Source organism: Acomys minous, assembly GCF_964271855.1.
Source record: "Acomys minous genome assembly, chromosome: 2".
NCBI lineage: Eukaryota > Metazoa > Chordata > Mammalia > Rodentia > Muridae > Acomys > Acomys minous.
Genome location: NC_140484.1, coordinates 85,900,096 through 86,040,939, shown reverse-complemented (window position 1 = coordinate 86,040,939; position 140,844 = coordinate 85,900,096). Strand labels below are relative to the sequence as shown.

General features: G+C 53.2%; 9 protein-coding genes across 16 annotated transcripts in view; 3 read left to right on the top strand and 6 right to left on the bottom strand.

Annotated features, from left to right (window-relative positions):
* The window catches only part of CA11 (carbonic anhydrase 11), a 5,883-nt gene extending 1,733 nt beyond the window's left edge, over positions 1–4,150 (bottom strand). Inside the window, exons 1-5 of the mRNA XM_084774141.1 lie at positions 3,421–4,150; positions 3,260–3,334; positions 2,403–2,545; positions 274–459; positions 1–55 (exon numbers count right to left, since the gene is read on the bottom strand). The exon at positions 1–55 is cut by the window's left edge and continues 41 nt beyond it. Of these exons, the coding sequence (XP_084630267.1) occupies positions 1–55; positions 274–459; positions 2,403–2,545; positions 3,260–3,334; positions 3,421–3,487 (526 nt within the window). The 5' untranslated portion in view covers positions 3,488–4,150. The remainder of the gene's footprint in view (positions 56–273; positions 460–2,402; positions 2,546–3,259; positions 3,335–3,420) is intronic.
* Positions 4,151–7,722: 3,572 nt separating this feature from the next.
* On the bottom strand, positions 7,723–16,031 carry NTN5 (netrin 5). The gene is made up of 7 exons (XM_084772356.1): positions 15,912–16,031; positions 14,361–15,011; positions 10,816–11,004; positions 10,482–10,631; positions 10,131–10,184; positions 9,699–9,779; positions 7,723–8,540 (listed from the first exon to the last, which is right to left on the bottom strand). The coding sequence occupies exons 2-7, from the start codon at positions 14,983–14,985 to the stop codon at positions 8,164–8,166; spliced, it is 1,476 nt and encodes a 491-aa protein (XP_084628482.1). The 5' UTR covers positions 14,986–15,011; positions 15,912–16,031; the 3' UTR covers positions 7,723–8,163.
* Positions 8,449–23,710, top strand: LOC311592229 (galactoside 2-alpha-L-fucosyltransferase Sec1-like). Its single transcript, XM_084772357.1, has 3 exons — positions 8,449–8,565; positions 17,159–17,270; positions 21,739–23,710. Exons 2-3 carry the CDS (start codon positions 17,174–17,176, stop codon positions 22,740–22,742), a joined length of 1,101 nt encoding a protein of 366 aa, XP_084628483.1. The 5' UTR covers positions 8,449–8,565; positions 17,159–17,173; the 3' UTR covers positions 22,743–23,710.
* A 60,741-nt stretch (positions 23,711–84,451) lies between these two features.
* Positions 84,452–100,199, top strand: FUT2 (fucosyltransferase 2 (H blood group)). The gene is made up of 3 exons (XM_084765267.1): positions 84,452–84,597; positions 93,844–93,988; positions 98,741–100,199. Exon 3 carries the CDS (start codon positions 98,747–98,749, stop codon positions 99,788–99,790), a length of 1,044 nt encoding a protein of 347 aa, XP_084621393.1. The 5' UTR covers positions 84,452–84,597; positions 93,844–93,988; positions 98,741–98,746; the 3' UTR covers positions 99,791–100,199.
* Positions 100,200–105,819: 5,620 nt separating this feature from the next.
* On the bottom strand, positions 105,820–112,192 carry MAMSTR (MEF2 activating motif and SAP domain containing transcriptional regulator). Of its 2 annotated transcripts, XM_084765258.1 has the most exons (10): positions 112,013–112,192; positions 111,283–111,420; positions 110,364–110,402; positions 109,730–109,869; positions 109,076–109,260; positions 108,662–108,749; positions 108,309–108,503; positions 107,119–107,382; positions 106,972–107,026; positions 105,820–106,840 (listed from the first exon to the last, which is right to left on the bottom strand). In XM_084765258.1, exons 2-10 carry the CDS (start codon positions 111,338–111,340, stop codon positions 106,557–106,559), a joined length of 1,308 nt encoding a protein of 435 aa, XP_084621384.1. In that variant the 5' UTR covers positions 111,341–111,420; positions 112,013–112,192; the 3' UTR covers positions 105,820–106,556. The 2 variants fall into 2 exon arrangements, with proteins under 2 accessions (XP_084621384.1, XP_084621383.1); XM_084765257.1 differs by lacking the exons at positions 111,283–111,420; positions 112,013–112,192 and having other exon boundaries at positions 110,364–110,520.
* Positions 112,193–112,979: 787 nt separating this feature from the next.
* RASIP1 (Ras interacting protein 1) lies at positions 112,980–125,914 on the bottom strand. The gene is made up of 12 exons (XM_084765136.1): positions 125,776–125,914; positions 125,454–125,594; positions 124,125–124,789; positions 122,381–122,736; positions 119,557–120,210; positions 117,544–117,581; positions 117,258–117,409; positions 117,057–117,172; positions 115,791–116,034; positions 115,490–115,662; positions 114,098–114,245; positions 112,980–113,380 (listed from the first exon to the last, which is right to left on the bottom strand). The coding sequence occupies exons 2-12, from the start codon at positions 125,588–125,590 to the stop codon at positions 113,181–113,183; spliced, it is 2,883 nt and encodes a 960-aa protein (XP_084621262.1). The 5' UTR covers positions 125,591–125,594; positions 125,776–125,914; the 3' UTR covers positions 112,980–113,180.
* Positions 125,821–132,565, bottom strand: IZUMO1 (izumo sperm-oocyte fusion 1). Of its 7 annotated transcripts, none has more exons than XR_014775987.1 (11): positions 131,578–132,514; positions 130,600–130,909; positions 129,819–129,893; positions 128,976–129,062; positions 128,389–128,409; positions 128,022–128,102; positions 127,799–127,899; positions 127,316–127,469; positions 126,846–127,077; positions 126,110–126,372; positions 125,821–125,954 (listed from the first exon to the last, which is right to left on the bottom strand). XR_014775987.1 is itself a non-coding variant. In XM_084765166.1 (11 exons), exons 3-11 carry the CDS (start codon positions 130,832–130,834, stop codon positions 126,186–126,188), a joined length of 1,173 nt encoding a protein of 390 aa, XP_084621292.1. In that variant the 5' UTR covers positions 130,835–130,909; positions 131,978–132,049; positions 132,445–132,559; the 3' UTR covers positions 126,178–126,185. The 7 variants fall into 7 exon arrangements, 6 of the variants coding, with proteins under 6 accessions (XP_084621292.1, XP_084621293.1, XP_084621294.1 ...); XM_084765166.1 differs by lacking the exon at positions 125,821–125,954 and having other exon boundaries at positions 126,178–126,372; positions 131,978–132,049; positions 132,445–132,559; XM_084765167.1 differs by lacking the exon at positions 125,821–125,954 and having other exon boundaries at positions 126,178–126,372; positions 131,978–132,041; positions 132,449–132,559.
* A 354-nt stretch (positions 132,566–132,919) lies between these two features.
* FUT1 (fucosyltransferase 1 (H blood group)) lies at positions 132,920–134,712 on the bottom strand (the record flags this gene model as incomplete). Its single annotated transcript, XM_084765230.1, has 1 exon — positions 132,920–134,712. One exon carries the CDS (start codon positions 134,710–134,712, stop codon positions 133,582–133,584), a length of 1,131 nt encoding a protein of 376 aa, XP_084621356.1. The 3' UTR covers positions 132,920–133,581.
* On the top strand, positions 134,613–140,126 carry FGF21 (fibroblast growth factor 21). Its single transcript, XM_084765239.1, has 4 exons — positions 134,613–134,728; positions 138,623–139,021; positions 139,120–139,223; positions 139,754–140,126. Exons 2-4 carry the CDS (start codon positions 138,787–138,789, stop codon positions 140,042–140,044), a joined length of 630 nt encoding a protein of 209 aa, XP_084621365.1. The 5' UTR covers positions 134,613–134,728; positions 138,623–138,786; the 3' UTR covers positions 140,045–140,126.
* The last annotated feature ends 718 nt before the right edge of the window (positions 140,127–140,844 follow it).

The window sequence follows — 140,844 nt, the reverse complement described above, 5'->3', positions numbered from 1 at the left end:
GGGAGGCAGCACTGAGATTCCCGTAGAGTTCTTGGTTGAAGTGAATTAGCTGCACCTGGAAAGTAAGGCGATTGCAGAGAAGGGGACGAGAGAACGCATAATGGTTTTGGCTTTGGGGGGGCGGGGGTTGGTGTCCAGAACTGCATCAGGGATCAGTACTTAGGGGTGGGGGTCAGGGAGAGGAGGCAGCTCTGGATAGAAGGATGGTGTGAAGCACCGAGCTAAGAAACCAGGGAGACCTAATGTGGAGGGTCAAAGGTTAGAGGTCAGCACCTCAGCAGAGAAGCCCTGGTGGTTGATGTAGTGTTCAGAGCCAGCCCCATCTCGAGCTCCAAACAGCAGCCGCAGTTCACTGAGTCGGTGGCTATAAAGAAGGGGACCCCCAGACACGTTGACCACAGGCCGGGATGCAGGCAGGAAGGAGACATGTCTGCCAGTGTTGTACAAGGTTCCCCGGAGCTGCAGGAGAGGTATAAGGTATTGGGGGGACACAGAGAGATGACTTCCTCCTAGCTGCCATTCTTCCCATGCCCCAGAGTCCAACAACTATTTAATATAGTTTAGGCACCAGCCACTCCCCAGACCCAGATTTATTCAGCTAGCAAGTACTGAGTGAGCCCCAAGAGGCAGAGGCAGGCAGATATCTGTGAGTTCGAGGATAGCCTGGTCTATAATGTGAGTCCAAGACAGCCAGGGCTTGTTATACAGAGAAACCCTGTCTTGAAAAACCAAAACCAACAAAAAAAAAAACCCAAGTACTGAACCAAGAGTGCTGTTTCAGGTTTGTAATCCCAGCATGGAGGAAGCTGAGGCAGGAGGATTGCTATGAGTTCATGTCCAAACTGGGCTATAGAATGAGTATTTTCAAAAACAAAAACAAAACAAAACAAAAGAAGAAAAACTCATCAAGGCCAGCGATGTGGCTCAGTGAATAACGCGTTTGCTGTGTAAGCGCAATGGACTCAACCCCTGCAGCCCACAGAAAGGTAGAAGGAGAAAACACGCCACAGAATTACCCTCCAGCCTCATACACTTTCACTCCACGCCTCCATAGCACACATGAGAGAATCTTGACATGTTTGTTTGTTTTGTTTTTTCAAGATGGTCTTTCTGTGTAGCCCTGGCTGTCCTGGACTCGCTTTGTAGACCAGGCTGGCCTCAAACTCATAGCGATCCACCTGCCTCTGCCTCCCAAGTGCTGGGATTAAAGGCGTGCACCACCATGACCGGCTAATCTTGACTTTTTTTTTTTAATTTATTCTTGTTACATCTCAATGGTTATCCCATCCCTTGTATCCTCCCATTCCTCCCTCCCTCCCATTTTCCCCTTACTCCCCTCCCCTATGACTGTGACTGACAGGGACGTCCTCCCCCTTTATATGCTCATAGGGTATCAAGTCTCTTCTTGGAATCTTGACTTTTTAAAAGTGGAACAAAAACGTTTATTGAGCTGCTGCTATCTGCAGTGAACACTAGAAATAAAGCAATGAGCAAACAGACAGGAGAGGTGGGACTTAGGGAACTACAAAACTAGGTGGCCAGCGACACCTGAGCTCAGCTAGGAGGCACAGGACTGGCGCCACGGCATCATGCAGGAGCCAGCTTAGAATGCCATCCCTAGGGAGGTGAGTAACGCTTGGCAGATGGAAGCAGGAAGGCCAAGTGCAGCGGCTCGGCTGACCTGTGGAGCCAAGAATTAAGTGGTCCTGGGGCCCAATAATGCAAGGCCGGGAGGGGCATTATGGAGCTTTGCTGTAGGTTATCTTTTGTTGGCTTTCTGGAGGTAGGCTGGCATTGTTGAACTGTCCCTCCCCCTGCCTCAGCCTCCTGGGTAGCTGGGACGATGGTGTACCCACAAGGCGTGGGGGGAGGCTTTAGTTTGATGGACTGCAGGCAGAAAGACTGGATGAGAGTGGACAGTGGAGGGGCCGGAAGTGCAAAGGACAGGAGCCTAGTGAGAAAGTGGATCTGACTCTGAGGCTTTGGCCTCATGGTGCCAGCTCTTCTACAGAAATGGTACTGCAGAAAGCCGCCCCAGTACAGACACTGAGGCCACACCACTTGGTCTGATGGCTATGTAATCCTAGGCAAGAAACCTCATCTTCCTGTGCCTCGCTCTCTGTCCATAAAATAATAAGACAGCACCTATTTTGTAGGCTCTTGTAAAGATTAGTGGGTTTGCTAAGCTTTTTCAAACACTTGGGACGAGTTGCATTCTGTTTTCACTGCGTGGCAAACATGGGAAGTTGAGGAAACCAGTGGGAAAGGGAAGAGGCGGTGATCTTCAGAGAGCTAAGGAGCCTTTCCTCCATCCTGCGAATGCCTTTTATACCTCATAGCTCACAACCCACCTTAGCACAGGTCCCCTTTACTCATACCCACCCCATTGCGAGGCTCCTTACCTTCTCTCCCCCGGTGCTGAGCCTGAGCGGGGGCAGAAAAGGGTCGTAAAGAACCCTCTTCAGCTCCACGTCCACTGGGCTCTGCCGCTTCCCCACAGCACACAGGCTCCAGGCAGCGTTCACCAGGCCCCAGAAGGGAGGCCCTGTGGGAACAGAAATAGGCTGGATTCCAGGCAGGACCTGCTGTGTGGATTGGGGCCCGGGTAACCCCGGCGAAATCTGGAGCCTTGGTCTTAGAGAGAAGGGACATAAGAGCCAGAATCCTGATTTCTAGAATAATTTTTGGAATCTTTTCCTAGAAGCTCATAACGCCTCCAAGCCTTCTGTATTGTCCCCATCTTTAAGCCGGTCTATGTAAAACCAGAACTACAACTCCCATTAGGCATCAGAGGTAAAACTAACGCATCAATCTCCTGTCTGCCCCATAGCCCCATGGGAGTTGTAGTTCTTTTAGACTCCCAGGTCCCACAGCTGGATAAGAAGTATTAAGGGTAAGAGTTATAAAAGAGGGCTCCGAAGGCCCGAGCGAGGGGGCGGGGCAGGGACCTGAGCTACCGAGTCTGTGCCTTCCAGCATGAATAGGAACTGTCTATGGCTGCAAACACACACATCTCTCCACCCCCACACTTTTCTTTCCTTGCACTCACTCCCACTCACTACTTGAAATGCGCATGTATAATGTCCCATGGTGAGCCGCTGAGGTTCAGAGGCTGGGCCCCGCTCCTGAGGGAAGAAGCAGGGGCTGGGAGCATCGGTCTTATGGAAGATGAGAGGATCGAGCACCCAGACTCCCAAATCTGGGGAAAACGGCGCCTAGGGATATGGGGCCAGGCTCTGGGTCTCCACCCTGTTTGCACCTGGCACGAAGTTTCCCTGGAGATTCTCCTTGTAGCTCCACCAGTCCTCGGGATCAGGTGCCGGTCCGATGTGAGCTGGGAAGAGAGCGGCTGTATCCCTCTCCTAGGCACCCCACCCCGCCCCTCCCTCAGGGCCTGCTGCCCCGACCCCCAGGTCTTACCTGCCGCTCCCAGTGCGGCCCAGAGTACCAGCGCTTGAGGGGCGCTCAGGCGAGCCGCACCCCCCATCCAAGAGGCCTCTAAGCGACCCTTTCCCAGTGCCCGGCCCCCTAGCTCTTCCCTCCCCTCCACCTGGGACTTCCAGCCTGGCTGTCCCCAGCACGGGAGCCCTAGCTCCCGAGATGCAGGGGCTGGGACCGTGCACCCCAGAGCCCGTTTGAAGCTCACTCCTCCGTTCGCCTGGGCCCGTGCCCTGCGCTCCTGTCTACCTCCCGGAGCTGCGACCGCCCTCGCCGGCCCCGGGTCCCTCTCGATGCCAATGCACACCCCCTCTTTGCTCTCATCCAGCGAACCCGGCCGCGCACTCCCCGCGTGCGCTCCCCTCCCTCCGCCTCCCTCACCCTGCCTTCTCTTCTTCCCTCCGTCCTCCTCCTCCCTATTCGACTCTGCCTTCCCTTCTTCCTTCTATCTCACCTCCTCCCTCGCCCAGCGCTGCCTCTCCCTCTTTCCATCTCCTCTTCCCTGCCCCCTCCCCCATCACCTCAGTCCTGCTTCCCTCTTCCCCACCCGCTTGCTCCCACTGGTTTGATGTTTGGCTGGGGGCCTCCGCAGTAGAAAGGGCCGCACCCCTGGGCCCAGCCCTGGAAAGGGAGGGGCAGCGCAGCCCACAGAGCCCGAGGCCCCCAGCTCCAGGTGCCAAGGCCCGAATGGACTGGACGCTGGGGGCCCTGGCGTGCAGAGAAGCCGCTCGCCGGGAGGGGGAGGCAGAGGCTTGGGGGACAGGAGGGTGAGAAGGCTGGAGGTGAGAGCTGAGGCTGGGAAAGAGAGACGGGGTACTCAGAAGGGGGGAGGGGCGGCGCAAGATATCAAGTAGCGGGGGCGGGGTGGGGGAAGGCAGAGAAATAGACACGGAGAGATTAATGTTCAGAGAACCAGGCAGGAGGGAGAGACACATATAGAGACAGGGAGAGAGGTGCTTAGAAACAAGCCAGCGAGAAGCCAGGCAAGAAAGGAGAGTGAGTCAGAGACACAGAGACAGAGAGAGTGAAAACTAAATGCCAGGCCCTAGGAAAGGAGCTGAGGATGTATAAACACAGAGACCAATGGTGGTGCACACTTGAAATTCTAGCACTGAGGGCCCCCTACGCCACCCCCCACCCCCCCCAGGATTTGAAGCCATCCTAGGCTACTTTGTAACACCCTGCTTAAAGAAAACAACCAACAGCCCACAGAAAACAGAAGGAGAGAGAGGTGGAGAGAGGCAGACGCCAAGAAATAGGTTAGAGGCCTGCAGTGCCTGTGGTGGCGCCTTTAATCCCAGCACTTGGGGGACAGAGGCAGGCGGGTTCCTGTGAGTTCAAGGCTAGCCTGGTCTTAAAGTTCCAGGACAGCCAGAGGTGTTACACAAAGAAACTCTGTCTTGAACCACCAGCCCCCCCCCCAAAAAAAAAACAAAAGAAAAAAAGAGAGAGAAAAAAGAAAAAGTTAAGTTAGAGATGGAAGGTGGGATTAGAGGAGCTGGGTGGGCCAGCAAAAAGGACAGAGACAGAATCCAGTGGTTACAGAGACACTTAGGACAGACTAGAGAGAGGCATTCAAGCAGAAAACGGAGGGTAAACAGAGATGCAAAGATACATAGATATCGAGTATAAAAAGACCGAGAAATAGAGACAGAGCTGGAGTCACACACACACACACCAGGGGCACCACACACGAAACCATCCATGTACAGAGCAAAACCAAGGGACAGCTTCACAGGCAGAGGAGAGGGCACAGCCACAGACCAGGTGACGTGAAGCGAGCACCTAGCACAGGGCAGGCAGGCAGGCAGGGAGCTGCCGTGAGCTGGCAGAGTTCATGTTGGGCACCACCTGGGCCGTGCCTCAAAGAATGAAACGACACAGTCAAGCAGGGAGTGGAAAGCAAGCCGAGGAAGGCACAGTAGAAGTAGGGACACTGTCAGGCCTGAAGCTGCCCATAGTGTGGGGTCAGCATCGGCCTATTCCACAGATAAACTGAGAAGGCAAAAGGGAGTGACACTTACTGTGGGGGAGGGGGAGCTGACTAGTGTTTGCTCTGCTGCTAAAGCAAGACATACCCCGGGATCTAGGGATGGGCCTTATGTGACAAAGGGGTCTTAGCTTGTGTGATTAAGCTGCTGTTTGCCCCACCCCCCATTATCGAAGACTGAACGCAAGGCTTTCTATATGCTAGGCAAGCGCTCTGTGGTTGAGCCACACACCCGCAGGCACTCGCTGGGGGCACTCTAGGCAGGTGCTCTGCTGTTGAACCCTGACTAGGGAATTCTAGACTAGCAGACCACAGATAAGGAACACCTCTAGCCGTTTTGTAACTTTTTCTTTTAAGGCAGCTTCTCGCTTTATAGCTCAGACTGGCCCTGAGCTCCTTCTACTTCAGGGAGGCGGTGCACTTGCCATCCTCCCCCCTCGGTGTGCCCGTGTGGCTGGGATGCCGATCCTGCGCCACCATGCTGAGGTATTATTGTTTCAGATGCCATCACCCTTCATTATTGGATGGACCTACATCAAAGGACAAGTGCCCTTAACAGCCAAGGCAGGAAGATTTAAGACAGAGGCAGAGACAGGAATTACATGACCACAAGCTAAGGGTCACAGATAACTCAAGAGTCCGGAAGAGGCAGGGATGACTCTCACTAACACCTTCTTAGTGTGGCCCTACCAACACCCTAACTTTCAATTTTAAACTCTATAATGTGAGCTGGGTGGTGGCGACGGCTGTGGCTGTGCGCCTTTAATCCCAGCCCTTGGGAGGCAGAGACAGGGAGATCTCTGTGAGTTCGAGGCCAGCCTGGTCTACAAAGTGAGTCCAGGATAGCCAAGTCTACACCAAAAACAAAACAAAACAAAACAACAACAACAACAACAACAACAAAACCCTGCCCTGAAAAGCAAAAACCAAACCAAACCAACCAAACAAACAAAAAATCCAATTCTGGAAAATGGGACGAGTGTCGGCTTTCTCAAGCCATTATAGAACAGTGAAAAATACTTTTTGAGGCAGGGTCTCACTATATAGCCTTGAATTCCAAGTGCTGAGATTACAGGTGTACAGCACACCTGGCTTGGACACTCTCTCTCTTCTACACCAGGCCTTTAACCTCTAGCAGTTTGCTGTTGCTTTTGGGACAGGGTCTCCTGCAGCTCAGGCTGGCCTCTAATTCATTATGTAGCTGAGAATGAATTTGTGGTCCTCCTGCTTTGTGACTCTTCAATGCTGGGGCTGTAGGCATTTATCGCCGTACCTGGTCTCAGGGGATCAATCCAGGGCCCCCTGCACATTAGGCTAAGCACTCTAGGAGCTGAGCTACAGCCCAGCCCGTTTCCTGGATCTTTCCAAAAAGTTTTCACTCCATCTGGAGTCCCCTCTCTCCCCTTTCTTCTAGGCAAATTTCTATGAGAACAAATTTCAGGAGATTTCCCTCACCACTTCCACAGTGAAGTTATTTGACTAGGCTGGTGAGATCAGGGCGGGCTCCTCTGAGGTCTGGCGGCCACCTGTGCCACCTCTATTACTGTGCACAGCCAGGCAGGCTGACTGACGCCTTGAGGGAGGGATGGAAAGGGCCTGGTCGGCAAGCCGTACAGATGCGGATTTCACAGCAATTTGCTTCGGCTGCTAGAAACAAAGTTTGAGTCACAAGGAACACGGAAGGATCGCCGTGCTCTGCGCTTTCATCTCCTACACCCGGGCTCTCGGGTGGGAGGGGGCAAAGCCCGAGCTCGGGCAGCTCCAGTGTTCCCACAGCCCTGTGAACTTCCCTAGCCCTCGCTCCCTGCCCTCAGAGCCCACTTGCTCAGGACCTCAGCGAGGTCCTCCTACTCATCAGAGCACTCACAAGGGGAGAGAGGCCTCTGGGTGTTCAAGTAACAGTAAATTCATACGGTGCTTGCTCTGGGCCAGGCCTGTCCCAAACCTTTAACATGCGTTAATTGGTTTTATCTTCGAACTGCACTTGTTAGATACTCCCTGGACTGCTGAGGTGCGCCACTGTATTTCAAGACCAGATGATATTCAAAGTCATTGTGTCCTCGTCTCCCACCCCTCCCCCACCGCTGCAGAGACTGTCTTGTGGCCCATCAGAATAATACAGTATCTAAGTGGCAAACTCCCCCCCCCCCCCCAGACAGGGTTTCTCTGTGTAGCCTTGGCTGTCCTGGACTCACTTTGTAGACCAGGCTGGCCTCAAACTCACAGCGATCCTCCTGCCTCTGCCTCTGCCTCCCGAGTGCTGGGATTAAAGGCTGGGATATATGAGACCTTATCAAGTTTCTTGTCTTTGCTGGCCATTCCGGGCCTCTTGTCTTTGGGCTAATCATCAAACAACACGATCTAACTAGAACCCAGGGACTTTCTCTCCAAGCACAACCGCCATTTTCTCCCAGATACTTAGACTTGGCAAATTTACCCAAGGTCCTCTTCATTTGTCCCTTAAAGACTCCCCCAACATGGACCAGGGGGCCTGTAGACACAATACCACAAGGCGTGAGACTTTATTTGTGACAAGTAACCTTTAGGCCCACAGACTTCAAAGCAGTAACTTCCGGCCCCAAAGTCCGCCTCGCGGCTTCCCGCCTTTTCCGGAAAAGTTGCTTGCGGGCACGTGCGGGGTGACGTCACGGGCGCTGCAGCTTCTGATTGGCTCAGTAGCGGAAGCAAGCCGTCGAGGGCGAAGGCTCTGTGACTCCCGTCTTGTACCGTCCGCTTCACTTTAGCTCCCCGGGCTCAGGGCTCGGTGTGGGTGGCCGCAGGCCGCGGCAGGCGCCACCGCGCTCCTTCTGCTGCAGCCGCCGCAGTGGCCGGGCCCAGCGTGGCCTCCAGGGCAGCGCCAGGCCGTGGCGGTTGAGGACGAGGCGCGCAGGGTCGGTGCCGTCCTCAGCACTGCCCAGCAGAAGGTAGTCGGCGCCAGGGCGTAGGCGCAGGCAGCCGCAGGCCAGGTCAGCGCGGGGCACCCAGGCCTCCTGGCCCCCGCGGCGCACGGGCCACGCGCCCTGCTTGAACACGGCCAGCACGTGCACGGCCAGCCGCCACCACTCGGGGCCCACGGAGGGCGCCTCGGACGCGGAAACCTGGGCGTGCAGAACTGCGAGAAGACACCACCATGTCAGGTGAGTGGGAGGAGGCTGGCCCTGAGGAGCGAGGGCTGGCCTGATGGAGACGACAAATGCCACGTGGCGCTGGCAAAGGACAGGCAGGGTCTAGACGAGTGGCCCGCAACCTGTGGTGTGGTGGTTGTCAAGTGACTCCTCCACAGTGGTCGCCTAAGACCATCGGGAAACGCAGACATTTCCCTTAACGATTCATAACAGCAGCAAAGTTACAGTTATGGAGCGAGGAACAGAATAATTTGATGGTGGTGGTGGTGGTGGTGGGGTCACGAGGAACTGCCTTGGGAAGGTTGGGAAGCGCTGGAGGAGAGGCCGGAAGAACAAATGAGGTGTGGTCTAGGATGGTGGACGCTAGTAAAGTGGGAGAGGAGAGACGTCCAGGACCATGGTTGGAAGGGCCATGTGAGTTGCCGGGGTGCTTAGGCAGAGCAGGGTTTCAGGGTTGTGGTTGGGAAGGGGGTGGCTAAGGAGGTGGAGTTTCAGGACGATGCTCACCAGAGATGAGGCAGGGAGAGCACCCGGAGAGCTTCAGGTAATGCTGCCTGGAACTTTTGGGGTCATGTTACTGTTAACTATAGCCTCGGGCTCCAGGGTTGCTGCTTTGGCAACAAGGTCTCAATAAGATGTTGAGGCTGACCTAGAACCTACTGATCTAGAACTCACTCAGAGATGTCAGGCAGAAGGGCAGGATGATGTGCTCTTGAAAGTGCAAGAGTGTGGGGGGACAAGAAGACACAGGAGGGGAGGGGGATTCCTCTCTGCTGCCTCCCACCATTGTCAGCTGTTCTGTCACATCCTGGCAGACAACACTCCTTTAGGAACTAACATCCTTTCCCATTTAAAATAAGAAAATGGGGGCTGGAGAAATGGCTCTGCAGTTAAGAGCATTGACTGCTTTTCCAGAGGTCCTGAGTTCAATTCCCAGCAACCACATGGTGGCTCACAACCTTCTATAATGTGATCTGATGCCCTCCTCTGGCCTGCAGATGTACCTGCAGGCAGAGCACTGTATATGTAAGAAAGAAAGAAATATTAAAAAAAAGAAAAAGAAAAAGAAAGAAAGAAAGAAAAAAGAAAAGAAAAGAAAATGGAAGGGCAGGTAGAAGGCAGGCCTTTTGTCCCCCATCACTTACCGTAATCCTGTTGGCAGTACTTCTGAAGGCTCATGTGCACACTGGTGTCCGGGACGTGGCAATAGTTTTGACACTGTGGGTCTGGAGAGGGTCAGGCTCTCTGCAGTGGGCTCCTGTGGCCAGGACCACACAGCCTGCTCATCTCCCCACCCCATTTCCATAGACAGCTGGACTGTCCGCACCCTCAAGGAGGGCTGGAGGCCAGGTATGGTGGCGCACACATTTAATCCCATTACTCCGGAGACAGAGGCAGGATGATCTCTCTGAGTTCGAGGTCAGCCTGGTCTACAGGGGGAGTTCCACCAGGACCACCAAGAGAAACCCTACCTCCAAAACAAAACAACAACAAAGAGGAGGGCTGGGTACCCTCTGGACCCAGCCAGCCCATCCCAGATCCCCTTGCTGCTGAGAATGTCTTCCCTGGCCTCTTACCAGATCCAGACACAGTAGGAGTGGTAGCAAGGGCGGTTGTTGCCTCTGGAATTCCTGTCAAGCCATAGGAGAAACTCAACTTAAACTCTAGGAATCCAGGCATGCCAGCCTCCAAGGGTGCAACCATCCTTTACTCTCCCCAAGACCCATCCCCTTCCCTCATAAGAGCAAGGAGTCCAAACCACAGCCTTCTTTCCAAGATTGAAGAGTCCGTCGTTTGAGACCCGAGTTCTCTGAAGAGAACTGCCACCCAAAAGCCAGAGCCACACACTGCAGTTGTCCAGTGAAATCTGGACCGTCATCTCCCATCCCAGTTCAGGACATAGGCCTTCGTTGTGCTATGGGACTCACGTTGGCAGGGCATCCTAGGTGAGCGGCTCTGCTGGTATCCAGGACCACAGTGATTGCATGTCAGACCTGTGACCCCTAACTTGCAGGCGCACTGGCCGCTGGTCTGGTTGCACATCCCTCCTGTTGCTCCAATTGGGTGGCACTGGCAGGCTTCGTGACAAAAGGAATGAGATATTTGAGACCAGCAGGCTCCCTACAAAATCCACGCCCCACTCCCCAAACCTGACAGTCTAGACTCCAGCCTCCTCCCTCACCCCCCCCACCCTGTACCTGCCAATATAGAATTCTAGCTCTGTGTCCTTTCCCCTTTGGCTTGCCTTCAGGCCACACTCACCCCTGCATGCCTTGTGACTAGTGATGGGCTGGCTTGGGTCCCTCCAGAACCCTGGCTGGCAGTAGTGACAGTGCCGCCCAGCTGTGTGGTGGCGGCACCGCTCACACACACCCCCACTACGGCCACCTGACAACCTGAATAGCTCGGAGTTGAATCGGCATCGTCGGGCATGCTGATTGCAGGAGCAGGCTGGGGACAAGATGAGGTCAGAAACTGTCACACAGGCACATTAGGGCCACCATCCCCGGCTTTCTCCCTACCTACCATGCTGTTCTCATGAAAGACTGCAGGTCTGTGGTGTTAGAGACTGCCCTAGGCACATTCCCAGGGGATCTTAATTCTGGCATTGCAGGGGTCACCAGTTAGCCTGTGACCCTCTGGGAGGTCACAGTACTGAAAGAAAGGGCAGCCCCTGCCTCTGCCTGGAGGAGCTGTGCTAGGCCTATAGCGCTCACATGCACTAGGCAGCAGGTACCAAAGTGTGAGTCCTTCCACTCATACCCCTCCCCATCTGTAGTGGGGGAATGACACGCAGAGGTAAAGCACAGCCGAGGGAGCCTGAAACAAAAGCTCTGTCAACAACTGCCTCTAGAGCCCACAGGCTTGTTGAATGCTTGCCTTTTCCTGGGAGCATTTTTCTGAATTCCTCCCCTGACCCCAGGGTTTCTCTGTGTAGCCTTGGCTGTCCTGGACTCACTTTGTAGACCAGGCTGGAGATCTGCCTGCCTCTGCCTCCCGAGTGCTGGGATTACATGCGTGCACCACCACACCTGGCTAGCATTTTTCAGATTCTTGAAGGATTCACTGCCTAACTCGACTACAGGTCCATAGGAGGCAAGGAGGTATCCAGCATGGCTCAGTAGCTGGTGCTGGTTCAAACTCTGAGAGTCTTACCCTGAGTTGTTTATTTTAGGTATATTAATTAAGCTAATCAAGTTAATAAGTTCATTAACAGCACATTTGGTGAAGTTTCCTGGTGACAATTAACTCAATTCTGTGTGCAAAATAAGGCTTAAGACATTGAAACTCGGGGCTGAAGCGTGAGCTCAGAGGTTAGGAACGCTGGCTGGACCCAGGTTTCATTCTCCACACCCACATGGCAGCTCACAGCTGTCTGTAACTCCAGGTGTAGCGATCTGATGTCCTCTTCGTGTCTTCAGGGACACATGTGCATAGACACACATGTAGGCAGAACACATAAAAAAAAAAAACTTAAAAAAAAAAAAAAGACCGGACTGGAGAGACAGCTCAGTAATTAAGAATACTGTCTGCTCTTGCAAAAGACCCAGGTTTGGGTCCAACACTCACATGGCAGCTCACAACTGTCTGTAACTCCAGTTCCAGGTGATCTGACACCCCAACACCAATGCACAGAAAATAAAATAAAATTTTTAAAAATTAAAAAGACACTGAGAGCTGGGTGTGGTGGTACACTCCTGTAATCCCAGGACTCAGGGAGGCAGAGGCAGGTGGATCTCAGTGAGTTTGAGGCCAGCCTGGTCTATAAAGTCTAGGACAGCTAAGAATACACAGAGAAACCATGAATCAGAGGGAAAAAAGGAAAAAAGAAAAAAAAAGGGGGTGGTGGACATAGCACCTCTTTGTAAAGGACATGTGATGCCTTCCATAAAGATGTTCTACAGATTAGCTGAGAAAAGAGGCTCCCGGTAAGTGTCTGGGGGAGGACTCGTGTGGTCTCAGCCACACAGCACAAAGGGCACCAGGACACTAGCCACATCCATTCCCAGCATTCTGTGTGGAAGACAGGTTACACATCCCTCCTTTGGATGGGGCAACACTAGGAAACTTTTCATATATTTGTTGTTTAGTTGGGGGAGATACAGCAGCTCGTGAAGTCTGGGCTGGCCTAGAACTGAAGGATCTTCTTGCTTCTGTCTCCTGAGCACTGACATACAGAAGAGCCTTTGCCTTGCCTGGCTAGTTCTTAAAAACCACATAAACTGTTGGGCATAGTGGGAACACTTTTAATCCCAGCCCAGGAGGCAAAGGCAGATGGATCTCTATGAGTTCAAGGTTAGCCTGCTCTATACGGCAAGTTCCAGGCAGCCAAGGCTACAAAGTGAGACACTGTCAAAACAAAGCCTAAAACCTAAGCCAAAAAGCCCATCCACACAAACCAAGGGCTCCATGTGTCTAGCAGCAGGGATCCCAGAAAGATGCTCAAGCAGAGTGCCTGCTCACTCTGTGGAAAGACCTGGACTTAGAGGCTGAGAGCCTGAGTGGGCAGCCGCCTGGAGCAGGAATCATAGCAGAGGAAGCTGTAAAATGACAGTCCCTCCCCTGAGCCTCTGTTACCCCCCACACACCCCAATCCAGCGAGGTTCTCTACTGTCTCTCCCAAGGCGTTAGGTGGTTTTGTGGCAGTGCTGCCGCAGAGGCACGCTTTAGCTTTTTTCCAACCCAGAGTACCCTTCTGAAACAACTTGACTGGTAGTGAGAGTCAAGCCACCTTATCTGTAAAGCCACAGAAGTGTGTCACTGCCTCTTATCTAGGTTCCCCGGGCTGCCCTTGTCTTTACTGGGATGGCTGCTCTCGTACTCAGGGACACAAGCTCGCTAGCACCCAAGTCCTGGTGAAGCCTGCCCCAGCATCAGGACACATGAGTCTCCCCTGCTGCTCCCTGGGGTGGTGGAGGGGAGATGGCTGGGACATTGGTCTCCCAGAAAGTTGAGGGGTGTGTGACTGTCTGTGTCTGTCTGCCAGTGCCTGAAGGTAGTTAGGCCTTTCCCCAAGGTCACAGCCTTTGTTGCTGGAAGAGAGGCCAAGGTCATCTAGGAAGACAAGGCCCCAAGAGTCATCTTAGCTCTGTGCTCCTGCCAGGCTGTCCTTTCTGCCTGGGAATGTTATCATGGCAGATGCTCAGCAGTGGAGGGACAGAGCTCTGCCCCCAGGGCTCACTGTCTTCTCTGCAGCCTTAAGGATAGAGTTGTCACTGTCCCCAATTTATAGGTAAGAAAACAGGCACAATGAAGTCAGATTCCCTGCCTGAGACCACATAACTTTGAGCAGAAGAGCTGAAATTGGGACAGGCCATCTGCTAAAGCTGCTCCTAGCTGTGTCCAGGGGCACCTAGTATGGCAGCACCCACTGTGGACTGGGCAGGCCGGGTCCATCATCCTGTCAGGTCATGCTAAGTGACTGTGTGAGTGAGTTATGGCTACAGTCCTCTTGTCCAGACAGTGCCATGTCTGCCAGGAGTCAGGAAGTACGTCTGCCTGTACCCTTGCCCAAACCCAGTTCCATCCCAGTCCTGGAATATGTTCTGCTCAGGACTGCCGTTGGTGTCACATGGTTACATCTGGTGAATGCATCCCTTCAGTCCCTGAGAGAAGGTTTCCTGTGTGTGTCTGTGTGTCTGATAAGCTTGGCAACAGGGAAAAGACACCAGGTCCCAGCACAATGTGAGGAAAAGCAGATCTGAGGGGAAAAGCACATTTTGCATGCTTTGGAACAAGGTCCCCAAAGCATATTCTCCCAGGAGGCCACATGGTGGCAAGGTCTGGGGGCAGGACCCATGACTTACGCAGGCACGGGTGAGGGTGCTGGGGTGTGGCAGGTCGCCAGGGCCAGTCTCGATGGGATGGGCGGCAGCTCTCACACCCTGGGCCAGTGGTGTGATGGCGGCAGCGGCAGCGTGGGGGCTGGGCACGAGCAGCACAGCCGGCAGCATGGCCATGGCACTGGCAGCGGCCTCTTACTCCAGTGGTCACCAGCCCTGCTTTCTCCCCAAACTCCACATGGAGGTAGCTGGCTACTATCCTGGCCTTGGGGCCGGGTGGGGAGTGAAAGGTTACCTTCCTGGGGCCCCCCAGAGCCCCAGGCCAGGCAGGCCTGCGCCATAGTGGCCTCCAGGGACCTCCAGGGGCCCAGGCGGCAGAAAGAACCAGTGCTGGAGGCCCTGGGGCACAGAAGCGCAGGGTGACAGACGTCAAGAGGAAGGAGCCCTTCAGGTCCAGTGTCAGACTACCGTTGCAGGCAGGGCCAGGGCTGTCTGCAGGAAGAGCACAGGTCTGAGGGCAGGGGGATGCTGCCTTGCCAACCAGCTGGGTCACTGGTGGGAGGCAAAAGCGAGGATGCCCTCCGGGATCATAGCAGGGGTCTGAGGTGGCCTGGTTAAAGAGAAGCAAGAGGCGCAGGCCGAGGGCCATAGGCACAGCTGCAGCAGAACTGACACCTGCAGACAGAGGTGGCAGATGGGGTCAGTCAACCTCCACCCTGCTGAGGATTCCTGTGGACCCCACATTCCTCCCAGCCCTGCCTAAGCCCCCTCCCCAGCTGCCTTGAAGCGAGGAAAATAGTTCCATCTGGGGAGAATTACTGTTTACATAACCCAGAGGGAAAGAACGCAAGCAAAATTGAGAATTCTGCCTGAACTAATTCAGAGCTTAACACCCTAAAGTTATCCATTAATGTCCAGGGGAGGGGCCCTGGGGAGAGATGAGGGTGGGAGGGGCCCTGGGGAGAGGTGAGGGTGGGAGGGGCCCTGGGGAGAGGTGAGGGTGGGAGGGGCCCTGGGGAGAGGTGAGGGTGGGAGGGGCCCTGGGGAGAGGTGAGGGTGGGAGGGGCCCTGGGGAGAGGTGAGGGTGGGAGGGGCCCTGGGGAGAGGTGAGGGTGGGAGGGGCCCTGGGGAGAGGTGAGGGTGGGAGGGGCCCTGGGGAGAGGTGAGGGTGGGAGGGGCCCTGGGGGGAGGTGAGGGTGGGAGGGGCCCTGGGGAGAGGTGAGGGTGGGAGGGGCCCTGGGGAGAGGTGAGGGTGGGAGGGGCCCTGGGGAGAGGTGAGGGTGGGAGGGGCCCTGGGGAGAGGTGAGGGTGGGAGGGGCCCTGGGGAGAGGTGAGGGTGGGTGAGGAAGCAGTGGGACCCACACATGGGAAAAGCTAGAAGAGAGTCAGGGAAGAGATAGTGGCGCCTGGGTAGGGAGGACCCGGACACAGAAGAGGAGCAGAAAGCAGCACAGGGCAGAGCCAGAGGGTAGAAGGGCAGGCAGAGGACGGGACACCTGCAATGGAGTTGGATGGCATGAAGCTAGGGGCTTCTGAGGCCGGGAGGGAAGAGCAGGCAGGCTCACACACACTCACCAAAGTCTGAGGACAATGAGAAGCCCAGGAGGGAAGGGAGAGCTGGCAGGAACTCAGAAGCAGAGTGGAAGCCTTTCCCACATGGGGTTCTAACCTTGTTCTCCACACCCTGGGCACGGAGGGGGGATTATCATCGCCAAACAGCCCCAGCCTCTCTGCTACTTACCCCAGCCCTGCACCCTTAACCCTTTCCCGTCCAGGTGTCCAGCCAGAGGACAAGCTGAGGGAAGGACAGGGTGTGGGAGCTGGAATCCAGCAACACCTTGGAGTTGGAGAGCAGACCCCTGGGGTACTGGGAAGACAGAGCCTGGCCTTTCTTTAGGATAGTGGGACTCCACAGTTACATTTCTGGGACTATCTGGGCAATGGCTCCACCTGCTACACCAAATCTCAGGCCTGGATCCGTATCCCCACAGTGCTCAGGCCCTCAGAGCAGGTGGGGGCGCGGATGTTGGGGAATACATAATATGGGAGGTGTCTTAACTGTGTGCCAGATGCCAGGGCACTGAGAAGCCAGAAATCCAGAGTCCAGGGCATGTTAGGAGCCAGAGGACTCAGTCTCTCACCCTCCCCTTCGTAGGACTGGGAATCCTGGGGCTTTCCTGGGCCCCCTGTGTGAACCCTTATCTCCAAATCTGCACAGAGGCTGAGCACTCCACCACCCTGTGCCCCACTGACATTTCCCTTGCAGGCCATAAGCCCCCACCCCACCCCCGAGTCTGAAGCCATTATGCATGCAGAATGAAGCAGGCCAGCCTCCCTTAAGCCCCAGCCCCTTATGTGAGCATGTTTTTTGCTGAGCAATTTTAGGGTCCCACCTTCTGGCTCTTAACACCATGAAGTACTAGGCAGGCTATGAGTTCTCGGTGTTTGGGGGGGAGGTGGAGGCAGAAACTATGCCCTGCCCCTTTGGGCCTACCTCCCTCAGTAGGCCTAGAGTCAGCCCTGCTGGGTCTCTGGGATCTATAAGGGACCCTGCCTGCTTTCTCCTCTTTGGCGTGCATCTCCTACCTGGCTATTAGGGCCCAGCCATCGGTCAAACCTGCCTGGAGAAGAAAAGAGTGTGCTGTAGTCAGCCATCCCACACTCTTCTGCAGGAGCAGCGCGTGGTGGGCTCTAGGAGGAATGAGAGAGGCTGTTCTCAGTCTAGTGGGGGTTCTGGGCGGGAGTTCTAAGCAGAGCCCGCAGAATCCAACACCGCCTCCCACCCCAAACCCTAGCCAACAGCAGCCACGCTTTCCCCACAGGGACCCCTGCCAGCCATGCCACCAGACACTGCGTGGGACAGGAGCACTGCTGCCCCCAGCCGGCTTGAAGCCTGGTGGCCCCGAACAAACTGGCCTAGAAGGATCCAGGCAGGTAAGAGCACAGCTGCAGCTGGGGGCCCTGGCCGGTTCCCGCTGGCCATCCGCCTGCTGGCTGACCTCAGTCCATCCAGCCCCTCCCAGTCCTGCAGCCCCCTGAAGCCTGCCATGTGTGTGCTAACTCAAGGTTAAGATCAATTGCTTTCAAGGTCCAAAATCCCTGAGGAAGCCTCAGTCCAGCCACAGGGGAGACCAGAGGCCAGTGCTTCTGCAGGGAGGGCGGTGCAGAGTGCCTCATCCAGGCTGGACTTGGGGAGCAGAAGGGGGTAGCAAAGGTCAAAGGCAGCTCACTTGAGCAACTGGTGTTTAGGCCCCAGGGCTTTGAGCCAGAAGCCCTTGTGTACTTGTTGTCTTCTGAGCATCTGAGTCCTGTGGCTCCCCCTGAGCAAAGAAGGGGTGTGCGGTTTGTCCTTGAGCACTCTCCGTGTCACAGCTTCTGTCCGGCCACTGTGCAGAACTGGCCCAGGGCAAGGCTCAGGGACCCGCAAGTCGGCGGTGCCCTGTACTAGTTGCAGGAAACCCTTGAGGCTGGGGTCTTGGAAGAGCAAGGGCAGGGACAGATGAGAGCTGGAGGGCGAAGCTGCAGGAGAAGCTGGACCAGCAGACCCTACGTCAGAGAAGCGTGTTCCCAGAAGGACTGTGTGAGCAGTAGGGTGGATCCAGCAAGTCCTCCCAGCTCTGCCCCAGCCTTGGCCCTGTCAGGCCACCTTCTAGAAGAAAGACAGGAAACTGGTCTGCTCTACCTGGTAGACAATGAGGTATCATTTGCTGTAGAGCAGGGGTAGGTGCTGTGGTTTCAGAAGAGAGTCTTGCGCTGCCAGTCAGGACATTCAGGAAGGTTCGGTCTGCTGTGGATCCTCCCTGCCTAGCATTGGAGTCCCTAAGTAGTTCCCAGAGGAACCTTTCTTCCTCACTTTGCTCTGGGTAGCCAGGGCTGGCTGGGTGACCACCTCCCAGAAGACATCTATTGTGCCATGAGTGGGGCAAAGGAGAGACAAGACCACCCAGGAAGTGGCTGGTCCCCAACTCAGAGGTAGTATTGAGACTTTAACCCCCATAGGGCCTGGCTTCAGGAGAGCTCCGACCGGTTTCCTCTCCACAGACACTCTGGTCTCTCACCAGCCTCAGAAAAGCAGGGTAGCACAGCCTCCGCTCTGTGGAACAGCCTCAAGAGGGCACTCTTGGCACAGCAGCTTGGAGGCTGGGCCTTACCTCAAAATGGGAGCCGCAGAGCACTTCCCAAAGCAGCTGCATTTACCAGGAAGTGCTCCCGAGGCCACACCCTCTCCCAAGGCCGCCCCTAGTCTAGAGCTCTTTCTCTTCTCCCTGGCCAGGTTCTCCATCCCTGCTCGGCTCTGAGGTGCTGTGGCTGGGCTGGGAGCTCCACTTCAGGTTTGCTGGAGAGCCAGGAGACAGGAGAGACAAGGGGGCCCAGGCACTGGGCTAAAGTAGGTAGAGCTAGCTTGCTTTATGGCAAGTAAAGCAGTGAAGGAGTTTTATTTCTAGCACACCTGTGTGCCGTGTGCTGTGTCCTGTGGTCAGAGCTAACTGACCCAGCTGCGTGCTGGGAACCCAAGTTAAACTCCAAGAATATTCATGCTTCCAGAAATGGTTAGGTTAATAAGAAAGTAAGAGACCTTGGGATGTAGGAGTAAAGGAGTGAGGCAGCCTGCCCAGCCCTGAGGCTTGCCCCAAGAATAAGCAGGCGAGAACAGATCACAAGCTGAAACCTGACTGTATAAAGAGAAAGAAAGAGGCAGTTCACCTGCCCTCAGGGTGGTGTATTACTTGTTTTCTGCTGCTGTGATAAACACTGTGACCAAAAGCAACTTGGCAAGGAAAGGATGTATTTCAGCCTGGTGTTTACAGTCCATCTTAAATGGAAGTCAGGACAGGAATTCAAGACAGGAACCAAAGCAGATCATGGGGAAGTGCTGTTTACTGCCTTGCTCTTGATGGCTTGCTCTGCCTGCTCTCTTCTACAACCAAAGACCACCTGCCCAGACACAGCACTGCCCATGGTGGGGTGGGGCCTCCCATAATCATTAATCAAGAAAATGCCCCCATAAACTTGCCTACAGGCCATCTGGTGGAGGCATTTTCTCAATTGAGGAGGTCCCAGATAACTCTGCCTGTATCAACTTGTCGAGAAAGAAATGAATCGCGCACATCAGAGCCCAGACAAGCCCAGTGGTGCCAAGGCAGAACCTGCAGGCTAAAACACATGGCCTCCTCAGTGAGGGCCACCGCACTGCTTCCACCACAGTCAGTCACCAGCAAAGGACAGCGGCTGGAGAAATGGAACTCTATACCACACTGCTGATGGGCCCGGAAACCAGTGACCCCAGGGTCACATTTGAGCCAGCAATGCCACTCCAGACAGGTGCCTGAGGAAACCAAAAAGCATCCACACGGACACTTTGTGAGTCCTGACAGCATTGTGCGTCACAAGCAGGAAGTGGAAACAGTCCATAGGTGTAGTGAAGTGATAGGCAGAGCACGGGTGGAAGTTGCCAGGTCCAATGCTGTGTGCTTCCACACACTAACCATGTGGCTTAGCCAGTCACAGAGACCAGACCAGCTTCGCTGAGTCAAGGAGCAGGTGGGAGATGAGCCAGGCCTGTCGGGCACAGCCTCTGAGGTAAAGCAGGTATTAGGCAGCGCTGAGCACACTAGAAGCCACTTGAACAGCAACATAGGTGGGTGCTTAGGTATGCAAACTATATCCCAGTGGTGTGATTGCCAACCTACTTACAAAGGCCAAGATGATAAAGCATAATTGGGACTGTAAAGTGTTTCAGAAGCAGGAAGTTGGCACTGCCCATCCCCTGAGCAGGAGCAGGTGTTTGCTTCACTTGCGTCACATGACTGATCTTGACAGGCACAGGGCCACCCAGGTCTTTAGAGTCAGGAACTCAGTGCCCAAGGGTGCTGTGGCCAGTCTCATCTTACAGCGACTGAGCTGAATAATGAACCGAAGCCCACGGGAAGCAACGCCACACATGATGACCCTGAGCTGTCTAACCACTGCCCTGCTCTGGCCTCAGCAGTGGAGAGTTCTCTGCTGTCCCTCCCCTGCTCTCCTAGCCCACTAGCAGCTGCCATCCCTTGTGGGCTGGGCACGGTGGGAGGACATTAGAAACCAGCTGTCAGTGGTGAGAGTATAGTCCAGGACCCCAGGGACTATCTGAAACCGTAGGCAGTGCGCAGCCCGGTTCGCCTTCCCATTCCCATAAACTCCCATGGAGCCTATAAATCAGGCACAGGAAGAAACAACGCAGCAGAGCACCTGGAACCGTGCTGTAATAAGAGCTGCACACATGGCTGTGGCTCCTGCACTTGGCACACCCTGTTAGTTTTCCTGTTTTTCTTTTTGTTTATGTTTTCTTTTTCGAGACAGGGTTTCTCTGTGTAGCTCTGGCTGTCCTGGAACTTGTTCTGACTGGCCTCAGACTCAGAGATCCCCTACCTCTCCCTCGGGAGTGCTGGGATTAAAGGTGTGGGCCAGCACCGCCTAGCCCCTGCTAGCTTTCCTGCTTGAAGGAGCCTTTTATGGAGACTCTCTGGTGTATCCAGCCTCTGGTCATCATCTGTCCCGTTAGAGCCTTTATGAAGTGAGGTCAGGCTTACACAAACACAGCACTGCAGTTCTCTTTAGAGGAAACTCAACTTTCAGGAGTTGATCCTTTTGTGCCACTTTATGGCATCCAGGTATTGAACTCAGGACATGAGGCCTGCCTGGAGGTGCCTGTCCTGGCTTAATCGCCTTGCTGGCCTGACACTGTAGTTTGGACAGTGAGCAGGATAACAGCTAAGTGACCAGAGCATGCAAGACACACAACATGGCACATTGGACCAAGGCTGACTCTCCAGAGCTGGGGATGGGGTGGGGTGTTGAAATATTTCATCATCCTCAGCATAGAACTTAGAACTTATAGATTATTTATTTCAGGCATTTTCCATTTAATATTTCCAAACCACACTTGGCCCTGAGTAATTGACACTTTAGAAGGTCAGAGTGTGAATAAGGAAGCGCTCTTGTATCCCACTGAATTTTCTTCTTTTCTTTCTTTTTTATTTTTTTCTTTGATTTTTTGAGACAAGGTTTCTCTGTGTAGCCTTGGCTGTCCTGGACTCACTTTGTAGACCAGGCTGGCCTCGAACTCACAGAGATCCACCTGCCTCTGCCTCCTGAGTGCTGGGATTAAAGGCGTGCGCCACCTCACCTGGCTCAGCCGGCTATTTTCAGTGGGTATGCCTAGCCATGCTCATTGAACAGGTGACAGAAAGATTCAGAGAGGTACAGTAGGACCCATCACGTTGCTGATAAAGGCAGGCCTAGCCTCACAGCCTGAATGGTGAGCTCTTAGGCCTTGGCCACGTGCTCAGTGGACAGTGATATGGACTGGGTAAGAGAGTCTGACCCACTAACCGTGTCTTCTGACTCCCTTCCTCTCCCACAGTTCGCCTGCCCCTCTCTACCTTGTACTTCCTTTTTGTCATCTTCCTGTTGTCCTTCATCTTCCACTGCCACCAGCGCCTGGCTCTGGTGCCTGCCCCCTGGGCCTCTTCAGCCCTTGTGGTATTATCCCCGAGACACCTGTCCCAGGGGGGCATGTTCACCATCAATTCCATTGGCCGCCTGGGGAACCAGATGGGCGAGTACGCCACGCTCCTCGCCCTGGCCAGGATGAACGGAAAGGCCGCCTTCATCCCCGCGGCCATGCACAGCGCTCTGGCCCCCATCTTCAGGATCAGCCTGCCGGTGCTGCACAGCGACACTGCCGCAAGGATCCCGTGGCAGAACTACCACCTCAACGACTGGATGGAGGAGCGTTACCGCCACATCCCAGGACGCTATGTGCGCCTCACGGGGTACCCGTGCTCCTGGACCTTCTATCACCACCTGCGCCCAGAGATCCAGCAGGAGTTCACCCTGCACGACCACGTGCGTGAGGAGGCCCAGGCCTTCCTGCGTGGGCTGCGGGTGAACGGGAGCCAGCCGAGCACCTTTGTGGGCGTCCATGTGCGCCGGGGGGACTATGTACATGTCATGCCCAAGGTGTGGAAGGGCGTGGTGGCTGACCGGGGCTACCTGGAAAAGGCCCTGGACAGGTTCCGGGCGCGCTATTCGTCTCCAGTCTTTGTAGTCACCAGTGATGACATGGCCTGGTGCCGGAAGAGCATCAGTGTCTCTCGAGGGGACGTGTCATTTGCTGGCAATGGCCTCCAGGGATCACCTGCCAGGGACATTGCACTGCTTATGCAGTGCAACCACAGCATCATCACCGTGGGGACCTTTGGGATCTGGGCTGCCTACCTCACAGGTGGGGATACTGTTTACCTGGCTAACTTCACTCAGCCCAACTCCCCCTTCCACGCGATTTTCAAGCCAGAGGCAGCCTACTTGCCCGAGTGGGTAGGTATTGCTGCTGACCTGGGACAGGCCCAATGGGGGAATCTCTAGCCATGTCTTAGCCTCGGCGCCCAGGAGGCGGTGTGGGTGCTTGCTGTAGTGCACATGCTCAGGATCCCAGCGGAGTGGCCTCACTGCCTTCCAGTGTACCCTGGAAACGTGAGCACAGTCTGGGCTTAACCTCAGCAGCAACATGCACAAGTGACTTGAGTTCACTATACCCTGAGTGTTAGCCGCCTCATGTGCTGCATCTGCCATGGCGGGCAGTGTCTGATTAGGGTTCTTATGGCTATGATAAAACAATTAGGGGAGGAAAGTGCTTATCCTAGCTCACACTTCCACATCACAGTGCGGCACTGAGAGAGGTCAGGGCCCGAGCCTGGAGACAGGGGCTGTGGAGGAGGGCTGCTTATCAGCTTGCTCCCCATTCCTTGCTCAGCCTGCTGCTTTACACCACCCAGGACCACATGCCCAGGGGAGAGCCACTCAGGGTGAGCCAGGCCTTCCAACATCAGTCAGTCCAGAAAATGCACAGGCCAATCTGGCTGGGGCATTTTTTTAATTGAAACTCATTTGTCAGAAAGACTGACGCTGGCTATGGCAGTGTCTCCTGCCAGAGCCCAGGGGCCTAAGTCCTCTCAGTGAAGCCTGGCCTTGGTCTACTTTCTGTTGTCGCTGTCACTGATGTCTCGGAGTGGCACCAATATCTGCCTCATGCTGGGACACCAGGTGTCAGGCAGAATAGGAGCATAGCCCCAGACGCCTGCAACGCCAGCTCCCCACTGGACTGCATCCTCTCAGCCCAAACCTATAACTTGTTTCCAGTCCCACATCCAGCCTGATTGCTCAGAACAGTCAGGCCAGAGCATGCACAGGCTGGAGCCCGTGAGCTTGGCATTGATGTCCCTGGGTTCAGTGCATGTGAAAACAAGGAGATACCAGAATGTTTATCTGTTTAATTTTCCTTTGTTGGTATTTTTAAAGTGTTTTTATTGTCACTTACATTCACTTAAAATTGCCACCTCTTGCATTACTTATTTCACATTTCTGTAATTACTATTTTAAGTGTTTAAGTGTCCTGCCTGCATGTGTGTCTGCATACCTTGTTCATGTCTGGTGTCCACAGAGGCCAAAAGAAGGCATCAGATCCTCTGGAGTACAGACAGTTGTGAGCTGCCACATGGGTGCTAGGAATTGAACCCATGTACTCTGGAAGAGCAGCCAGTGCTCTTCACCTCTAAGACATCTCTCAGCCCCCTTAGTTCACATTTTATGTTTGTGAGAAAGGTGTACCAAGACGCCCGGCAGACCCTGACTTGCCCCTTCCATCTCAGGCTCTGTGTAGTGGGTAGAGCATGTTCCGATCTGACCCCTCCAGGCCTTACACACCCGAATCCCCTTCTTCTGCACCCCTAAGGCTGGCCTTTTCCTTTACAGTCACAGCGATGTGTCTGTCCAGACCCTCTGGCCTTGCCTTTCTGAAGTAGCTGTTGGGGAGTAGGGCTCCCCTGGCAAGGAGTGTGTACTGAGCCTGCATGAACTGCTCCAGGGTTTGTCAACGCTGTCACCAATGCCAAGGCTGTTGGCCATCATTAGGGAAAATGGTAGCTTGGTTCATCCAGAGAGACCCGGGAATTGGCTTTTTTTACCACCTGGCTCAGGAGTGAGCTCTGTGCCTTTCCTCCAGCCACATTTGTCTGTCAGAGTATTCTGATGAGAAGTTTGTGGAATGAGCTTGTGGGATGGTGCCAGACCTGCTGTAGGCCCGACAGCCCAGAAGACAGACAGCGCTGGACCCAGGGACTCCTGCAGAAGGCCCTGCTCTCAGTCCCAGAGGGCTGGGATGAAAGGTAGGCCAGCTGCTTCCTGTGGCTGTGATGGAGGGCCTGCATCCCAGCGGCTTCCTGTGGCTGTGATGGAGGGCCTGCATCCCAGCTGCTTCCTGTGGCTGTGATGGAGGGCCTGCATCCCAGCTGCTTCCTGTGGCTGTGATGGAGGGCCTGCATCCCAGCTGCTTCCTGTGGCTGTGATGGAGGGCCTGCATCCCAGCGGCTTCCTGTGGCTGTGATGGAGGGCCTGCATCCCAGCGGCTTCCTGTGGCTGTGATGGAGGGCCTGCATCCCAGCGGCTTCCTGTGGCTGTGATGGAGGGCCTGCATCCCAGCGGCTTCCTGTGGCTGTGATGGAGGGCCTGCATCCCAGCGGCTTCCTGTGGCTGTGATGGAGGGCCTGCATCCCAGCGGCTTCCTGTGGCTGTGATGGAGGGCCTGCATCCCAGCGGCTTCCTGTGGCTGTGATGGAGGGCCTGCATCCCAGCGGCTTCCTGTGGCTGTGATGGAGGGCCTGCATCCCAGCGGCTTCCTGTGGCTGTGATGGAGGGCCTGCATCCCAGCGGCTTCCTGTGGCTGTGATGGAGGGCCTGCATCCCAGCGGCTTGCGCCACCTTGGCCTGTGTCTGACTGGATTCCTTCCTCTTCTCCCACCTGTTTTGTTGGGTTTTGTTTTCAGAGTAGACCAGGCTGGCCTTGAACATCCACCTGCCTCAGCCTCTGCGGTGAGAGCCTTACTCTGAGGTTTAGACTGATCTTGAACTCAAGGTAATCCTCCTGCCTCAGCCTTCTGAATGCCAAGATTGCAGTCAAGAACCAACACACCTAGTGCCTGCATTTCCTACTGTAAAGACTCCAGCCATGATGGGTCAGAAGGTTACACCCACCCCAGCACACACACTCCTGTGAGCTCATTTTTAATTGCATCTACACATTTGTGTGGAGTGGAGACCCCAGTCAGTGTATAATATTGGCTCCGTGGGGGCCCTGTGGCCAGCTTTCCCCTAATCAGTGCTTACCCTGCCGTCCTCAGGCCTGCCTGCCCTCTCTGTCTCCTTGTTCCCAGAGTCTGGCTGCTCCTGGGGAACTTAAACTTTGAGCCCTTTGCCCCCAAACCTCTCCAGTTTTCTCTGTTTCCACAGCCTATAGCTTCATGTTGGGTTGAGTTGATGGGGTCCAATTTCAAGCTGGGGAGAGTGAACTTGGAGCGTGGTATCTTGCCCAGGGACAGTGTAGCTGTTCTTAGCCACAGCCATGCTAGTTTTCTCACAAGCTAGCTAGCTGTCCTGGGAAATCACCTCCTGTCCCTCACAGGCTGTCTCAAACAGAAAAGAAAAAGAGAGGAAGCCAGTGATGGGGGAAAGGGAGGAGAAAGTTAGTTCCCTGGCTGATACTGCCCTGGCTTCCTAGTGGAAGGACAGTCCCAGCACACTTGACTAGAGAGCAAAGGCTCTGAGCCATCTCAGCTCCTGGCGAGGGTCCTGCCCACTGCTCCCTGCTCTGCTCTCTCACAGCAGGCATGGCGGAGGAGGCAAGCACATGGCAGTGGGAGCCATGCGATGAAGGGCGCCCTGCCCAGCTCAGTGTTTGCTTGGCCTTGCTTGAACAAAGATACAAACAGCTTTTACTTTACAAAAGCCAAAGCAGGGGCTGGTAATCTGCCAGTGACAATAAACGCCACATTCATCCGGCAAATATTTACCCAGCTCTTAAGTGAGTCGAAGACGCCCCAGTCCCTCAGCAGAGGAGAGGAAGGAAGCCAAGTGAGCAGACACTGCTGAAGCTAAAGGTGGGGCACTCAGTGTCCCCGCTCACAGAGCTGCTCCTTACAGGACCATGATGATAGCTTTACTTGGAAAGAGGGTCACTGCAGCTGTAACTGGGTCCTTGGCCCATTAGAACCAGTGACTACAGGGAACAATAAAGGCTATGTAAGAGCGGAGCAGAGACCAACTTCTAAAAGTAAACAGTGCAGTGCAGCCCGGAGTGTCCATTCCATCACAGGCAGTAGGGAATAATATGGTTCAGTACCCACCGAATGAGCGATAGGCACACCGAACAAGAACCTCTTGTCCTGTGACTCACAGGCTGGGTAGTGTCTGCTGTTACTTAGCTCTCAGACCCCTTTCCTGTTGACTTTGGCCAAACCCTGCCTTTCAATCCGTGTGTGACATCAAATTATATAAAGGCAATATTGGGGTGAGGCAGCAGGGTGTGGTCCTAGCTATACCAGGAAGCTGTCAGAATATGGCAGGTTCTTCCAAGAAGGACCCAAGAACTGCTTTATGTGGAAGTGACTTAAGCCTTTGTGCTCACGGAGGTCAGGATTGTGAGCTTTCTGGAGGAAACTGCTGTCCACCTGTCATTGGATCTTAGCTGAGCCTCCTCCAGGTGGGTCAGTCCAAGTGTTGAGATGAAATGGAAGCAGGCTTATGGCTAAACAGCTCTCCCCATCCCGTCACCCCAGACAGAAGAGCAGAGGCTGTGGGGTTTGACCTTGGTAGGCCACATGTTCCTGAGTTGTACTGTGCAGTGCACAGGCTCTGCAGAACAGCTGTTGTGTCCGGCTGCACCCTTATTAACTATATTACTTCTGGGAATATGACCCAGGCAAAGAGCCACAAGTTTGATGAAATAGTAAAGCAAGTTCACAGAGACACATCTTGGCTGGCAGGGCTGAGAACAGGTCAGGGAGGACACAGGGTTTTAGTTTGTTTGGTTTTTGTTTTTATTTTTTGAGACAGGGTTTCTCTGTTACACAGAGCCCTGGCTGTCCTGGACTCTCTTTGTAAGCCAGGCTGGCCTTGAACTCACATAGATATGTCTACCTCTGCCTACTGAGTGCTGGGCTTTAGTTTTTAACAAGACAAGAAAGTTATAGAGGGCCAGTTGAACTACAGTGTGAACACCACTCCTAGGGAACTACACACTTAAAAAATGGTCCAGAAGCTGGGCGTGGTGGTGCACACCTTTAATCCCAGCACTCAGGAGGCAGAAGTAGGTGGATCTCTGTGAGTTTGAAGCCAGCCTGGTCTACAGAGTAAGTCCAGGACAGCCAAGGCTACACAGAGAAACCCTGTCTTCAAAACCAAAACCAAAACGAAAAAAGGTCCAGGAAACGAGACCTGGTGGAACATGGCCACACTCTCAGCCAATGGTCAACGGAGGCAGGAGAATTGCCAAGAGTTCAAGGACTAAAAAGTGATACCTGCTGGGCTGTGGTAGCTCAAGCCTTTAATCCCAGCACTTGGGAGGCAGAAGCAAGCCGATCTCTGTGAGGTCAAGGCCAGCCTGGTGTACAAAATGAGTTCCAGGACAGCCAAGGCTACACACAGAAAAACCATGTCTGGAAAAAGAAAAAAGAAAGAAAAGAAAAAGTGAGACCCCTGGGATGGTGAGGTGGCTCAGTGGGAAAAGGTACTTGACACTGAGCTTGATCACCTGAGCTTAATTCCGAGGGGCCTGTCTGATAACAGGGGAGGACCGAGTCTCTTTCCTCCGGCCTCCACTCATATACCATATGATGTCATTCTGGCCCACACCCCCAACCCAAACACAAAAAAAGAAGGGAGACTGCTTTGAGAACAGGAAAATGGTTAAGATCTGCACTAGTCAGAAGAATACAGCCTGGATTCAGAGTTTCAATGCCTCCTCTGTTATTTATTGACTTTAGGCAAATAACAAATCTCTCAGCCTCAGCTTCCTTCCCTACCTAATGCCAGCTTGGCATTTGGGGCGAGTTCCTTGGTGGTTGGCGCTGCATAGTCCACACACAGTCCTCACACAGTCCTCACACAGTCCACACACAGTCCTCACACAGTCCTCACACAGTCCACACACAGTCCACACACAGTCCTCACACAGTCCTCACACAGTCCTCACACAGTCCACACACAGTCCTCACACAGTCCTCACACAGTCCACACACAGTCCTCACACAGTCCTCACACAGTCCACACACAGTCCACACACAGTCCTCACACAGTCCTCACACAGTCCACACACAGTCCTCACACAGTCCTCACACAGTCCACACACAGTCCTTACACAGTCCTCACACAGTCCACACACAGTCCACACACAGTCCTCACACAGTCCACACACAGTCCACACACAGTCCACACACAGTCCACACACAGTTCTCACACAGTCCACACACAGTCCTCACACAGTCCTTACACAGTCCTCACACAGTCCTCACATGGTCCACACACAGTCCTCACACAGTCCTCACAAAGTCCACACACAGTCCTTACACATTCCTCACACAGTCCTCACACAGTCCACACACAGTCCTCACACAGTCCACACACTGTCCTCACACAGTCCACACACAGTCCACACACAGTCCTTACACATTCCTCACACAGTCCTGACACAGTCCTCACACAGTCCACACACAGTCCTCACACAGTCCTCACACAGTCCACACACACTCCTCACACAGTCCTCACACAGTCCACACACAGTCCTCACACAGTCCTCACACAGTCCACACACACTACTCACACAGTCCTCACACAGTCCTCACACAATCCTCACACAGTCCTCACACAGTCCTCACACAGTCCACACACAGTCCTCACACAGTCCACACACAGTCCTCACACAGTCCACACACAGTCCACACACAGTCCTCACACAGTCCACACACTGTCTTCACACGGTCCTCACACGGTCCACACACAGTCCACACACAGTCCTCACACAGTCCTCAAACAATCCTCACACAGTCCACACACAGTCCACACACAGTCCTCACACAGTCCTCACACAGTCCACACACAGTCCTCACACATTCCTCACAAAGTCCACACACAGTCCTCACACAGTCTTCACACACTCCACACACAGTCCACACACAGTCCTCACACAGTCCACACACAATCTTCACACAGTCCTCACACAGTCCTCACACAGTCCTCACACAGTCCTCACACAGTCCACACACAGTCCTCACACAGTCCTCACACAGTCCTCACACAGTCCTCACACAGTCCCCACACAGTCCACACACAGTCCTCACACAGTCCTCACACAATCCTCACACAGTCCTCACACAGTCCTCACACAGTCCACACACAATCTTCACACAGTCCTCACACAGTCCTCACACAGTCCTCACACAGTCCACACACAGTCCTCACACAGTCAACACACAGTCCTCACACAGTCCTCACACAGTCCTCACACAGTCCTCACACAGTCCCCACACAGTCCACACACAGTCCTCACACAGTCCTCACACAATCCTCACACAGTCCTCACACAGTCCTCACACAGTCCACACACAGTCCTCACACAGTCCACAAACAGTCCTCACACAGTCCACACACAGTCCACACACAGTCCTCACACAGTCCACACACTGTCTTCACACGGTCCTCACACGGTCCACACACAGTCCACACACAGTCCTCACACAGTCCTCACACAATCCTCACACAGTCCACACACAGTCCACACACAGTCCTCACACAGTCCACACACTGTCTTCACACGGTCCACACACAGTCCACACACAGTCCTCACACAGTCCTCACACAGTCCTCACACAGTCCCCACACAGTCCACACACAGTCCACACACAGTCCACACACAGTCCTCACACAGTCCTCACACAGTCCTCACACAGTCCACACACAGTCCTCAAAAAGTCCTCACACAGTCCACACACAGTCCACACACAGTCCTCACACAGTCCTCACACAGTCCTCACAAGGTCCTCACACAGTCCGCACACAGTCCACACACAGTCCTCACACAGTCCTCACACAGTCCACACACAGTCCACACACAGTCCTCACACAGTCCTCACACAGTCCACACACAGTACTCACACAGTCCTCACACAGTCCACACACAGTCCTCACACAGTCCACACACAGTCCTCACACAGTCCTCACACAGTCCACACACAGTCCTCACACAGTCCTCACACATTCCACACACAGTCCTCACACAGTCCTCACACAGTCCACACACAGTCTTCACACAGTCCACATTGGGTCGTCACACAGTCCTCACACAGATCACACACAGTCCTCACACAGTCCTCACAGAGTCCTCACACAGTCCACACACAGTCCACACACAATCTTCACACAGTCCACACACAGTCCTCACAAAGTCCTCACACAGTCCACACACAGTCCACACACAGTCCTCACACAGTCCTCACACGGTTCTCACACGGTCCTCACACGGTCCTCACACGGTCCTCACACGGTCCACACACGGTCCTCACAAAGTCCTCACACAGTCCACACAGGGTCCTCACAAAGTCTTGACACAGTCCACACACAGTCCACACACAGCCCTCACACAGTCCTCAGACAGTCCTCACACAGTACTCACACAGTCCACACACAGTCCTCACACAGTCCACACACAGTCCTCACACAGTCCACACACATTCCTCACACAGTCCATAGACAGTCCACACACAGTCCACACACAGTCCTCACACAGTCCACACACAGTACTCACACAGTCCTCACACAGTCCACACACAGTCCTCACACAGTCCTCACACAGTCCACACACAGTCCTCACACAGTCCTCACACAGTCCACACACAGTCCTCACACAGTCTTCACACAGTCCACACACAGTCCACACACAGTCCTCACACAGTCCACACACAGTCCTCACACAGTCTTCACACAGTCCACACACAGTCCACACACAGTCCTCACACAGTCCACACACAGTCCTCACACAGTCCTCACACAATCCACACACAGTTCTCCAACAGTCAACACACAGTCCTCACACAGTCTTCACACAGTCCACACACAGTCCACACACAGTCCTCACACAGTCCACACACAGTCCTCACACAGTCCTCACACAATCCACACACAGTTCTCAAACAGTCAACACACAGTCCACACACAGTCCTCACACAGTCCTCACACAATCCTCACACAGTCCACACACAGTCCACACACAGTCCTCACACAGTCCACACACTGTCTTCACACGGTCCTCACACGGTCCACACACAGTCCACACACAGTCCTCACACAGTCCTCACACAGTCCTCACACAGTCCCCACACAGTCCACACACAGTCCACACACAGTCCACACACAGTCCTCACACAGTCCTCACACAGTCCTCACACAGTCCACACACAGTCCTCAAAAAGTCCTCACACAGTCCACACACAGTCCACACACAGTCCTCACACAGTCCTCACACAGTCCTCACAAGGTCCTCACACAGTCCGCACACAGTCCACACACAGTCCTCACACAGTCCTCACACAGTCCACACACAGTACTCACACAGTCCTCACACAGTCCACACACAGTCCTCACACAGTCCACACACAGTCCTCACACAGTCCTCACACAGTCCACACACAGTCCTCACACAGTCCTCACACATTCCACACACAGTCCTCACACAGTCCTCACACAGTCCACACACAGTCTTCACACAGTCCACATTGGGTCGTCACACAGTCCTCACACAGATCACACACAGTCCTCACACAGTCCTCACAGAGTCCTCACACAGTCCACACACAGTCCACACACAATCTTCACACAGTCCACACACAGTCCTCACAAAGTCCTCACACAGTCCACACACAGTCCACACACAGTCCACACACAGTCCTCACACAGTCCTCACACGGTTCTCACACGGTCCTCACACGGTCCTCACACGGTCCTCACACGGTCCACACACGGTCCTCACAAAGTCCTCACACAGTCCACACAGGGTCCTCACAAAGTCTTGACACAGTCCACACACAGTCCACACACAGCCCTCACACAGTCCTCAGACAGTCCTCACACAGTACTCACACAGTCCACACACAGTCCTCACACAGTCCACACACAGTCCTCACACAGTCCACACACATTCCTCCCACAGTCCATAGACAGTCCACACACAGTCCACACACAGTCCTCACACAGTCCACACACAGTACTCACACAGTCCTCACACAGTCCACACACAGTCCTCACACAGTCCTCACACAGTCCACACACAGTCCTCACACAGTCCTCACACAGTCCACACACAGTCCTCACACAGTCTTCACACAGTCCACACACAGTCCACACACAGTCCTCACACAGTCCACACACAGTCCTCACACAGTCTTCACACAGTCCACACACAGTCCACACACAGTCCTCACACAGTCCACACACAGTCCTCACACAGTCCTCACACAATCCACACACAGTTCTCAAACAGTCAACACACAGTCCTCACACAGTCCACACACAGTCCACAGACAGTCCTCACACAGTCCACACACAGTCCTCACGCAGTCCACACATAGTCCACACACAGTCCTCACACAGTCCTCACACAGTCCGCACAAAGTCTGCACACAGTCTTCACACAGTCCACACACAGTCCTCACAGTCCACACACAGTCCTCACACAGTCCACACACAGTCCTCACATAGTCCACACACAGTCCTCACACAGTCCACACACAGTCCACACACAGTCCTCACACAGTCCTCACACAGTCCACACACAGTCCACACACAGTCCACACACAGTCCTCACACAGTCCTCACACAGTCCACACACAGTCCTCACACAGTCCACACACAGTCCTCACACAGTCCACACACAGTCCGAACACAGTCCTCACAAAGTCCACACACAGTCCACACACCGTCCTCACACAGTCCTCACACAGTCCACACACAGTCCACACACAGTCCTCACACAGTCCACACACAGTCTTCACACAGTCCTCACACAGTCCTCACACAGTCCTCACACAGTCCACACACAGTCCTCACACAGTCCTCACACAGTCCACACACAGTCCTCACACAGTCCTCACACAGTCCTCACACAGTCCACACACAGTCCACACACAGTCCTCACACAGTCCACACACTGTCTTCACACGGTCATCACACGGTCCACACACGGTCTTCACACGGTCCACACACGGTCCACACACGGTCCACACACAGCCCTCACACAGTCCTCACACAGTCCTCAAACAGTGCTCACACAGTCCACACACAGTCCACACACAGTCCACACACAGTCCTCACACAGTCCTCACACAGTCCTCACAAGGTCCTAACACAGTCCGCACACAGTCCACACACAGTCCTCACACAGTCCTCACAGAGTCCACACACAGTCCACACACAGTCCTCACACAGTCCTCAACAGTCCACACACAGTACTCACACAGTACTCACACAGTCCACACACAGTCCTCACACAGTCTTCACACAGTCCACATACAGTCCACACACGGTCCTCACACAGTCCACACACAGTCCTCACACAGTCCTCACACAGTCCACACACAGTCCTCACAAAGTCCTCACACAGTCCACACACAATCCTCACACAGTCCTCACAGAGTCCACACACAGTCCACACACAGTCCTCACACAGTCCACACACAGTCCTCACACAGTCCACACACAGTCCTTGCACAGTCCACACAGAGTCCACACACAGTCCTCAAACAGTCTTCACACAGTCCACACACAGTCCACACACAGTCCTCACACAGTCCACACACAGTCCACACACAGTCCTCACACAGTCCTCACACAGTCCACACACAGTCCTCACACAGTCGTCACACAGACCTCACACAGTCCTCACACAGTCCACACACAGTCCTCACACAGTCCACACACAGTCCACACACAGTCCTCTCACAGTCCTCACACAGTCCACACACAGTCCATGCACGGTCATCACATAGTCATCACACAGTCCTCACACAGTTCAACACCGTCCTCACACAGTACACACACAGTCCTCACACAGTCCTCACACAGTCCTCACACAGTCCTCACACAGCCTCACACAGTCCACACACAGTCCTCACACAGTCCACACACAGTCCACACACAGTCCTCACACAGTCCACACACAGTCCTAACACAGTCCACACACAGTCCTCAAACAGTCCTCACACAGTCCACACACAGTCCACACACAGTCCTCACACAGTCCTCACACAGTCCTCACAAGGTCCTCACACAGTCCGCACACGGTCCACACACAGTCCTCACACAGTCCGCACACAGTCCACACACAGTCCACACACAGTACTCACACAGTCCTCACACATTCCACACACAGTCCTCACACAGTCCTCACACAGTCCTCACACGGTCCACACACAATCCTCACACAGTCCTCACACAGTCCACACACAGTCCTCACACAGTCCACACACAGTCCACACACAGTCCTCACACAGTCCTCACACAGTCCTCACACAGTCCTCACACAGTCCACACACAGTCCTCAAACAGTGTTCACACAGTCCACACACAGTCCACACACAGTCCTCAAATAGTCCTCACACAGTCCTCACAAGGTCCTAGCACAGTCCGCACACAGTCCACACACAGTCCTCACACAGTCCTCACACAGTCCACACACAGTCCACACACAGTCCTCACACAGTCCTCAACAGTCCACACACAGTACTCACACAGTACTCACACAGTCCACACACAGTCCTCACACAGTCTTCACACAGTCCACATACAGTCCACACACGGTCCTCACACAGTCCACACACAGTCCTCACACAGTCCTCACACAGTCCACACACAGTCCTCACACAGTCCTCACACAGTCCACACACAGTCCTCACACAGTCCTCACAGAGTCCACACACAGTCCACACACAGTCCTCACACAGTCCTCACACAGTCCACACACAGTCCTCGCACAGTCCACACAGAGTCCACACACAGTCCTCAAACAGTCTTCACACAGTCCACACACAGACCTCACACAGTCCTCACACAGTCCTCACACAGTCCTCACACAGTCCACACACAGTCCTCACACAGTCGTCACACAGACCTCACACAGTCCTCACACAGTCCACACACAGTCCTCACACAGTCCACACACAGTCCACACACAGTCTTCTCACAGTCCTCACACAGTCCACACACAGTCCATGCACGGTCATCACATAGTCATCACACAGTCCTCACACAGTTCAACACAGTCCTCACACAGTCCTCACACAGTCCACACACAGTCCTCACACAGTCCACACACAGTCCTCACACAGTCCTCACACAGTCCACACACAGTCCTCGCACAGTCCACACAGAGTCCACACACAGTCCTCAAACAGTCTTCACACAGTCCACACACAGTCCCCACACAGTCCTCACACAGTCCTCACACAGTCCTCACACAGTCCACACAGAGTCCACACACAGTCCTCAAACAGTCTTCACACAGTCCACACACAGTCCCCACACAGTCCTCACACAGTCCTCACACAGTCCTCACACAGTCCACACAGAGTCCACACACAGTCCTCAAACAATCGTCACACAGTCCACACACAGTCCTCACACAGTCCTCACACAGTCCACACACAGTCCTCGCACAGTCCACACAGAGTCCACACACAGTCCTCAAACAGTCTTCACACAGTCCACACACAGTCCCCACACAGTTCTCACACAGTCCTCACACAGTCCTCACACAGTCCACACACAGTCCACACACAGTCCTCACACAGTCCACACACAGTCTTCACACAGTCCTCACACAGTCCTCACACAGTCCTCACACAGTCCCCACACAGTCCTCACACAGTCCACACACAGTCTTCACACAGTCCTCACACAGTCCTCACACAGTCCTCACACAGTCCACACACAGTCCTCACACAGTCCTCACACAGTCCACACACAGTCCTCACACAGTCCTCACACAGTCCACACACAGTCCACACACAGTCCACACACAGTCCTCACACAGTCCACACACAGTCTTCACACAGTCCTCACACAGTCCTCACACAGTCCTCACACAGTCCACACACAGTCCTCACACAGTCCTCACACAGTCCACACACAGTCCTCACACAGTCCTCACACAGACCTCACACACTCCTCACACAGTCCACACACAGTCCACACACAGTCCTCACACAGTCCACACACTGTCTTCACACGGTCCACACACGGTCCACACACGGTCTTCACACGGTCCACACACGGTCCACACACGGTCCTCACACAGTCCTCACACAGTCCACACACAGTCCTCACACAGTCCTCACACAGTCCTCACACAGTCCTCACACAGTCCACAAACAGTCCTCACACAGTCCTCACACAGTCCACACACAGTCCTCACACAGTCCTCACACAGTCCTCACACAGTCCACACACAGTCCACACACAGTCCTCACACAGTCCACACACAGTCCTCACACAGTCCTCACACAGTCCTCACACAGTCCTCACACAGTCCACACACAGTCCTCACAGTGTCCTCAAACAGTCCACACACAGTCCTCACACAGTCCTCACACAGTCCTCACACAGTCCACACACAGTCCACACACAGTCCTCACACAGTCCACACACAGTCTTCACATAGTCCTCCCACAGTCCTCACACAGTCCTCACACAGTCCACACACAGTCCTCACACAGTCCTCACACAGTCCACACACAGTCCTCACACAGTCCTCACACAGACCTCACACACTCCTCACACAGTCCACACACAGTCCACACACAGTCCTCACACAGTCCACACACTGTCTTCACATGGTCCACACACGGTCCACACACGGTCTTCACACGGTCCACACACGGTCCACACACAGTCCTCACACAGTCCTCACACAGTCCACACACAGTCCTCACACTGTCCACACACAGTCCACACACAGTCCTCACACAGTCCTCACACAGTCCTCACACAGTCCTCACACAGTCCACACACAGTCCTCAAACAGTGCTCACACAGTCCACACACAGTCCACACACAGTCCTCACACAGTCCTCACACAGTCCTCACACAGTCCTCACAAGGTCCTCACACAGTCCGCACACAGTCCACACACAGTCCTCACACAGTCCTCACACAGTCCACACACAGTCCACACACAGTCCTCACACAGTCCTCACACAGTCCACACACAGTACTCACACAGTCCTCACACAGTCCACACACAGTCCTCACACAGTCTTCACACAGTCCACACACAGTCCACACACGGTCCTCACACAGTCCACACACAGTCCTCACACAGTCCTCACACAGTCCACACACAGTCCTCACACGGTCCACACACAGTCCTCACACAGTCCTCACAGAGTCCACACACAGTCTACACACAGTCCTCACAAAGTCCACACACAGTCCTCACACAGTCCTCACACAGTCCTCACACAGTCCACACACAGTCCTCGCACAGTCCACACAGAGTCCACACACAGTCCTCACACAGTCTTCACACAGTCCACACACAGTCCACACACAGTCCTCACACAGTCCACACACAGTCCACACACAGTCCTCACACAGTCCTCACACATTCCACACACAGTCCTCACACAGTCTTCACACAGACCTCACACAGTCCTCACACAGTCCACACACAGTCCTCACACAGTCTTCACACAGTCCACACACAGTACACACACGGTCCTCACACAGTCCACACACAGTCCTCACACAGTCATCACACAGTCCACACACAGTCCTCACACAGTCCTCACACAGTCCACACACAGTCCTCACACAGTCCTCACAGAGTCCACACACAGTCCACAGACAGTCCTCACACAGTCCTCACACAATCCACACACAGTTCTCAAACAGTCAACACACAGTCCTCACACAGTCCACACACAGTCCACAGACAGTCCTCACACAGTCCACACACAGTCCTCACGCAGTCCACACATAGTCCACACACAGTCCTCACACAGTCCTCACACAGTCCGCACAAAGTCTGCACACAGTCTTCACACAGTCCACACACAGTCCTCACAGTCCACACACAGTCCTCACACAGTCCACACACAGTCCTCACATAGTCCACACACAGTCCTCACACAGTCCACACACAGTCCACACACAGTCCTCACACAGTCCTCACACAGTCCACACACAGTCCACACACAGTCCACACACAGTCCTCACACAGTCCTCACACAGTCCACACACAGTCCTCACACAGTCCACACACAGTCCTCACACAGTCCACACACAGTCCGAACACAGTCCTCACAAAGTCCACACACAGTCCACACACCGTCCTCACACAGTCCTCACACAGTCCACACACAGTCCACACACAGTCCTCACACAGTCCACACACAGTCTTCACACAGTCCTCACACAGTCCTCACACAGTCCTCACACAGTCCACACACAGTCCTCACACAGTCCTCACACAGTCCACACACAGTCCTCACACAGTCCTCACACAGTCCTCACACAGTCCACACACAGTCCACACACAGTCCTCACACAGTCCACACACTGTCTTCACACGGTCCTCACACGGTCCACACACGGTCCTCACACGGTCCACACACGGTCCACACACGGTCCACACACAGCCCTCACACAGTCCTCACACAGTCCACACACAGTCCTCACACAGTCCACACACAGTCCACACACAGTCCTCACACAGTCCTCACACAGTCCTCACACAGTCCTCACACAGTCCACACACAGTCCTCAAACAGTGCTCACACAGTCCACACACAGTCCACACACAGTCCTCACACAGTCCTCACACAGTCCTCACAAGGTCCTAACACAGTCCGCACACAGTCCACACACAGTCCTCACACAGTCCTCACAGAGTCCACACACAGTCCACACACAGTCCTCACACAGTCCTCAACAGTCCACACACAGTACTCACACAGTACTCACACAGTCCACACACAGTCCTCACACAGTCTTCACACAGTCCACATACAGTCCACACACGGTCCTCACACAGTCCACACACAGTCCTCACACAGTCCTCACACAGTCCACACACAGTCCTCACAAAGTCCTCACACAGTCCACACACAATCCTCACACAGTCCTCACAGAGTCCACACACAGTCCACACACAGTCCTCACACAGTCCACACACAGTCCTCACACAGTCCACACACAGTCCTTGCACAGTCCACACAGAGTCCACACACAGTCCTCAAACAGTCTTCACACAGTCCACACACAGTCCACACACAGTCCTCACACAGTCCACACACAGTCCACACACAGTCCTCACACAGTCCTCACACAGTCCACACACAGTCCTCACACAGTCGTCACACAGACCTCACACAGTCCTCACACAGTCCACACACAGTCCTCACACAGTCCACACACAGTCCACACACAGTCCTCTCACAGTCCTCACACAGTCCACACACAGTCCATGCACGGTCATCACATAGTCATCACACAGTCCTCACACAGTTCAACACAGTCCTCACACAGTCCTCACACAGTCCACACACAGTCCTCACACAGTCCACACACAGTCCTCACACAGTCCTCACACAGTCCACACACAGTCCTCGCACAGTCCACACAGAGTCCACACACAGTCCTCAAACAGTCTTCACACAGTCCACACACAGTCCCCACACAGTCCTCACACAGTCCTCACACAGTCCTCACACAGTCCACACAGAGTCCACACACAGTCCTCAAACAGTCTTCACACAGTCCACACACAGTCCCCACACAGTCCTCACACAGTCCTCACACAGTCCTCACACAGTCCACACAGAGTCCACACACAGTCCTCAAACAGTCGTCACACAGTCCACACACAGTCCTCACACAGTCCTCACACAGTCCACACACAGTCCTCGCACAGTCCACACAGAGTCCACACACAGTCCTCAAACAGTCTTCACACAGTCCACACACAGTCCCCACACAGTCCTCACACAGTCCTCACACAGTCCTCACACAGTCCACACACAGTCCACACACAGTCCTCACACAGTCCACACACAGTCTTCACACAGTCCTCACACAGTCCTCACACAGTCCTCACACAGTCCCCACACAGTCCTCACACAGTCCACACACAGTCTTCACACAGTCCTCACACAGTCCTCACACAGTCCTCACACAGTCCACACACAGTCCTCACACAGTCCTCACACAGTCCACACACAGTCCTCACACAGTCCTCACACAGTCCACACACAGTCCACACACAGTCCACACACAGTCCTCACACAGTCCACACACAGTCTTCACACAGTCCTCACACAGTCCTCACACAGTCCTCACACAGTCCACACACAGTCCTCACACAGTCCTCACACAGTCCACACACAGTCCTCACACAGTCCTCACACAGACCTCACACACTCCTCACACAGTCCACACACAGTCCACACACAGTCCTCACACAGTCCACACACTGTCTTCACACGGTCCACACACGGTCCACACACGGTCTTCACACGGTCCACACACGGTCCACACACGGTCCTCACACAGTCCTCACACAGTCCACACACAGTCCTCACACAGTCCTCACACAGTCCTCACACAGTCCTCACACAGTCCACAAACAGTCCTCACACAGTCCTCACACAGTCCACACACAGTCCTCACACAGTCCTCACACAGTCCTCACACAGTCCACACACAGTCCACACACAGTCCTCACACAGTCCACACACAGTCCTCACACAGTCCTCACACAGTCCTCACACAGTCCTCACACAGTCCACACACAGTCCTCACAGTGTCCTCAAACAGTCCACACACAGTCCTCACACAGTCCTCACACAGTCCTCACACAGTCCACACACAGTCCACACACAGTCCTCACACAGTCCACACACAGTCTTCACATAGTCCTCCCACAGTCCTCACACAGTCCTCACACAGTCCACACACAGTCCTCACACAGTCCTCACACAGTCCACACACAGTCCTCACACAGTCCTCACACAGACCTCACACACTCCTCACACAGTCCACACACAGTCCACACACAGTCCTCACACAGTCCACACACTGTCTTCACATGGTCCACACACGGTCCACACACGGTCTTCACACGGTCCACACACGGTCCACACACAGTCCTCACACAGTCCTCACACAGTCCACACACAGTCCTCACACTGTCCACACACAGTCCACACACAGTCCTCACACAGTCCTCACACAGTCCTCACACAGTCCTCACACAGTCCACACACAGTCCTCAAACAGTGCTCACACAGTCCACACACAGTCCACACACAGTCCTCACACAGTCCTCACACAGTCCTCACACAGTCCTCACAAGGTCCTCACACAGTCCGCACACAGTCCACACACAGTCCTCACACAGTCCTCACACAGTCCACACACAGTCCACACACAGTCCTCACACAGTCCTCACACAGTCCACACACAGTACTCACACAGTCCTCACACAGTCCACACACAGTCCTCACACAGTCTTCACACAGTCCACACACAGTCCACACACGGTCCTCACACAGTCCACACACAGTCCTCACACAGTCCTCACACAGTCCACACACAGTCCTCACACGGTCCACACACACTCCTCACACAGTCCTCACAGAGTCCACACACAGTCCACACACAGTCCTCACAAAGTCCACACACAGTCCTCACACAGTCCTCACACAGTCCTCACACAGTCCACACACAGTCCTCGCACAGTCCACACAGAGTCCACACACAGTCCTCACACAGTCTTCACACAGTCCACACACAGTCCACACACAGTCCTCACACAGTCCACACACAGTCCACACACAGTCCTCACACAGTCCTCACACATTCCACACACAGTCCTCACACAGTCTTCACACAGACCTCACACAGTCCTCACACAGTCCACACACAGTCCTCACACAGTCTTCACACAGTCCACACACAGTACACACACGGTCCTCACACAGTCCACACACAGTCCTCACACAGTCATCACACAGTCCACACACAGTCCTCACACAGTCCTCACACAGTCCACACACAGTCCTCACACAGTCCTCACAGAGTCCACACACAGTCCACAGATAGTCCTCACACAGTCCACACACAGTCCTCACACAGTCCTCACACAGTCCTCACACAGTCCACACACAGTCCTCGCACAGTCCACACAGAGTCCACACACAGTCCTCAAACAGTCTTCACACAGTCCACACACAGTCCACACACAGTCCTCACACAGTCCACACACAGTCCACACACAGTCCTCACACAGTCCTCACACAGTCCACACACAGTCCTCACACAGTCTTCACACAGACCTCACACAGTCCACACACAGTCCTCACACAGTCCATACAGAGTCCACACACAGTCCTCTCACAGTCCAAACACAGTCCACACACAGTACATGCACGGTCATCACATAGTCATCACACAGTCCTCACACAGTTCAACACGGTCCTCACACAGTACACACACAGTCCTCACACAGTCCTCACACAGTCCTCACACAGCCTCACACAGTCCACACACAGTCCTCACACAGTCCACACACAGTCCACACACAGTCCTCACACAGTCCACACACAGTCCTCACACACTCCTCAGACAGTCCACACACAGTCCTCACACAGTCTTCACACAGTCCACACACAGTCCACAAACGGTCCTCACACAGTCCACACACAGTCCTCACACAGTCCTCACACAGGCCACACACAGTCCTCACACAGTCCTCACACAGTCCACACACAGTCCTCACACAGTTTACACACAGTTCACACACAGTCCACACACAGTCCTCACACAGTCCACACACAGTCCTCACACAGTCCTCACACAGTCCTCACACAGTCCACACACAGTCCTCACACAGTCCACACAGAGTCCACACATAGTCCTCACACAGTCCATACACAGTCCACACACAATCCTCACACAGTCCTCACACAGTCCACACACAGTCCTCACACAGTCTTCACACAGACCTCACACAGTCCTCACACAGTCCACAAACAGTCCTCACACAGTCCACACACAATCCTCTCACAGTCCAAACACAGTCCACACACAGTCCATGCACGGTCATCACATAGTCCTCACACAGTCCTCACACAGTTCAACACAGTCCTCACACAGTACACACACAGTCCTCACACAGTCCTCACACAGTCCTCACACGGTCCACACACAGTCCTCACACAGTCCACACACAGTCCTCACACAGTCCTCACACAGTCCACACACAGTCCACACACAGTCCTCACACAGTCCTCACACAGTCCACGCACAGTCCTCACACAGTCCACACACAGTCCACACACAGTCCACACACAGTCCGCACACAGTCCACACACAGTCCTCACACAGTCCTCACACAGTCCTCACACATTCCACACACAGTCCTCACACAGTCCACACACAGTCCTCACACAGTCCTCACACAGTCCTAAAACATTCCACACACAGTCCTCACACAGTCTTCACACAGACCTCACACAGTCCTCACACAGTCCACACACAGTCCTCACACAGTCCACACACAGTCCACACACAGTCCTCTCACAGTCCAAACACAGTCCACACACAGTCCATGCACGGTCATCACAGAATCATCACACAGTCCTCACACAGTTCAACACAGTCCTCACACAGTACACACACAGTCCTCACACAGTCCTCACACAGTCCTCACACAGTCCTCACACAGCCTCACACAGTCCACACACAGTCCTCACACAGTCCACACACAGTCCACACACAGTCCTCACACAGTCCACACACAGTCCTCACACAGTCCTCACACAGTCCACACACAGTCCTCAAACAGTCCTCACACAGTCCACACACAGTCCACACACAGTCCTCACACAGTCCTCACACAGTCCTCACAAGGTCCTCACACAGTCCGCACACGGTCCACACACAGTCCACACACAGTCCTCACACACTCTTCACACAGTCTTCACAAGGTCCTCACACAGTCCGCACACGGTCCACACACAGTCCTCACACGGTCCTCACACAGTCCCCACACAGTCCTCACACAGTCCTCACACAGTCCACACAAGGTCCACACACAGTCCTCACACAGTCCTCACAAAGTCCACACACAGTCCTCACACAGTCCACACACAGTCTTCACACAGCCCTCACACAGTCCTCACACAGTCCTCACACAGTCCACACACAGTCCTCACACAGTCCTCACACAGTCCACACACAGTCCTCACACAGTCCTTACACAGTCCTCACACAGTCCTCACACAGTCCACACACAGTCCACACACAGTCCTCACACAGTCCACACACAGTCTTCACACAGTCCTCACACCGTCCTCACACAGTCCTCACACAGTCCACACACAGTCCTCACACAGTCCTCACACAGTCCACACACAGTCCTCACACAGTCCTCACACAGTCCTCACACAGTCCACACACAGTCCACACACAGTCCTCACACAGTCCTCACACAGTCCACACACAGTACTCACACAGTCCTCACACAGTCCACACACAGTCCTCACACAGTCTTCACACAGTCCACACACAGTCCACAAACGGTCCTCACACAGTCCACACACAGTCCTCACACAGTCCTCACACAGTCCACACACAGTCCTCACACAGTCCTCACACAGTCCACACACAGTCCTCACACAGTCTACACACAGTCCACACACAGTCCACACACAGTCCTCACACAGTCCACACACAGTCCTCACACAGTCCTCACACAGTCCTCACACAGTCCACACACAGTCCTCACACAGTCCACACAGAGTCCACACACAGTCCTCACACAGTCCATACACAGTCCACACACAATCCTCACACAGTCCTCACACAGTCCACACACAGTCCTCACACAGTCTTCACACAGACCTCACACAGTCCTCACACAGTCCACAAACAGTCCTCACACAGTCCACACACAGTCCACACACAATCCTCTCACAGTCCAAACACAGTCCACATACAGTCCATGCACGGTCATCACATACTCCTCACACAGTCCTCACACAGTTCAACACAGTCCTCACACAGTACACACACAGTCCTCACACAGTCCTCACACAGTCCTCACACGGTCCACACACAGTCCTCACAGAGTCCACACACAGTCCTCACACAGTCCTCACACAGTCCACACACAGTCCACACACAGTCCTCACACAGTCCTCACACAGTCCACGCACAGTCCTCACACAGTCCACACACAGTCCACACACAGTCCACACACAGTCCTCACACAGTCCACACACAGTCCGCACACAGTCCACACACAGTTCTCACACAATCCTCACACAATCCACACACAGTCCACACACAGTCCTCACACAGTCCTCACACAGTCCTCACAGAGTCCACACACAGTCCTCACACAGTCTTCACACAGACCTCACACAGTCCTCACACAGTCCACAGACAGTCCACACACAGTCCACACACAGTCCACACACACTCCTCTCACAGTCCAAACACAGTCCACACACAGTCCATGCACGGTCATCACAAAGTCCTTACACAGTCCTCACACAGTACAACACAGTCCTCACACAGTACACACACAGTCCTCACACAGTCCTCACACAGTCCTCACACAGTCCACACACAGTCCTCACACAGTCCACACACAGTCCACACACAGTCCTCACACAGTCCTCTCACAGTCCACACACAGTCCACACAAGTCCACACACGGTCGTCACACAGTCCTCACACAGTCAACATACAGTATTCACAGTGTCCACACACAGTCCTCACACAGTCTTCACACAGTCCTCACACAGTACAACACAGTCCTCACACAGTACACACACAGTCCTCACACAGTCCTCACACAGTCCTCACACAGTCCTCACACAGTCCACACACAGTCCACACACAGTCCTCACACAGTCCTCTCACAGTCCACACACAGTTCTCACACAGTCCTCACACAATCCACACACAGTCCACACACAGTCCTCACACAGTCCTCACACAGTCCACACACATTCCTCACACAGTCTTCACACAGTCCACACACAGTCCACACACAGTCCTCACACAGTCCACACACAGTCCTCACACAGTCCATACAGTCCACACACAGTTTTCACACAGTCGTCACACAGTCCTCACACAGTCCATACACAGTCCACACACAGTCCACACACAGTCCTCAGACAGTCCTCACACAGTCCACACACAGTACTCACACAGTCCTCACACAGTCTTCACACAGTCCACACACAGTCCACACACGGTCCTCACACAGTCCACACACAGTCCTCACACATCCTCACACAGTCCACACACAGTCCACACACAGTCCTCACACAGTCCACACACAGTCCTCACACAGTCCTCACACAGTCCACACACAGTCCTCACACATCCTCACACAGTCCACACACAGTCCACACACAGTCCTCACACAGTCCACACACAGTCCTCACACAGTCCTCACACAGTCCTCACACAGTCCACACACAGTCCTCACACAGTCTTCACACAGACCTCACAGAGTCCTCACACAGTCCACACACAGTCCTCACACAGTCCACACACAGTCCACACACACTCCTCTTACAGTCCAAACACAGTCCCCACACAATCCAAGCACGGTCTTCACATAGTCCACTCACAGTCCTCACACAGTCCTCACACAGTCCGCACACAGTCCACACACAGTCCTCACACAGTCCTCACACAGTCCACACACAGTCCACACACAGTCCTCACACAGTCCTCACACAGTCCACACACAGTACTCACACAGTCCTCACACAGTCCACACACAGTCCTCACACAGTCTTCACACATTCCACACACAGTCCACAAACGGTCCTCACACAGTCCACACACAGTCCTCACACAGTCCTCACACAGTCCACACACAGTCCTCACACATCCTCACACAGTCCACACACAGTCCTCACACAGTCCTCACACAGTCCACACACAGTCCACACACAGTCCTCACACAGTCCACACACAGTCCTGACACAGTCCTCACACAGTCCTCACCCAGTCCACACACAGTCCTCACACAGTCCACACAGAGTCCACACACAGTCCTCAAACAGTCCTCACACAGTCCACACACGGTCCTCACACAGTCCACACAGTCCACACACAGTCCTCACACAGTCCTCACACAGTACACACACAGTCCTCACACAGTCCTCACACAGTCCTCACACGGTCCACACACAGTCCTCACACAGTCCACACACAGTCCTCACACAGTCCACACACAGTCCACACACACTCCTCTCACAGTCCAAACACAGTCCACACACAGTCCATGCTCGGTCATCACAAAGTCCTTACATAGTCCTCACAAAGTACAACACAGTCCTCACACAGTACACACACAGTCCTCACACAGTCCTCACACAGTCCTCACACAGTCCACACACAGTCCTCACACAGTCCACACAGAGTCCACACACAGTCCTCACACAGTCTTCACACAGACCTCACACAGTCCTCACACAGTCCACAGACAGTCCACACACAGTCCACACACAGTCCACACACACTCCTCTCACAGTCCAAACACAGTCCACACACAGTCCATGCACGGTCATCACAAAGTCCTTACATAGTCCTCACACAGTACAACACAGTCCTCACACAGTACACACACAGTCCTCACACAGTCCTCACACAGTCCTCACACAGTCCACACACAGTCCTCACACAGTCCACACACAGTCCACACACAGTCCTCACACAGTCCTCTCACAGTCCACACACAGTCCACACACAGTCCACACACGGTCGTCACACAGTCCTCACACAGTCAACATACAGTATTCACAGTGTCCACACACAGTCCTCACACAGTCTTCACACAGTCCTCACACAGTACAACACAGTCCTCACACAGTACACACACAGTCCTCACACAGTCCTCACACAGTCCTCACACAGTCCACACACAGTCCTCACACAGTCCACACACCGTCTACACACAGTCCTCACACAGTCCTCTCACATTCCACACACAGTTCTCACACAGTCCTCACACAATCCACACACAGTCCACACACAGTCCTCACACAGTCCTCACACAGTCCACACACATTCCTCACACAGTCTTCACACAGTCCACACACAGTCCACACACAGTCCTCACACAGTCCACACACAGTCCTCACACAGTCCATACACAGTCCACACACAGTTTTCACACAGTCCTCAAACAGTCCTCACACAGTCCACACACAGTCCACACACAGTCCACACACAGTCCTCAGACAGTCTTCACACAGTCCACACACAGTACTCACACAGTCCTCACACAGTCTTCACACAGTCCACACACAGTCCACACACGGTCCTCACACAGTCCACACACAGTCCTCACACATCCTCACACAGTCCACACACAGTCCTCACACAGTCCTCACACAGTCCTCACACAGTCCACACACAGTCCTCACACAGTCTTCACACAGACCTCACAGAGTCCTCACACAGTCCACACACAGTCCTCACACAGTCCACACACAGTCCACACACACTCCTCTTACAGTCAAACACAGTCCACACACAGTCCAAACACGGTCTTCACATAGTCCACTCACAGTCCTCACACAGTCCTCACACAGTCCGCACACAGTCCACACACAGTCCTCACACAGTCCTCACACAGTCCACACACAGTCCACACACAGTCCTCACACAGTCCTCACACAGTCCACACACAGTACTCACACAGTCCTCACACAGTCCACACACAGTCCTCACACAGTCTTCACACATTCCACACACAGTCCACACACGGTCCTCACACAGTCCACACACAGTCCTCACACAGTCCTCACACAGTCCACACACAGTCCTCACACATCCTCACACAGTCCACACACAGTCCTCACACAGTCCTCACACAGTCCACACACAGTCCACACACAGTCCTCACACAGTCCACACACAGTCCTGACACAGTCCTCACACAGTCCTCACCCAGTCCACACACAGTCCTCACACAGTCCACACAGAGTCCACACACAGTCCTCAAACAGTCCTCACACAGTCCACACACGGTCCTCACACAGTCCACACACAGTCCACACACAGTCCTCACACAGTCCTCACACAGTCCACACACAGTCCTCACACAGTCTTCACACAGACCTCACACAGTCCGCACACAGTCCACACACAGTCCTCACACAGTCCACACACAGTCCACACACAGTACTCTCACAGTCCAAACACAGTCCACACACAGTCCATGCACGGTCATCACATAGTCCTTACACAGTCCTCACACAGTTCAACCCAGTCCTCACACAGTCCTCACACAGTCCACACACAGTCCTCACACATCCTCACACAGTCCACACACAGTCCTCACACAGTCCTCACACAGTCCTCACACAGTCCTCACACAGTCCACACACAGTCCTCACACAGTCCACACACAGTCCTCACACAGTCCACACAGAGTCCACACACAGTCCTCAAACAGTCCTCACACAGTCCACACACAGTCCACACACAGTCCTCACACAGTCCACACACAGTGCACACACAGTCCTCACACAGTCCTCACACAGTCCACACACAGTCCTCACACAGTCTTCACACAGACCTCACACAGTCCTCACACAGTCCACACACAGTCCTCACACAGTCCTCACACAGTCCACACACAGTCCACACACAGTCCTCACACAGTCCACACACAGTCCTCACACAGTCTTCACACATTCCACACACAGTCCACACACGGTCCTCACACAGTCCACACACAGTCCTCACACAGTCCTCACACAGTCCACACACAGTCCTCACACATCCTCACACAGTCCACACACAGTCCTCACACAGTCCTCACACAGTCCACACACAGTCCACACACAGTCCTCACACAGTCCACACACAGTCCTCACACAGTCCTCACACAGTCCTCACCCAGTCCACACACAGCCCTCACACAGTCCACACAGAGTCCACACACAGTCCTCAAACAGTCCTCACACAGTCCACACTCAGTCCACACACAGTCCTCACACAGTCCACACACAGTCCACACATAGTCCTCACACAGTCCTCACACAGTCCACACACAGTCCTCACACAGTCTTCACACAGACCTCACACAGTCCTCACACAGTCCACACGAAGTCCTCACACAGTCCACACACAGTCCACACACACTCCTCTCACAGTCCAAACACAGTCCACACACAGTCCATGCACGTTCATCACATAGTCCTTACACAGTCCTCACACAGTTCAACCCAGTCCTCACACAGTCCTCACACAGTCCACACACAGTCCTCACACATCCTCACACAGTCCACAAACAGTCCTCACACAGTCCTCACACAGTCCTCACACAGTCCACACACAGTCCACACACAGTCTTCACACAGTCCACACAGAGTCCTCACAAAGTCCTCACACAGTCCACACACAGTCCACACACAGTCCTCACACAGTTCTCACACAGTCCACACACAGTCCTCACACAGTCTTCACACAGTCCACACAGTCCTCACACAGTCCACACACAGTCCTCACACAGTCCACACACAGTCCTCACACAGTCCACACACAGTCCACATACAGTCCTCACACAGTCCTCACACAGTCCACACACAGTCCTCACACAGTCCTCACCCATTCCACCCACAGTCCTCACACAGTCCTCACACAGTCCACACACAGTCCACACACAGTCTTCACACAGTCCACACTGGGTCGTCACACTGTCCTCACACAGTCCACACACAGTCCTCACACAATCCTCACACAGTCCACACACAGTCCACACACAGTCTTCACACAGTCCACACACAGTCTCACAAAGTCCTCACACAGTCCACACACAGTCCACACACAGTCCTCACACAGTCCTCACACAGTTCTCACACGGTCCTCACAGGGTCCTCACACGGTCCACACACGGTCCTCACAAAGTCCTCACACAGTCCACACAGGGTCCTCACAAAGTCTTGACACAGTCCACACACAGTCCATACACAGCCCTCACACAGTCCTCAGACAGTCCTCACACAGTACTCACACAGTCCACACACAGTCCACACACAGTCCTCACACAGTCCACACACAGTCCTGACACAGTCCTCACACAGTCCTCACCCAGTCCACACACAGTCCTCACACAGTCCACACAGAGTCCACACACAGTCCTCAAACAGTCCTCACACAGTCCACACACGGTCCTCACACAGTCCACACACAGTCCACACACAGTCCTCACACAGTCCTCACACAGTCCACACACAGTCCTCACACAGTCTTCACACAGACCTCACACAGTCCGCACACAGTCCACACACAGTCCTCACACAGTCCACACACAGTCCACACACAGTACTCTCACAGTCCAAACACAGTCCACACACAGTCCATGCACGGTCATCACATAGTCCTTACACAGTCCTCACACAGTTCAACCCAGTCCTCACACAGTCCTCACACAGTCCACACACAGTCCTCACACATCCTCACACAGTCCACACACAGTCCTCACACAGTCCTCACACAGTCCTCACACAGTCCTCACACAGTCCACACACAGTCCTCACACAGTCCACACACAGTCCTCACACAGTCCACACAGAGTCCACACACAGTCCTCAAACAGTCCTCACACAGTCCACACACAGTCCACACACAGTCCTCACACAGTCCACACACAGTGCACACACAGTCCTCACACAGTCCTCACACAGTCCACACACAGTCCTCACACAGTCTTCACACAGACCTCACACAGTCCTCACACAGTCCACACACAGTCCTCACACAGTCCTCACACAGTCCACACACAGTCCACACACAGTCCTCACACAGTCCACACACAGTCCTCACACAGTCTTCACACATTCCACACACAGTCCACACACGGTCCTCACACAGTCCACACACAGTCCTCACACAGTCCTCACACAGTCCACACACAGTCCTCACACATCCTCACACAGTCCACACACAGTCCTCACACAGTCCTCACACAGTCCACACACAGTCCACACACAGTCCTCACACAGTCCACACACAGTCCTCACACAGTCCTCACACAGTCCTCACCCAGTCCACACACAGCCCTCACACAGTCCACACAGAGTCCACACACAGTCCTCAAACAGTCCTCACACAGTCCACACTCAGTCCACACACAGTCCTCACACAGTCCACACACAGTCCACACATAGTCCTCACACAGTCCTCACACAGTCCACACACAGTCCTCACACAGTCTTCACACAGACCTCACACAGTCCTCACACAGTCCACACGAAGTCCTCACACAGTCCACACACAGTCCACACACACTCCTCTCACAGTCCAAACACAGTCCACACACAGTCCATGCACGTTCATCACATAGTCCTTACACAGTCCTCACACAGTTCAACCCAGTCCTCACACAGTCCTCACACAGTCCACACACAGTCCTCACACATCCTCACACAGTCCACAAACAGTCCTCACACAGTCCTCACACAGTCCTCACACAGTCCACACACAGTCCACACACAGTCTTCACACAGTCCACACAGAGTCCTCACAAAGTCCTCACACAGTCCACACACAGTCCACACACAGTCCTCACACAGTTCTCACACAGTCCACACACAGTCCTCACACAGTCTTCACACAGTCCACACAGTCCTCACACAGTCCACACACAGTCCTCACACAGTCCACACACAGTCCTCACACAGTCCACACACAGTCCACATACAGTCCTCACACAGTCCTCACACAGTCCACACACAGTCCTCACACAGTCCTCACCCATTCCACCCACAGTCCTCACACAGTCCTCACACAGTCCACACACAGTCCACACACAGTCTTCACACAGTCCACACTGGGTCGTCACACTGTCCTCACACAGTCCACACACAGTCCTCACACAATCCTCACACAGTCCACACACAGTCCACACACAGTCTTCACACAGTCCACACACAGTCTCACAAAGTCCTCACACAGTCCACACACAGTCCACACACAGTCCTCACACAGTCCTCACACAGTTCTCACACGGTCCTCACAGGGTCCTCACACGGTCCACACACGGTCCTCACAAAGTCCTCACACAGTCCACACAGGGTCCTCACAAAGTCTTGACACAGTCCACACACAGTCCATACACAGCCCTCACACAGTCCTCAGACAGTCCTCACACAGTACTCACACAGTCCACACACAGTCCTCACACAGTCCACACACAGTCCTCACACAGTCCACACACATTCCTCACACAGTCCACACACAGTCCACACACAGTCCACACACAGTCCTCACATAGTCCTCACACAGTCCTCACAGAGTCCACACACAGTCCTCACACAGTCCTCACACAGTCCACACACAGTCCTCACACAGTCCTCACACAGTCCACACACAGTCCTCACACAGTCTTCACACAGTCCACACACAGTCCACACACAGTCCACACACAGTCCTCACACAGTCCACACACAGTCCTCACACAGTCTTCACACAGTCCACACACAGTCCACACACAGTCCTCACACAGTCCACACACATTCCTCACACAGTCCTCACACAATCCACACACAGTTTTCACACAGTCCACACACATTCCTCACACCGTCCACACACAGTCCACACACAGTCCTCACACAGTCCACACACAGTCCTCACACAGTCCACACACAGTCCACACACAGTCCTCACACAGTCCTCACACAGTCTTCACACAGTCCACACACAGTCCTCACAGTCCACACGCAGTCCTCACACAGTCCTCACACAGTCCTCACACAGTCCTCACACAGTCCACACACAGTCCTCACACAGTCCTCACACAGTCCACACACAGTCCTCACACAGTCCACACACGGTCGTCACACAGTCCTCACACAGTCCTTACACAGTCCTCACACAGTCCTCACACAGTCCTCACACAGTCCACACACAGTCCTCACACAGTCCTCACACAGTCCACACACAGTCCTCCAACGGTCCTCACACAGTCCACACACAGTCCTCACACAGTCCACACACGGTCGTCACACAGTCCTCACACAGTCAACATACAGTCCTCACAGAGTCCACACACAGTCCTCACACAGTCCACACACAGTCCTCACACAGTCCACACACAGTCCTCACACAGTCCACACACAGTCCACACACAGTCCTCACACAGTCCTCACACGGTTCTCACACGGTCCTCACAGGGTCCTCACACAGTCCACACAGGGTCCTCACAAAGTCCTCACACAGTCCACACACAGTCCACACACAGTCCTCACACAGTCCTCACACGGTTCTCACACGGTCCTCACATTGTCCTCACACAGTCCACACAGGGTCCTCACAAAGTGCTCACACAGTCCACACACAGCCCTCACACAGTCATCAGACAGTCCTCACACAGTACTCACACAGTCCACACACAGTCCTCACACAGTCCACACACAGTCCTCACACAGTCCACACACATTCCTCACACAGTCCACACACAGTCCACACACAGTCCACACACAGTCCTCACACAGTCTACACACAGTCCTCACACAGTCCTCACAGAGTCCACACACAGTCCTCACACAGTCCTCACACAGTCCACACACAGTCCTCACACAGTCCTCACACAGTCCACACACAGTCCTCACACAGTCTTCACACAGTCCACACACAGTCCACACACAGTCCTCACACAGTCCACACACAGTCCTCACACAGTCTTCACACAGTCCACACACAGTCCACACACAGTCCTCACACAGTCCACACACTGTCTTCACACGGTCCGCACACGGTCCTCACACAGTCCACACACAGTCCTCACACAGTCCTCACACAGTCCACACACAGTTCTCACACAGTCCACACACATTCCTCACACAGTCCACACACAGTCCACACACAGTCCTCACACAGTCCACACACAGTCCACACATAGTCCTCACACAGTCCTCACAGAGTCCACACACAGTCCTCACACAGTCCACACACAGTCCTCACACAGTCTTCACACAGACCTCACACAGTCCTCACACAGTCCACACACAGTCCTCACACAGTCCACACACAGTCCACACACACTCCTCTCACAGTCCAAACACAGTCCACACACAGTCCATGCACGGTCATCACATAGTCCTTACACAGTCCTCACACAGTTCAACCCAGTCCTCACACAGTCCTCACACAGTCCTCACACAGTCCTCACACAGTCCACACACAGTCCACACACAGTCCTCACACAGTCCTCACACAGTCCTCACACAGTCCTCACACAGTCCACACACAGTCTTCACACAGTCCACACACAGTCCTCACAAAGTCCTCACACAGTCCACACACAGTCCACACACAGTCCTCACACAGTTCTCACACAGTCCACACACAGTCCTCACACAGTCTTCACACAGTCCACACACAGTCCTCACAAAGTCCACAGACAGTCCTCACACAGTCCTCACACAGTTCTCACACAGTCCACACACAGTCCACACACAGTCCGCACACAGTCCACACACAGTCCTCACACAGTCCACACACATTCCTCACACAGTCCACACACAGTCCACACACAGTCCACACACAGTCCTCACACAGTCCACACATAGTCCTCACACAGTCCTCACAGAGTCCACACACAGTCCTCACACAGTCCTCACACAGTCCACACACAGTCCTCACACAGTCCTCACACAGTCCACACACAGTCCTCACACAATCCACACACAGTACTCACACAGTCTTCACACAGTCCACACACAGTCCACACACAGTCCTCACACAGTCCACACACAGTCCTCACACAGTCCTCACACAATCCACACACAGTTCTCACACAGTCCACACACATTCCTCACACAGTCCACACACAGTCCACACACAGTCCTCACACAGTCCACACACAGTCCTCACACAGTCCACACACAGTCCACACACAGTCCTCACACAGTCCTCACACAGTCTTCACACAGTCCACACACAGTCCTCACAGTCCACACACAGTCCTCACACAGTCCTCACACAGTCCTCACACAGTCCACACACAGTCCTCACACAGTCCTCACATAGTCCACACACAGTCCTCACACAGTCCACCCACAGTCCTCACACAGTCCTTACACAGTCCTCACACAGTCCTCACACAGTCCTCACACAGTCCATACACAGTCCTCACACAGTCCTCACACAGTCCACACACAGTCCTCCAACAGTCCTCACACAGTCCACACACAGTCCTCACACAATCCACACACAGTCCTCACACAGTCCTCACACATTCCACCCACAGTCCTCACACAGTCCTCACACAGTCCACACACAGTCCACACACAGTCTTCACACAGTCCACACTGGGACGTCACACAGTCCTCACACAGTCCACACACAGTCCTCACACAGTCCTCACACAGTCCTCACACAATCCACACACAGTCCACACACAGTCCTCACACCGTTCTCACACGGTCCTCACAGGGTCCTCACACAGTCCACACAGGGTCCTCACACAGTCCACACAGGGTCCACACACAGTCCACACACAGCCCTCACACAGTCCTCAGACAGTCCTCACACAGTACTCACACAGTCCACACACAGTCCTCACACAGTCCACACACAGTCCTCACACAGTCCACACACATTCCTCACACAGTCCACACACAGTCCACACACAGTCCACACACAGTCCTCACACAGTCCACCCACAGTCCTCACACAGTCCTCACACAGTCCACACACAGTCCTCACACAGTCCTCACACAGTCCACACACAGTCCTCACACATTCTTCATACAGTCCACACACAGTCCACACACAGTCCTCACACAGTCCACACACAGTCCTCACACAGTATTCACACAGTCCACACACAGTCCACACACAGTCCTCACACAGTCCACACACTGTCTTCACACGGTCTGAACACGGTCCTCACACAGTCCACACACAGTCCTCACACAGTCCTCACACAGTCCACACACAGTTCTCACACAGTCCACAGACATTGCTCACACAGTCCACACACAGTCCACACACAGTCCTCACACAGTCCACACACAGTCCACACACAGTCTTCACACAGTCCACACACAGTCCACACACAGTCCTCACACAGTCCACACACAGTCCTCACACAGTCCTCACACAGTCCTCACCCAGTCCACACACAGTCCTCACACAGTCCACACAGAGTCCACACACAGTCCTCAAACAGTCCTCACACAGTCCACACACAGTCCACACACAGTCCTCACACAGTCCACACACAGTCCACACACAGTCCTCACACAGTCCTCACACAGTCCACACACAGTCCTCACACAGTCTTCACACAGACCTCACACAGTCCTCACACAGTCCACACACAGTCCTCACACAGTCCACACACAGTCCACACACACTCCTCTCACAGTCCAAACACAGTCCACACACAGTCCATGCACGGTCATCACATAGTCCTTACACAGTCCTCACACAGTTCAACCCAGTCCTCACACAGTCCTCACACAGTCCACACACAGTCCTCACACATCCTCACACAGTCCACACACAGTCCTCACACAGTCCACAGAGAGTCCTCACACAGTCCTCACACAGTTCTCACACATTCCACACACAGTCCTCACACAGTCTTCACACAGTCCACACACAGTCCTCACACAGTCCTCACACAGTCCTCACACAGTCCTCACACAGTCCACACACGGTCGTCACACAGTCCTCACACAGTCAACATACAGTCCTCACAGAATCCACACACAGTCCTCACACAGTCCACACACAGTCCTCACACAGTCCACACACAGTCCTCACACAGTCCACACACAGTCCTCACACAGTCCTCACACAGTCCACACACAGTCCTCACACAGTCCTCACACATTCCACCCACAGTCCTCACACAGTCCTCACACAGTCCACACACAGTCCACACACAGTCTTCACACAGTCCACACTGGGTCGTCACACTGTCCTCACACAGTCCACACACAGTCCTCACACAGTCCTCACACAGTCCTCACACAGTCCACACACAGTCCACACACAGTCCTCACACTGTCCTCACACAGTCCACACACAGTCCACACACAGTCTTCACACAGTCCTCACACAGTCCTCACACAGTCCACACACAGTACTCACACAGTCTACACACAGTCATCACACAGTCCACACAGAGTCCACACAGGACTGTGTGTGGACTATGTGACGACCGTGTGTGGACTGTGTGAGGACTATGTGACGACCGTATGTGGACTGTGTGAGGACTGTGTGAGGAGTGTGTGAGAGAACTGTGTGAGAACTTTGTGACGACCGTGTGTGGACCGTGTGAGGACCATGTGAGGACCGTTTGAGGAATGTCCGAGGACTCTGTGGACTGTGTGTGGATTGTGTGTGAACTGTGTTTGGACTGTGTGAGGACTGTGTGTGGACTGTGTATGGACTGTGTGAGGACTGTGTGTGGACTGTGTGGACTGTCTGAGGACTGTGTGTGGACTGTGTGAGGACTGTATGTGGACTATGTGACGACCGTGTGTGTACTGTGTGAGGACTATGTGACGACCGTGTATGGACTGTGTGAGGACTGTGTGAGGAGTGTGTGAGAACTGTGTGAGAACTTTGTGACGACCGTGTGTGGACCGTGTGAGGACCATGTGAGGACCGTTTGAGGAATGTGCGAGGACTCTGTGGACTGTGTGTGGATTGTGTGTGAACTGTGTGTGGACTGTGTGAGGACTGTGTGTGGACTGTGTATGGACTGTGTGAGGACTGGGTGTGGACTGTGTGGACTGTCTGAGGACTGTGTGAGAACTGTGTATGGACCGTGTGAGGACTTTGTGAGGATTGTGTGAAGACTGTGTGGTCTGTGTGAGGACTGTGTGAGGACTGTGTGTGTACTGTGTGTGGACTGTGTGAGGACTCTGTGAGGATTGTGTGTGTGCTGCGTGTGGCCTGTGTGTGAACTGTGTGAGGACTTTGTGAGGACCGTGTGTGGACTGTGTGAGGACCGTGTGTGGACTGTGTGACGACTGTGTCACGACTGTGTGAGGACTGTGTGAAGACTCTGTGTGGACTGTGAGAGGACTGTGTGACGACCCTGTTTTGGACTGTGTGAGGACTGTGTGTGAACTGTGTGTGGACTGTGTGAGGACTGTGTGAGGACTGTGTGACAACTGTGTGAGAACTTCGTGACAACCGTGTGTGGACTGTGCGAGGACTGTGTGTGGACTGTGTGTGGACCGTGTGTGGACCATGTGACGACCGTGTGTGGACTGTGTGAGGACTGTGTGACGACAGTGTGTGGACTGTGTGAGGACTGTGTGAGGACTGTGTGTGGACTGTGTGTGGACTATGTGAGGACTGTGTGTGGACTGTGTGAGGAATGTGTGTGGACGGTCTGAGAACTGTGTGAAGACCATGTGTGGACTGTGTGAGGATTGTGTGAGGACTGTGTGAGGACTCTGTGAGGACCCTTTGACCGTGTGTGAACCGTGTGTACCGTGAGAGGACCGTGTGAGGACCTTTTGAGGAATGTGCGAGGACTCTGTGGACTGTGTGCAGATTGTGTGTGAACTGTGTGTGGACTGTGTGAGGACTGTGTGTGGACTGTGGGAGGACTGTGTGAGGACTGTGTGTGGACTGTGTGGACTGTCTGAGGACTGTGTGAGAACTGTGTGTGTACTGCGTGTGGCTTGTGTGTGGACTGTTTGAGGACTTTGTGAGGACCGTGTGTGGACTGTGTGAGGACTTGTGAGGACCGTGTGTGGACTGTGTGAGGACCGTGGGAGGACCGTGTGTGGACTGTGTGATGACTGTGTGACGACTGTGTGAGGACTGTGTGAGGACTCTGTGTGGACTGTGTGAGGACTGTGTGACGACCCTGTGTGGACTGTGTGATGACTGTGTGTAGACTGTGTGTGGACTGTGTGAGGACTGTGTGAGGATTGTGAGAGAACTGTGTGAGAACTTCGTGACGACCGTGTGTGGACTGTGTGAGGACTGTGTGTGGACCGTGTGTGGACTGGGTGTGGACTGTGTGTGGACCGTGTGTGGACTATGTGACGACCGTGTGTGGACTGTGTGAGGACTGTGTTACGACAGTGTGGACTGTGTGAGGATTGTGTGAGGACTGTGTGTGGACTGTGCGTGGACTGTCTGAGGACTGTGTGAAGACCGTGTGTGGACTGTGTGAGGATAGTGTGAGGACTGCGTGAGGACTCTGTGAGGACCCTTTGAGGACCGTGTGTGTACCATGTGAGGACCATGTGAGGACCGTGTGTGAACCGTGTGTGGACCGTGTGAGGACCGTGTGAGGACCGTTTTAGTAATGTGTGAGGACTCTGTGGACTGTGTTTGCATTGTGTGTGGACTGTGTGAGGACTGTGAGAGGACTGTGTGTGGACTGTGTGGACTGTCTGAGGACTGTGTGAGAACTGTGTGTGGACCGTGTGAGGACTGTGTGACGACTGTGTGTGGTCTGTGTGAGGACTGTGTGAGGACCGTTGTGAAGATGTGCTGAGGGCAGTTTGAGGATTGTGTGAGGGCTGTGTGTGAACTCTGTGAGGACTGTGTGTGTGCACTGAGTTAGGACTGCGTGAGTCCTGTGTGTGGACGATGTGTGGACTGTGTGAGGACTGTGTGTGGACTGTGTGTGGACTGTGTGAGGACTGTGTGAGGACTGTGTGTGGACTGTGTCAGAAATGTGTGAGGACTGTGTGTGGACTGTGTGTGGACTGTGTGTTGACTGTGTGACGACTGTGTGAGGACTGTGTAAGGACTGTGTGAGGACTGTGTGAGGATTGTGTGTGTACTGTGTGTGGACTGTGTGAGGACTCTGTGAGGACTGTGTGTGTACTGCGTGTGTCCTGTGTGTAAACTGTGTGAGGACTTTGTGAGGACCGTGTGTGGACTGTGTGAGGACCGTGTGTGGACTGTGTGTGGACTGTGTGACGACTGTGTGAGGACTGTGTGTGGACTGTGTGAGGACTGTGTGAGGACTGTGTGTGGACTGTGTGTGGACTGTGTATGGACTGTGTGAGGACTCTGTGTGGACTGTGTGAGGACTGTGTGAGTAACGTGTGTGAACTGTGTGAGGACTGTGTGAGAACCGTGTGTGGACTGTGTGTGGACTGTGTGAGGACTGTGTGAGGACTTTGTGAAGACTGTGTGTGGACCGTGTGAGGACCGTGTGTGGACTGTGTGAGGACTGTGTGTGGACTGTGTGTGGACTCTGTGTGGACTGTGTGAGGACTGTGTGAGGATTCTGTGTAGACTGAGTGTGGACTGTGTGAGGACTCTGTGTGGACTGTGTGAGGACTGTGTGTGGACTGTGTGTGGACTGTGTGAGGACTGTGTGTGGACTGTGTGAGGATTGTGTGTGGACTGTGTGAGGACTGTGTGTGGACTGTGTGTACTGTGTGAGGATTGTGTGTGGACTGTGTGAGGACTGTGTGAGGACTGTGTGTGGACTGTGTGTAAACTGTGTGAGGATTGTGTGAGGACTGTGTTACGACTGTGTGTGGACTATGTTAGGATTGTGTGAGGACTGTGTGAGGACCGTTTGAGGACCGTGTGTGTACCGCGTGAGGACCATGTGAACCGTGTGTGAACCATGTGTGGACTGTGTGAGGACCGTGTGAGGACCGGTTGAGGAATGTGTCAGGACTCTGTGGACTGTGTGCGGAATGTGTGTGGACTGTGTGTGAACTCTGTGAGGACTCTGTGTGGTCTGTGTGAGGACTGTGTGAGGACTTTCTGTCGACTGTGTGAGGACTGTGTGAGGACTGTGTGTGGTCTGTGTGAGGACTGTTGTGAAGATGTGGTGAGGGCAGTGTGAGGATTGTGTGAGGACTGTGTGTGAACTCTGTGAGGACTGTGTGTGTGGACTGAGTGAGGACTGTGTGAGTACTGTGTGTGGACTGTGTGTGGACTGTGTGAGGACTGTGTGTGGACTGTGTATGGACTGTGTGAGGACTGTGTGAGGACTGTGTGAGGACTGTGTGTGGCCTGTGTGAGGACCATGTGAAGACTGTGTGTGGACCCTGTGAGGACTGTGTGTGGACTGTGTGTTGACTGTGTGTGGACTCTGTGTGGACTGTGTGATGACTGTGTGTAGACTGTGTGAGGACTGTTTGTGGACTGTGTGAGAACTGTGTGTGGACTGTGTGAGGACTGTGTGTGGACTGTGTGAGGACTCTGTGTGGACTGTGTGAGGACTGTGTGAGGACCGTGTGTGGACTGTGTGTGGACTGTGTGAGGACTGTGTGAGGACTGTGTGTGGCCTGTGTGTGGAATGTGTGAGGACCGTGTGTGGACCGTGTGAAGACCGTGTGAGGACCTTGTGAAGACTGTGTGTGGACCGTGTGAGGACCGTGTGTGGAGTGTGTGTGGACGGTGTGAGGACTGTGTGAGGACTGTGTGTGGACTGTGTGTGGACTATGTGAAGACTGTGTGAGGATTGTGTGTGGACTGTGTGTGGACTGTGTGTGGACTGTGTGAGGACTGTGTGAGGACTGTGTGTGGACTGTGTGTGGACCTTGTGAGGACTGTGTGTGGACTTTGTGAGGACTGTGTGTGGACTGTGTGTGGATTGTCTGAGGACTGTGTGAAGACCGTGTGTGGACTGTGTGAGGATAGTGTGAGGACTGTGTGAGGACTCTGTGAGGACCCTTTGAGGACCGTGTGTGTACCATGTGAGGACCATGTGTGAACCGTGTGTGGACCGTGTGAGGACCGTTTTAGTAATGTGTGAGGACTCTGTGGACTGTGTTTGGATTGTGTGTGGACTGTGTGAGGACAGTGTGTGGACTGTGTGGACTGTCTGAGGACTGTGTGAGAACTGTGTGTGGACCGTGTGAGGACTTTGTGAGGACTGTGTGACGACTGTGTGTGGTCTGTGTGAGGACTGTGTGAGGACCGTTGTGAAGATGTGCTGAGGGCAATTTGAGGATTGTGTGAGGGCTGTGTGTGAACTCTGTGAGGACTGTGTGTGTGCACTGAGTTAGGACTGCGTGAGTACTGTGTGTGGACGATGTGTGGACTGTGTGAGGACTGTGTGTGGACTGTGTGTGGACTGTGTGAGGACTGTGTGAGGACTGTGTGTGGCCTGTGTGTGGACTGTGTGAGGACCGTGTGTGGACCGTGTGAGGACCATGTGAGGACCGTGTGAAGACTGTGTGTGGACCGTGTGTGGACCGTGTGAGAACTGTGTGTGGACTGTGTGTGGACTGTGTCAGAAATGTGTGAGGACTGTGTGTGGACTGTGTGTGGACTGTGTGTTGACTGTGTGACGACTGTGTGAGGACTGTGTAAGGACTGTGTGAGGACTGTGTGAGGACTGTGTGTGGACTGTGTGAGGACTGTGTGAGGACTCTGTGAGAACTGTGTGTGGACTGTGTGAGGACTGTGTGCGGACTGTGTAAGGACTGTGTGAGGACTGTGTGAGGACTGTGTGTGGAGTGTGTGAGGACTGTGTGAGGACTCTGTGAGAACTGTGTGTGGACTGTGTGAGGACTGTGTGTGGACTGTGTGAGGACTGTGTGTGGACTGTGTGTGGACTGTGTGAGGACAGTGTGAGGACTGTGTGCGGACTGTGTGTGGACTGTGTGTGAACTGTGTGTGGATTCTGTGTGGACTGTGTGTGGACTGTGTGAGGACAGTGTGAGGACTGTGTGCGGACTGTGTGTGGACTGTGTGATGACCGTATGTGGACTGTGTGTGGACTTTGTGTGGACTGTGTGAGGACTGTGTGACAACCGTGTGTGGACTGTGTGTGGACTGTGTGAGGACTTTGTGAGGACTGTGTAAGGACTGTGTGAGGACTGTGTGTGGACTGTGTGAGGACTGTGTGAGGACTCTGTGAGAACTGTGTGTGGACTGTGTGAGGACTGTGTGTGGACCGTGTGAAGACTGTGTGAGGACGGTGTGTGTATTGTGTGTGGACTGTGTGTGGACTGTGTGAGGACCGTGTGTGGACTGTGTGTGGACTGTGTGAGGACTGTGTGAGGACTGTGTGACGACCGTGTGTGGACTGTGTGAGGACTGTGTGAGGACTCTGTGAGAACTGTGTGTGGACTGTGTGAGGACTGTGTGTGGACCGTGTGACGACTGTGTGAGGACGGTGTGTGTATTGTGTGTGGACTGTGTGTGGACTGTATGAGGACCATGTGTGGACTGTGTGTGGACTGTGTGTGGACTGTGCGACGACCGAGTGTGGACTGTGTGTGGACCTTGTGTGGACTGTGTGAGGACTGTGTGAGAACTGTGTGAGAACTTCGTGACGACCGTGTGTGGACTGTGTGAGGACTGTGTGTGGACTATGTGACGACCGTGTGTGGACTGTGTGAGGACTGTGTGATGACCGTGTGTGGACTGTGTGAGGACTGTGTGAGGACTGTGTGAGAACTGTGTGAGAACTTCGTGACGACCGTGTGTGGACCGTGTGAGGACCATGTGAGGACCGTTTGAGGAATGTGCGAAGACTCTGTGGACTGTGTGTGGATTGTGTGTGAACTGTGTGTGGACTGTGTGAGGACTGTGTGTGGACTGTGTATGGACTGTGTGAGGACTGGGTGTGGACTGAGTGGACTGTCTGAGGACTGTGTGAGAACTGTGTGTGGACCGTGTGAGGACTTTGTGAGGACTGTGTGAGGACTGTGTGTGGTCTGTGTGAGGACTGTGTGAGGACTGTTGTGAAGATGTGCTGAGGGCAGTTTGAGGATTGTGTGAGGACTGTGTGTGAACTGTGTGGACTGTCTGAGGACTGTGTGAGAACTGTGTGTGGACCGTGTGAGGACTTTGTGAGGACTGTGTGAGGACTGTTTTTGGACTGTGTGTGGACTGTGTGAGGACTGTGTGAGGACTGTGTGAGGACTGTGTGTGGCCTGTGTGTGGACTGTGTGAGGACCGTGTGTGGACCGTGTGTGGACCGTGTGAAGACTGTGTGTGGACCGTGTGTGGACCGCGTGAGGACTGTGTGTGGACTTTGTGTGGACTGTGTCAGAAATGTGTGAGGACTGTGTGTGGACTGTTTGTGGACTGTGTGTGGACTGTGTGTGGACTGTGTGAGGACAGTGTGAGGACTGTGTGCGGACTGTGTGTGGACTGTGTGTGAACTGTGTGTGGATTCTGTGTGGACTGTGTGTGGACTGTGTGAGGACAGTGTGAGGACTGTGTGCGGACTGTGTGTGGACTGTGTGATGACCGTATGTGGACTGTGTGTGGACTTTGTGTGGACTGTGTGAGGACTGTGTGACAACCGTGTGTGGACTGTGTGTGGACTGTGTGAGGACTTTGTGAGGACTGTGTAAGGACTGTGTGAGGACTGTGTGTGGATTGTGTGAGGACTGTGTGAGGACTCTGTGAGAACTGTGTGTGGACTGTGTGAGGACTGTGTGTGGACCGTGTGAAGACTGTGTGAGGACGGTGTGTGTATTGTGTGTGGACTGTGTGTGGACTGTGTGAGGACCGTGTGTGGACTGTGTGTGGACTGTGTGAGGACTGTGTGAGGACTGTGTGACGACCGTGTGTGGACTGTGTGAGGACTGTGTGAGGACTCTGTGAGAACTGTGTGTGGACTGTGTGAGGACTGTGTGTGGACCGTGTGACGACTGTGTGAGGACGGTGTGTGTATTGTGTGTGGACTGTGTGTGGACTGTATGAGGACCATGTGTGGACTGTGTGTGGACTGTGTGTGGACTGTGCGACGACCGAGTGTGGACTGTGTGTGGACCTTGTGTGGACTGTGTGAGGACTGTGTGAGAACTGTGTGAGAACTTCGTGACGACCGTGTGTGGACTGTGTGAGGACTGTGTGTGGACTATGTGACGACCGTGTGTGGACTGTGTGAGGACTGTGTGATGACCGTGTGTGGACTGTGTGAGGACTGTGTGAGGACTGTGTGAGAACTGTGTGAGAACTTCGTGACGACCGTGTGTGGACCGTGTGAGGACCATGTGAGGACCGTTTGAGGAATGTGCGAAGACTCTGTGGACTGTGTGTGGATTGTGTGTGAACTGTGTGTGGACTGTGTGAGGACTGTGTGTGGACTGTGTATGGACTGTGTGAGGACTGGGTGTGGACTGAGTGGACTGTCTGAAGACTGTGTGAGAACTGTGTGTGGACCGTGTGAGGACTTTGTGAGGACTGTGTGAGGACTGTGTGTGGTCTGTGTGAGGACTGTGTGAGGACTGTTGTGAAGATGTGCTGAGGGCAGTTTGAGGATTGTGTGAGGACTGTGTGTGAACTGTGTGGACTGTCTGAGGACTGTGTGAGAACTGTGTGTGGACCGTGTGAGGACTTTGTTAGGACTGTGTGAGGACTGTTTTTGGACTGTGTGTGGACTGTGTGAGGACTGTGTGAGGACTGTGTGAGGACTGTGTGTGGCCTGTGTGTGGACTGTGTGAGGACCGTGTGTGGACCGTGTGTGGACCGTGTGAAGACTGTGTGTGGACCGTGTGTGGACCGCGTGAGGACTGTGTGTGGACTTTGTGTGGACTGTGTCAGAAATGTGTGAGGACTGTGTGTGGACTGTTTGTGGACTGTGTGTTGACTGTGTGACGACTGTGTGAGGACTGTGTGTGGACTGTGTGAGGACTGTGTGAGGACTGTGTGAGGACTGTGTGTGGACTGTGTGAGGACTCTGTGTGGACTGTGTGAGGACTGTGTGAGGACTGTGTGTGGACTGTGTGTGGACTGTGTGAGGACTGTATGAGGACTGTGTGTGGCCTGTGTGTGGACTGTGTGAGGACCGTGTGTGGACCGTGTGAAGACCGTGTGAGGACCTTGTGAAGACTGTGTGTGGACCGTGTGAGGACCGTGTGTGGAGTGTGTGTGGACGGTGTGAGGACTGTGTGAGGACTGTGTGTGGACTGTGTGTGGACTATGTGACGACTGTGTGAGGACTGTGTGTGGACTGTGTGTGGACTGTGTGTGGACTGTGTGAGGACTGTGTGAGGACTGTGTATGGACTGTGTGTGGACTGTGTGAGGACTGTGTGGGGACTGTGTGTGGACTGTGTGAGGACTGTGTGAGGACTGTGTGTGGACTGTGTGAGGACTGTGTGAGGACTGTGAGTGGACTGTGTGTGGACTGTGTGAGTACTGTGTGAGTACTGTGTGTGGCCTGTGTGTGGACTGTGTGAGGACCGTGTGTGGACCGTGTGAGGACCGTGTGAGGACCTTGTGAAGACTGTGTGTGGACCGTGTGTGGACCGTGTGAGGACCGTGTGTGGACCGTGTGTGGACTGTGTGAGGACTGTGTGAGGACTGTGTGTGGACTGTGTGTGGACTGTGTGACGACTGTGTGAGGACTGTGTGTGGACTGTGTGAGGACTGTGTGAGGACTGTGTGTGGACTGTGTGTGGACTGTGTGTGGACTGTGTGTGGACTGTGTGAGGACTGTGTGTGGACTGTGTGAGGACTGTGTGAGTAACGTGTGTGAACTGTGTGAGGACTGTGTGAGGACTTTGTGAAGACTGTGTGTGGACCGTGTGAGGACCGTGTGTGGACTGTGTGAGGACTGTGTGTGGACTCTGTGTGGACTGTGTGAGGACTGTGTGAGGACTCTGTGTAGACTGAGTGTGGACTGTGTGAGGACTCTGTGTGGACTGACTGAGGACTGTGTGTGGACTGTGTGAGGACTGTGTGTGGACTGTGTGTGGACTGTGTGAGGACTGTGTGTGGACTGTGTGAGGATTGTGTGTGGACTGTGTGAGGACTGTGTGTGGACTGTGTGTAGTGTGTGAGGATTGTGTGTGGACTGTGTGAGGACTGTGTGAGGACTGTGTGTGGACTGTGTGTAGACTGGGTGAGGATTGTGTGAGGACTGTGTTACGACTCTGTGTGGACTATGTTAGGATTGTGTGAGGACTGTGTGAGGACCGTTTGAGGACCGTGTGTGTACCGCGTGAGGACCATGTGAACCGTGTGTGAACCATGTGTGGACTGTGTGAGGACCGTGTGAGGACCGGTTGAGGAATGTGTCAGGACTCTGTGGACTGTGTGCGGAATGTGTGTGGACTGTGTGTGAACTCTGTGAGGACTCTGTGTGGTCTGTGTGAGGACTGTGTGAGGACTTTCTGTCGACTGTGTGAGGACTGTGTGAGGACTGTGTGTGGTCTGTGTGAGGACTGTTGTGAAGATGTGGTGAGGGCAGTGTGAGGATTGTGTGAGGACTGTGTGTGAACTCTGTGAGGACTGTGTGTGGACTGTGTGTGGCCTGTGTGTGGAATGTGTGAGGACCGTGTGTGGAGTGTGTGTGGACGGTGTGAGGACTGTGTGAGGACTGTGTGTGGACTGTGTGTGGACTATGTGACGACTGTGTGAGGACTGTGTGTGGACTGTGTGTGGACTGTGTGACGACTGTGTGAGGACTGTGTGAGGACTGTGTGTGGACTGTGTGTGGACCTTGTGAGGATTGTGTGGGGACTGTGTGAGGACTGTGTGTGGACTGTGTGTGGACTGTGTGACGACTGTGTGAGGACTGTGTGTGGACTGTGTGAGGACTGTGTGAGGACTGTGAGTGGACTGTGTGTGGACTGTGTGAGTACTGTGTGAGTACTGTGTGTGGCCTGTGTGTGGACTGTGTGAGGACCGTGTGTGGACCGTGTGAGGACCGTGTGAGGACCTTGTGAAGACTGTGTGAGGACCGTGTGTGGACTGTGTGTGGACTGTGTGAGGACTGTGTGAGGACTGTGTGTGGACTGTGTGTGGACTGTGTGACGACTGTGTGAGGACTGTGTGTGGACTGTGTGAGGACTGTGTGTGGACTGTGTGTGGACTGTGTGTGGACTGTGTGAGGACTGTGTGTGGACTGTGTGAGGACTGTGTGAGTAACATGTGTGAACTGTGTGAGGACTGTGTGAGAACCATGTGTGGACTGTGTGTGGACTTTGTGAGGACTGTGTGAGGACTTTGTGAAGACTGTGTGTGGACCGTGTGAGGACCGTGTGTGGACTGTGTGAGGACTGTGTGTGGACTCTGTGTGGACTCTGTGTGGACTGTGTGAGGACTGTGTGAGGACTCTGTGTAGACTGAGTGTGGACTGTGTGAGGACTCTGTGTGGACTGTGTGAGGACTGTGTGTGGACTGTGTGTGGACTGTGTGAGGACTGTGTGTGGACTGTGTGAGGATTGTGTGTGGACTGTGTGAGGACTGTGTGTGGACTGTGTGTACTGTGTGAGGATTGTGTGTGGACTGTGTGAGGACTGTGTGAGGACTGTGTGTGGACTGTGTGTAGACTGTGTGAGGATTGTGTGAGGACTGTGTTACGACTGTGTGTGGACTATGTTAGGATTGTGTGAGGACTGTGTGAGGACCGTTTGAGGACCGTGTGTGTACCGCGTGAGGACCATGTGAACCGTGTGTGAACCATGTGTGGACTGTGTGAGGACCGTGTGAGGACCGGTTGAGGAATGTGTCAGGACTCTGTGGACTGTGTGCGGAATGTGTGTGGACTGTGTGTGAACTCTGTGAGGACTCTGTGTGGTCTGTGTGAGGACTGTGTGAGGACTTTCTGTCGACTGTGTGAGGACTGTGTGAGGACTGTGTGTGGTCTGTGTGAGGACTGTTGTGAAGATGTGGTGAGGGCAGTGTGAGGATTGTGTGAGGACTGTGTGTGAACTCTGTGAGGACTGTGTGTGTGGACTGAGTGAGGACTGTGTGAGTACTGTGTGTGGACTGTGTGTGGACTGTGTGAGGACTGTGTGTGGACTGTGTGTGGACTGTGTGAGGACTGTGTGAGGACTGTGTGTGGCCTGTGTGAGGACCGTGTGAAGACTGTGTGTGGATCCTGTGAGGACTGTGTGTGGACTGTGTGTTGACTGTGTGTGGACTCTGTGTGGACTGTGTGATGACTGTGTGTAGACTGTGTGAGGACTGTTTGTGGATTGTGTGAGAACTGTGTGTGGACTGTGTGAGGACTGTGTGTGAACTGTGTGAAAACTGTGTGTGGACTGTGTGATGACTGTGTGAGGACTGTGTGTGGACTGTGTGAGAACTGTGTGTGGACTGTGTGTGGACTGTGTGTGGACTCTGTGAGGACTGTGTGTGGACTTTGTGTGGACTGTGTGAGGACTGTGTGAGGACTGTGTGAGGACTGTGTGTGGTCTGTGTGAGGACCGTGTGAAGACTGTGTGTGGACCCTGTGTCGACCGTGTGAGGACTGTGTGTGGACTGTGTGTTGACTGTGTGTGGACTATGTGTGGACTGTGTGAGGACTTTGTGTGGACTGTGTGAGGACTGTTTGTGGACTGTGTGAGAACTGTGTGTGGACTGTGTGAGGACTGTGTGTGAACTGTGTGAAAACTGTGTGTGGATTGTGTGATGACTGCGTGAGGACTGTGTGTGGACTGTGTGAGGACTGTGTGTGGACTGTGTGAGGACTGTGTGTGGACTGTATGTGGACTGTGTGAGGACTGTGTGAGGACTGTGTGAGGACTGTGTGTGGACTGTATGTGGACTGTGTGAGGACTGTGTGAGGACTGTGTGAGGACCGTGTGTGGACTGTGTGAGGACCGTGTGAGGACCGTGTGTGGACTGTGTGTGGACTGTATGTGGACTGTGTGAGGACTGTGTGAGGACTGTGTGTGGACTGTGTGGGGACCGTGTGTGGATTGTGTGAGGACTCTTTGAGGACTGTGTGAGTTCTGTGTGAGGACTGTGTGTGGACTGTGTGAGGACTCTGTGAGAACTGTGTGTGGACTGTGTGAGGACTGTGTGTGGACTGTGTGAGGACTGTGTGTGGACTGTATGTGGACTGTGTGAGGACTGTGTGAGGACTGTGTGAGGACCGTGTGTGGACTGTGTGAGGACCGTGTGAGGACTGTGTGTGGACTGTGTGTGGACTGTATGTGGACTGTGTGAGGACTGTGTGAGGACTGTGTGTGGACTGTGTGGGGACCGTGTGTGGATTGTGTGAGGACTCTTTGAGGACTGTGTGAGTAGTGTGTGAGGACTGTGTGTGGACTGTGTGTGGACTGTGTGAGGACTGTGTGTGGACTGTGTGAGGACTTTGTGTTTACTGTGTGAGGACTGTGTGTGGACTGTGTGTGGCCTGTGTGTGGACTGTGTCAGGACTGTGTGAGGGCTGTGTGAGGACTGTGTGTGGACTGTGTGTGGACTGTGTGAGGACTGTGTGAGGACTGTGTGAGGACTGTGTGTGGACTGTATGTGGACTGTATGTGGACTGTGTGTGGACTGTGTGTGGACTGTGTGAGGATTGTGTGTGGACTGTATGTGGACTGTGTGAGGACTGTGTGAGGACTGTGTGTGGACTGTGTGAGGACTGTGTGTGGACTGTGTGTGGACTGTATGTGGAGTGTGTGAGGACTGTGTGAGGACTTACCTTTTGTCTCCATGTTTATGTAGAAAACTCTTTGCCAACTCAACTATCTCCGTAGCCAATACATTAAAAAAAAGAAAGATTTATTTTTATCATTTTAACTACGTATATTTGATGTAGGTATGTACACCCAAGTGTAGATTATAGAAAGTTTTCAGGGTTTGGGTCCTCCGAAGTTGGAATTATAGATAGTCTTGAGCTACCTGAAGCAGGTGCTGGTAACGGAACCCTCGCCCTCTTCAAGAGAAGTATGTGTTCTTAGCTTCTGAGCCAACGCTGCAGCTCATATTTTTATTATTTCAAATTACATATATAAATATATATTTGTGTTATGTGCCCATGAGTGCAGGTGCCTATGAAGGCCAGTAGAGGGCACCAGATCCCCTCTATCTGGAGTTACAACCGGTTGTGATCAACCCAATGTAAATGCTGGGAACTGAATTGTCATTATTCTTTATCCCATGAGCCATCTTTTCATCCCTCTCAGCATATTTTAAAATTAATTTTTAAGGTTTCGTGCAAAACAATTTCATAAATAGATGTCACTGCATTTGTTCCTGAGAGTGAGTTTGTTTTTTTGTTTGTTTTTAAATTTTGCTTTGAGTTTGGTCAATCAATTAGTTAATCAATAAATCAATTAATTATTTTTATTTTTCAAGATAGGGCTTCTCTAGCTGTCCTGGAACTTGCTCTATACCACCCAGGATGGCTTCAAACCTAGAGATCTACCTGTCTCTGCTTCCCAGTTGCTGAGATTAAAGGCATGCACCACCACGCCTGGGCTAGTTTTGTTGTTGTTTTAACATTTTTTTTTGTTTGTGTGTATGAAGCTGGAGTTACAGTTAGCTCTGAGGCTAGCCTTTCCCACCCCTAGCACTCCAAATAGATGTTGGGAACTGCATACAGGTCTCCTGTATGAGCAGCATGTGTTTTGAGACAGCGTCTCACACAGTAGCCCTGGTTTGCCTAGAAGTCAGTATGGAAGCCAGGCCTCAAACTTGGGGTGTCCTACTGCTCTTGCCTCCTGAGTCTGTGCTTACAGGCACGAACCAACCATTCATTATATCTAGGCAGACAGAAAAATTTAAAATACTTAAATAAATGGGGGGGTTAACTGTATGGTAAAACAATTGACTGCATGAATGGTGTCTTAGAGTCAATCCTTTCTAGCAAAGAAATAAAAATTACAAGTAATAACAGAAAATTGCTGGGTGGGGATGTTGTAAATTTGGCATTTTGCCAGCCTGCCTTTCAGTGACTCAGTGGTGGCAGCAACAGCTTATGTCATCACCCACTGAACATAGGTGCAGTCCCACTGTCGCTGTGCTAAGAGTTCTGTAGCAACGTGCTCCGCCTTTAAAAGGTCTCTCTCTCCTTTGTCTCTGTCTCTCCGTATCTCTCTCTCTCTCTCTCTCTCTCTCTCTCTCTCTCTCTCTCTCTCTCTCCCTCTCTCCCTCTCTCCCTCTCTCGTGTCCCAACTTGGAGTTGGCTTTTCACACTCTCACCTCCCCCTGTTGCACAGATCTGTTGCATGTCCTAATCGATGAGCAGAAACCTCGGCCCCAGGCCTGCAAGGGCACCCTTCTCCCCACCTGCCCTAATATTTGTGGCACACCTTTAATGCCACCACTCAGGAGGCAGAGGCATACTTACATACATAATGAGTTTCAGCACAGCCAGGACTATGAAGAAAGAGATCCTATCTCAAAACAAACAGAACAAATAATAAAAAAAAAACAAATGGAAGTGAGAAAAGTTGTGTGGGGAACTGCAGCTGTGCTGGTACTGACCATTACTTGTTTTTCTCTGTGGTTGAGAGTTGGCTTGTTTTTGTCTGCAGTTGAAACATTACTTGTTTTTGTCTGCAGTTGAAACATTACTTGTTTTTCTCTGCAGTTGAAACATTACTTGTTTTTCTCTGCAGTTGAAACATTACTTGTTTTTCTCTGCAGTTGAAACATTGTGCTCCACTGGTTGCCTTCAGTTTCCTTGTTTTGAGTCCACAGCGCTTCAATTGCTGGTTCCTCCCCTATATAAGCAGTTCTGTTACTCCCAATAAAGGGCATTCTCTTTGCACGAATGTCCTGCTCTCTTGCAACGCCAGCCAGCGTTGGAGAAAAAGACACTTGTAGCGGCATACCCCTACATCTGCCGCCATTATGGTGGATCAATTGACTAAGTTGTCAAAGGAACAAGGCACTGGAATTAAACATAAGACAGCTAAAGATTTTATTAAGACCATAGATCTGAGCAGCCCTTGGTTCCTGGTGTCAGGGGGATTAAATCCACAGGATTGGGATCGAGTAAAAAGTGATTTACAACAACTGCTGCAGAGAGAAGGCTCCTATAGCTACCTTTTCCTTGTGGTGCCTAGTCCACGACGCCCTACGCAGTCCCAATGAAAAAATTAAAGAACAGCTGGGGGCTTTGAATGAGACTTGAAATGAAGAACAAGAACAAGAAAGCCTATAGTCCTTGGCCTCAGATACAACAGGCACGTCCTCTTCGGAGTCTTGAAGATGAGGAGAGTCTTTTGAAGGCTGATACCAGGGCTTTAAAAGACCACGCTTAAAGGGCATGAAAGTGAAAGGTAAGGACCGTTCACTGCCTTATAATCCTGATTTTCCAAGTCAAGCCTTTTTGGTCGAGGCCTCTGCACCTCCAAAAGGATTTTTTTTCCTCGTGGTAGGAGTGCCTAACCCTAATAATCCAGGACAGACACAGAGATGACACGAGGCTCTCCAGTTTAAAGATATAAAGCAATTAAAGGGGGCAGTTATGACTTAGGTCACGCCCCTTTTACTTTGGCCAGTTTTGAATCTTTTACTTCTCAATTCCTGACGCCCAATGATTGGCAGCAAATGTGCTGGGCTGTACTCGCTGGTACCTGCTTTGGCACAGTGATGATCAGGAACAGTGCATACAAACCGCTGCTCAAAATACAGCTGCTGGATTTCCTCAAAGGAATGTGGAAATGCTTGCAGGCATGGGACCATATGCTGCTTTGAATGCTCAAATTCAATATGACCCAGTAATATACGCTCAGATTGCTACCTGCACTGTGCGGGCTTGGAAATCTTTACCTAATAAGGGGGCAGGGGAGCAGCTATGCAAAGTAATTCAGGGGCCATCGGAACCATTTCAGGAATTTGTAGATCTCCTTATGCAGTTAGCTGGTCAGATATTTGGGGATGTAGAAGGAACCATGCCTGTCATCAAGTAACTGGCCTTTGAAAATGACAATAAATATTGTCAAGAGGCCTAGCGGCCACATAAACACAAGAGTATAAATGACTATTTAAAAATATGCTGGGACATTGACTCCACACATATCATGGGGCAAGTCCTTGCTTCTGCTGTGCAAGGAAAACCATACCCAGGAAGGGCTAGGCCTAAAACCTGTTTCTGATGCGGACAAACAGGATATTTCTAGCAGGAGTGTACCCAAGGCAACCAAGGCACTAGAGTACCTCCTCCCAGGCCAGACAAACCCGGATTGTGCCCCCGATATAATCTCGGACATCATGGGCAAATGAATGCTGCTCCAAGACTGATAAGGAAGGTAGACCTTTACAGGGAAACAGGTCCCAGTATCCGCTCTGGGCCCCGATACAGTGGATGTACCGAGCCTTGCAGACACCTGTTCACCCTCGCACCCAGTTTATCTCACAAAGAAATCCCTTTCTATCAGAGACCTCATCAGAGGCACAGCAGAGAGTGCAGGATTGGACCTCTTTACCTTCTCCAGAATCATATTGACTCCATAAATGGGTCCCCAAGCCGTAGGTACAGGGGTCACTAGCCCTATGCTTATGTGGACAGTTGGCCTGCTGCTGCGTCGCAGTAGCGCTCTCATGAGAGGCCTTAGAGTCATACCAGGGTCGTTGACCCTGATACCTTGGGAGAGATAAAAATGATGATGGAAACCACCAAGGGTGTCCTTGTTATACCTCAGGGCACCAAGTGGCTCAACTGCTCTTGCTGCCTCAAGTTAAAACTTACAATTCCTTCTTTAAGGACAGTCAAGGGACAAGAGTTGGTTCCACTGGACATGCAGCCTTTTGGGTCGTTGCCATGGGTAGTTGCCCCATGATGACTCTTGTGATTAACAGCAGAGAATTTAAAGGACTCTTGGATACTGGAGCTGATACCTCTGTGATTTCACATAATTATTGGCCTAAAGCTTGGCCATTGCAACAAAGTGATACTCAATTGCAGGTATGGATTCTGCCCTGGCCAAGGCTTGGGAAAGCATCTCCAGGGCAGTACTCAGCCTATATCTGACATGGCCCGAGAGACTTGTCATGCCTCTGACAAAACCGGGTTGGGACGTTTTCCACAGGGGCCATTGTAACGCAACCTCCTGTTCCTCCTATTCCTAGCACCTGGAGAAATGATGGCCCTGTTTGTGTGGAGCAATGGCCCCTTTCTAAAGAAAAGTTGGAGGCTGCTAATGCCTTGGTCCAAGAACAACTAGCTGCTGGCCATATTACACCTTCTACATCACCTTGGAATACTCCTATTTTTGTTATTAAAAAGAAGTCTGGTAAGTGGAGATTGTTGCAAGACCTCTGTGCAGTCAATCTCTCCATGATAGTAATGGGGGCTGCTCAACCCCGATTGCCTCTTCCAGGTGCCATTCCAAAGGGCTGGTATATGATAGTGATTGACCTCAAGGATTGCTTTTTTACCATCCCTTTGCATCCCAAGGATTCCCATAGGTTTGCTTTTAGTGTCCCATCCATAAACTTCAGGGAACCTTATAAGAGGTACCAATGGGTAGTCTTACCTCAAGGTATGGCCAATAGTCCCACCATGTGTCAAATGTATGTTTCTGCTGCCATAGAACCAGTGAGAAAGATGCATCCCAAAATAGATCCCATTCATTACATGGATGATATTTTGATAGCAGCCCAACAAGATTCTGAGACTGAATGCCTTAGCAACTTTACAAGGGGTGCTGAAACAAGCCAAGTTGCACATAGCTCCAGAGAAAATTCAACAACAGCACCCCTACCAATATTTAGGTCATCAACTTCTTCAAAATGGCATTAAGCCTCAAAAGATTGCTCTGCGCTTAGATCCATTGAATTTTTTAAATGATCTTCAAAAACTTCTAGGAGACATTAATTGGATTCAGCCTAGTCTAGGAATTTCCTCTGGCCAGCTAAAGCCTCTGTTTGACATATTGCAGAGTGATCCAGATCTCTCCTCTGTCCGTGTATTGATGCCCGAGGGACGCACATGCATCCAGATAGTACAGGAAGCACTGACGAAGGCACATGTCAACTATATAGATTATGATCAGCCATTACAGCTATTGGCCTTTTGACGACCCCTGCCCCTACAGGAGTGTTTTGGCAGTCGGGACCCATCTTATGGGTTCATTCACAAGCATCTCCTGCAAAAGTGGTCATGTCCGACCCACAGGCCATAGTATCGCTTCTTTTCAAGGCCTGGAAAACAAGTACGCAAACCTCTGGCAAAAGTCCAGACCGTATAATCACACATCTTTCTGCAAAAGAGTTATTATGGCTGCAAAATAATAACGATGACTGGGCCATATTTTTGTCCTCTATCTCTAGTCAGTTTGATAATCACTGTCACCCCTTAATAAAACGAGTGATTTTTTTTTAAAGCTGCATCCTGTGGTTTTTCCTAAAATAATTAAGCAGCAACCTATTCCTGAAGCTGGAGTGGTGTGTGCTGATGGGACCTCTAAGGGCACCGCTGTTCTAGTATCCGGCTCAATAAGCAGGCCAGTAACTGTACCCACTCCGTCCCCGCAAACAGCTGGATTGCAGGCAGTCATCTTAGCCTTGCAATTGTTTCCAGATCAGTCGCTTAATATCTTTTCAGACAGCAAATATGTAACTCAAATTTTAGCCCCTTTGGAAACTTGACGATATGTATCCTCTATCTCTACTGTACAGGCCTTGTTATTAGAACTCCAAGGGTTCATTTGGTGCTGGACCTTGTCCATTTTCGTTGGACATATACGGGCTCGTTCTGCCTTCCCTGACCCCTTAGCTGGGCAGATCAGTTAACTCACATGCCCATGCTTTGTTGTCAAGCAACCAATGTGGACTGCGCTTGCCAACTTCCTGCCAAATTCCATCTTAATGCTCAATCCTTGCGGCATCATACTGCGATCTCTAGGGATCAAGCTGTTCAAATAGTAAAGGATTTCCCATCATGTGCTGAATTCCTTCCCATTTTACATTATGGAGTTAATTCCAAGGGACTCACGCCTAATCATATTTGGCAGATGGATGTCACTCATGTTCCTAATTTTGGCAAGTTACAATTTGTACATGTTCCTATTGACACGTTTTCTGGGCTTCTCTTTGCATCCGCCCATTCAGGAGAGGCCAAAACAATCTATTAGCAAAATACTGATGCCCCGTTCCAAAACTAAACTTCCTCCTTTCAACCTCTGCGCATGTTGTTTAGCAGGTTAGCTAACTTCCTCCTTTCACCCCCTGCAGATGTTATTTAGCAGGTTAGCTCAGGACTTTCCAAGAGATAGTTAGCGAAGATAAGATAGGAATTGTTTCTAGATGAACCACAGGATGTTCCCCTGCTGGGATCACCTGGAGGCATTCTCAGACCCCTCCCCTACTGCTTGGCTCCTCCCTCCACCCTTTCGATTCAATAAACAGACCTTGATAGGAGTTCTACTTGGTCTCGCCTCTCTTTCCAGTCCCATCTCACAGGTATGGCTCCCCTTGCAACCCCGTAATTACTGGTCCTGCTGGACGGGACAACCTATTGCTGGCCTTTGCATATATGGGGACTCCCAAACAGTTGAAGACTAACAATGGGCTGGCCTATACTAGTACAGGCCTTGCATCCTTCCTCTCATCCTTTGAGATATTGCATAAGACTGGCATCCCCCATAATCCACAGGGTCAGTCCATTATAGAACAGGCAAACCACACACTTAAAATGTAGTTGCATAAAATAAAGAAGGAGCAATATGGAGGGAAAATTATATCGCACTCACAATTAGCTTATATACTATATGTTTTGAATTTTTGACTGTTGATGCTTCTGGAGCATCTGCTGCAGGTAGGCATCGGAGACCTCCTACAAGACATAAAGGTATGGTAACATGGAAAGATCTGTCCACTGGTGTTTGAAAGGGTCCAGATTCTCTCCTGGTGTGGGCCCGAGGATCTGCTTGTGTCTTCCCTCAAGACAATGAGGTGCCCATCTGGGTTCCTGGGCATTATGTGCATCCTGTAGCCCATTCATCTGCCCAGAGCCATGAGGAGACAGTGTGGGCACTGGTGAAGAACCCCTGCATCTTGATGCTGGAAGGTCTCTCAAGTCCTGTGCGGCCCTTCCTTGGAAGCGCTAATCAGCCTAGGAAGGGCTGCCGTGCCCGAGGACGTTCAAAGAAGTGATGTTTCCTGTATTTTTAACCTTAAGGATTCTCTATGCTTTACTTTGCTAACAAATCATTCTGAGCTTTAACTCGTCTATTTCTTTTACGGGACCTTGTATTATTCTGAGTCTATAGCCAATTTTTCAGCTAACTCCACTAATTCTTCTGTTGTGGGACTCTGAAATATCTGGGGGCCCATTAATAAAAACTCATCCTCTATGGACGTCCCCCCCCCAAACCAGGGCCCAGATGTTGGCCAGGGTCATTAACCGTCCAGTGAGAACTTCCTCTCCTTTGGGGGGACTGTGTTACTGGACCGCCTTGGCTTCTCAAGGAGAGGTCTGATGTCTGGCGGTACGGACATCGCCCTCCTTTTAAAAATCAAACTATGGATGCCTATCACAATCCTCTCCAGGCTGGAGTTCAGCCTACCTTTTCAGGCATGTAGCTGTGTGGGCGCAAAACCTGCATGGATGTGGTCCTTTTAGTAATTAGAGACGTTGTGTAGTTTAAGGCTACAGGCAGCTGGGATACTTCACAAGTCTTCGGAACGTCTCTTCATTTTAATTATGGAGCAAATGAGAAAAAATGTCTCTATTCAGTCCTATGTATGTGTCACTGCCCCTTTTTTCTCTGTTGTTACTAGACTCCTTGGAGGAGGATTCTTTGAATTGTTGCCTTAAGGTTTGTCATTTACGAAGTTGCTGGAGACTGCTGTGGTGGCACAAGTGCCTAGTGTCGCCCCATTTCCGGGGAAACATTCAGGAGAAAGCAGATTGATCCTCTTTTGATCGAAGAGAGATTTTGACATTACTGCCGCCATTATAGGAGCCATCGCGTTAGCTGCCGCCGCTGCAACAGCTGCTGGAATTGCCATCTCCCAGAATGTAGCTGCTGCCAGTAATTTGGACAAACTTTCTGGGGAGGTGGCCAGTACCTCATCCACTCAGAATGCAGTGAACTCCATGATTCAATTGGCCATTCAGAATCTTAATCAACAGGCGGCCTTGTTGCGAGAACAGATTGACATTTTGGGGTATGTTCATATGATTACTTGTTGTCCTATGCATGCTTGTGTCATCCCTGCTAGGGTGACTAATGCTTCTATTGTTTTAAAAGCACTCAGTGAGTATTTTCAGGGTCCTTGGGATGGTAATTTCACTAATTACACCATGCATTTAGCACAGCAAATTATTAAAATCAATGAGACACGGGTGCCACCAATTTCAGGGGACATCTTTTTAAGGAGCCTTATGGTCTTTGGAAATCTGCTTAAGGGATGGAGTGGTGCCATTGCTCACGGACTCCTCATTTGAGGGATGATAGGTGTCTTGGTTTGGAGTCTCTGCCGCATGAAACAAGCACAGGCCGTTCAGCAGTTCCGTACAAAACAGGCCCTTGCATCCATGGCAGCAGATAATCCCACTGCCCAAATCTGGCTCAATCTGGATAAATGAGTCTTCAATGACGGGTAAGATCCAGGGGATGTCTGATCAACCTAAGACAGGAAGTTCATGATATACATGGGCTTTCCCATGACAAGTAAGACATACACTGACATCCTGGACAACCTACAGCAGGAGCTCATTTTATATACAGAAGGGGGACCTGTGGGGAACTGCAGCTGTGCTGGTACTTGTCTGCAAACTGTTTTTGTCTGCAGTTGAAACATTACTTGTTTTTGTCTGCAATTGAAACATTACTTGTTTTTCTCTGCAGCTGAAACATTGTGCTCCACTGGTTGCCTTCATTTTCCTTGTTTTGAGTCCACAGTGCTGTTCCGATTGCCGGTTCCTCCCCTATATAAGCAATTCTGTTACTTCCAATAAATGCATTCTCTTAGCACTAATGAATGTTCTTCAATCCTTCAGTCCGCAGTCCCTTGGTCCATAATTCGAGGTGCTTGCAATGCGGGCATTGTAAAGTTGCTGTTTGCACAGCATTTTCCAAACTTGCCTGCCTCCAAATGGCTGGGTGACTCTGGGAAAGTGACTTTCTCTCCTGGGCCTTGATTTCTCTTGTGCACACAGAGTTATTAAGAATGCATGCATGGCCTGGAGAATGACTCAGAGGTTAAGAGCACTGTTTGTTCTTCCAAAGGTCTTGAGTTCAATTCCCAGCAACCACATGGTGGCTCACAACCAAGGTCTCTATAAAGAGACCTTTTAGCCTGCTGGCACACACACAGGCAGAATACTGTATAAATAAATAAGCCTCTAGCACGCCTTTAATCCCAGCACTCGGGAGGCAGAGGCAGGCGGATCGCTGTGAGTTCGAGACCAGCCTGGTCTACAAAGCAAGTCCAGGATAGCCAAAGCTTCACAGAGAAACCCTGTCTCAAAAAAAACAACAAAACAAAACAAAACAAAACAAAAAGAATGGTGGTCTCAAAACCATAGTGTCAACCGGCTAGTGGTGGCACACACCTTTAATCCTAGCACTCGGGAAGCAGAGGCAGGTGCATCTCTGAGGCCAGTGTGGTCTACAGAGAGGGTTCAAGGACAGCCAAGGCTACACAAAGAAACCCTGTCTCGACCCAGGCGTGGTGGTGCACGCCTTTAATCCCAGCACTCGGGAGGCAGAGGCAGGTGGATCGCTGTGAGTTCGAGGCCAGCCTGGTCTACAAAGCAAGTCCAGGACAGCCAAGGCTACACAGAGAAACCCTGTCTCGAAAAAAAAAAAAAACCCTGTCTCAACAAACAAACAGAACAACTACAACAAAAAACAGAGCGTCAGCCACAGGGACCGAGTGTGTAGTGCGTGAATCCTTACTTCAATTCCCCACATATCAAAAGGCAGGGAAGAATTTTTGTATACTGTTGGCTCTCAAGATAGCTCATTTGGGGGCTGGAGAAGTGGCTCAGCTCTCCCAGAGGACCAGAGTTCAATTCCCAGCACCTGCATGGCAGCTCACAGCTGTCTGTCACCCAGCTCCAATTGATTTGACACCTTCACACAGACATGCATGCAGGCAAAACACCAATGCTCATAAAAATAATAAATACGTCATGTTTTAAAAAGATAGATCGTTTGGTAAAGCCGTTGCTGAGAAAGCTCAAGGACCAGAGTTTAACCCCAGGATCTATGTAAAATCTGGGGTGGGGTGGGGGATGCCTCAATCCATACAGCGCTTGTCACACAAGTATGAGCAGCAGGCTTGATCCCCCCCAAACTGTGTAAGAACGTTAGGTGTGGCAACACACGCTTGTAATTCCAGTGCTGGGATGGAGAGGCAGGAGCATCACTAGGGATTACCAGCCAGCCAGCCTCTTAGTTAGCTGTCTAAAACCAGGGTAACCAGCCATGCCGGTACATACCTCTATCCCTAGCACTCGGGAGGCAGAGGCAGAAGGACTGTATCTGGTTCAAGGACAGCCTGGTCTACAGTGAGTTCCAGGCTAGGCAGCATTTCAAGGAAAACCTTATCTCAAAAACTTCAAAACAAACAGACAAACAAACAACTAAGGGCTAGAGAGATGGCTCAGAAGCTACTCTCACTTGCCACCCTTGTAGAGGCTCTGGGTACTGGTTCCAGAACCTACCCTGGACAGCTCCTGACCATCTGGAACTGCAGCTTCAGGGGATCCGACACTCTCTTCTGGTCTCTGTGGGCACTGAACACATATGCACGTGTGCACGAACGCACACACAAACACATGAAAACGCACATAAATAAAAATAAAATATTTCTTTTTTTAAAAAAGTTATTTATGTATATAAAATCTTCATACACCTGCAGACCAGAAGAGGACATCAGATCACACGATAGATGGTTGTGAGTCACTATGTGGTTGCTGGGAATTGAACTCAGGGACCTTTGGAAGAGTAGTCAGTGCTCTTAACCTTTGAATCATCATCTTTCTAGCCCCAAATAATTTTTCTTTCTTTTTTGATACAGGGTTTCTCTGTGTAGCTCTGGATGTCCTGGAACTCGCTTTGTAGACCAGGCTGGCCTTGAACTAACAACAATCCACCTGCCTCTGCCTCCTGAGTACTGGGATTAAAAGCATGTGTCTGTTCCAAAAACAGCCGCATCTTCTCCTGCAGTGCCAGCCTTGGCCCTTGACACAACGGTGAAGGTCAGAATAAGGGGGTTTGGCCATACTAGGTGCCTCATTACCAGGGCTGGCTTCTTATATGGCAAAATGGAGATGGTTGCCATCAGTGACCCCTTCACTGACCTCCACTACCTGGTCTACATGTTCCAGTGTGACTCTATCCATGGCAAGTTCACTTGCGCGGTCAAGGCTGAGAACAGGGAGCTTGTCATCAACAGGAAGCCCGTCACCATCTTCCAGGAGCGAGATCCCGCCAACATCCAATGGGCTGATGCTGGTGCCGAGTATGTTGTGGAGTCAACTGGTGTCTTCCCCACCGTGGAGAAGGCTGGGGCCCACTTGAAGGGTGGGGAGAAAAAGGTCATCATCTCCGCCCCTTCTGCCGATGCCCCCATGTTTGTGATGGGTGTGAACCACAAGAAGTGTGACAACTCACTCAGGACTGTCAGCAAGGCTTCCTGTACCACCAATTGCTGAGTGGTGGACACAGTCAAGCTGGCCAAACATAAAGAGCTTGAGCCCTCTGGTGATGAGACCTGGCTCTACACATGAGCTGCTTCCACAGCCCGGCACCCATACCTCCTGGGTGGTGCTGCTCTTTGCTCCATGTCACAAGATCTTCAGAGGATGGCAGAGAAACAGTGTCAGGTCCAGCCACTTCAGCAGAGGCTCCAAGAGTGTTTCCCACCGGGTCCTCCAAGCCCTGTGGGCTAAAAATGGTGGAAACAGACCAAGATGGAGACTGCAAACTAACACCTCAGGGACAGAGAGGTCTGGACAGGATCGCCGGGCAGGTGGCAGCTGCCAGCAAGAAGCATTAGGACAAGGGATGCTGGGTTAAGAGGTTGCCTCATTCGTAAAAAAAGAAAGAAAAAAAAGCCGGATGCAGCCAAGCACATCTGTAACACCAGCCCTCCTACTGTGAGGAGGGAGGCTGAGTGAGGCCAACCATGCAAAAGTCTTCAAGCCACTTAGCTTAGTATACCCAGTGTGGAGGGAACAGAGGAGACCCTGACCAAGTGAAAAATGTGAGGACTTCCAAAAGTCATCCTCAGAACTCCACATGTGTGCCTGCGGCTGCTTTCTCTCACATGCGAATACTTGTGTCTTTTTACGTTCAGAGTCGCCTTCTGCTAACGGGGCGGTTAGCCATCTCCACCCGAGCACACACAAACACTCACACGCACACAGCCAGAAAGGATCTGTACAGAGTGAGGTTGGCAGCCATGGCCCTTGGGAGTCTGTGGCACTGCCGGGGAAGGCAGGCAACGGCTGGGCTCTGCCAACTCAGCCTGTCCTCTCCTGGCTGGCATCCTGGCAGGCACCTGAGAAGAAGCCAACCTCTGACCTGCCTCTCTCCAGCCCAGCCACACTGGTTCTAGGATGTCAGCAGGCACACCCTGGGCGGGGTTTCTCTCCAGGGCTGTGGCTAGGTTCAGGAAGCTTCCATGGCACTGCATGAAGAGCCAGGCTGGAAGGAACACTCAACCACCTGCCTGCAGAGCCATCCTGTCATCCATCAGTAGGTCATTTCTCTGCTACCACAGCAAAAGAGGTGAGCACAGGTCAGGGGGTTGGGGGCACATCTCCTGTGCCCTCAACAAATCCTAGGGATCCAGAAAGTGGATGCATCCAGCCCTACCCTGCCGGGGCCTTCTGGGAGGAGACCCTGTCTACCCCAGACTCTGGCTGCTTCTCAGCCTGAAGGTCCTCAGCTAGTTCCTTCACACCTGAGACCTGTAGATTCTCAGTTCCTGGACCTGGGTTATTCAAATCTCTGCGTGCTGCAGCTCCTGGTTCGCCAGCCCTGTGTTCCTCCAGCACCCCCTGACGTCCTGCACTCCGTCTGCCTTCCTGCCTGCCCGCTGCCTGGCTTCTCAGCCCTAATCTCCTTTCCTCAGTCGGGTCCTCAGCTCTCTCCCCTTTGCTGCAGACTGCAAAAAACAAAAGGAGATGGAAGGCAGAGTTGGGCTGGGTCTAACCGGATTTTCCTGTTCCCTTACCCGCGGCTTCCAAATCAGCCTAGGGGGTCCTCAGAAACCTGCAGTTGCCCCCTGCCATGAGGGGAGGGTTAGAATCCGGCTCAGTCCATCACAGCACCCTCTGGGTTAAGATTTCAGTGTGGAGAGAGAAAAAAAAAAATTCAGTGTGGCAGTTCCTCTCATAAGCTGGCCTAGCGACAGAAATGGCAAGGTTCATCGGCACAGGAACACAACAGATAAAGGCAGTGCCAATCACAGGAATGGCACCGATTGGGGTGGGGCCAGGCGTGAGGCTGGCTCCTGTCGGTGGGTTGCAGTGAAAGGGCTGCTGGGGTCAGGATACTCTCTGGATGGAAAAGGTAAACTGAGGAGGCCGAGCCAAAGGGGAGAGGGTAGAAAAGGGGAGCGCGGGAAGGAAGGAGAGTTCGTCTCCTTGTCCTTAGGTGAGAAGGAAAGGGTTCCTCCTTCAGGTATGCCGCGTCGCAGGGGACTTAGCTAGAAGGAAGAACAAACCTCAACTTCATTTTTTTCCCCCTTCTTTAAACACCGTGGCCCTCCTGAAGTGTTGCAGCAGCCATGGAAACTGAGGCTGGGTGGGTATGTTGTGGTCTTCTTGAACAGAGGGAGAGCCGAGGCCCCACCCACTGCCCGCTGCTGCCTCGCGATGGAGCCAGACTGCTGCGCTTCGGTCTCCTGTAGCCTCAGCTGGCTCCCAGTTCCTCCACAGTCCTTGATCTTCCCAAACTCGTCCGAGTTCCTCTCCTAGCTTTCGGGGGGTTCGTGGGCACAGTGAGTCTCAGCTTTCTTTCCTGTAATCAGGTTTGACGTCACCCTGAGATGATTACACGGGACTCATGAGTATGAGTCTATGGTACCTGAGCAGCTATGGGGGTTACTAGTTAGCACTGTGTGCTCCCACCGTGCTGCAGACTGCTGCCTGGAGCAGAGAGGTCAAGGCCACACAGCTCTGGCCACAACTCGTTTGTTTGTTTGTTTGTTTTTTATAGTTTATTTTATTTGCATTGCTGTTTGCCTTCGTGTATGTCTGTGAGAGGGTGTCAGATCATCTGGAACTGGAATTACAGACAGTTGTGAGCCACCATGTGGTTGCTGGGAATTGAACTCAGGACCTCTGGAAGAGCTGCCAGTGCTCTTAACCACTGAGCCATCTCTCCAGCTCTGTTTGTTTGTTTTTTGAGACAGGGTTTCTCAGTGTAGCCCTGGCTGTCCTGGGCTCACTCTGTAGACCAGGCTGGCCTTGAACTCAGAGATATCTGCCTGTCTCTGCCTCCCGAGTGCTGTGATTATAGGCGTGGGCCACCACTCTGAGCCCCACAATTCACATCTTTCCCCGCAAAGCTAGATGTGAGATTTCACAGCACACGGACACTGGGCGTTTCTATTCCCTGTGCTCTCCACCCCATCACTTCCCTTCCTGGGTAATGGGGACCCCCCAGAGGCAGCCTGAGAGCACTATCCCAAACATCCTACTTTCCTTTTTCTCACAAGCCAAACAAGCCTAATGGTATTCCTGTTTGCAGTGGGAGGACTCAGAGCAGGCAGATAAAAAGGCCCAAGATAACAGGTTCAATTTCAAAGTGTGTTTTTCCAGTATCTTCCCCGCCATAGAATCAGTGCCAACGGGAGCCTGGTGAGGCAGGCCTGGCATTCCAGATACTGCAGAAGCTGAAAAGGAAGAGGGGGAAAAAAAGAAATTTTTTTTCAAGGCCAGGCTAAGTAACAGAATGAATTCAGCCTGGGCAACTTAGTGAGACAGCTCCATGGTATGGTTAGGCAGAAGGTGTTTATTGTAGGTGAAAGAGTGCAGCAGCCAATGTTGTACCCAGATCGAGAGACCCCAAAAAAGCCTCCAGGACTCAATAATGATGCAATATACATGAGGACCTTTAATCAACTCAAGCCAGGCTCTGACCAGTCACCAACACAGTGATATCCAGAAAGAGCCCTGATCTCTGGGCTGAGGGTAAATGTATTGGTTCCTACCCCTCCCAGCGCCCCAAAGCAGGGGAGTTCCAACCTGGCAAGCATCTGTTGCTTGAGTAACATAAAGAGGTCTAATGTCTATAAAGGTGACAAGCTACAGAAAAAGGCTCCAAGACCACCCATGGCTTAGCTTTCTTTGTTCACTACCTTGTCCAGGAAAGTGTCTGGTTTCTTATTAACCCTATCTCTGGTGGGCAGGAAGGAGTGTGGCCACAAAACTGGGTCTCTTATCAACTCTGCCTCTGGTGGGGCTGTCACTAGGCAGCGCTATCTCTAGCAGGGTTGCTCTTTGCGGCTGGCCAGATTATCTCCTGTAGGCCTATTTCTTAATGTCAGTTTTTCTGGTATCTCACCAGAGGCACCTGGGGGAAAGGAGTAGACTGACGGAGGCCAGCTACTTCAAGCTATGGTTGAGAAGGTTTGTGGTGGATACGAGGGATAAAACAGCCACAAGCGTCTGCAAGGGTCCAGACTGAACATGGCCGTGGCAGGGAAGTGTGGGGGAGGGGAGTAGGGGGCCGCATGGAGAGCGAGAGATGGAAGAAGAGGGGGAAAGGGACTGTGGGCTTCAGGCCCGGGACAGATGCAACAAGCAGCTGACCTGCCTTTTTAACCAAAGCAGACCTAGCCTCCGGGTTCTCCCAGCATCCCTCAGTCCCTACCTATTACAGGGTGTGGCTGGCATGCCCTGCCCTCTACCTTGAACTTTCCAGCCCAGGGGTGGGGGCTTCCCCTATCCCGGAGGCTCTTCACTGTATAGTCCAGATATTTTGGTTCCCTTCTGTCTTTCTGTGTCTCCCCCGCCCCCCTCCCAGCCAAAGTAGCTAGGTCATATAGGAATCAGAGAAGCTGGGAGAAGGGGCAGAAAGCTCAGGGACCGGAGAGGTTTAAGGTCGGGGTGTGGAGTGCCAGCCAGGATGACTCTGTAGCGGGCACTTGCAATGCCAAGAGCCAGGGTCCACTTTGATTTGTTTGTTTGTTTGTTTGTTTGTTTTGGTTTTTCGAGACAGGGTGTTGGCTCTGTTTATTAACAATTAAACTTTATTATACAACCCAACTATCATATACAAGAAGGAAAAAAAGGTTAAAGGGACAGAATAGTAAACCTTCCGGAATCCGTTCCGCAGGACGGGTCCTTAGGTGTCTCTGTCCCGCGAGCTGGTCCGGTCCCTTCCTCTCTCCGCGCGCCCTGCTCGCCTTCACCTGTTGTTTTTTCTTTGCCCCACCTTCCCAGTCACAAGCAAAGGGCGGTCTCCTTCTCCCTTTGAGGGTCAATTAGGAAAACAATAGCCACGGTGGGGTTCCCAGGTCGGCTTCCTGAATTCCAAGCCCAGGAAGGCTCCAAACAGTCTGTCACAAGGTATTCATGGCTTGCCCCAAGGGTAAAGCCCGCTAAGACTGCTTCCACCTGTGACAAAGCTTAATCTTTCCCACAACAGGGTTTCTCTGTGTAGTCCTGGCTGTCCTGGACTCACTTTGTAGACCAGGCTGGCCTTGAACTCACAGCGATCCGCCTGCCTCTGCCTCCCGAGTGCTGGGATTAAAGGCGTGCGCCACCACCGCCCGGGCCCCCACTTTGATTTGTTAAACAAACACTTCAGGTATCCTTATGTCCTGAATTTCTTTGAGACTTAACATTCCAGCCTTCTGTGGATGAGATAGGGCTATTAAATTCTTCCCTAACTACTTTCTGCTGGAACTGGGGAATTGTTGTTGGGGCCCAGGCAGGCTGGAATGTTCAAAGGGCAGAGAGATGGGGGGGGCAGGGGAGGCGAGTGCAGGCTGTGTGTATCTGTTCTGCTTGCTGCCCAGGTTCTGTGGGACCACCCTGGGCTAGCGCAGTCTGCGCAATGCAGGGTCTGATTGGAAATTCCATCACAAGCATCTGTGCTTGGCATGTTTGGGGAAGTCCCGTGTTGATTGAGACTTACAGACAAGGGGAAGTAGGCAAAGCTGAGGAGTTTATGGGAAATTTTGTATGTTGGGCAGTGTACCTGTGGTGCTGGCAGTTGAGTGGGGACACTCCAAGGCCAGGGAAAGGGGGAGTCCACATTCAGGGCTAGGCAGGAGGGGAAACTTACAATAATTGTTAAAGAGATAAAAATTTCAAATACATCAGCATTACCAAAGTTTGTACTTGGCAGTGAAGATCCATGTCTTGAGTCATAACAAAAGCTTGGGGGCCCCCACATGACTCTGAGTTAAAAGCACTAACACTCTTCCCTCTGGGTAGATGGGCTGGACGGAGGTGTTCTAGCACAACTGAGGAGCACTGTCAAGAAGCACTTCTCTCTGTGGAAGATGACCAAAGGAGACTCACAGCTTTGTGCTTCTGACTATAAGCGCAGCAGTGCTTCCTGAGAAACCCTGTCTCAAGAAATGAACTTTTGGTGGTGGTGGTGGTGGTGGAGGGTTTGAGACAGGATTCCTCTGTGTAGCCTTGGCTGTCTTGGAACTCTCTTTGTAGACTAGGCTGGCCTTGACCTCACATCGATCCACCTGCCTCTGCCTCCCGAGTGCTGGGACTAAAGGCGTGCGCCACCACGCCCGGCTTGAATTTCTGAAGTCTTAGTAGAACAACAGCTCATTGAGGGAAAGACCACTGAGACATTTTCATTTCTGTACATACCTTGAATCGCTTTCTTAGCCCTTTACAACTTGCACCTATACACCTTTAAAACCGGCCTGAGAGCCTCACAACTTACTTAAGTTTTAAACCTTTTTTTAATCCAGTAATTTACCATGAGATGCAAGTGACTGATTATATGAGAACAGTCTTTGCAAAGCAAGTTCCTTTAAATAAAAGAATAGTCCAAAAAAAAGTGTACTGAAACTCCTTTCTGTGAGTTTATCTCTGTCAGTGAGTGTAAAGTCTGTTGGCAGAAGGAAGCGTGTTTCATGTGTTTCAGCAGGAGTTCAGTCACTCTAGGACAGGGAGGCCCAGTCACTCTAGGACAGGGAGGCCCCGTTGCTCTAGGACAGGGAGGCCCCATTGCTCTAGGACAGGGAGGCCCAGTCACTCTAGGACAGGGAGGCCCAGTTGCTCTAGAACAGGGAGGCCCAGTCACTCTAGGACAGGGAGGCCCCGTCGCTCTAGGACAGGGAGGCCCCGTCGCTCTAGGACAGGGAGGCCCCGTCGCTCTAGGACAGGGAGGCCCCGTCGCTCTAGGACAGGGAGGCCCCGTCGCTCTAGGACAGGGAGGCCCCGTCGCTCTAGGACAGGGAGGCCCCGTCGCTCTAGGACAGGGAGGCCCCGTCGCTCTAGGACAGGGAGGCCCCGTCGCTCTAGGACAGGGAGGCCCCGTCGCTCTAGGACAGGGAGGCCCAGCCACTCTAGGACAGGGAGGCCCAGCCACTCTAGGACAGGGAGGCCCCGTTGCTCTGAATTAAATGAGCCACCGACCGTGCAGCTGCAACTGTGCGCCCGGAGCTGGTTTCCTTGCTGCAGTCAGCATCAAGGTACTGTTAGTTGGTCAATATCCTGAGAGATCTGAGAAAGATAAATTATAGCAGGAAGTAATACTTGCCCAAATGGTTTCTGCAGCCATTGAAATAACAGAGACTCACTGGCTACTAGCTGGCTACCCAAGGCTCCCGTGGTCTCCATGGCTTTGTTTGGGGGCAGAAGTAGTCGGTCTGCGGCAGTCACACAGGCTGGCCTTGAACTCACCTGCCTCTGCCTCCCGAGTGATGGGATCTAAGATTAGGATTTTATAGTTTTATGCCTGTTAAGATTTAATTTTTAAACCAAGTGTGGTGGCGCACGCCTTTAATCCCAGCACTTGGGAGGCAGAGGCAGGCGGATCTCTGTGACTTCAAGGGCAGCCTGGCCTACGAAGCGAGTCCAGGACAGCCAGGTGTCCCGTCCAGCAGGACCAGTAATTACGGGGTCGCGAGGGGAGCCATACCTGAAAAGATGGGACGAGAAAGAAGGAGGCGAGACCAAGTAGAACTCCTATCAAGGTCTGTTTATTGAATCGAAAGCAAAAGCTTATATGGGGTGGAAGCAGGAGCCAAGCAGTAGGGGAGGGGTCTGAGAATGCCTCCAGGTGATCCCAGCAGGGGAACATCCTGTGGTTCATCTCAGAACAATTCCTATCTTATCTTAGCTAACTATCTCTTGGAAAGTCCCGAGCCAACTGGCTAAACAACATCTGCAGGGGGTGAAAGGAGGAAGTTAGCTAACCTGCTAAACAACATCCGCAGAGGTGGAAAGGAGGAGGTTATGCAGAGGCTGAAATTAGGAAGTTTAGCTTTGGAATGGGGCATCAGAATTTTGCCTCAGCCAGTAGATTCTTTTAGCCTTGAATGACCCTGGGCTGGCTCCGGACAGCCAGGGCTACACAGAGAAACCCTGTCTAGACCAAAAAAAAAAAAAAAAGCATGGAAAAATGAAACCTTACAGAGAACGTTTAGATATGAGTCATTGAGGACTGTGCTGGTTGGGGTTTCTATGACTCCAACCAAACACCATGACCAAAAGCAAGTCACGGAGGACAGGGTTTATTCGGCTCACACTGCCACATCACTGTTCATCATCGAAGGAAGTCAGGACAGGAACTCACACAGGGCAGGAACCTGGAGGCAGGAGCTGAGGCAGAGGCCACGAGGGGCGCTGCGTGCTGGCCTGCTTCCCAAGGCTGACTTGATCGCTAATTGAGAAAGCGCCTTACAGCTGGGTCTCACGGTGGCCTCTTCTCAGCTGAGGCTCCTTCCTCTCTGAAGACTCTAGTTGTGTCAAGACGACACACAAAACCAGACAGTACAGGGATCATTTGTGCAGTGCCGGAGGTTCTTAGTAAGAGAAGTTGAATTGTGTGCCTTCTTTGGCCACTGAGCTTTACTGAGGTCATTTACAGAGAGACGATGAGGCTTTACTAACATCTCTGAGTCTGGGGAGGAAAGAGAATAGACTATATATGGCTCAGGAGGATGTAAGGACTCTAGAGGCCCAGCAGGGCATAGGGAGAGACAGACCAGGGGGAGGTGAGGAAAAGGGTCCCAGTATAGGCTCAGGAGGGCACAAAGAAGCTGCAGGGCCACCTGGAGGGAACTGGGAGGGAACAGTGTAAGTATAAGACTGTCACCCAAGGGAGGATCCACAGAGGAAGAGAGAGCACGCAGCTCTAAAGGGAAGAAGAGAACGCTCCAGGAGGCAGCCTCAAACAAGTCTGAGTGAGAGACTAGGAAAGGGTTGGAGGTCCAGGAAGGCTTAAAGAAGTTGGGACATAGCAGGTAGCTCCTGCAGGGAGGCGTGGAAGTCTCAGGAAGGCAGTTGAAAGAGGACTGTGGGAAAGGCTTTGGGGGAGTTTCTCAATAGAGGGAAATGGTAAATGTCTCCCCCACGTTCCCTCCCCAGACAGGGTCTCTCTGTGTAGCCTTGGCTGTGCTAGACTTGCTCTGTAGACTAGGCTAGCCTCAAACTCACAGAGACCCGCCTGCCTCTGCCTCCCAGTACTGGGATTAAAGCCGTGCACTGCCACGCCCCACGGTAAACGTCTTTAGTAGAGAGATACCCACGTCAGTGTAGCAGGTCAAAGGGATGCCCAGACAGCACCCAGAGTGCATAGTAGGTTCCAAGAGCCAGAGAGAGAGGCCCACGAGATGCACGTAGCCGGGAGTCACAGCTGGCTGTAGGAGCCCGGGAGATGCTTAGGGGGTAGAAAAGAGAGGCGGATGGTTACAGCAGGTACAGGGAAGAAGGAGTTGGTGAATCAGCCTCTAGAATTTGCAGTCAAATATGGTGGGCGGCAGAAGCCAGAAGACACAAATGATCTGCACGTACCTTAGGAGAGTCACGTCAGCAGCCTGGTTTGGAGAGGCCGAGCGCGTTGGACGGGGACTCACACATGCCGCTCCCAGGTCTCAGCACCACAGGAATGAAAACATGAGGGTGTGAGGCTCCCAGGGACGGGCGAGAAGAAGGCTTATATCGGCCTGAGGACGAGAACAGCCAGAAGCATCTGGAAGAGTCCAGACTGAACCAGGCCATGCAAGAGAGGAGGGCAGGGAGAGAGCAAGGGAGGGAAGAGAGAGGCAAGGATGAGGCGAGAGGTCAAACCGAGGAAGAGAGGTCCAGGAGCGGAGCCAAGAGACAAGACGACATGTGGCCAACATGGCTGCCTCATTTAGGAAGTAGAGGGAGCTGAGGTTTAGGGTAGGTATGGCCGCCAGGATGACTCTGTAATAGGTACTTGCAATGCCAAGAGCCTGCAGGTCGCCATCTGTCCGACCTAACACCAGTGGTACCACTTACTCAAGATAACGAGACACGCAACTGCTAAGTAGCAAACTCCATGACGCCCACTTGACAAGTACATAAACAGAGACTTTTATTTATTTTTTTATTTTTTAATTTATTTTTTAGTTTTTTTAAAGACATATCTTTATTTAATTTATGTGCATTGGTGTGAGGGTGTCAGATCTTGAAGTTGTGAGCTGCCATGTGGGTGCTAGGAATTGAACCCGGGACCTTTGGAAGAGCAGACAGTGCTCTTAACCACTGAGCCAACTCTCCAGCCCCCTTATTTTTTTATTTTTAACAGAGACTTTTAAATACCAATGATATGAAATAAAATATGCACCACACAGCAGATATGATATGGAGAGATTTATTATATGGCCATGGGGAGAGAAGAAATGGGGGGGGCACCCAGAGAGAGAGAGAGAGAGACAGGTAATAGAGCAAGAGACTAATATACTCCTGGGCAGGAGCATGCCCAGTAGCAAGTAGGTAGTGATGTCATAGGTTGCCAGGCAGACTGGAGTAGAATGCTAACAGACTAAAAGCGATGCATCGCTCTTCACATCTTCAGGACTGCTGGAGACTTCAGAGAGGCACCGCCTTGATCTGCCCTGTGGCTGGAGAGTCTCCCCCCCACCCCCCGGGACCAACATCCATGAACCGGAGACTGCCATGAGAGGCTGAACCTGGGCTCCCAGCTAACATACACCTCACAGGTGAGCAGCCTTGGGGAGACAGGTCAGGACTCTAGTTAGGAACTTAGAGTGTGGCTCTTATGTGATGAACTGCAACATAATAAAACAGTGACTTCTGCTATACCGACTGTGCGTGCTTACCTTCTTGCTCATACGGACCAAGGGGGGCCGTGGCTGGGATTGCAGGGTCGGAAGCTGGGGGAAGGGGAACCCGTGAGCCTGAGAAGTTTCGGCTAAGGGCCTGGGTGAGAATGAGAAAAACTACAGATACTCCAAGATGGCCTTAGGGATGCTAAAAGACACTGTCTGTAGCCATTTGCCCCTACTCTTTGGTAGAGGGAAAAGGGGGCACCAGAATTTGGGGGAGTGGACCTTCCTTTAGATCGGACAAAAGGCAAAATCAAAAAGCCTGGAAGTGTCGATTCAGACTAGCGTGGCGTCACTAGTGTGTCATCTCAGCACTTGGGAGCTGAGGCAACTTAGGCTGCCTGTAGAAGGAATTCAAGGTCGGCGCAAGCAATTTAATGAGCCTGTCTCAAATGTAAAAAAAACAAAAAACAAATAAGGCTGGCATGTGATTCAGGAGTAGGGCTCCTGCCTAGAATCCCCCAGTGAGAGGCTAGGGCGTGGCTTAGTAGCAAAGTGCTTGCTAAGCATGCTGGGTGCCCCGAGTTCTATCTTCAGTACCATAGGAGGAAGAAGGAAAAAGGGAAAGAGCAAACCTGCAAGGAAGAAGAGACAGCAGATAGGATAAAGCCATCAACACTTGTCCCCTCCACCCCTGCTCTGTCCTTACCTTTTGCTCTCCGGTGACCTGTCTCTTTCTTGCCTGTGTGTGTTTTATTGAGACAAAGTCTCACACTGTGACCCAGGCCTGTGTGCAGCTTGTGTGATCCTTCTTCTGCCTCAGCTTTCCGGGCGCTAGGATTATGGATTACCCTTGCTCTGGGCTGGTTTCTTTCAAGCTCTGTAGGGATTGGTGTTTTCAGGATACCCAGGCTGGGATGGTAGCCTTTGTTTCCTGTGGCTCACACCTGTAACCCTAGCACTTTGGGGGGTGGGGGCTGAAACAGGAACATTGTTATGAGTTTAAGGCCAGCCTCAGCTACGTAGTGTGTTACAGCCAGTCTGGGCTACAGAGCGAGACCCCCCCCCCCAACACACACACCTGATGAAAGTAAAAATAAGGAAAGAAGTAAGTATAGCTGACCTGGGAAGATGACAGGACTGACCAAACAAGGCCTTTGAGGAAAGCCCCAGGGCACTGGAAAGACTTCTCCCAACTAAGCATTTGGATTGACACCTGGAACTGGCCCAGTGTGCCCACACTCCAGACTCAGGCAGTTCACACGCAGGCACTGAGGCAACAGGCCTGAATTTGTTTGTGATGTGTGGGTGCGTGTGTGCATGTGTGTGTGTGTGTGTGCGTGTGCTTTTGCATGCCTATACATGCACTTGCCTGTGCGTGTGGAGGCGAGAGGCGAGCATCACTCTCTTCAATGCCCCGTGTCTTCTTGTACTATTTTCCACCTTAGTTTTAAGAAAGAATCTCCCACTGAACCCGGAGCTCAGAAATTAGGTTACATTGGTTGCCTGCTGAGCTCTGCTCCTGGTTTGACCCGGGCCCCAGTGCCAGAGTTCAGAATCATATTGCCAGGCTTTTGCCTGGTGCTGGGATGGCACTGAGGCCCTCAGGCTTGCGCTGCGGGCACTTTACCCATTGAGCCACCTTATTTATTTTTACTTATGTGCATGAGTCTGTGCCTCCTTACATTTTTATGTGTGCCACATTTGTGCAGGTGCCCAGGGAGGACAGAGGGTGTCAGATTTCCTGGAACTGGAGTGACAGGTGTTTGTGAGCCACCCGATGTGAGGGCTGGAAATTGAACCCGGGTCCTCTTCAAGAACAGCCAGAGCGCTGAACCACTAAACCAGCTCTTGAACTCTCCTCCACTTTACTGAACCTACAGCTCATTGGTTAGTCTAGACTGGCCAGCAGCTCCTTCCAATATCTTCCTGTCTCTGCACCAGCTGTTGGGGTACAGAGATGGGTTGCACTGTGGTCACAGACACGTGAGCTACCAAACTATTGTTTGAGAGCCGGAGGATCCCACGCAGGTGTTCATGGCTGCTCGCAGGTACCAAGTTACCTCCCCACGCCCTAACTATTTTGGAGAAGCTCACACAGCTCAGGCTAGCTCCTAACTCCAAACAATGCCAGCGCCTAAGCCTCCTGAGTCCTGAGACGATAGAAAAAGTGCCGCGGCGCTTTGCCGCTGCTGAGGCGTCTTGCGCTGCCTGCCTGCCCAGGCGTGCATTTCTGCTTGCAGGTCTGTGCTAACAGATCTGAGTTGACTTAGTAACCACACACCTGTGCGGAATGCTGCCTCCAGGCTTTGGTCAAGTTTACAAGCTGCTTGATTTAATGCCAGCATCCTCTTGACTCCGAGTCATTGGACCTGAGCCTGTGGTCAGGATTGCAGGCCTTGGGCCAAGGAGGCGAGAAACCTGTGTCTCTTCCTTATCCGGAGCTGCGCAAGGCTTCCTTTGGAGGCTCGTAGTAGACCATGCTCGGTGTTCCCGACCACACGCTCTCCAAGGTGAGGGGGTTAAGACTCCTGAAGAACCTGGGGAACCGGAAGGCCATGGGCACCCCAAACTTCTCGTCCCTGTCACTCAGGCCTGGCTCTTCTTTAATTACTTTGCGTAACAAATACTACCTTACACATTGGTCACACCCTAGTGGCGGATGACAAAGCTCGCTGTCCTTTAGACCAGTGGTTCTCATTCTGTGGGTCTCAATCCCTTTAGGGGTAAAGGGAGACCCATTCACTTGGATCCCCTAAGACAATCAAAAACACAGAGAATTACATTACAGTTCAAAACAATAGCAAAATAGCAGTTATGAAGTAGAAATGAAAATAAATTTATGGTTAGGGGGTCACCCCAACATGAGGAGCTGTATTAAAGGGTCACAGCGTTAGGAAGGTTGGTTGAGAACCCCTGGTCTAGACACAGTCTTCAGTGTACGGAGGCCCCTGAAACCTCACGTGGAGGCACAGAGTCCAATCAAGTCCCACTTAGAGTTTCTTGGTCTGTCTTGAACTCACAGCGATCCACCTGCCTCTGTCTCCTGAGTGCTGGAACTAAAGGCGTTGTGCCAAGCTCTGCTTAAGATGTATTTGTGTGTGTGCGCGCGCACGCATGTTTGAGCGGTGCCTGCAAAGGCCAGTAGAGACCATCTGACCTCCTTGAGCTGGGGTACAGAGTGCTGGGAGCTTTCCAAAATGGGTGCTGGAAACTGAACCCCAATCCTGAAAGGGCAGCAAGTGCCATGAAGCACTGGGTCATCTCCCCACCTCGTTTCTTTTGTTTTGTCGTTGGTTTTTTGTTTGTTTGTTTGTTTGTTTGTTTTTTGAGACAGTTTCTCTTTGTAGCCCTGGCTGTTCTAGAACTCACTTTGTAGGCTGACCCCTGCCACTCCACTGCCCGGATTAAAGGCATGCACCACCATGCCTGACTTTCTATTTACTTTTTTCTTTCCTTTTTTTTTTTTTTTTTTTTTTTGAGACAAGGTTTCTCTGTGTAGCCCTGGCTGTCCTGGACTCTCTTTATAGACCAGGCAGGCCTCGAACTCACAGAGATCCACCTGCCTCTGCCTCCCAAGTGCTGGGATTAAAGGCATGCACCACCACGCCTGACTTTCTATTTACTTTTTAAAAATTACACGTGTTTATTTGTATTTGTGAGGGAGGTGTGTGCCCGCGTGTGGAGGTCAGAGGACAGCTTGTGTTCGCTTCCTTCCTCCCCTTTGGGTCCCGGGGATCCGAGGCAGGGGTGGTCAGGCTTGGCAGCAATCACCTTCACCCACTTTATCTTCCTGCAATCCCAAGTCCCGTTTTGTTTCACCCCAGCGCAGACTGTCTACTGCAGCCTTTGATTTGTCCCACAGGGGCCCAATTCATAAGTGCTCTCTTCCTGCTGAGCCACACCCTCAGTCCTGATTGGCTTCAGCTGCCCCAGTAGCTGGGGTGATGGACCTGTACCACTATGCCAAGCTGGAAATAACATGTCTATCTACCAGTGGAGGAGAGGGACAAGGCACACGATGCTCTGGGAGATTCTCAGGCAATGTGGAAAGAGGCCCCGCCCATGGCCGTATCCATTCAGGCCTCCAGCGCTATTACTTAGCCTAAAATGTCTGCGTATGAAAGAAACATTACCAGGCAGAGGTGGCGCACACCTTTAATCCCAGCACTCAGGATCCACCCAGCCAGGTGGATCGCTGTGAGTTCGAGGCCAGCCTGGTCTACAAATCGAGTCCAGGACAGCCAGGGCTGTTACAAAGAGAAACCGTGTGTGTGTGTGTGTGTGTGTGTGTGTGTGTATTTCCCTAAGATTACGAGAGGCTTTGGACTCTGGACCATGGGGCCCCTTCCCTTTCCCCTGTCCTGTATCATGTCCCTGATTGTGTTGGTTTGCTTGTTTTTTCATCTTCTCTCATTTGCCCCACAGAGGACATTAAACAGGGCATACTGACTCCCTCTGTAATCCCAATGTGGAAAAACAGGAAGACGGGACCACACAGCTTCTGTCGAGGCTAAACTGTAGAGTGAAATTGTGTCTCAAAACACAAGCAAAAGAAAACAAAACGCGGGCTAGAGGCACAATCTGGATGATTAGCCAGATGGGCGCGGTGTGTTTATACATACATGCCTATAAGCACAAACCTAGCTCCCGCTCCCCACCTAACCTGTGGTGCTTTCTTTCCAGGCAGCCATGGCCTGCACCCAGGTACCTTTCTCCTTTCCCCTGACCCACTTCCTCATCTTTATCTTCGTGACTTCCACCATCTTCCACCTCCAGCAGCGCATTGTGAGGATCCGACCCCTGTCAGAGATTGAAATACAGTCGATGCCAATGCCCTCCCAAAACCTAGCAAGCACAGAGTTGCAGAGGAGCGGCTTGCTACAGGGCATGTTCACCATCAATTCCATTGGCCGCCTGGGGAACCAGATGGGTGAGTACGCCACGCTCCTCGCCCTGGCCAGGATGAACGGAAAGGCCGCCTTCATCCCCGCAGCCATGCACAGCGCTCTGGCCCCCATCTTCAGGATCAGCCTGCCGGTGCTGCACAGCGACACTGCCGCAAAGATCCCGTGGCAGAACTACCACCTCAACGACTGGATGGAGGAGCGTTACCGCCACATCCCAGGACGCTATGTGCGCCTCACGGGGTACCCGTGCTCCTGGACCTTCTATCACCACCTGCGCACAGAGATCCAGCAGGAGTTCACCCTGCACGACCACGTGCGTGAGGAGGCCCAGGCCTTCCTGCGTGGGCTGCGGGTGAACGGGAGCCAGCCGAGCACCTTTGTGGGCGTCCATGTGCGCCGGGGGGACTATGTACATGTCATGCCCAAGGTGTGGAAGGGCGTGGTGGCTGACCGGGGCTACCTGGAAAAGGCCCTGGACAGGTTCCGGGCGCGCTATTCGTCTCCAGTCTTTGTAGTAACAAGTAATGGCATGGCCTGGTGCCGGGAGAACATCAACGCCTCCCGAGGGGACGTGGTGTTCGCGGGCAATGGCATCGAGGGCTCGCCAGCCAAGGACTTCGCACTCCTCACCCAGTGCAACCACACCATCATGACTATCGGAACCTTCGGGATTTGGGCCGCGTACCTGGCAGGCGGGGATACCGTCTACTTAGCCAACTACACCCTCCCGGATTCTCCCTTCCTCAAAATCTTTAAGCCAGAGGCAGCCTTCCTCCCGGAGTGGGTGGGCATCCCCGCAGATCTGTCCCCACTCCTTAAGCACTGACACCAGCCTGTCCTTGGTCCCCTTGTCCACCTCAAGGCAGAAGGAGTCCCTTGTCGCATTCAAGGGCTCAGCCTTCCCGCTGGAAGAAGCGTGCCTTGGGCTGCAAGCAAGAGAGATACTAACACGGTCAGAAAACACACTCTCACGTTAGGTACCACCGGTTCCAACATCCATCCTCAGCTCAGCCGCATCACCAGTGAGCTTGCTTCCGGATAACAACTAGCAAATGCCATTAATCACTTTTTAGCACAGCTGTCTCATGGTGCCAGAAGGGCTGCCCCATGCAGACAGCCACCTCCAGACGCAGCAAGAAACGGCTCCTTATTTTTTTGCCTTAGGTTCCTTTTGAAGGGTGAGGCAACGCCATTTTTGTCCACTTTTTGCCATTATAGTGAAATGCCTGAAGTTAGGGTATCCTCACGGTGACGACATTCCCACCGCGGGACAGCCTGTCACATAGGAAGCCTGAGTAAGGAAGGGGGCGGGGCTTGCCCTTTTTCTAGCAGCCAACCTTCACGAACTGACTGGAGTCCGCTGAGAACCTTCCGCTGGCCGCTCTGAAGGCGGTGCCTTCAGTGACCTGGGAGCTTCTCGTGGGCTGTTAAGGTTTGAGTTTTTACGGTTTGGGTACATGTGTGGATGTGTGCATGTGAGTTCATGTACCTGCAGAGGCCAGAAGTGGCTAGCTGGGTCGCTGGAGCGGGAGTCACAGGCAGGGGAGACAGGTCTGGGAATGGCTCTCCTAACGGCTGAGCCAGCTTCTCCCTCCGCTCTCCCTGGCTCTGCCTGGCAAAGGCCTCATCACCACCACACTGAGGACCAAGTCCAGCGAAAGCCACACCTCTATAAGCATGTCAGTTGGTTCCTTTGTCCCCAAGACTCGTGTCACTGCATGCCCACATGGCTCATTTTGAGTCAAGCAGAAGGGAGTGCTGGGATGGGTTTAGCCTGGGATCCAAAAGAGCAGTCTGTCTTTCTTTGTTTTGTTTTTTATTTTTTATTTTTATTTTTTATTTTTTATTTTTTTGAGACAGGGTTTCTCTGTGTACCCCTGGCTGTCCTGGACTCTCTTTGTAAACCAGGCTGGCCTGGAACTCACAGCGATCCTCCTGCCTCTGCCTCCCCAGTGCTGGGATTAAAGGCGTGGGCCACCACCACGCCCTGCCAAGGAGTAGTTTTTTTTACTGCACAAAGTTAAAAGTCAAAAGGGAAGTGGGGGTGACAGTGAGCCCACAGCCCCCCCACCAAGTTGCTTGTCCGGTGGACTCTGTCCACTGTGGCGCCTTCTTTGTTTTACTTCATCCATCCGTCCGCTCTGTGGGCAGAACTCAGCTGCATCAGGCCCGCGTCTACCCCTGCAGCCCTGGCTCCCTGGAGACCACTGAGACACCCCCAATCCTAGGGGACTCCTCCAGATATTTCGGTGTGCCTTGCAGTCTTGTTACACTTCACGTGTGAGCACACATGTGATATTTAGCTCACAATTAAAGAATATAACCAAATGTAACCACCAGTGTGATCTCGGGGGTGGGAACCCTTGAAGAGGTGTTATTGGGGGAAACCATGAAACCCAAGGCGTCTCTCCAGACCCCCTACTAAATTAGCGGTACTGATACTGTGGGGGGGGCATAGCCGCGGTGGTCCCTGCCTTTCATCCTTGCACTGTGAAGGCTAAGGCAGGAGGACCTGAGATTTGGAGGCCAGCCTGGTCTGTATCCCGAGACTGGCTCAAAAAAGAAAATTCTCAAACTGGGTGCGTTGGTGCACACCTGTGATCCCAGCATTAAGTGAGTGCAGAAAGATCGGGAGCTCAAAGTCATCCTCTGCTACATAAGGAGTCCCGGCCAGTCCGATCTGCATGAGACCGCATGTCAGAAACAGAAAGAAAAATTGGAAAATCCGGGCTGGGCAGTGATGGCACACACTTCTAATCTCAGCACTCAGGAGGCAGAGGCAGGTAGATTTCTGAGTTGGGAGCCAGCCTGGGCTACGCAGAGAAACCCTGTCTCAACAATAGTAACGAAATCGCAAAAGCCAAAATAAGTAAAAATATGCCTCTCCAGCACAAATTCATGGTCTTTTTCTTTTTGGTCTTTTGAGACAGGATCTCTACATAGCCCTGGCTGTCCGAAAATTCACAGTGTAGACCAGGCTAGCCTTGAGCCCTGCCTCCAGAGTGACAGGATCAAAGGCGTGTGCTCGTCATGCCCAGCCCAATTTTAATTTTTCCCCCCAAGACAAGGTTTCTCTATGTAACAGAGCCCTGGCTGTTATTAAACTTACAAAGTTGCTACTACCTCTGCCTCCAGAGTGCTGAGATTAGAGGACTGCGCCACCATGTGGCTCAAATTTACATTCTTTTTTTTGTTGTTGTTGTTGTTGTTATTCAAAACAGGGATTCTCTGTGTCCCCCTGGCTGCCCTGGATTCGCTTTGTAGACCAGGCTGGCCTTGAACTCACAAAGTTCTGACTCCAGAGTGCTGGGATTAGAGGCGTGCACCACCATGCCCAGCAATTTTACATTCTTGAAAGTGATAAGCATGGGTGTGAGCCTCTCCTCCATCTGGACAGGTGGGATGTGGGTGCTGTACAAGTTTAACCCCAGCACTTGGAAGGCAGAAGCAGGCACTGGATCTTCATGAGTTCCAGGCTACCCTGGGGTGGAGGCCGAAAAGCCCTCGTACACACGGATAAGCACGGGAGATGCCAGGGAAGGTAAACACAGCTCACCCCTCAATGGAGAGAGACAGGCTTTGTCAATATCTCCAGAATTTACTCATCCCAGACCCTCTCCTCCTAAATCTTGAGCATTGCTTTTAGGTCATAAGCCCATCCTTATGAGTGATGTCACTTGTGCTTTACAACAGTCTAGGTGTCCTCTGTGTTACCTTAGGGCTAGGACAATCCTGACTCCTGCAGGTGTTATGTTTACTTCAGTCAAGCTCCCCAGACCCTAAATCTTAGGCGCTATGTCTGAGCCAACAGTTCCTATTCTTCATGAAAGAAGCCATGTGTACTGTGTAAAGAATCTCCACGCAAACACGCCTTATGTTGCTGTGCATTTGGGACTGAGTTAATTGTCATCTGAACACTTTTTCCCAAATCGTGCTGTGCTTAAATATGGCTGACATAAAACGATCTGGGCCAGACTCTAGACGTCCTGGTCCAGCACCAGTTACACTAAAATTGGGCTGAGCCAGAGCCAAGTTATTCTTTTTTTTTTTTTTTTTTTTTTTTTTTTTTGAGACAGGGTTTCTCTGTGTAGCCTTGGCTATCCTAGACTCGCTTTGTAGACCAGGCTGGCCTCGAACTCACAGTGATCCGCCTGCCTCTGCCTCCTAAGTGCTGAGATTAAAGGCGTGCGCCACCATGCCTGGCTAAGCCAAGTTATTCTTACCTCACCCTATTTTATTTTTATTCCTCTGCCTGCTGTAAAGCTTGTAGGAGGAATCACCACAGCCTGGCCTACATAGTGAGTTCCAGGACAGAAAGGACTATGTAGAGACCCTGTCTCAAAAACTCAAAGGAGGGCTGGAGAGATGGCTCGGAGGTTAAGAGCACCGACTGCTCTTCCAGAGGTCCTGAGTTCAATTCCCAGCAACCACATGGTGGCTCACAACCATCTATAATGAAATCTGGTGCCCTTTACTGGCCTGTAGGTGTACATGCAGATAAATAAATCTTTAAAACTCAAAGGAGAAAACAAAACAAAACAACAGAAAATGAATTTAAATTGGCCATGGAGGCAGATGAGCTGAGCTTTCAGGAAACAATGAACTTGAATAGGCAGATGGGTGTGAATTCTATCTCCAAATGCTGTCAGCACAGACCTGTTCTGTGTCCACTGATCTTTTTGGTTTTGTTCTTATTTTTTTTTCCAGACTGGGTCTCTCTGTGTAGCCCTGGCTATCCTGAAACTTGTTCTGTAGACCAGGCTGGCCTCGAACTCACAGAGAGGGATCCACCAGCCTCTGCCGCCTGAGTGCTGGGATTAAAGGCGTGCACCAGCACTGCGCCCTGCCTGTCCACCGACTTTTGACAGTCATATATTAGGGAACCGGAATTACACTTCAGATAAAGAAAGATTATGCCGGGCGGTGGTGGCGCACGCTTTTAATCCCACAACTCGGAGGCAGAAGCAGGTGGATAGCTGTGAGTTCGAGGCCAGCCTGGTCTACAATGCGAGTCTAGGACAGTCGAGACTACACAGAGAAACCCTGTCTCAAAAAGCCAAAACAAACAACAAACAAGAACAGGGGGGCTGGAGAGATGGCTGGCTGCTCTTATAGGCGCTGTTGCAGTTATGCCGATGTCAAGCAGCTTGTAAGTCCAGCGGCAGCTGAGTTACAGGTTCCTTTAGTTTCCAAGGACCTGAATATGTATGTAGGGTGCACACACACACACACACACACACGCACGTGCGCACACACACATACACGCACATACTCGCGCACACACACACATATACATGCATACACACACGCGTGCACACACATGCACATATTCGCACACATACACACACACACACACACACACACACACACATTTAAAAATACAAGAAATAAGAAGGAAATTCTCTAGAGCCCGAAGAGAAAGTCCACTGCACCCTGGTGGCCCTCCAGGCCCGGGAACCTCTCTGTTGGCTTTCAGCTTGTCAGGGGGCGCTTCAGCTCCCTGTGTCTCCCCAGCCGCCACCTTCCTGCTGCGTGCTCAGTGCGCTCCAGACCACCAGCTTCCTCCACACCCTGGGGTGTCCGCCACTTGTTCCTTTTCCTCTTCTTTCAGAAAGTTCTCTACCAGTGCCCCCTAACCCTCGGAGGCTGCTCAGCTGTTTCTCGGCTCTCCCCAGGGTTTCTGTCCTTTTTCCCCCCCAAGAAGCCCGGATCTGTCACAGCTTCATGACTCCACGTCCAATAGCAGCAGGAAAGTCAGTCTGCACTGGGATCGTGACCTCTGACCTTTACCACAGTAGGAACTGAGGCTCTTGCTCTTCTCAACTCTGAGGGCCCAGGTTATGCACATCTGATAGACAACCCACATATACTTCCTGTCCCTTTAACGATAGTCCTGTCTTTCCCCGTAACCTTCTGACCTCAACAGGAAAGGAAAACTAGACAAAATTTACTGCCAGGCCTGAAGACATAGGAGATCACCCATGTCTGGTGTCTGCTGGTCTCATGAGTTCAGCTCCTGCGCTCTCTCTCTCTCTCTCTCTCTCTCTCTCTATCTATCTATCTATCTATCTCTCGTTTGTGACACAGAGTCTTATGTAGCCCAGGCTGGTCTTGAACTCTCTAGAGTTGAAGTTGGATTTATGATCCTCGGCCTCAGCTCTCCATGCCTGTTGCCCTGAGCTCTAGGAGTACAGGCGTGTGCTACCACTCCAAACTGAACTTTCATCCTTAAAAGTTCCGGGCTCCCACCCAGGAAGTCCAGTGAGCCTAGTAGAGAGATGACGCGGAGAGGAAGCAAGGCCCGGACCCCCGTCGACCCTGCTGGGGTTAGCCTTGTTCCCATCGCCATCACAGTACCAACATGTCTGAGCAAGCCACGGTGGATGTGCTTGCTCACACATCTGGGCGTAGGGATGTGGACAGCCCACCCCACCCCCAGCCCCGCAGAACCCAGTAAACCACAGCCACTCATGGTATGCGTTGACTGTGCACTGTCCCACACTGGGGTGTGGGACACTAGAGTTATTTCGAGAGGTCTGGAAACTTGGGGAAACTTCTGGACTAGATGATGTAAGGCCACTGGTGGGTGGATCTTACCGGTATCTCATCCTAGATTGTCCACCCCCCTTCCTGTCAGACAAGAGGAGAAGAATCTCCTCCATTCCCTTGGCCACCATGGTGTCCCACCCCAGACACATGGGGCAGAGCCACCACAACTGAACCTTCTGGAAATCCTGGGCATTTAAGTCCTTCCTCCCTTAACTTACTCCCTTGTGAGTGCTGATCACAGCTGTGTGAAAGTAACTCACGGTCGGTCCTGTTTCTCGGGTTTGTTAATGAGTCCAAACATGTGTGCGAATGCCCAGTCTCCCGAGCCTCAGGCTACAGGAGATCCACAGTTTAATTTGCCGGGTATCACAGCTTGAGGTGGAGACAGGAAAGTTCACCTGAGCGTCTCTTCCCTTTTATCTCCCCTGCTCCCCACCTCCTGGCTCCTGGGAGCACATCACTAAACCTTGAGAGCTGGGTATGAGGGCTCCCCGGCTGTAATCTCAGCACTCAGGGGGTTGAAGCAGGAGGATTGCCACAAGTTTGAGGGCAGCCTGGACTACATGACAATACTTGCTCTTAAAAAAAAAATCAAGAATGCTAGATACAATCATAGCAGCGCCAGGGGTCGGGGGAGGGATTATAGGTTCAAGGTCATAGGGAGTTTATAGTTGCCTCCCACTAGTAGCTTCTGGTCCACTCACCTCTAGTCAGAACTCAGGGGTGCCTTGCTTCTACTCTACACTCACCTGGTCCTTTCCTAAAGGCCATCAGACCCCCAGGTGACAAGTGGCCACCCAGTGTCTGGAGGAAGGTCTCTGAAGGGGTCGGTAACTTGCTTGCACTGGCCAGTAGCAAATGAGGCCCCACCCCCATCTACACGGACTGGGAGGGGGTCATACAGAGGGCAGGAAGCAAGCAAGTCTAGGCATTTGACATGTCGGCAGCCGTGAGCCATGAGGGGATGAGGGCATCTTGAGTCCTCTGGGGTTGGAGGGTCCTTGTGTGTGGGGATGACCTCTCCTTGGAAACCCCAGCGTCTGTCACCATGGATCTGGGAGCAGTTCCCAGAGCCTAGTGCCACTGGGGTCAGATAAGTCCGCAGAGAAGATGCTGGGGCCTGGAGGCCCAGAGCCCAGCGGTGGACCCCCACTCAAGGCCTCCAGCCAGTCCAAGGAATCCGTGAGGGCCCTCGGAGAAGGGGACAGGGAGCTTGTGGGGGACGGGAGTGAAGAAGAGAAGACAGAAGAGAAGCCTTCCGAGTCCGAGGAGGGAGACAGCACGTCAAACGAGCCAGGGAAATCCAAAGGGATGGGAGGCAGCTGGTCTGCAGGGGAAGTGAAGGTTTAGGGGGACAGGTCCTACCTACACACTGCGCTGTCCCCAGCCCACTCCTCCCCCGGACCCGGGAGTTCCCAAGTTCTGTTCCTCCCCTGAATGCGGGAGCTCAGCTCCTACCATCTGGCTCCACTTGGTCTTCCAGGATGTCATCGATGCCCGGGTTCGGAAGTAGCTGTGGATGAGCACATGCCACGTGACTCTGGGGTCCCGCTGAGGTCCGCAGCTCAGTCCCCGAGCACAACCCAGCCAGGCACCCCCTTCCACCTGCGCCCTACGAATCGCTTCCTGCAGCTCCTCCTCCAGAGTCAGGCTGGCTGGAGGTGGTGTTGGGAAGGGAGCTGGAGCCGGAGCCAGAGCGGGAGCCGGAGCCGGAGCGGGAGCGGGAGCGGGAGCCGGAGCCGGAGCCGGAGCCGGAGCCGGAGCCGCAGCCGCAGCCGGAGCAGAAGGCAAAGTTGGAGCAGGAGCTACCTCGAGGGGATCCGTGGCTCCAGAAAACCTCAGCCTAGGATCTTTCGCACTCGCTTTCACCTAGAATCAGAAAAGGTGGGAGTTTAATAAACCCGGCATCCCAGGTGTGGCTCTGCCTCCTGGCCTTTCTTTGGCGTCACCCAATTCTTTTCTTTTCTTTTTTAAAACTTTGTTTACTGTTTTTATGTATGTGTGCATGTGTGTGTGCATCTGAGGACAACTTTCAGGGTCGGTTTCGGTCTTCTATCTTGAGGAACCTAATACTCCCTAAATAAACTTACAGGCCCTGCCCCTATCCTTTCATTGGCTTTTCTCCGTTAAACCACGCCCTCCGGGTTCTCGTACTACATCCTCAGAGCAACCAATAATTATTTGGTCAGGATCCCAAGCCAGCTGGTCTTCCCGCCCCCAAGTGCAAGTTAAGTCTCCTTGCCTGCATTTCTGTGCGTGTGTGCGTGTGTGCGTGCGTGCGTGTGTGCGTGCGTAAACAGTGTTTCTCTGTGCGGCCTTGGCTGTCCGGGAGCTCACTCTGTAAAACAGGCTGACCTCGAACCCACGGAGATCCACCAGTCTCAGCCTCCCTAATGCTGGGATTAAAGTCTTGGCTTCCTTGCCAATATTTCATTGGCTATTTCTTTTCCTAGGTCTCGCCCTATCTATTTCTCCCCCCACCCCCTCTCATTTCTGGTGTTTCCGATTCGTACTCTCTCTGTGTAACCCTTAGCTGTCCAGGACTCGCCTTGCAGACCAGGCTGGCCTCAAACTCACAGCGATCTGCCTGCCTCTGCCTCCTCTTATAGAATTTTATTGGGCCTTTAATCCCAGCACTCTGGGGGCAGAGGCAGGTGGATCGCTGTGAGTTCGAGGCCAGCCTGGTCTACAAAGCGAGTCCAGGACAGCCAAGGCTACACAGAGAGACCCTGTCTCGAAAAAAAGAAGAAGAAGAAGAACTTTATTGGCCCATGTGCACACGGCTTCACCCTCACCATGCCGGGCCGCCGGGTAGTTCCCAGCGCCTTGGCCCTAAGGCGCGGCCAGGGAGCAGCCGCCTCTTTGTCCTCCCGCCTGAGTTTCTGCCGATCTCTGGGCGGGGCGCCGTCACGCATGCGCTCCAGGAGCATCGCCTTGGTCCCGGACACAGGGAGTCCCCGCAGGCGCAGCTGCTGCCGAAGCTCCGAGACCTGAGTGAGGAACAGGGAGAAGAGATGCTGACCGAGCTCTGGGGAGGGACGACTAGGAAACCAAGAAGAGGAGCCACAGTCCAGGCCGACTTCCTTCGGGCAGAGCCCAAGGGTGTGCGATGTCTGGGGCCAGCCCTGGGGCTGCACCCTAAACTCACCGTCAGCTCTTCCAGTTTAAGGGTCTGAAGTTCCAGCTTGTGTGGAGTGGGTGAGGGACTGGAGACTCCTGATGAGGACGGCTTCATCCTAGCAACAGGCGTGACAGGATGGGGTAAAATTACGACAGAGGAAGAAAGACATTTAGAGACCTTAAAAAGAGGGGCTTCGGAGGATTCAGGAAAGTAAGGAATTCTGGACCTCGGGTGGAGCAAACACAGGGCTGGGGTGGTTGTGGGTATGGGAGACAGGCAACCGGGGTGGCTCAGCAGCCGGGCTGGGAGCATGCACAGCCCAGCACGGGTTCTGGGCAAGGAGGCTCCAGAGCAGTCTCCTCTCCCTTGCACCCCGGGTTTGAGGGAGGAGGACAGGGCCTGAGTTTCTGGTCCCCTGGAGAATAGAAACGAGAGTCCTACCGAGGGTGTGGCCTCTCTGAATTTTTCTCATGCCACAGGGGTGGTTCCAGGGGACCCAGGGTTGACTTCTCCACTGGGTGCTCTGCCCTGGGCCCTGGTCTCCGTTCGGGAGGCATATACAGGTGGTATGTCAAGTTCCCCCTGACCTTGGGCTCCTTCCAGTGTGGAGAAGTCTTAGGAGGTTCCTGAAAGGGGCGGGGGAGGGGGGAAGGGAAAGACAACCAGATTAGCACCAGCGAGGCCGAGGCCAGGGCAGGATGGGGAGCTCAAGGCCTGATTTGGCATCTATAGTGAGCTTGTCTGAAAAACAAAGAAGCTGGGCATGGTGGCGCACGCTTTTAATCCCATCACTCCACAGGCAGAGGCAGGGGTAATCACTGTGAGTTCGAGGCCAGCCTAGTCTACAAAGCGAGTCCAGGACAGCCAAGGCTACACAGAGAAACTCTATCTCGAAAAACCAACCAACCAACCAACTAACTAACAAACAAAACCAGAGAGAAAAGGCCAAGATGGTGCCTCAGCGTGTTCCCCACCATCCTGGCCCGTGAAACATAAAGTGTCCGCTTGGCAACACCAGAAAGACAAAACAGTGGCTAGGCGAACCAAAGCGAGCCTGCCTCGGCCATTTGCCCTCTACTCCTGTCAAAAACTTACCTTCTTTGGGGACCTCCAAGGACAACATGTTGGCTCCGGGGACAAGAGGCCAGGGTTGACAAGGAACGAAGCAGGGACAGAAGGCAAGGCTGGAGCCAGAGCTGGGCCTGAGGCTGAGATCCACGGATCCGAATCAGAGGCTGAGGAGATAGTGGAAAACCCTGAGAAGGGCAGCAGACAGCAGGCTAGCTAGGGTGGAAAGTGGCTAAGGGAAAGGGGGTTGGTCAGGGGTGAGGGGCATAACCAAGCTGTCCAGCTGGCCTCCTGGGTACCCAGATTTTCACACTTTCAAGCAAGGATGGAGTCTGTTTGCTTAGGAGCACAGATAGCTAGCATATTCCTGGGACAGGAGCAGGCGGTGTCCGTCTCCCCTGACTCCGGGGGAAACAGACAAGCTATATTCCGACATTGACTGTGGAAGAGGCTGGGATACCTGACTCTATCAAGTGGGTATCTATCGGGGGTAGGAAAGCTGAGCAGTGGGGTGCAGCGCTCTACAGGCCCGGCGAGGTGGCCCAAGTGACTCCTGAGTCCTCTGAGACTGACAGGCTGGGGCTTTACTGTCTGAGGGCAGGCATGCTTCTTAAGGACTGACCGAGGCCACTAGCCCTTCCCTTTGGGGGCCCACACTTACTGCAGTGTTGGTTCCGTCTGTGGATCCGAAGCTGCAGGACTGTGGAAGGAAAGGGGAGGTGGGACAAGGAAGGCGGGAAGGGAATGTCCCAAGCCTGACTTGGCTGGTGGGTGGGAGCTGCATTTGCTGGCGGGAGACACATGCCCAGCCCCTTCACACACCCGGGGCGGGTGGTGGGCAGGCAGCCTGTTCCCGCTCCCTTCCCAGGGCCTCTTGCTTGCTCCTGCCAGCAAAGCCTCTTGGGCCAGAGCCACTCCTCAGATTGTAGGCCCAGCCAGGAGGCAGCCATGCTTCCGGCTCCACCTGCCACTTCGGGAGTCTGTGTCCACTCTGCTATAGTCGCTATCTTCCCAGCCTGACCTATCAACAACTCACTTCCTTTGATCCATGCACCCCCTTTCTGTGTTACCCCTAGCGTTCCTCACAGGCAGCATCCTGCAAACCTACCCCCTGAAGCTCAAACCTCTCTGGGCTCTGGTTTGCACAGATGCTGCTTTTGTGTTGTCATAGCCTTCACGTGACTTCTCAACCCCAACTTCCTCTTTGCTGGTTTGCACCCCCATGAATGTTATTCACACACTCGAGACTTGACCCTCGGTTTGGGGGTACAGATCTTTCCAGTGCGCCGCTCTGTTCCTCCCTTTGCATTGGCTGTGACTACTGACACTTTCAAGGCCTGATAGCTCATGGTTGGTCCCCCTGCCACTCAGGTCCCATGCCGCTCTTCCGCTTTGCCGACGGGTCACTTTAAGTTCTTTGCACCATATGCACTCTTGGGTGTGGCCAGCCATGGCTTAGCACAGCCATCTATCGGTTCACTAGTCCCCAGCGGCCAGTGACCTTGGTCTCTCCCCCCATGCCGGGAGAAGAGTCTCACTGGGACCCCTCCCCACATGCATAGAGACAAGCACCCTCTCACCAGAGCGGAACTTGGACCGGATGATTTGGGAGCGCTGGGAGGAGGCGGCCAGGGTCATTGCTGAGGCTGGGGTGGAGACCTGGACAGAGAGGAAGGCCAGAGGCACCAGAGAGCAGGGTCAAAGTGGATGACGGGAGGCTGCCGTTTGGGGAGAGAGCATGAAAGATTAGAGACAAAAGTACCCAGCCAGATCTCTTTGAGGGACAGCTGGGCTCTGGACTCCTGTGTCTGAGAAAGGAGGGCCAAGGCCTGGGCCCAGGGTGTGTGAGGCCAGGGCTAGGGCCTGGGCCCCTGGGACTTAGGATGAAGGTGGCTGGGGCCTGGAGTTGTAAGCCTGAAGCCAGGGGCCTGGGTCTCAATTCCTGGACCTTGGTGACAGAGGAAGGGCCTGAGTCGTGTGCTCCTGCATCCTGCACCAAGAGCTTTGCAATCTGGACGGCTGCGTCTTTTAAAAGTGCAGGAAGCAGTCGCCTGGGGTCTGAATCCTGAAGGAAAAGGAGATTAAAGACCAGAACTCCAAGCTGTTAGGGACTAGAACCCCCCCACCACCACCACCCCCCATTCTGAGTCAGCAGGGAATCAGAGAGGCTGGCAGGTGCCTGGGAAACACAGCTAAAACGGAATGCATTGAGTGTCATGCCCCAGGCCCTGTGGGGAAGATATTGGGACCAGAACAGTGAATGAAGGGTAGACAGGAGGATCCCCGGTCTCCTCCCCAGGGGCTTCTCACCAGGTGGGCTCCGCTCAGCTACTCAGCTGTGCCTTGAAGCGGGTAGAGACTCAGAGGACTAGGTTGAAGACCTCAGGCTCCGCCCCCACAAGCCTAGGGCCGCCCTCGATTCCCTTTTCTGGGGCGAGAGGGGAGCCGGCCTTGGATCAGAAACCCTTCCAGGACCCAGAGAAGGGGCGGGGCACACACGCGCGCGGGGAGGACTGGCTGGCCTCACTACGCTGGCCCCCTTGCTGTCTCCCCACCCTACCCTACCCCACCCCCCGCGTCCTAGGCTGGGGGGCGGGGGGTTGGGTGGAGCAGGGACAGGCAACAGACAGGGGCAGATGCAGGGAGACGGACCCGGGTGAGCAACAGCGGCAGGTGGTCATGTTCAGACCCTGACGGCAGGTGCCACCTGTTGGTTCTTTTTTCCTGACGCAGCAGTAGGAGTCAAGTTCGGAGGAGGGGAAAGTTCAAACATGAGGCCCAGACCCCTGGTTCTAAGAAAGGAAGAGGCACAAGGATTCTTCTTGGTCTGAGGGAGAAGGACTGAGGCTTAGGCGTCTGGTCTAGGAGGAGAGAGGATGAGGTCTGCGTTCTTAAATCTGATAGACGGGGGCTAGGACCCGAGGGTCTCCGGGTGTAAGAGGTACTGTGCGTTGTCATTCAGCGCAGTGCACAATAAGCAGACTGCATCAGGACCGGGGAGAAGGCTAAAGGTTGGACTTTGTGGCTAGGAGGGAGATGGTGGCCCATTGCCACAGGCAGTACCCAGGGTCTGAGACGCAGCAGAGCACGGTCCGGGCTGTGTTCCGAGTTGTGTTGCAGTACTCAGTGCTCCAGGGTCACATTTCGAGCTAGAGGGCAAGCTGAGGCCATGGCTAGAAATATCTCCCCAAACTTGGCAGACACCCAGAGTTCCAAGCACAGTCCCTGGCACCTTAAAAACCATCCTCGCTGAGGCTCCCAAGTCTTGACAAGAAAGGTCAACAACACAGATACTTTTATTATTTCTTGGCATTCACATCCAAAGCCCATCTTCCCACGGTCCCATCTCTACCAACCCGACAACTCAAACTCCCAGCGTTCTACGCGGGGAGAACTACAACTCCCAGAATGCTCTTGCGCCCAGGCGAGCTCCCGTAAGAACCGATGCAGTTTCAAGCTTCGCGCGTCATTGGTTTTTTTAGGGTATCGCAGCCGCCGGGGGTCCGTGACGGTGATTGGCTGGTAGCTCCTGCTGCTCAAGATCCCAGAGGAGTCGTCGGAGCCTACGTAGCTCTCGGTGCAATGCGTCATCTGTCACAGGGCCGGTGAGGCGTAGGCGTGAGCTGCCCAGGGGCAGGATGAGAGGAGGGTGCGAGGAAAAACTTTCAAAGATATCCCCTGTGAGTACGAAGAAAACCGAGTTAGAGACTCAGCATGGGTGTGAGGTCGTCTAGTGCCTGAAGAAAAAAACTGCAAATCCCAGCATCAAACGCTGTGTCCCAAAGCAGCATGGGAGTTGTAGTTAAGTCTGGGGGTGGAGGTGGACGGTGAGGAAAGCTGGGAGTGCCCCGGGTGGAGCTCGCCTTTTAATCCCTGCACTCCGGAGGCAGAGGCAGGTGGATCCCTCTGAGTTCGAGATCAGCCTTATCTACTGAGTGAGTTCCAGGACAGCCAGTGCTACACAGGGAAACCCTGTCTCCGAATAACCAAAAACCTAGGGGAAAAAACCGTTACCAGGGAAACAGGGACCCCTGGGACCTTGAGGATGAGGTGGGAAATCTCATTTCTGAGGACAGAGGAGCCCGATTCCTGTCGAGAGAAGATGCTAGGGAATTAAGTCTGAGTAAAAAATAATTACATGTTTGAGCTATCCTTCGGGTACTGGAAGGGACCCCAAAGTAAGCAAGCCCTACTACTGTTACAGTGGCAGCCCCAGTCTTCTTTAAGCCTTGTGGAGAGGGCATCTGGATTCTGAGGAATGAAAGCGCCAGGATTCTCATCCAGAATCCCGGGTGAGAAAGTGGGGGGGGGGGGGGGGCGAGGGGCTGGGGACACAGACTCTTAGATCGCGAGGAAAGAAGACCTCTCAGTGTTTGTTAGCCCACTTTTGCGCACCTGTGTCCACTGCATCTCGCTCTGCAGGTGGTGGGTCCCAGGCTGGTGGTGGTCCACGGCCAGGACCCAGCTGGTAGTGGCTGAGGAGATGGTGGAGCTGAGCAGGAGTCAGGGTCGGGTAGTCAGTCCGTAAGGTGCTCCATGAAGCCTAGAGGAAAACCAAGTTAGACGGCTCCGGTCCCAGCTGCCGGTGGGGCAGGCCGGCCGCCCCAGTTTCTTAGGAGATTGGGACAAGAGGATTCAAAGTATGAGGCCAGTTTGAGAAACATGGTGAAATTATTGGTTTTTTGTTGTTGTTGTTGTTGGTTGTTTGGTTGGTTGGTTTAGGAGACTTGCTTTGTAGATCAGGCTGGCCTCGAACTCACAGAGATCCACCTCCTCTGCCTCCCGCATTAAAGGCGTGTGCCACCATGCCTGGCTCTTGGTGAAATTATTATCTCAAGATTAAAAAGAGGTCCGGAGGTGCAGGTGAGGGGCAGTATTTGCCTAGCATGTGCAAGGCCCTGGGTTCCATCCCAGTACTGTAGTAAGATATAAATAAGTGAAATTAAGGGGCAATAACTTGCTGTTCTTACAGAGGATCCAGGCTCAGTTCCCAGCACCCACATGGTCTGTAAATCCAATTCCGAAGGATCTGCCTCCCACCTGGCATTTCATGGACATGGTGCACATATACACAATCATATATAGTATAAAACCAAAAAAAAAAAAAAAAAAAGTAAAGGCCTGATATTGTTGTGAATGGGGGCTGGTGAATCTTTGGTGAACTCAAGGCCAGCCTAGTGAATTCCAGGTCAACCAGCGCTACATAGCAAGATCTCAAAAAAAAAAAGTTATCTACTTGAGTCAGTTTTTTCATCTGAAAAAAAATGTCAGTTGATAATGTACTTTAAATGAGATGTTTGTTGATATTATCACAGGTTTTTTGCAGTTTATACTCAATGGATGTTTAACCATCATTTTTCTCAGTCTCAAACCAGAATTTGTGACTCAATATATCTAAGAGTGGGACCATGGGGAACTATTTCTAGAAAGTTCCACCAGTGCCAGACGTGGTGGCACATGCTTTTAATCCCAGCACTTGGGAGGCAGAGGCAGGAGGATCTCTGTGAGTTTGAGGCCAGCCTTGTCTACGAAGTGAGTCCAGGACAGCCAGGGCTATACAGAGAAACCATGTCTTGAAAAACCAAAAAGAAAAAAGAAAGAAAATTCTATTAGCATTCAAACGTTCCTGTTCAGCCGTTTTTGCCACTGACTCCTATGGCTGCCAGAGGCCCGTCACAGTGTCTAATCTAGGGATGGAGATGACTTGGGGTCCCAGAGAAGCAGGATACAGAGAGTGGCCGAGCTGGTCTAAAGACGAACGTCTAAGTAAGGTCGAGCGGGAGTCACCTTGAGCAGGGAGGTGCGGGGCACACATAGCAGGTTCACAGCAATGGAGAGTTTCCGGAAGAACTCGGTGGCTATGTCACCCAGCCCAGCCCCCTGCAGCCAATCCAAAACAAGATCCAGGTTCGTTCTGATTTGGACAGCCCGAGACCATTGATAGAAAGGTCGGCCTTGACCTGGGTAGGAAGGGACGAGAGGCAGTGAATGGACCCACTTCCCAGACCAAGTCCAACTGGGAACCAAGGTGCCCACAGCTGAAGCCTGCGCTGCCTGCGCTGCCAGCTACTCCCAGCCCAGCCCTCACCTCGCTCCATCAGGGAGTTGAGAAGGGATGCATTGGAGAAGAAGAACAAGTAGCCGAAAGTCTGAGACACGAGGTCGGGATGCAGCTCACACTGGCTGGTCAGTTCTAGAGCTGCCTGGAACACACCCAGGGTAGGCCTGAGCCCAGGTGGCATGGCTTCCAGCTCAGCACCAGGCCCTGGCAGCTCCGCCCCAGCCGTGAAAGGGTTACTGTCCAGGAGAGCTGGCAGAGTTGAATAGAGAGTCTGGGGAGGAAACACAGAGGCAGAAACATCAGACTGGCAGCCAAGAAGAAGATGGGGAATGCCATCTAGGGCTTCTGGGAGTTGTAGTCCATTCTACCACCGCCATTCCCAGGGGCCTCCATGATCAAAGCCCTATTCTGTAGCTGGTTTTCTGGCAGATATCCTGAGAAATGTTTTCCGGAAGCATCTTAGCTATTTTAAGAGCATACCTCATGCATTATGTAATTTGTAGTTCTCACAGAGATAGCTCAGGTAAGATGGGACAATGGGGAAAAAAATGGGGGGGGGGTGAAGGGGGCCTTCTTGAGTCAAAGAAATATTTGACCAGAATTTCCAAAGGAAATTAAAGAATGGAGAATTCAGAAGTAGTAGCTGGGTGGCAGTCAGCAAATAGAAAGTGCGACCGTGCCAAGGACAGGAAATGAGGACATCGACAAAGGAGGCATGAGTGTACTTGAAGCAGCAGCCCCTCAGAGGGAAAGGCTTCACGTCGAGGCCACTCCCGGAACCTATTGATTGTATATTTTGGGAGATGCCCTCTTATTTTACAGACAGGGCATTCAGTATACCGTAACCAGTGCCCTGACTAGTCCAAGCAGAAGGTCAACAGTGGCAAAGGGAAAATCAAGCCCCACAAACATAATTCAGTGAAAAAAAAAAAAAAAAGACCTAGGCTCAGAAAGGGGAAGTGACGTAAGAGGTGAAGGAAGTGATGCCAGCAAACACACAAAACTTAACAGCAAAAACTTCACAAGTGTAAGCGTGAAAAAAATAGTTATGGAGGAAACAAGCTCAACTGGACAAGACTTGAGGGTAGCAAAGACGGGAAATGAAACACAAAGGAAGTGATGTCATCCCAAACAGGAAGTATTGTGACAAGAACAAGGTACTAGGGTGAAATGGGAAATGACTCCATGGAGAGAGAATGCTTAGGTCGAGAAGGAAGTGATGTCAGAGCAACACAATGTCCGTTAAACAAAAAGTGAGAGTGTTTCAAAGGGGAAGCAGGAGCCAAGGCCCACCTTGGTGAGGTAGTAGACGGACTGCTGGAAGGTGCACATGATGACCTCATCCAGGAGAGCCAAGGCCTCATCACACAGTTCCAAGTCGTTGCAGAGCTGTGGGTCTGAGGACAGGCCTGGGGATGAAAGAACAGGCTGGGTGCTAGGTCTCCAGATTCAGGCTGTGACAAGGGGACAAAGTGGGCCTGGGCCTGAGCTCACCCTCCTGGTCAGCCTCTTTCTCCATCTCTAGAACTTTCTCCTGAACAAAGCTCAACAGCTCTGTGGTGTTGGCCATCCACAGTATGAGTGGTCGCAGCTCCACAGACACAGCCTCGGGGGTCAGAGGCACCTCAGGAACGCCCTCTGGGTGGCTGAGGGAAGAAAAAGGACCCTCAACACAAAGAAGCCCGAACTCCAAGGCCTGAGTTTTTCTCTACCCAGGCAGTCACAGACGGTATCCCCACCCCGTGACTCCCCAGATCTGTGTGCCCCAGCTTTCTCTTACTTCTCTGGCTGCCGGTCTCCAATTTCCTTAATTTTTTCCTGTGGAACAGTAAGATAAAAAAAATCAATGTAAGGGGCTGGATTGAGGGGACCAGGACTGTACGACTTTGTATTCTTGAACACACGTGTGTGCGTGCTCAAAGGATCGTGTGTGTGTGTGTGTGTGTGTGTGTGTGTGTGTGTGTGTGTGTTGCATAGCTGTATCAGCGTTTGCATATGTGTGGATGCACATGTATGTGTGAAGGCCTGAACTGGATGCTGATGTCTTCCCTGATGACTCTCCACTTTATTGAGGCAGGGGCCACTCCCTGAATCTGGAACCTGCTAATTCCAGTTAGTCCAGCTAGCCAGCTTGCTGCGGGGAATGCTCTCTGCCTCCTGAGTGCTGGATTACAGGTGGCCACCATGTCTGCCCAGTGAGGCATCTTCTCAGTTTTACATACATACACCCTCATCCTCCACCCCCTGGTACCCCCCCCAACTTTTTTTTTTGTTTGTTAAAACATGATCTAGTGCTGGAGAGATGGCTCAGAGGTTAAGAGCACTGTCTGTTCTTCCAAAGGTCCTGAGTTCAATTCCCAGCAACCACATGGTGGCTCACAACCATCTATAATGAGACCTGGTGCCCTCTTCTGGCCTGCAGGCACACATGGGGCCAGAATGCTGTATAAATAATAAATAAATAAAATAAAATAAAAACATGATCTAGCATTGACTAGCTTCCAATTTAGTGCCTCCTCCAAGTGCTGGAGTTATAAGAACATACCAAATACTTCCAACTTCAGGCCTTTCGACTTTTTGTTTTTAGTTTTTGGTTGTTGTTGTTGTTGTTGTGTTTTGATGACAGGGTTTCTCTGTGTCCTGGAGCTTGCTCTGTAGACCAAGCTGGCCTTGAACTCACAGAGATCCACTTGCTTCTGCCTCCCGAGTGCTGGGATTCAGGGCGATGGCCACCACCGCCTGGTGCCTTTTATGTTTTTATTTTGAGACAGTGTCTGACTGAGTCGCCCAAGCACAGGTCTTAAAGGCTCTCTGTGACTCAGACAGGCCTAGAGCCTGCCATCCTCCTGCCTCAGCCTCCCCTGCAGGTCTGGGCCACCAGGCATGCCTCTCCCTCTGTAACTCCACAGTCACTAGGAATCTGTTTACTTCATTTCCCACCTGTTAAACTCCTCTTGCCCCCACAAAAACCTGTGACCCCTCCCGCGGCCCTGGGTGAGGCTTCTCTCTTGTTCTGGTCCAAAGGGCTGGCCAATGCAATTCCCACGATGACCTCGCCTAGCCAGCTTCTCCAGTGTCTCATCCCACATCCCATAATGGCTTTCTGCATGATTCCACAGCTCCGTAGGCGGAGGCAAAAAGGTTGGTCTCAAGTTCAAGGCCAGCCTGGGCAACTTAGTGACACCTTTTCTCAATGTAAAAACTAAAAGGAGGGCTGCGGATGTGGCTCAGCAGTGGGGGGCCTGTCTAGACTCCCTCAGTGAGCCGCTGAGGATAAGGCTCAGCTTAGCACTAGCGCACCTGCCTGGCATGCCATAGGATGGGGGTCCAGCCCCAGTACTAGAAAACAAATCTGAAAATCTAAAGGTGGTTACTTCTTGAAGTACCTGTGAGTGCTATCAGCTCAGCCCATCCCAAAGCATCACGGGAAAAGTCGTATCTTTCCCCCGCCCCCCGCGCCCCCAAGCTTGAACAGGGGGCTAGCTGGTTGAGGCAGAAGAGATATTGTGGGAAAACTTATCAGGCAGGGCAGGAATATGGCAGAATGACCTGTGAAGAAGGAGCAGGTAGGTGGCTGTTGATGGGAAAGATGGGGGACAATAGAAAGACGTGGCTGCGGCGCACGCCTTTAATCCCAGCACTCAGGAGGCAGAGGCAAGTGGATCGCTGTGAGTTCGAGGCCAGCCTGCTCTACAAAGCGAGTCCAGGACAGCCAAGGCTACATACACAGAGAAACCCTGTCTCAAAAAAGAAAGAAAAGAAAAAAAGACTTGTGGGAGTAGGGAGTGCTCACCCAAACGGCCTCTTTGATGAGCCTGGCCAGGCGGCCCAGCAGGCGCGGCAGATGGCCCAGCTCCAGCTCCCGTGCTGAATGCTGCACACACAGCGCCAGCAGAGTGGCGGGCCCGAGCGGGGGCAGGTCCCCCGCGCCCGAAGCTGCAGCGCGCACTATCTCGCCCAGCAGAGCCTCCTCTTCTCGTGGTCTGAACCGCAGCACAGGCTCGCGGCCGTCTAGGTAGGCGGCCAGCGCCTCACCGCGCTCCTGAAGGCCACGGCCACACAGGCGACAGGAAAAGGCCCAGCCCGGCCCGGGTGGCGCGGCCCCGGGGCGCGCGGGCAGCCAGGGTGGCCGAGCGGGCCCAGATCCCCCAGCACGGGGGTCCTTATACATGAACAGGAAATGCTCTCCCAGGCCCAGTAGATCTCCGGGGTGCAGCTCTGCCTCGCGCAGCAGAAGACAGCCATTGTGCGTCACCGGGGCGCCCCGCGATGGGCGCACCATGGCCGGGGGCTCCGGGCCCGCGCGCACTGTGCAGTGTCGCGGCAGGATGTCTGGGGCATTGAGGAAGGTGTCCACATATGGGGCTGGGGTCCCGCCACGGGACGACGAGGGCCCACCCCGGCCGAACACGTGCTGCTCTCGGGTCATCACATACACCACGAAGTCCTAGAGGAAAGCAGAGGGTGCTGCTGTGGGCATGGGTGTGCCGCCACACCTCTTCAAACCAAGACCTCAGGGAGGCCTCCTGGGTCCTCAAAGAAGTCTTTTGAGCACCCCTTGCCCATAAATAACCGCTTCCAAGACACTTTGTAGCTTCATCCTTTTTTGTTGGTGGGGCACAGGGGATGGGGGAAGCACCCCACCGTTCAAGTAGAGGTCAAGGGATAACTTGTGACTCGGGGCTCTCCTTCCACCTCGGGGTCCCAGGGATACAGCCTGGGTCTTTACTCTGGCAGTGCGTGCTTTTACCTGTAGAGCCATCTCTCTAGCTCCGCCCCCTCACACAGAGGCTTCCAAACAGATTTCTCCCCAGTAAGTAAATCGTCTTCTCAACTCCTCTGAATGAATCGTACCGTCCCGTCCCTACAGTGTACTCTTCGGTACCATCCAACCCCATGAACAGGGGCTTCCTCTGACATCCCCACCCCCTTCCTAAGATGGTCTGTCCCATCATCCTCAAAGAGCAGACCTTTCCACGGAACTTGTCTTCATCTCCACACCCTGAGACCCACTTATCAAGTCTTCGATGTATTTTTTTTTTTTTTTTTAGTTTTCGAGACAGGATTTCTCTGTGTAGCCTTGGCTGTCCTGAACTCACTTTGTAGACCAGACTGGCTTTGAACTCACAGAGATCCTCCTGCCTCTGCCTCCCGAGTACTGGGATTAAAGGCATGCGTCACCACGCCCGGTGTATTTTCCTTTCTAATAACAGTTTCTCTCGAAATCGTCCCAAAGCAAGTAATGAGCATCTTTACAGAACTAAGGGGAACTAAGAGGGACCCCCACCCCCACCCCCACCCCATGAACTAAGGGGATTCCATCACCTCTGCCCAATGAAGGTGCGCTTTCAAAAAGAGCCCCGCCCTACAACAGACTCATTTCTTTCCACTCAGCGATGGACTCACTCCCAAGGCAACGTAGCATATGTCTACAGTGAGCTCATCCATGGCCCCTTCCTCAGGACGGAGTTCCAACACTCTCCCGGTCCATTAATGGACACTCTCAATAGTCCCATCCCAAAGCAGGTATCTCCAGAGGCCTCCACAGAGACAGCAGGCTTTTCTAGAAATGCTTACAGGAGCTTCAGAGAGGCCCCCTTCTTACACACCCTATTTCATCCACTGAACTGAAAAACACATTGCAGACGACCCTGCTCTGAAAGTAGACTCTCAAGCCGGGTGGTGGCGCACATGCCTTTAATCGCAGCACTCGGGAGGCAGAGGCAGGTGGATCGCTGTGAGTTCGAGGCCAGCCTGGTCTACAAAGCAGAGTCCAGGACAGCCAAGGCTACACAGAGAAACCCTGTCTCAAAAATTAAATAAATAAAAAATAAAAATAGGCTCTCACCTCCATCTTTAAACATGGACGCATCCTGACCCCCTTCCTGAAATAAACCCACTAAGCGTGTGCTAGTGGCACACAAGTATGTAATGCATAGAAGCACGGCCCGATGGTACAGATATGCCACCTACTCAGGAGGCTGAAACAGGAGGACCAGCCTGGGCAACTGATGGAGCTCCTCTGTCATCGTAAAAAGGCCGCAGGAATGATTCAGAAGTACACCGCCGGCCTGGCGCCCCCTAGTGGGGTCGGGGTGGGGTGGGGTGGGGGCGGGGCTTTGCTCAGCGATAGGGCGCCTGCTTAGCAGCTGCGAGGAGCTGGATTCAGTCCTCAAAGCTGCAAAACCACAAATGCAGGCGGGTTTCAGCGCCTCCATAAACAAGAGGCCAGCTGGTTGTCATGTGAACCTTTATAAACGAATTAGTCTTATTTCTCCCATCAAGAAAGCTGCCTTCTCTAGAACAAGGATCTAGGCGCCAAAGAAAGATTTCCCTGACCTAGGACACAGACCTTCCTTCACGAAACGGATGTTTGCTAGGGATGTCCTTTTTGACAATGGACTGGCCTTTGACCAAGACCATGTTTTCTTCCACCCTTGAATGAAAGGAAGCATTCGCCGTATCCTTCAAGTGGGATCTTTGTATCTGCCCTCGACCTCAGCTCACTACGCTGTCTCCTACTTGGGAACCGTGTGGAAATGCCATTACACCCGAGGCACTCTGGGTGTTGTGGTTTTGACTGGTGTCGCTCCGTGAGAAAGGGAGATAGGGCTAACCTGAGCATCCTGGTAACCCTGGAGCAGAAGGAAGTAGGGACGGTTGCTGGGTGCCTGAATGAGGCACTGTGTCAGCTGATCGAAGTCTCCAGGGTCTGTTGGTACCATCTGAGCATCAGCTGCCCCTGGCGCCATGCTAAGCGCCTGCTGCCTGCGTTCCTGCTGCCTCCGCCTCCGCCCCTGCAGACTCAGCTCAGACACGCTGCGGCGCAGGGACAAATTTTCAGATCGCTCTTTGCCCCCGGACCCAGAGGGGGTCCCCGATCCTGACCCTGGCCCAGGACTGGCCAGAGCAGCCCCACCAGACGCTGCCCGAGACCGATTCTTCTGTGTTCGCCAAGATGGGGCGTTCGTGCCTGAGGGGAGATGGAGAACACAGGCTATAAACCTTGGACGTCAGTTTAGCCTGACTCCAACCTGGTAATTAATATAATATAATATAATATAATATAATATAATATAATATAATATATTACATAATATAATATATATTACAGTGTACTGCCTGCATATAACACCTGCCAGCCAGAAGAGAGCACCATATCTCATTATAGATGGTTGTGAGCCACCATATGGTTGCTGGGAATTGAACTTAGGACCTCTGGAAGAGCAGACAGTGCCCTTTAATTCCTTAAACACGCATTTATGGAGCAATTCACTGTGCGTTGGAGACTGGTCTAGGTACTAAGAGTGAAAAATAAAACCCTTCTAACGTTTTCCAGCGGTCCATAGGCACACGGAAGGCTCCCTATTGAAAGGCGTTTAATGAAGATATAAATTTTCCACTAAAAAGGTGGGGACTTTTTTAGTGGGGACCACTAAAAAGGTCCATGTGGCTGGCTCACAACGTGTGCTCAGTAAGGGCCTTCTTTTTTTGGGGGGGGGGGAGGTGACAATAATTGCCATTCTTTTTGGTGGTTATTATTCTTTTATTCTCTTTTTAAAGTGATTTTAAAATTATTTTATGTTATGTGCATTGGTGTTTTGCCTGCATGGGCGTCTGCGTGAGGATGTTAGATCATCTGAAACTGGAGTTGCAGACAGTTGTGAGCTGCCATGTGGGTGCGGGGAACTGAACCCGGGTCCTCTGAAAGAGCAGCCAGTGCTCTTAACCTCTGAGCCAACTCTTCAGCCTTCTCTATGCTTTATTAAGCACGAGCCACGCCCTTTGTATACATCATTGCATTGGACCTTCACCTAGAACTTCGTTGAGATTAAAACTTGATGAATGGCTGGGCTAGGCCATCCATTATAATTATAGACACATAATTACAGCACTCGGGAGGCTGAGGCTGGAAGATCAAGTTCAAGGGCTTCCAGGGCTTTATCTTGGTTAAAATAAAATAAGCTATACCCCAAAGGAAGAGTAACAAGGCTCATGTAGGGCACGCCCTTTTAACCACGCTGCTGCTCTTTACAGACCCTGCCTGTAAGTCTTGCCCCACAGTTAGCACCACCGGTTGTCCTACTGGCCTCTCCTCCCCTCCCCTCGCCCCCAGCAGGTCCAATCGGAGTCTCCTCACTTTGTAGACCACCACCAGCCCCTCCCAGAGGCACCCCTGCCTCGCACCCCTGCCTCGCACCCCTGCCTTTCATTCCACAACCTCCGTCTCTCTCTCTCTCTCTCTTTCCCCTGTAAGCCAGGACCCCAGCATCTCCTGCCCGGTCATCCTACTGCCTCCGGGTCCCGCCCCACTATCTCCAGGGTCCCGCCCCACGTCTCTGTGCCCTCCCCTCCGCTAACCGTCTGCATCCGCAGCACCGAAGGCCTCCTGCTCCAGCCGACGCGCCTCCTCGCGGCCGCGCAGCTCGAAGCGCCGCGCCCAGCCGGGCCGCGCGCGCCACAGGTCCTGCACCAGCAGGGGGCGCTCCGCGTCGGCCAGCACACGCAGGTGCTCGGCGCGCCACTCGCCGCCGCCCACGCCGGCCGCGGGCCGGCCCAGAGCGTCGCAGAGCGCGTAGGCGTCCACGCAGCCGCCGTCGCCGGCCCCGCGGCCGCCGGTCAGCCCGTAGCGCTCCAGCGCCTCTGCCACCAGCTCGCGCGCCGTGGACCGCTCCGTCGCCAGCACGCTCTTGTAGTTGGCGCCCGACGCCAGCCCGGCCGCGAAGATCTTGAGCACCCCCGGGGGCACCGCGGCGCGCGTGGGCAGCGGGGGCTCCGGGGCTACACCTGCCGCCAGTTCGGGCAGCTTCTTCTCGCTGGCCCAGCGCTGCGCGCCCCCGGGTGTGCCGGGGGCCCCGGCGCCGCCGGCCCCCGAGCCCCGGAACAGCTGCGAGATGCGCTTAGCGCGGCTGCCCGACGCACCCCCCGCCGCCTTCACCGCACCCACGCGCCGCAGCTCCACGTGCGGCGGCGGCGGCGGCGGCAGGGGCTCGCTGCTGCGGCTCCCCGTGTCGGAGGACGAGGACCTGAGGAGGAAGGAGTGGGCAGAGAGGACACAGAAGAGAGAATAAGACCCAGACAGACACAGGGAGACACACACACACACACACACACACACACACACACACACACACACACACACACACACACACACACACACACACACACACACCCGCCCCAGAGAGAAAGTGAACCCGAGAGGGGCCAAAGACGCAGAAGAATCGAGAAAGGGACAGGGACAGGACGAAACTCAAGAGGCAGAGACAAAGACCAAAAGAAAGGGACACAGATAGGCGTGGGGACAGAAAAACCAAGATGGTGGTGTATGTAGGATGGGAGGATTGGAGGTAAGAGAGATGCGTAATATAATTAATAAAGATATTACCCTCGATAGGAAATAAGGTGGACCAGAGAGGGGAGGAAGGAAGGTGAATCAAATCCCTGCGCCCTGCCGAGTGTGTTCCATCCCCAGTGCCCATCCGGCCTGACCCCACGTCCCTGGCCCAGCTCTTCTCTCCCAGCCCCCTCGATGTCACGGTTTTCCACTTGCCGCCGCCACCCCCCACCCCCATCCCCAGCTCCCTTGTCGACTTAGGACAAGAACCTCTGCCCACCTTTGCAAGATCCCTCTCGCATGACTTTGATAGACAGGGACAGACGGCAGGCATGCCACAGAAGTTGGCCACTTACTTGACAGAGGCAGCGCTGGGCCAGCGCCGCCCCAGTTTGGCCAGTTGCTTCCTTGGGGAGTTGATCCACAGGCCCACTGGGAGATGGAGCTTCCCAAACCGGGGGCTTTCGCCCTCCTTTCGTTCACCAGATAGCATGGCCCTAAGGGAAGAGGGCAAGGCCCCAAGTCCTAAAGTCCTAAGGCCATGGGGGGGGGGGGGGCTACAGAAGAATCAATTCTGACTCCTGAATCCCCGGGAGGCAGAGCGGGGGGCGGGGGGCGGGGGGGGGGGGTAGCAATGAACTCCTAGGTCCCAGGATGGGTCATTGCTGTGGCTCTTACCCTGCTTCGGGTCCCGTAGCACCCGGAGGCCCTGGTGCCGCTGGCCTCCGTTAAGTCCCAATCCCTCTGTAAAGTGGTTTCCTCTGCCCAGGCTCCCAGCACTGGGTGGGGGACAGGAAAAGGCAAGAGGAAACCCGGCAGGAAGAGCGGGGAGGGGGCGTCCTGTGAGGAGACCAGGCCTGGGGGGAGGAGATGGGGCAGGGCTGGCCCTGGCCTGTGCCTTGATTCTGGGCCCCACCATTCATGGGTCCCCTGAAAAGGGAGGTCCCATGTTCCAGCTACACCCCCCTCAGATGGGGTGGAGGGCGGTGGGGAGGGGGGGGCACATCCAGACCTCCTCTCTTGAAGCCAGAAGTCAGGACCAGTCCCCAAGAGTAAGTCAGATACTGAGACAACAGGTCAAATCTTTATTAGCTTTCTGATTCCCCGGCCTCTTCCTCTATTTCCTTATCGTCTGACTGAGAGAGCTTCACTTCGACTGGTTCGGATGACTCCAGCTGTACAGAGGGCCCCTCCAGCTCTGTCATAGGTGTGGATTTGACCTCCAAACTTGAGGTCTTTGATTTAGCTCTGGCTTTCTTCCTAAAGTGAAGTACCCTGGGGCAGGACATAGGGGTACAGAACCACATTAGGTCATGGGTTGAGGGAAGTACACGCGCTTCCCTTAACCCCCCCCCACACACACACAAATCTAACCTAGAAGTTTATATAAGCCTCCTCCTCCTAAGAGAGCCCCCAAAGGAAGATGCCCAGTAGCTTCCTGTCCTGCGTCAGCACGGGATTGTAAGGAAGCCCCGCCCTCCACCCAAGCCCCGCCCCTTCCAAGTCACTCCCCGCCGCCCCGCCCCCCCCAAGGCCCTGGCCCTATAATGGAAGCCTCATCCATCCACCCAAGCAAGCCCTTGTCCACGCCCTATTAAAATCTCTTCTTCGTATCCAAGACTACACCACGCCCATCCATCAAGCCTCTCCCCTCTCCATCCAAATCTTGCCTCGCCCTTTAAGAATCACTCTCTCACTCCTCTATCCAAGGCCCACCCTCCCTCCAAGTGTCCTAGTGGACAGCTCACGAGGCAATGATGCTGGCCACAAGAACTACGAAGCCGAGGATCAACAGTATAAAAAGGCGATGTTTCAGTCTTGTCGGTGGTTTTGGAGAATGGGTGATTGTAAGTACCGGATCCGGGGTCTCTGCCGTCACCTCGCCAGGGGTCTCCTCCTCCTGGCCTATGACGTTTGGTGGTGGTTTTTCCTCTACGATCCTTGGGGGCAATACTGACAGAGGAGAGCCAAAGGGCAGTCCTGGCAGCAGCCGGTAAAGGCAAGCCTGCCCCCAACCACCATGGCCCTCTCTAGAGAGTTGGGGAACCCTCCCCCCCAGTAAGTCCAACTGAGGCCTAAGGCAAACCGGCCAGGTGGGAAGCCACACCTCTATGACCAGAAAACACACCTCTGAAGGGAAGCCACACCCCTGGATGAGGCCGCACCTCCAGGGCTTCTCCCACCCCGAATGCTACTTTTCCAACACCCCCAGACTGACCTATGACACGATAATGGATGATAGTGGCAGGACCTGCGTTGACCGTTCCCAGTTCGCAGCGGTAGTTGCCGGAATCCTCGGGACCCACCATCGTCTTGGTCACGTAGGGATCTTTCCCCTTGGTCATCAAGGTCTCAGAACTGTTCCCCCAAACCTAGACCCAAGCTCAAGGGGGTCACAGAGGCCTGGGGAATTTGGGGACTTGGGGGAGTACAGGGAGTAGATGGGGCCTCAGTGCAGGGGAAACAGGAATCGGGCCTGCTGACCTCCCTCATCTTGACAGGAGGCACCACGGACTCACTACCGGGCAGGGGTTGTGCCTGGCACCAGGCAGTCCCCACTCAGAGATGGGCGCTCTCTGGGGATCAGCAGAGGCCACCTCTGACAGGCCATGAGGGACTGGTTCAGAACAGGGGGACCCAGGGGGCTCACACAGGTCTAACAGACTTAGGGTCAAGGGTCACAGGGGTTGGATGTCCCCACCCTGTAAAAACTGTAATCCGTAAGTCCTTCAGAAGCATGGTGCCAACTGAGCTGACAGTCCAGGATCATGTCGTCCAACCGATGCACCTCTATCCGACGCTCTGGGCAAAAGGGGGTATGGGGAGGGAGGCGTGGCTACTTCGGGGCAGCCCTGCTGCAGCCACAGTCTTTCCTAGGCCCCGCCCCTTCCCACTAGGCCCTAGAGGCTAGAGTCCAGGCTCACCCCCGCAGTCCAAGGATTTCCGACAAGAGTGGATCTGCTTCTCACACCTATTACACCAGATCAAGGTCTGCAGCATCGTGCCTGACGGGCGAAGGTTAGAGTTGTAGCGCCCCTCCCACTGAGAGGTGGGTATAAAAGGAGAATTGGCAAGGTCAAGGGCTGGGGCGAGCCGTTTGCACCCAGTGTCTACAGCGTGAGTGCCCCAGCTGAAGAAGTAGCACAGCTATAACTCCACCTCCTAGCTAAGAAATCCAAGCTGGAGAGAGGACTGCAGGTCAGGGAAAGACCAAATGGGGGAGTAAAAAATCACCCATGCCAAGGGGCGGCTCATGGGGCCCCAGGAATATATTATGCATATTGGACTCACCACATTGGTTGGGACAATAAACTGCCTCCGAAGTGACAAGGGAGGGAGAGAAAGAGAAAGAAATTCAGATTTATTTTTGTTTTCGGAAAGGAGTCTCAACCCGGGCGTGGTGGTGCACGCCTTTTAACCCAGCACTCGGGAGGCAGAGGCAGGCGGATCCCTGTGAGTTCAAAACCAGCCTGGTCTTGAAAGTGAGTCTGAGACGGCCAAGGCTACACAGAGAAACCCTGTCTCGAAAAACCAAAGAAGAAAGGAAAAAAAGAAAGAAAGAAAGAAAGAAAGAAAGGAGTCTCAAGGAGGCGTGAACGGTTTGCCTTTTGCCTCCACCCGTCAACCCCATAATTGCAGGAATATGTGCCCACGGAAGTGTATCACTCAGCACCTCAGCATTAAGCCCAAGGTGGCCTCAAAGTTGCAATCCTCCTGCCTCGGCCTCCCAGGTGCTGGGATTACAGGCTTTGCTACCAAGCTTCAGAGGAAGTGGATATTCAAAAGGGGGCGGGGGGACCCAGGAGAGGTGTTCTTGAGCAGCCTGTGAGTGGAGGCACCGCTCAGGAAGGCATAGGCTTGCTTGCAACTTCCCTCACCTTCCTTTTGAAACCGTGTAGCAAGCGTGGCAAAGATGTCCTTTTGTAGACGAAGCATCCAGAATAGTTCCTTTACAAAGAGCTCTCCTAGAAGGAAGCAGAGCCAGAAAAGGTGCTCCCCAAACTCAGGTGTGGAATGCGGGGGGTGGGGTGGGGGGGTGGCTAGCATCCCGTATGCTGTGCGAACTAGTACTGACAAGTGGCCTCAGACTCACTGTGTAGCTGAGGGTGACCTTGAACACCCGATCCTTCTGTCTCCATCTTCAAGAATGCACCAACATCCCAACCCCTACATTTTATTTATTTCTTTAATCTCTCCTTTCTCTGTAGTCCTGGCTGCCTTTGAACTGGCTGCGTAGACCAGGCTGGCCTCAAACTCAGAGACCCGGCGGCCTCCTCAGTGCTGGGATTGAAGGCATGCCTCACCACAACCAGCTCTACATCTGATTTGCTTAGACTTATGTCATTATGTTGCTCAAATTGTTCTGGAACTCTAGGCTTAAGCAATTCTGCTTCGGCCCCCCCTGAGTAGCTGGGAATCCAGGCATGCCCCGCGTGCCCGGGCTGCCATCCCACACTCTAGTCCTTCGGGGAAGAATACAAGCAGGCCCTGAACTCCAGGCTTGGCATTCACAGCCACTGAGAAAGGAAGCCGATCCGATCGTGATGATCTCCACATTGGAGCTGACGAAGCTGCCAGGCCCCAGGTGCCAAGGCCGCGTGACTAAGAAAGTGGCAGAGCTCGAACGGCAGTCAAGCAGACACACGAATCTGAGCGTCTGCTTTAGGCATCATCGGCCAGGGGTTCTCTGAGGGTCTGCCCACATCCTCGGATACATTTACCTTTCACGTCGCTGTCTGTGATACGTTTCAAATCCTTCAGAAAACTCCAGGATGCCTGTTCCAGTGTGTCCTCATCTGTGTGTGGAGGGCAGATAGAGCTTTTCTATCTCATTGGCTTGCCACCTTATAGAAACTACAATACCCATGAGGTCATCAGGCAAAGAGAGTCCTGGTTAAAGAGGTGGCAACTCTATGCCTTCTTGGACTTGTAGTTTTACCACACAAACTTGCTAGAGCCACTGTTTGTGAGCTATGGGGAGGGATTCCGTGATCTTGTATCCTGAGACTTTTTCTATTCTTTTGTGTGTGTGTGTGTGTGTGTGTGTGTGTGTGTGTGTGTGTGTGTGTTATTGCTGTTGTTGCTGTGGAGACTCACTATATAGCTGTCCTGGAACTTGCTCTGTAGAGCAGGCTGGCCTCAATCTCATAGAGATCCACCTGTCTCTGCCTCCCAAGTTCTAGGAATAAAGTTGTGAACCACTACACACACATCCCCCATCACCCCCTCTCATTTTCGGGGTTTTTTTTTTGAGACAGGGTCTCTCTGTGCAGCCCTGGCTGTCCTGGACTCTCACTTTGTAGACCAGGCTGGCCTGAAACTCACAGCGATTTGCCTGCCTCTGCCTCCCCAGCGCTGGAATTAAAGGCGTGCGCCACCATGCCCGGCTAACTTTTCATTCTTAAAATCAGGGTTGCCTATGTACACGCAAGCCCCTGTCACCCCGAGGCCTCACCGTCTGGCCCCAGCCCTTCCACTCCCATCCTAGCCTGTCCTCCTTACCCACGGCCCCCACGTAGGTGTCCTGATTCAAAGGCAGGTCTTTAAAGTCCTTCACTGTCTGCTCCACCTTCTTCATAAGGTTTTCATGATACTCGGGCGCCAGGTGGCCAGGCAGGTAACTCTGCTCCAAAGTCTTTAGTGCAGCCACCACAAACGGGTCACATATGATGCAGGACCTTGCTGGACACAGGCAGTCGGCCAGCGCTGCCAGCAAGAGTGTAAACAGCGGCCCCATGGAGGCCAGAGCACACAGCTCGCCAGCACTGCCAGAGGGTCGGCTCACCCCAAACCGAGGGCAGCAGAGAGGGCGCTAGACAAAAGCCGGAAACAGTCTTAGAGGGTTCCAAAGCTGAATACAGAGGGTCTTTGGGAAATTCCCAAGCAAAAGAGCAGTAATCCAAGACCCAAAGCTGTGCAGTCGGACTTCCCAACCCCAGGGGCCCTCAAACTTTAGTTGGTGTGCCTGCAAACTAGTAAGCCAGATCCCAAACTCAGGACCACCTCCAACCTTACGCCATTCAAACTTCCAAGGCGTGGGCTCACTCGCCCGACTACCCCAAACTCATGATTCCTAACTGTGAATCTGAGACTACACCAACATTCAGACTCTCAAGCCCCCCAAACCCTGTGACAACGCAAATGGCATGCAGTAATCAAACCAGAGAAACCATCAAAAGCCCGGGTAGTGGCACTTGGGAGGCTGAGGCAGGAGGAGGAAGTCAAGACCTACTGGCCTACTCGGGATTGTCTCCAAATTAATCAACTAATTAATTATATAAGTAAATGATTTGTCTGACAAGTAACCAACTTGGATACTAGCAAACTAAAAAGGTCTTCCGAATAAAAATGTTTAAATCCCAAATCCTTAAACCTGAAGGTCCAAAAGAACTTTAGCATGCCTCCAAAGCTGTCCTCCAGTCTCTGGGGTACCCGTCTACCCTTCAAGACTGAGACCCCTAACTCTCAGGCCCCAAGTACCTTAACACCCTTTAACAGTGGCTCTCCAGCTTCGTGCCCTCAGGCGCTAATGCTTGGTCCAGCTCAGTCCAGGTTCTGAGGACTACTTAAAATACACTCTCACAACTAAGATTAAGGTTTTTCTTGGAAGACACGGGGGAAGAATTTAGGGTTTTTCTATTGGCTCCGAGAGTCACCGGTCGCCCTCTCTTCACAAAACACTCGGGCCACATCCCGCGTGGGGGGACCCCAATTCCCTTGGAAATATTTTCTGGGACTTCTCCTTGGCTCCGCCCAGAAGCCCAACTCTAAGTTTGATTGGACTGCAACAAAGCAGGCCCCGCCCGTTCCTCCATGACGTCACAGGGTGGCCGCCTCTTCGTAGAACTTTCCCAGCACTTACGGAACGGAAACCGCTAACCTGCTCTGGTCTCCTTTCTGGTCTTCATCGCCCTCAGGTTTCCCGCAGGATGCCCTCTAGCTGGCTGGAAACCTTGGTGTCCAGAGAAAAAGATGCTAGAAGCGGATACTCGTCTAACCCGGACTACAACTCCCAGAAGGCACTGGAGCGTCTCTCTTTGTCTATGACCTGCCCCCACAGCGTGCTACTCTGTCCTTGTCTCAAACCTAGATAAGGAGAGGTCTGGAGTCGAGCATGGTGACCCACACGTGTAGTCCTAGCCCTTGGGAGGCTGAAGCAGGAAAATGCCACGAATTCCAGACCAGCCTGGTCTACTTGACAAGACAGGTCTGGTGGCCAATAGTGAAGTTTTGAGGGAAATGGACCACAAATCCATCAACAAGAGTTACCAGATCTAAGTAGGTACTTTATTCGTGAGTCATGAATGTCCCTAGTAGACACAAGCGCACCTCTATAGTCTTGCACACTCACGTGCAGCACACAGCTCCAGAAACTTCATGTACACGTCCTGGTGATGTGGCCCTTTAATTCACAGCTTCCTCTCTCCAGCCTGTTCAGGCTAAGTTGGGGGGAAAGTGCCTGGAAACTCCCTGAGAAGAATAGCGCTTTGTCTTGGGAGGGAATACAATTAGATTAAGTGCTATCTGAGGAAACCACATCCATTCTTGAAAACATCAAGGATACAAGATCACAGCCAAAACCTCTCCCTGCTCTGAACATGTGCTTCTACAGAGGTAGGTTGGGTCCTGGGGTGTGGAACGCCTTCAGACCCTTCACCCTGGGGCTTCTGAGAGCTGGATTCAGGGGCTTTGTGAGCCCGGGCCACACCCTTCTTTTCTGTAGGCCTGGCCACCTCCAGAAAACGGACCCCAGATCCCCTGTGGAATCTTCAGAGGAAGAAACCTCCTTGATCCTAAACTCAGGGCTAGTCTGTGCTTTAAGTTTTTAGTTTTTTTTTTTTTTAAGTCCCTGCAAGCGCTGCATCCCAGCAGTGGCTTTCTCCTCTCCCCCACACTTTAGGCCGTTTACTCTCCCCACCCAAAATAAGAGTCCTTGGGGTTTCTCTGGGGCCCAGGAACTGGACAAAATTCAGATCTGCTCAAATTGTTCTCATCTTTCTAACACGATGCTGGCTCCTGAGAGAGTCACCCACTCCATGTCCCAAGAGTGAAGAGGCAGCGGTTTTCACCAACACAGCTCTTCACTATCCAGAGTGTGAAGGGTGGCCCAGCAGGGTGCTGCACAGGGACTGGACCAGCCTCTCAGAAACCACCTCCAACCCCCACCCCCTAGAAATGGCTCCAGGAACCCAGGAGGTTGGCTGGCGAGTCAGAAGTCTCTTCAACCTTTACAACCCAGAAGCAGCTGCCCAGATGTTCTAAGAAGGTGAAGCAGGACCGTCCCAGGGACTGCGGCTTACAGTGCCGACTTGGGTTTTCTCAGCCAACGGAAAATGGCATCCTGTCGGAATGTCTGTAAATCGTTCCAGCATTTCCAGAGAAATTCATCTGAGGGCTGGAAATGAGCACCCCCAGTTCGAGGACTTCCACAGACACACTCCAAAAGCACAGAGAGACAGATGGCTGACTCTCGATGGGTCAGACTCATCTTAAAAGACTGTCTAGCTCCCAAGGGTCACCTTGAGCCTGCAGCAGGGACAAGTCTGCGTTAATGCCCACCCACTCGGGCAGGAAGGCTGCGTGAGGCCTGAAGATCTTCAGAAACTCTGAGTCGGGCAGGGTGAAGTTGGCAAGGTAGACAGTGTCTCCACCAGCCAAGTAGGCAGCCCAGAAGCCAAATGTGCCAACAGTCATGATGGTGTGGTTACACTGTGTCAGCAACGCAAAGTCCTTCCCCGGGGTTCTCTCCTGTCCATTGCCAGCGAAGACCACATCGCCGCGGGATGTGTCAATGTTTTCCAGGCACCATTTCATACCATTGCTGGTCACCACAAAGATAGGGTCTTTGTGCCGGGCCCGGAACCAGTCCATCGCTTGCCGGAGGTAAGCTCGGTCGCCCACCACCCCCTTCCAGCGATTGGGCATTACCTTCAGATAGTCTCCACGACGCACATGGACACCCACAAAGGTGTGAGGGCGGATGCCCGAGGGGCCAAGGCGGAGCCCACTCAGCAGGTTCTGGGCATCTTCTCTTAGGTGGTCATGCAAGGTGAACTCCCTGCGGATCTGTTCCCGGAGATGGTGGAAAAATGTCCAAGAGCAAGGGTAGCCAGAAAGCTTGAGAAACGGTTCCTCCAGGCGGGAATATTCCTCTGACATCCAGTCGTGCAGGACTAAGTGCCGCCAAGGGGTGAGGCTGTCCACCTCGGGGTCTAGCACTGGCAGGGAGATGCGGAACACAGGCGCCAGGGTGGCGTGCATCTCAGGCTGGATGAAGGCTCGGCGACCATTGAGCTGGGCCAGGGCCAGCAGTGTGGCGTACTGCCCCATCTGATTCCCAAACCTACCTCCTGGGGAGATAGTCCAAGTCCCAGAGAGTGGGAGAAATGGCCCGGGGCAGGAAGGCGGGGAGGCATTGGGCGTCTGCAATGACTCGGAGAGGCACACCATGGCCACGGGGGATTTCAGCAGCTCATAGTCTGGACACAGGATAGAGAGAGCTAGATCGTTTTGGAAGAAGTTTGCTCCGTGCAGGTGGAAAAGGAAGGAGCCAACAGAGAGCGCACACACCAGCAGGAAGGCCAGGCAGAGCTGTCTCCGGCTGGGAGTCCACATGGCTGAGGGAGGAAAGGTGAGTTGGAAAGGTGATTTGGAAGGCACTCAATGTGAACCTCAGAGGCTGGGACTCCTCGGGCTCTGGGAGCTAAAGTGAGCGACCCCTCCCTGGCTCTTAGGGCAGAAGTTGGGAGCCTAACTCCAGGGTGGCGAAGCTTTTGAGTGTCAGGGGATGAGGTCAGGGAGCTATGCAAATGAGTGTTGACAAGAAGGGCCTGCTGGGACGGGACGCACCTCCGTGTGTAAGGGACACATTCTGCCTCCCGGGCAGGGGTTGGGGACCAGAGGCACCCCAGCTTAGGAGGAGGGAACCTTAGAGCTGCGAAAGCAAGCCCTCCTGGCTGTTGTATAACGTTTCCTGTGAAACTGGAATAAGCATCTATTTATCCCACATAAGGGATACACCAGTTACATCCTAGAGAAACGATTCGACCCAAGTCTAACTGGCTTAATGAACCAATGAATTTATTGGGGTGGGGGGGTCACTTACAAAAGCTCGTGTGACTCCAAGGCGGCTACATAGCTGACAACCCCACTGCAGGTGCAGGTGAGAGCTGTGCAAAATCTCTATCTTGGGAGGAGCGCTGCGGGTCTTAACTTTCTGTGAACTAGTTTAGGTGAGTTCCTAAGACGCTTGCTCTGCCAGGAGGGAAGGGGGGTTCTTAATGGGGAGAACTTTGGGGTGGCTTCCATGTTTTCAGGGTGAGGGTTAGAGGGGCCTGGCTACCCTTGTGATCTCTGGGAGTCTGGCAGGCCCAGTGCCGACTAACCTGAGCTCCTTGCTGGTGGCACAAACGAATTCTTTTAGCTTGAGCTTCCAGTCCCAAAATGTAGCTTTCATCGGCCGCGCTTGGAGGTCAGGAGCCCCGGTTCGGCTCCGTGGCCCTCCGCTCCAGGCTTCCTTCCTGAAACCGACAGAGAAGGCTGGGGATTCAGAGATCCTTAGGGAGAGAGAGAGAGAAAGAGAGCCGGGCAGGGTTCTAAGGTGCTCAGCCTCCGCCTCCGGGCCGGGCAGGTAACAGGAGGCGGAGCCGCATCCTACCTGGCGCCTCGCCCTCTCTTCTGCCCAGGTGATTAAGGAGCTGCACCGTCTCCTTGGCCCAGGTGGTTGAGGCAACTGCGCCTCTGTCCCTTTCTCTGCGTTCTCTGCCTCCACGATGGGCAGCCCAGTTGGTCCCTAGAAGAAGCTCCTTCATCTCTGCGTGGACGCGGGGACTAGCACCCGAGCTGCAAGGCTGGACCCGGGAGCTCGGGTCCTGTGCTCATTTTTCTTCCCCGGACTTCCCGTCCGCTCCCCCTGGATGCTGTGGGAGCAGCCATGCCTCAGGGGAGCAAGGCCTGGCCACCCGCTCACTCCTCCAACCCCTCCCGTCGGCCGCCGCACCCTCCCAGGAGGATGGAGAACCTGTTTGCCAGCTGCCGCAGACCAGGCGCAAGCCTCTGCCTGTTGGGGCCTACTCAGTCACACACCCCCACAGTCCGAGCCCCAAGTCCCTCTTTTGGGGTGATCCTAAAGTCTGGGGTCCAGCTGTTACTTTCTAGACTGGAAAAAAAAGTAACTTTTCCTGACCAGAAGGAGGCAGAAAGTATTGTCTAATATTCTTTCTGGAACAGGCCTCTAGTGTGGCTGGGGACAAAGGTCTTAGCTCTCCTGATGTCCTGAGCGCTTTAATTGTACAGAGCCCGGCCTGCAGCCTTGCCTGTATCGGGGCGGCATGGACACCTTACAAAGACTCAGGAATTGCACATGATTGTCCCAAGATTAGGTTGTTTCTCCATGCTCAGGAGGCCTGGGCCCCTCTCAGACCTAAAGGTCCATTGTCCAGCCTCCTGCCACTGATGCTCCCTCGGGCCTAGGAGTCAGTGCCTAACCTCCTCCCTCAGCCCACGGGTCCCTGCTCAGGCTCTCTCCTTCAGATCCGGGAATTAGCCCCAGCATGCCTTTGACTGCAAGAAACCGTCCAGCTCTCCCCCTCACAGAGCCTGATCCTACCCATCCCCCAGGGCGTCTGGGGAGCACCTGTGCAGGACACTTTCTGGTGAAAGAAGTCCTAGGATTGCATCAGGGAGGACAGACAGCAGCTGAGCACAGGGTCTGATCGCTAAGCAGTGCTTGGTGAGGGTGGCCTGTGGCCAGCTGGGAGACATCCACCTGCCCAGGACTCCTCTTTCACATGGCTGATGCGGCTTTCCTGGTGACTAAAGAAAGCCCCAGACCCTTGAACCTTAAAATTCAAATAGGGTGGACTACAAGGCTCAGTTGTGTACACGGAAAGTCTGAGGCCCAGGCTTCCTCCTTTGTACCCAGGAGCCAGACCCCCAGCCTCCTCCCTCAGACCCAAGAGCACAGACCCCAGCCTCCTCCCTCAGACCCAGGAGCGCAGACCCCAGCCTCCTCCCTCAGACCCAGGAGTACAGACCCCAGCCTCCTCCCTCAGACCCAGGAGCGCAGACCCCAGCCTCCTCCCTCAGACCCAAGAGCACAGACCCCAGCCTCCTCCCTCAGACCCAGGAGCGCAGACCCCAGCCACCTCCCTCAGACCCAGGAGCGCAGACCCCAGCCTCCTCCCTCAGACCCAGGAGCGCAGACCCCAGCCTCCTCCCTCAGACCCAGGAGCGCAGACCCCAGCCTCCTCCCTCAGACCCAGGAGCGCAGACCCCAGCCTCCTCCCTCAGACCCAGGAGCGCAGACCCCAGCCTCCTCCCTCGGACCCAGGAGCGCAGACCCCAGCCTCCTCCCTCAGACCCAGGAGCGCAGACCCCAGCCACCTCCCTCAGACTCAGGAGCCAGACCCCCAGCCTCCTCCCTCAGACCCAGGAGCGCAGACCCCAGCCTCCTCCCTCAGACCCAGGAGCGCAGACCCCAGCCTCCTCCCTCAGACCCAGGAGCGCAGACCCCAGCCTCCTCCCTCAGACCCAGGAGCGCAGACCCCAGCCTCCTCCCTCAGACCCAAGAGCACAGACCCCAGCCTCCTCCCTCAGACCCAGGAGCGCAGACCCCAGCCTCCTCCCTCAGACCCAGGAGCGCAGACCCCAGCCTCCTCCCTCAGACCCAGGAGCGCAGACCCCAGCCTCCTCCCTCAGACCCAGGAGCGCAGACCCCAGCCTCCTCCCTCAGACCCAGGAGCGCAGACCCCAGCCTCCTCCCTCAGACCCAGGAGCGCAGACCCCAGCCTCCTCCCTCAGACCCAGGAGCGCAGACCCCAGCCACCTCCCTCAGACCCAGGAGTGCAGACCCCCTAGCCTCCTCCCTCAGACCCAGGAGCGCAGACCCCAGCCTCCTCCCTCAGATCCAGGAGCGCAGACCCCAGCCTCCTCCCTCAGACCCAGGAGCACAGACCCCAGCCTCTTCCCTCAGACCCAGGAGCGCAGACCCCAGCCTCCTCCCTCAGACCCAGGAGTGCAGACCCCCCAGCCTCCTCCCTCAGACCCAGGAGCGCAGACCCCAGCCACCTCCCTCAGACTCAGGAGCCAGACCCCCAGCCTCCTCCCTCAGACCCAGGAGCGCAGACCCCAGCCTCCTCCCTCGGACCCAGGAGCGCAGACCCCAGCCTCCTCCCTCAGACCCAGGAGCGCAGACCCCAGCCACCTCCCTCAGACCCAGGAGCGCAGACCCCAGCCTCCTCCCTCAGACCCAGGAGCGCAGACCCCAGCCACCTCCCTCAGACCCAGGAGTGCAGACCCCAAAACTCTTCCCCCAAACCCAGGGGTCCGTGCCCAGCCCTTTCCCCTCAGACCCCTATTTGAAAGACCACCCCCTCTCCATTGCATCATCCATCCATCCAGGCTGCCCTGGCCACGGTGGAATTCAGGTTCCTGCCAAGTGTGTCAAATATCACGCGTCAGGCGTGGGGAGGGCACATGGGCGGGCTTGTCTGGGTATAAATCCTGGTATTTCTGCATTCGCTAGACAGCCTTAGTGTCTGGTCAGCTGAGGATTCAACTCCAGAGAAACGGGCATTCCCTTTGCCTGAGCCATTGGTTGAAGCCGAGGCTGCTCTGAAGCCAGCCCCAGACAACTCCACTCCTCAGCCGGCTGCCAAGGGCTCTCCGTAAAGGAGTGCAGGGGGATTAATGGACTGGATGAAATCTAGAGTTGGGGCCCTGGGACCGAGGGTCCCTCTGCTGGCTGTCCTCCTGTGGGCGCTCTGCCAGGCACACCCCATCCCTGACTCCAGCCCCCTCCTCCAGTTTGGGAGTCAAGTCCGGCAGATGCACCTCTACACAGATGACGACCAGGACACCGAAGCCCACCTGGAGATCAAGGAGGATGGGACCGTGGTAGGCACCACACACCGCAGCCCGGAAAGTGAGTGTGGGGACAGAGCCTCACGGAGGTGAGGGGACTAGGGACCTGGGTCCTCCCTGGTGTGGACAGACCCTGAGCATCTTCGTTTTGCCCCACAGGTCTCCTGGAGCTCAAAGCCTTGAAACCAGGGGTCATTCAAATCCTGGGTGTCAAAACCTCTAGGTTTCTTTGCCAACAGCGAGATGGAACGCTGTACGGATCGGTGAGTGTCTTTCTGAGGGCCTCTCTCAGAGTGTACGTTAGTGCATACCCGCTCAGCGGTGGGCCTGCTGTCCATATTTGCAAAAGGAGAAAACTGAGACCCAGACAGGTCACCACTGGCTTCACATCCTGACGTATGTGTAGGACAGAGTGGCCCCCGAAGAGGCCAAGTGTCAGGACTGTAACCCCTGTACCTGACCGTGTGCGCTCCCACAGGCTCGGCTCCTGCTGACAGTGGGGGGCACTCTGGTACCCTTGACCAGTCACTGGAGGTGGCAGGCAGAATGCCAGCCTAGGCAGAGAAAAGTTGAGGGAGGAGGCTGAGCCTGAACCTGCAGTTGTCGGCAGGTAGCTGGGGCCAGAACTCTAGGTTTGAGAGGAGCTGGTCCCGGTCTGGACCCCTTGTCTGACGTAGGAGGCTGGACCTGAGTCTGAAGGAGGAGTTTGGGGCCGGACCCTCGGGTCGGGGTGTGGCACACGGAAATGCGCCGTGCGTTTCTGACTCTGCTCTCTCCGGGCTCTCTCCTGTAGCTTCACTTCGATCCTGAGGCCTGCAGCTTCAGAGAGCTGCTCCTTGAGGACGGTTACAATGTGTACCAGTCTGAAGCCCGTGGCCTGCCCCTGCGTCTGCCCCAGAGGGACTCCCCAAACCAGGGTCCAGCATCCTGGGGACCCGTGCGCTTCCTGCCCGTGCTAGGCAGCCTCCAAGAGCCCCAAGAGCCACCGGGATTCCTGGCCCCAGAACCCCCAGACGTAGGCTCCTCTGATCCTCTGAGCATGGTGGAGCCTTTGGCCGGCCGAAGCCCCAGCTATGCTTCCTGAACCTTCCTGACTCTACGGGTGTTTCTTCTTGGGGTTCCTCTTATTTATTATGGGTATTTATCTTATTTATTTATTTTAACTGTTTTTTCTTACTTGGCATAATAAAGTCTGAAAGGAAAACAAAATGTGTGTTTGGGAAAAAGTGAAACCGCACGCCTGTAATCCCAGCACTCGGGGAGGCAGAGGCAGGTGGGTCGCTGTGAGTTCGAGGCCCGCCTGGCCTACAAAGCGAGTCCAGGATAGTCAAGGCTAACACAGAGAAACCCTGGTTCAGAAAACAACAAAACGAAACAAAAGCAAAAGCAAAAACAGAAAAGATCTGAAACATATTTCCTGTGTTTCCTTGAACCCAAGATGCTCTCTTGAGATGCCATTCTCCGTTGGGTACCACCTTTGGCTCTCAGAAGGCGTTCTTGGCACCACAGCCTGTGTTGGTCTTTCAGAAGAGTGTTCACTTCTTGTTTGTTTGTTTTTCAAAACAGGGTTTCAAAATCGGGCCTGTATGACTTTCTTTTCGCTTTCATTTTATTTATTTATCTATTTATTTGAGACAGGTTCTTACTATGTAGCCTTCGCTGACCTGTAACTTACTATGTGGACCAGGCTGGCCTCAAACTTACACTGATCCACCTGCCTCTGCCTCCCAAGAGCCGGGATTAGTGGTGTTCACCACCGCATCTGACTCCTATTTCTGGATAAAGTCACATCCACAGTAGCTGAGATCGGTGTTGGGTCTCAAACCTGGGACAAGCAGCTGAGGTGCCTATTGGACAGATCAAAGCCGACCTGGCCACCAGGTA

What these genes read in the sequence shown, in the direction of transcription:
- NTN5 (XM_084772356.1), bottom strand. Translation starts at nt 14,985, where the DNA reads ATGGCCCTCGGCCTGCGCCTCTTGCTTCTCTTTAACCAGGCCACCTCA. An exon ending in GCACCCTCACCCGTGCCTGC is followed by an intron (nt 11,005 to 14,360) that starts GTAAGTCATGGG and finishes TCTTGTCCCCAG; the next exon opens with CCTGCTCCTGCAATCAGCAT. An exon ending in TCCTACTGTGTCTGGATCTG is followed by an intron (nt 9,780 to 10,130) that starts GTAAGAGGCCAG and finishes GACCCTCTCCAG; the next exon opens with ACCCACAGTGTCAAAACTAT.
- LOC311592229 (XM_084772357.1), top strand. Translation starts at nt 17,174, where the DNA reads ATGCCACCAGACACTGCGTGGGACAGGAGCACTGCTGCCCCCAGCCGG. An exon ending in GCCTAGAAGGATCCAGGCAG is followed by an intron (nt 17,271 to 21,738) that starts GTAAGAGCACAG and finishes CCTCTCCCACAG; the next exon opens with TTCGCCTGCCCCTCTCTACC.
- FUT2 (XM_084765267.1), top strand. Translation starts at nt 98,747, where the DNA reads ATGGCCTGCACCCAGGTACCTTTCTCCTTTCCCCTGACCCACTTCCTC.
- MAMSTR (XM_084765257.1), bottom strand. Translation starts at nt 110,505, where the DNA reads ATGTGTCTCCCGCCAGCAAATGCAGCTCCCACCCACCAGCCAAGTCAG. An exon ending in CAGACGGAACCAACACTGCA is followed by an intron (nt 109,870 to 110,363) that starts GTAAGTGTGGGC and finishes CTATCTCCTCAG; the next exon opens with CCTCTGATTCGGATCCGTGG. An exon ending in TTAAACTGGAAGAGCTGACG is followed by an intron (nt 108,504 to 108,661) that starts GTGAGTTTAGGG and finishes TTCCTCACTCAG; the next exon opens with GTCTCGGAGCTTCGGCAGCA.
- RASIP1 (XM_084765136.1), bottom strand. Translation starts at nt 125,590, where the DNA reads ATGCTATCTGGTGAACGAAAGGAGGGCGAAAGCCCCCGGTTTGGGAAG. An exon ending in TCATCAAAGAGGCCGTTTGG is followed by an intron (nt 117,582 to 119,556) that starts GTGAGCACTCCC and finishes ACTGTTCCACAG; the next exon opens with GAAAAAATTAAGGAAATTGG. An exon ending in GGAGACCGGCAGCCAGAGAA is followed by an intron (nt 117,410 to 117,543) that starts GTAAGAGAAAGC and finishes TTCTTCCCTCAG; the next exon opens with CCACCCAGAGGGCGTTCCTG.
- IZUMO1 (XM_084765168.1), bottom strand. Translation starts at nt 130,834, where the DNA reads ATGGGGCCGCTGTTTACACTCTTGCTGGCAGCGCTGGCCGACTGCCTG. An exon ending in CACCTACGTGGGGGCCGTGG is followed by an intron (nt 129,894 to 130,599) that starts GTAAGGAGGACA and finishes CTCCACACACAG; the next exon opens with ATGAGGACACACTGGAACAG. An exon ending in CATCCATTATCGTGTCATAG is followed by an intron (nt 127,078 to 127,315) that starts GTCAGTCTGGGG and finishes GGCTGCTGCCAG; the next exon opens with GACTGCCCTTTGGCTCTCCT.
- FGF21 (XM_084765239.1), top strand. Translation starts at nt 138,787, where the DNA reads ATGGACTGGATGAAATCTAGAGTTGGGGCCCTGGGACCGAGGGTCCCT. An exon ending in CACACACCGCAGCCCGGAAA is followed by an intron (nt 139,022 to 139,119) that starts GTGAGTGTGGGG and finishes TTTGCCCCACAG; the next exon opens with GTCTCCTGGAGCTCAAAGCC. An exon ending in ATGGAACGCTGTACGGATCG is followed by an intron (nt 139,224 to 139,753) that starts GTGAGTGTCTTT and finishes TCTCTCCTGTAG; the next exon opens with CTTCACTTCGATCCTGAGGC.